The sequence below is a fragment of the Haliotis rubra genome, unplaced genomic scaffold, assembly GCF_003918875.1.
Source record: "Haliotis rubra isolate DU_JTF1 unplaced genomic scaffold, ASM391887v1 Scf491, whole genome shotgun sequence".
In the NCBI taxonomy this organism is placed as follows: Eukaryota; Metazoa; Mollusca; class Gastropoda; order Lepetellida; family Haliotidae; genus Haliotis; species Haliotis rubra.
In genome coordinates, this window is record NW_025767181.1 from 15 (window position 1) to 144,193 (window position 144,179).

General features: G+C 41.9%; 3 protein-coding genes and 12 non-coding genes across 15 annotated transcripts; 10 read left to right on the plus strand and 5 right to left on the minus strand.

Moving 5' to 3' along the window:
* Positions 1-25,058: 25,058 nt before the first annotated feature.
* On the minus strand, positions 25,059-25,130 carry Trnag-ucc. Its single transcript has one exon. It is a non-coding gene; the product is annotated as a tRNA-Gly (tRNA).
* A 355-nt stretch (positions 25,131-25,485) lies between these two features.
* Trnag-gcc lies at positions 25,486-25,556 on the plus strand. The gene has a single exon. It is a non-coding gene; the product is annotated as a tRNA-Gly (tRNA).
* A 502-nt stretch (positions 25,557-26,058) lies between these two features.
* Positions 26,059-26,133, minus strand: Trnag-ucc. The gene has a single exon. It is a non-coding gene; the product is annotated as a tRNA-Gly (tRNA).
* Positions 26,134-26,486: 353 nt separating this feature from the next.
* Positions 26,487-26,557, plus strand: Trnag-gcc. The gene has a single exon. It is a non-coding gene; the product is annotated as a tRNA-Gly (tRNA).
* Positions 26,558-27,487: 930 nt separating this feature from the next.
* On the plus strand, positions 27,488-27,558 carry Trnag-gcc. Its single transcript has one exon. It is a non-coding gene; the product is annotated as a tRNA-Gly (tRNA).
* A 504-nt stretch (positions 27,559-28,062) lies between these two features.
* Positions 28,063-28,134, minus strand: Trnag-ucc. Its single transcript has one exon. It is a non-coding gene; the product is annotated as a tRNA-Gly (tRNA).
* Positions 28,135-28,488: 354 nt separating this feature from the next.
* Trnag-gcc lies at positions 28,489-28,559 on the plus strand. Its single transcript has one exon. It is a non-coding gene; the product is annotated as a tRNA-Gly (tRNA).
* A 933-nt stretch (positions 28,560-29,492) lies between these two features.
* Positions 29,493-29,563, plus strand: Trnag-gcc. The gene has a single exon. It is a non-coding gene; the product is annotated as a tRNA-Gly (tRNA).
* Positions 29,564-30,496: 933 nt separating this feature from the next.
* On the plus strand, positions 30,497-30,567 carry Trnag-gcc. Its single transcript has one exon. It is a non-coding gene; the product is annotated as a tRNA-Gly (tRNA).
* Positions 30,568-31,497: 930 nt separating this feature from the next.
* Trnag-gcc lies at positions 31,498-31,568 on the plus strand. The gene has a single exon. It is a non-coding gene; the product is annotated as a tRNA-Gly (tRNA).
* A 504-nt stretch (positions 31,569-32,072) lies between these two features.
* Positions 32,073-32,144, minus strand: Trnag-ucc. The gene has a single exon. It is a non-coding gene; the product is annotated as a tRNA-Gly (tRNA).
* Positions 32,145-32,499: 355 nt separating this feature from the next.
* Trnag-gcc lies at positions 32,500-32,570 on the plus strand. Its single transcript has one exon. It is a non-coding gene; the product is annotated as a tRNA-Gly (tRNA).
* Positions 32,571-40,211: 7,641 nt separating this feature from the next.
* LOC124291437 (hormonally up-regulated neu tumor-associated kinase homolog A-like) lies at positions 40,212-91,578 on the plus strand. The gene is made up of 11 exons (XM_046728425.1): positions 40,212-40,325; positions 71,992-72,242; positions 79,113-79,405; positions 83,480-83,535; positions 84,612-84,765; position 85,388; positions 86,769-86,895; positions 87,234-87,326; positions 88,738-89,015; positions 89,123-89,300; positions 89,717-91,578. The coding sequence occupies exons 1-11, from the start codon at positions 40,298-40,300 to the stop codon at positions 90,523-90,525; spliced, it is 2,268 nt and encodes a 755-aa protein (XP_046584381.1). The 5' UTR covers positions 40,212-40,297; the 3' UTR covers positions 90,526-91,578.
* Positions 91,579-95,139: 3,561 nt separating this feature from the next.
* LOC124291436 (yrdC domain-containing protein, mitochondrial-like) lies at positions 95,140-100,509 on the minus strand. Its single transcript, XM_046728424.1, has 5 exons — positions 100,302-100,509; positions 98,539-98,734; positions 98,007-98,241; positions 97,358-97,494; positions 95,140-96,390 (listed from the first exon to the last, which is right to left on the minus strand). The coding sequence occupies exons 1-5, from the start codon at positions 100,426-100,428 to the stop codon at positions 96,321-96,323; spliced, it is 765 nt and encodes a 254-aa protein (XP_046584380.1). The 5' UTR covers positions 100,429-100,509; the 3' UTR covers positions 95,140-96,320.
* Positions 100,510-100,727: 218 nt separating this feature from the next.
* LOC124291435 (mitochondrial tRNA methylthiotransferase CDK5RAP1-like) lies at positions 100,728-114,982 on the plus strand. Its single transcript, XM_046728422.1, has 12 exons — positions 100,728-101,198; positions 101,649-101,752; positions 102,223-102,358; positions 102,753-102,881; positions 104,338-104,419; positions 105,003-105,123; positions 105,467-105,694; positions 106,550-106,703; positions 107,868-107,998; positions 113,970-114,119; positions 114,270-114,410; positions 114,812-114,982. The coding sequence occupies exons 1-12, from the start codon at positions 100,862-100,864 to the stop codon at positions 114,920-114,922; spliced, it is 1,824 nt and encodes a 607-aa protein (XP_046584378.1). The 5' UTR covers positions 100,728-100,861; the 3' UTR covers positions 114,923-114,982.
* The last annotated feature ends 29,197 nt before the right edge of the window (positions 114,983-144,179 follow it).

Sequence of the window (144,179 nt, forward strand, 5' to 3'; positions counted from 1 at the left end):
AGTCTCCATTTGATGGTGTTAAGCCGATCGTCTCACGTTCGCACAAGAAGTTCCAAAAAGATGATTTGCGTCCCACCGCTAGAAACCACCTGCCTGAGTCGGGTACTTTTGCATCATACATGGGCATTCAGCGCCGTTCAGTAATCATTAGTGAACAATCCCCGGTGCTGACCCTACGTTCGCGGATCGATCAGGGCGGGTGGTACCAGTGGAAGCGTTTCGGTCGTCACGCTTGATTGACCGGGTTCGAATCCCCGTTACGGGTACAAACGTGGAAGTCTTCATCGACAGTCCCCCGCCGTGATATTGCCGAATATTGCCAAAAGTATAGAAACCTAACTCATCACCACTCATTTCTTCTCGGACCAGGAGCGGTTGGTTTGATGGTTAGCTGTTTTAACGCTGCGACCTGCAATATTCCAGCCGCACGGCGGTGACCAGGCGGGAATTGAGTCCCGAATCCAGACAATCCAGTGATCAACAGGCGACATCGCTCACAATTGATACCATCCGTTAGTCGAATCTTTATAACAAGCAGCATAAGACTACCCCAACACGATCTTCAATGGATACGGATCAAGAGCGTCACAGCGCCCTTTTGTTTTTAATAGCAAACCGAAACCCCATTCCTTGATGTGAGATTGAAGTACCAAACCCACCACACAACCTAGAAAAGTAGCTTTATATTTGACAACCCCGGCGTAATTTGGTAAAGCGTAATGGACCGTATGGATATCCGCAATATTCGCCGTCCTTTCCGTATTTGTCAATTAAGGACTTGAAGTCCTAAATGGGATAGAATATGCTGCTCATTCCCTTTCTTTATACTGATCTTGGCTTTCCACGACCATGGCTTTGAAAAGCCGCAACCCATGAAGATGGTGAATAGGACGGGTCACACGGCCAGAGCATAATATTGACAGCTGTGAAACGCCGAAGATCGAATACAAGGTGCCGAAACAGTCCTCAATAAACTACTACGATCTTCTACATTTCAAAAATTGAATACGCCGATGTACCATTACTTCCAGTGGCGACCAGGTGAGAAGCAAAACCGGTAAAACCAGAAGCCTTCGTTTTATTTTCACTTAGCCAAGTTCATCCTGCGTGAAGTGACTGGTCTGGGATGGGGTGTTTCAATGACACCCGGCGATGCACAGGTCTTGAGTTCAACTCTTTACCTGGGCTTGTGCGAGACTTTGACATGACGCCTTCGGTTTGAAAATTTTGGCGTCCTGCACACCAATACAGAACCATCAAAAATCACTGTGCAATATTGCTACCAGCGTTCATTTATCCCGTTCTGTTTTCGAAAACCTGGAACGCCTGTTTCATTTGAGTATTGATTTATTTCAGATTCACCAGACAAATAGATGCGTGAAAACCCGTAAAATTCCACAATGTAAATGACTCCACCCTAGGATAACAAACGAAGTGCCCTTGCCGGTTTCGATAACGTTAGCAGCCTAGGAGACTGATGATGATTTGGCTCCATTATACCAAGTTCTCGTCCCAACTACCACCAAAAACGAGTATATACCAAGAATAAATATACTGTGGTTTCTTTATGGTTGAGAGCGTTCAGCTCCAAAGCCGACATTATTTAAAATTCTGGTCCAAACTTTGTATTTTATATCGGCGTTCGAATTTGTCTATAACCAATCAATTCTAAATACATGCGTATGTGATGTACTTTATGGGATCTTTCTACGAAATGTCAATAATCCATCCCTTCAACATTTCCCTGTTTTGCACTTAAATGGTGCCGTACTGAAGCCCGAAAAAGACATCGTTAAAGTTATTGTATAGATCGGGTTTCGTCGTTCTTTGCCATAAAGTATGGATTCTCCCATGGCAGTGCTGTCCATGTGGATGTGGTATATGGAGATTCTCGCAATTGTTAAAATAACAAAAACTTCGCTGACTCGAGCGCATAAACATGATGCTGCTAAGTGGTCTAAAGAAAAGCCCTGGAAATATTCCTCTTCTTTGATAGAATCTTTATCTCGTTGAATTCAGCACGGATACATTAATGAGCAAAACCGTAAAGACCCCTTACTATATTCTCGACCGCAACCACGTCTAATCCATGGGTACAAATGTGAAGCCCATTCTGGATGTCCCTAAGCCTCTGGGTCAGCCTTTGCCGGAACATTGCTAAGTGGCGTGTGTAATCCCAAACTCTTCACTCACTCCATTACTCACATTTCAGTGTCTCCAGTTTTGGTCCCGTCCCTCGCCGTATCCAATTGTCTTGTACCCATTGCTTCCATCAGTTTTAAAAGGATATTATTTTGACGGATGAAATTGCCTTTACCTCGTTCGTCTTTCTCGTCGTCCAACCCTCTAAAACGATCCAGAATTATTTCCATTTGTCATTGGCACGTATTCTTCTTTTATTTTATCCAAACTGATTTTTGGACTTTTGTCACCGGATTGTCCCTTATGAATGTTATTTCAAGCAATATTCCCATCCGGTGATTTATACGCCCCTTTGTTTCACAGCTAGGAAAGCAAACCCGCTTCCCGACAATTTTGTTTTATTACCTGTCCAAAGTCTTTGAAACTTAAGCAGTTCGTCCTTTTATTCCATTGCCACCCCATGCACGCAGCCAAGCAGCAACGCCCGCGTGAAAAGAACAGTCTACTGAGGAGTTACGCAAAACACTCTCAATACTTCATTCACCATGACGCCGTGGGTGATGACTGTCGATTTGTTCGGCCTCCGCCACTCGAACGGTAAATCAGCGATTTGATTTCCTTAACCAACCGATGAACTGGGGCTATATAAAGAGGTTGCAATAAGAGGATCTCGAGAGGAGAGGGATCAGAATTGGGAGAGAATTCAAAATCAACCAGCCGACACCAAAATTTCCCATTTTATGGTTTCATCAATGGGGCGAACTTTTCTTGGCGAGGCAATGAACAGGCTGATAATGCAACGTTCGTGCCTCGCTGATGGAGCTTTCGTGCTTCACGCAATGGCGCCTGGATGACTCGTACAGTTAGTACAGACGGTCACGGTGTTCATACAGCCTTAGCCTGCCGAGTACCATCTTGATCTTGTTTTGCTTAACGCCGCACTCAGCACATTATTCCAGCTAAAACGGTGGTCTGTAAATAATCAAACTAACCAGATAATCAAGTGATCAACAGCATTTGTTAACCGATCTACGAATACGATGACATGTGTCAACCAAAGTCGTGCCTGTTCTGAATCAACCGCATCCCTGCTGTCGCCTCCTTACGAACAGCACGGCCACAAAGAATCAAGTCTACTCCTGATCTTCCCAGTCTCCCAATGCTTCAACGCAACAGACATCATCCGCTGAATATCATCCATCCCGTCCACCCTTAGTGTGGATTCTGAGGCCCCATCCACTATCACGAAGCGACACCAAAATCGCCCGTCGTAAAGTCCCATCTCCACACCAACCCATCAATGTAGTTTTGCCCCTTTAGCTTAATTGAGTGATGAATTCAGGATAAATCTGCTTTGTTATTAGTGGCCAATAGGAGGTGGTAAGGGAACCGGCATAGTATAGCAGCGCCTTGGTCTATGTGAATGTAGGTCATCGGCCCGCAACGTTTATGCTACTGGCAGCCTCCAGCGACGACGATTGGGTTGGTTAGCATAGAAGATGAAACATGGCATCGACTTCTTAAAACAAGAGGAGAAGATTACTCATCAGTTTTCCGATTAAATTTTATACCAAGGTTTACGGGGTGGAAACACCATTGTGGTTTAAAACGTTTCATGCAGATCATCATAGACAAACCAGTGCGAACCCATTTTCGCTAGTTATGGAACACTTTTCACATAATCTTGAGTTTTGGTTTCGCAAGCATATCTTACCAGTTTCTATATTCAGCTTGCGGAACTACACCTGAACCCTCGCTAAGGGCAATACTGAAATTTCTTTGATAAAGCCAAGTAATGAGACATGGCCCACACCAAAAAAATAAATTTAAATTCGAGGGCAAATATAGGTGCTTTCCTGGTTTCACTGCACGCAACGAGAAATTTTCTATCCTAAAATGATGCGTTCTTAGCCCTAGATACGCTGCCAGCGTCATCATCATCATCATCATCATCATCAATATCGAATCTAGAAATGGAAAATGGTTTATATTAGGAATAAATTCATTCTCCAGCTACGGGTCCAAACCTGCACAAAACACTCGTCACATGGAGAACCGACTGTTTTACATATATCGACATACTGCCGATGGCATATTTCCGTCAGTTTATGTATATTTTCTCTGTCACGGATATATGGCTGCAGAAATACTGCCGATGGACGATGAATAGATTTATCACTACCATTATGATGCAACGATACACCCAGAAACTTCAAGCCAGAACCTGGTTCAGCAACCCATGTTTGTCGTAGAGGCGGCCTCTGCAGTTGTAAATCGGATGAGCCATACCTCGTTGACTTTAAAGAATTCCTAATTCCACCTAAATTTTTATTGTATGGAAAAGGCCACAGCCATTGGCTAAAGAGATACATCTTGGACAATGGCATATATAATTCAATTGAATAATCAATCTTTCTTAACAAAAACACGGTATAAATAGAGCAAATCAGCTGTTTTTGAGGTTCTCGCAGGAAGATAAATAGGAGACAACGCCACTCGAGATAAAGATGCAGCCAGATACTTTCATTTTAGATCTCATATACAGGACAAATAAACATAAAATGGAAATCTTGCCCTCAATAATGTAAATAGAATGGACATAATCTTTGGTTTTTTTCCATAGGAAAATATATCTCCGCTACCACATCAATAAAATCACAAGTGCCCAACTTTAAAAAACGTATAAAAGCATTTCATAAACATTTCTGGTATTTGAAATTTGCATTAACACTCTTGCTCAAAGCAATTCCTCCTAAATTGACGATATGAAATCATCTAAGAACCCTTTCATTGGCCAGTTTAAACGCCATTCCCCGCTTAAATACATCACCAGCCCGCACGCCGAAACTGTCTAATAAAACATATTTACTGCTAACTGTCTGTGATAACCAAATACAACCAAGAATTCAAGCGCGAACGAATTTGAATCGACTCCAGCCACCTACCCATTCCCCAGGTATTGTTACTTCCTTTGATGCTCATGACGCTTCGATCACCGACGTTCCATCCAGATTCTATTACAGCCGCCGCTGCCGGTTATACGTCGTAGCCGGCTGCGTGAATATATTTCTGTGTGCTGTGCCGCTTCGGTAATATTGATGTACAGTTATGTTAAGCGGTATATTTGCCGCAGGTAACAAACCTAAATAAATGTAAAACAAACCATACAGCACACAGTACATTGAAATGCGCCAAAACTCAAGGCGGAAAAGCTTGTTAGTCTGGAAATCCGCGCGAGCGCGAAAGCGCCAATGATTATAAGAACACATTACTTCACAACAATTCATGGCAACTAGAAGTTCTCTGAAAATAAAACCACGCATCTGGGTAAGGATGTAAGAGGGAAGTGATTTACCTGCATTACTATAGGAAATTCACCTCTGGCGATACGAAAGCAACGACATAACATCCCTCGACATTTCAATCCGTGGAAAACCACGTCAGGAAACATGACGCAAAATAACTGGACCACGCCAAATCAGAAATATTAAATCATATTCCAAAATTATCCCATTCAAAACCGACATCTATCATCCGGACGCACAAACACCGCATGCTTCGACGGCGACGGCGACATTAACAAATCAGGGCGTTGCGGTGACATTTGGTTCAGTCGTGCATTGTCGGAGTAGTACGACGTTCCACTACCGCAACGTAAAACACGTTGGGTTGTGGCAGTTCTTTCAAGATCACCGACCGGTGGAACAAGAAATCCTTCTTTGGAACGTCGATGTAATCCCCGGCTCAGGTGGCCAACCCGGGAAGCGTGGGAAAGAATTCGATGAAGTTTTGCCGTGGGGCGTTTGATTTTTCTTTCAAAGATCTGTGAATATATGCGCCTTCGAGGATAGCTTCCATAAATGCGGAATTGGTCATCGCCGGTTTTACGCCAGTTTCGTGCGTAATATTATTATGGAAGGTAATTTACCAGACCCCATTTAATGGTAGTTCCGATGAGAATTTATTTGTTGTTATTTATTTTGCAAAACCGTATATGCAGTAAAGCCTTTTTCCGCAGGCGTTCACATAACGGAATCTGGCGTCTTTGAGCGCCGGACAACTGGCGATGCTCTTTAAACACCGCGGCCAAATATATTATTTAAAAGAAAGAATAGTGACCGGTAAACAAGCCGTAATGTCTTAAGGGGACACCTCTAGTACTTAAACCGCAAGTAATTAAACATATAAAGCAATGGCTACTTCAAAGTACCCACTGAATTCATAAACGGTACTTTTCGCAGTCGCCAGCATCCTGCCGATAGTAGAGTCAATGGTGAAAATATATTTCCTGAAATCAAACATGGACATATTATGCGGCATTAAAATTCCAGGCGAGGCTCGATAGCGTTACAAAGAGAATTAATATTGATGACGACCATCTGTTTTGGACATTCAACGTAGAGGATATTTCCAAAGAACGTCCACGCACTCAATAGGTTAATTTGATGGATGTCGTTCACACAATGCGAGCCTCCCGTGCCCCGCACCTGCCGTAGTCGGAGTGCATGATCAGACATTTGTGCCTGCTCTCGCAAAAGGTATTTTGCCGTATAAATTCGAACATTATAAAATAAACCTTTTCTTGCAAGCAATGGCACGGCAAAACGACGAAGCTTACGTTTCCCCATATGAATGTAAATTTGTGAGTGTGCTCCAAGTGACAATAACCGTGACGTACGCGCACATGAAAAGCATTCAAAATATATTTGCCATCTTTTAATAATCCTTTCGAAACCGTCCAGATGAAATCTAGATATAATGGTAATTTTTACTACTCATTATTATATATGTGTCATCATTTCGGGAAGACAAGCGGATTTGTCTCGAAAGTTCATCATTAAAATGGCAACAGCAATGTACGGCGTCTGTACATCCTAACTAAACCGTCCTCCATCGCGACACCGCCTCCCTGGGTTCTTCCATCATTGACCAGATATGCTTTCTGCAGAGCCTTCCGTAGAAACCTAAATTAAACGGAAGCTTCCAAAGATCTCCTGCGCTTCACCGTAGCCCGAAAAGTTTCTGCCTGTTTATTGAACATACCACGTCGATTTGTTGTTCCAGCGCAGCTCTCTGTAATAAGTTTTACGTCGCTTGCCTGGAAACAAGGTAAACCGGTCTCTAAAAGCAAAACAGCAGTTGAGCTAAACATTAGCGTAATTATAATAGTAGACATTTTCTCCATGCAATCTCTGCTCACCGGTGGCATTGTATCTCAGCGGCCAGTAATTGTAAAACCAGCCTAAGTCTGAAATAGTACGCAGGCGCGACATACACATATTACGAAGACGCGCCTTTACCGCCGCTGGTTTTAAACATGCCTCGGCATCGACGTAAACATTAATATTCTGCACCAACGTAACCGTTTCAGGCGTGCTCTTGGTTCGATCAATCTTTAAACTATCTTTTAGTTTTGTTTTTAAAGTTTAATCTACAAGATATACCCAGCGCAATTTCGTGGAAAATCAGAAACCACCGCCGCCGTCCGCATTATCGAAAGTGGAATAGGTTCGTCGGTCGGCGATGGCGGATGCTAAAATTTCGAGATACATTTGTAGCCTCCCTTTGTTCTAGATCACCTGGTGATGAGTCGATCTGACCTTTATCCTCCTTGTAGATCATCGCCGCGTTGTGGAATTGTGTTCTTCTGATATATTACCACGCCCCGCCATAAATATTGTCAAAACCGTCACTTTCGGAATCGCCCAGTAAGTTTCTATATCGCGGTGTCTCCGATATTCTCATTCCAGAACAGTTTCGTTCAATAAGCCACAGCCCGCTTAATCAGGATGCGCTTAATGAAACTTTACCCATTTTGCAACGCCCGTACAAAATCCATCGATAGGAAAAGCCCTAACGCGATTGAGGTAAATGACATTGAACCTTTCTGTGAGCCTCGTTACCTAATTATGATTGTCCTAATCAATAATAATCAATCCAGGCGATTTTCAGATTCTGAACCGCGACCACCATCTTGTGACAAAAAACAACCAACAACCGGACGACGCGCGGCCCTTCGAAACATGTAATCGTCACACCAAACACCAAAACCAGCCGCAATGACCCTTTCTCGTCCCTAGTCCCAATACGTAAGTAAACGCCGGATTTAAAGTGCTCGATCCGGCGTTCCCGTGCGTCGGGATCCTGCGTTAAGCTTGGTTCGAAGAATTATCAGGGTCCTCAACTACCGCACCAGCTGGACGCGAAGGTTCCATTTAGGAGATCCCCAAAATAGAGTTAATTTGGCCATCTGACCAATCTTCGGTCAGCAGTCAGGGTGATTTTGACTTCGTCAATCGCCGGAATGGAATTCTACCGTAAATTCGACGCTATCCGGTACTACTTCCTGATACGCGATCGGGTCTGACTGCCCACCGGCAGAAATCTGGTCCTTCCGGAGTGCTGTCGAAGCTGACCCCAGGGATAAAGTGGACTGGTGATGACAAACTGCGGTAGCTTCGCGCTCTTCGTTCAACTGGTCCAGGATAAAGTGAATTTCATGCCCTGCCGTGTTGATCAGGTCGTAGCGAGCTTCTGCTCCGTTTATTGCAGTTCCGTCATCGCCGTCACAGCTCATGATGTAACTGGTTGAAAGTAGGATTCTCATCCTTCTTTATAACGGTCCCCGTCACAGCAAAATTTATTGCAATTATATCCTCGGTGACACATTGTAGCGATACTTCCACGATACCGCCATTTTATTATTTTCAAGCCACCAATCTCAAGTTAAAAAGAGGCTTCCGTATTCGGAGCAATAACGCTCAACCAGATTTCCGCTTGACAGACCGCGATGACTCGTTAAAACGAACGATCAAAGATCACAGAATGCAAGACATTTCGACCGTAGGTAATCTTTCTTTGACATTTCCTTTAGTGGAGAAAACCGGTGAGACATTATCGTGAGTCTCCTTATATGGATCTCATTGTATCATATGGCACCGTGACGCTTAAAGAATTGGGTCTCTGAGGAGCCCAGCGCTCGTCGGAATACGTCGCCGACTTGGCCGGATAGCCATATCATCGTATCCCCAAATTGTGTAGACTGATGTCTACGCCGTTGACCGCCACGTCCGGCCCAGATTCGATTGATTCTCACGACTGCCGCCAATATACGGAACAAGCAGCCGCCGTGTCAGCAACCAACCACACCGCTTTACTAATTCCTACGGTGAACTCACCCATCGTACATTCTACGCCACCAAACACACTAATATTTTAACGCCCTCCAATGGACGATACTTTGCTCCGGAGTTTATGCTCAATCTCCTTTGGCTTAATTTAATCTTTATTGAATACACACCGGAAAGCCTTTGTCGCAACTTCCAAACAAACCGTAGCTCCTCGTCTCTTGCCTTCGAAAATAACTGGAACTTTTATGCAAACAAAAATATTTATATTTCTTCCGATGCCAATGACGGTTGCCGGTTTCATGCTTTCAACTCCCAAAGTTCAAACGATATCAGCTGGCACCACGAGCGTTCCGAAGCGTTTTGAACAAATTGCTTTGGATTTGGTGTGTATGAGCTTTACGCCCGAGTAGTCATGAGCGCATACCACATGGAGTTTGTTAGTGTGGAATTTTGTTGAATCCTTGCCAATTGATGATTTTTCATTAATTAACGAAACCAAATTCATCGAAAAAATCTGAGCATCTTATCTTTCTGATTTTCCGTCCAGGAGATATTGTAGATATGTATAATAATATTGCAGCTTATACTTTAAAACATTTTTATAAATATATCATGAATATAAACTCTGTGGATGCACAAAGACATTCAGCCCATGACTTTCACAGAATGTGAGTTTCTTCTGCTGACTAAATGTTTTCAGGCCTCCCAAGCCAACTCTGAAGATATGTCCAACGTCAAGTGTCAAAGATCAAAACAAAGGGAGTTCCAAAATTTGTGTTCGATTTTTATGGAGAAACGATCGATTTGCTTTGGCTCCGCTGGTCATTTCCGGACCAATCTCGATTATTTCAACTAACGGGAACAGCACGTAGAGTGAGTGAGTCGATTTGATTTTACGCTGCACCTTATATTGCAATGTTCCAAAGCAGTGTCAGTAAATAATCGAGTCTGGACCCAGACAGTCCAGTGCTGTATAATTTGATTGGACACTGCTTATTGATGTGTCAACCAAGTCGAAGAGCCTGATCACTCGATCCTTGTATTTCCGTTTCTATGACAAGCATCCGATGCTGTCCCGGATAAGGAGCGCACATGGCAAACAGAATGTTTTGGACGGTTGAGTCTCAACTTGAGGGTCGTACGCGCCATTCCTTTACACCAGCTGCCTGGTGCTCATTAGGAGCCGGTGGTGGACTCAGAGAATATTTATATTTTGGTCTTCTCCTCACACCGATGTTGCTCTTGAAGCGCCCGAAATCTTGATAATTTCATTCTAGACCTTGTTAATAAGATAGTGACCACCCGAACTCGACTGTTGGTCAGTCCGGCATAGGGTCAGTCTTCCCGACGAAGTGGGTCCCTGTCACGTTATTAATCACTTATTGGTCCAGACTTCACCATTCACATCCCCCCGTCATATTTTTAGAAAGAGAATTGATGCGTTAACTTACAGCCACCGGTCTTGTAGAACAATGTATCACATGTTATTAGTGGGGACACATAGGGTCGTTCTTTCTTGCAGTGGACCTATGTGTGAAGGCCTGTTGGAACGACCTTCAGTAACCAATGGTGCTAATTTGGAATGGATTGGTGCGGTCAGGTTTATGACTTCGGCTGACATTATTGTCATCTTTGTTCCCAATAAAAGGGGATCGATGCCTGCGTTATTGATCACGTGGATTGTCTCGGTCCGACTGATTGATGGGAATGGTATTCGCCATATAGCCGGGACTATTGTTGAGTGCGGGTGCAAACTCTGAAACTCCTCACTCTATCACTACCCTTCCAGGTTACTGTTCGAAGAAGAACTGGACGCGAGAATCATGGAGTAATGATTCACTCCTCAACTGGAAGAGACATGATGATAGGCGTGTCAACTAAGTGCCAGTGATCCCCAAACTCACCTCGGAATCCCAGCGGTCGCCTTCACATGCTACGGGCTGCTGAGTACCACCTTTGGAAACATTCAACACGACCCACAGGCAGCCAGTAGGGTGGTTGAATCCATTGCCCTGGACCCTTTCTCAAAAAGCCAGGTCAGGCCTCTGAATTGAGGAATGGCGTAATGTCCCAAGCCCTCATCAAATGAGGACAGGGGTAACTCTAGTGGTTAAAGCATCCTCGCCACGCTTTAAAGGTCGGGGTTCTGTTTTTTCCTAATAAAATAATGTGGAACTTGGGGTCCCTCAGCCGGATATAAGATATACGCGATCGGGCTGACACACATTACACTCTCTGATCTCTTTGATCTCTCTCTCTCTCATCTCTCTCTCCTGACTCTTTCTCTTCCTGATCTCTCTCGACTCTCCTCTCCTTGATCCCTCCTGACTCCGCCTGCGGGTGCAGTGTCAGGAGCTGGAAGGGTCAGGGTCTTGCAATCCCTGACCGCGCCCAAGTACCAAAAAGACGCAAAATATGGTACTTGTTATCCCTGCTCATGCCTCTGGCCACGGGTACACCATGGACTCCAGTCTTGGCCCTATCAGTATACTGCAAGTCTGAGGGGTGGGTCTCATGCCTCAATGCATGAGACACCCCAGTGGCTAGCAACTCTATGTGAAACCAGTTTTGTTGCATACAGAGAGAAGTGCACACACACACATATATACGCAATGCACTGCCGCCATGGAGCTGAAATATTCTCACACTGACGTAAAACCCATCACCCTCTGCTTCACTCTCATTAAATAATGTCTTGGCAGATCCAGACAAGGCTTTTTGTGAAACAGTTTCTGTAATTCCATCTCACCTGGCAGATTGAATGTGGACATTTCAACTGACGTATCACTTGGAAGGTGCCTGTTTCAAAGGCCTGCAAGATACAAGGGGAGTGACAGTGAGAAGGAGGGAGAACGTGGCGGAGGGAGCAGGAGAATGGGGCGGTGCTCATCCAGTACCTGAGCTTGCTTTTTCTCAACCCATGAGATATGAACAGTTGTTATATATTTTACTCAGAACATTTATCACCAGGGTTGGCCTGTTTGCCCCACGTTTCCTAGCAATAGTCATTCCCAGCCATGTGGATGCACGTCTGTGTCAACGAGTCTTGAATCAGGCACCCAGTGATCACTGGCATGAGCATCGATCAACTGTATTTTACGATGACATGGGGTCATCCAAGTCACAGCCTAATCTGCCTCACTCAGAAGCTGAATGCCTTTACCATGAAGTATGAATGAGTCTGGAATCATGACATTCTCAGTGATCAACAGCAAATGCATACTGATCGAATTAGGATGATGACATGTGGGTCCAAGCCAGTGAGCCTGACCCGCCCTAATCCAAGGACATGGCTACGTTCACCCAGTTGTACTCCCGGATCTCTCTCAAACCCTCATGGTTCAACTAATGAATCAACCGCTTTTGATGGCCAGTACTAGAGGCTCCATATATAAAATGAATATGTATGATATGTACAAATATATTAACATACGACAATAATGCTTACACGACCCTTCCTCAATATAAGCGATAAACAATAATAGAGCCACCTTATTAGGGATGCTTCTTGAAGGGTGGTGCGCTTGAATACAGCCTTGCAGCAATGAATATTTCGGGATTGTAAGACATTTGTGAAAACACAGTTTGTCTGAATCATTTGTATGACGTTAGCCATTAGAAAGAGTAATCTTATCTCTGCAGTGACAACGCGATAGAACCCTGGTATCTAAGGGAATAGATTAATATCTCCCTGACTGATATATAAATCATTTTAGCCATTCAAGTGTAGCGAAACATCATGCTTTTTGGCCACGTAAGCTGTATGACATTGACTCAGTCTGGCAAAAGATTTGAACCCTAATGATAATGAATCATAGATGAAACCTTGCTACAAATATTTTGAACTGGGTCTTGAGCTGAAAGTTGATATCGACAGCCCCTATGCTGAAAAGTGTTTTGATAAATGTGATTAACGGTCGCCCTGGTAGTCTTGGGATAACCCTAAACAACCGAAGCGTATATAAACAAAAAGATTTACTGAACATGGCTTGCCCAAGTATTTTACCATATACTCAAGCATTTTGACAACTATATTGTAGTTTAAAGTAGATTGATGTTCTGAATATTTTGTCATTTTTACACCAGTATTTGTTAAATATGAGAGTAAGAAATTATGCGCCAGCAAAACTCCCACCGCGGTAATAACCATATTATTAGGGTACACATCCCACCATTTAAAACCTTACGCAAGAAGGTGAACCCTTTCTAATGGCAATAACATTCTTGAGTAGCCCTCCCAAACAAGACCACAAAAGAAGACAGGGGCCACCTGGAATCAAACGAATTGAAAATTTATATTGCACCCCATCCCCAACTTGAAAATAGGAGTACCTAGGTTTAGGGGTCTTTGTCTCAATCTGCCAGTTCCATCAAATGGATTCTATTCAGGATTTGCATGTGCAAATTGTATCCCAGGATATTTATATTCTGTTAACAACAGTCATATTGTTCATATTTAGAAGTACCACCTTTTCTGGTGGGTGCTCGTCTCTTGAATCACCCAACATGAAAAACACTTTGGTCTTTCTAAGATTGAACAGCACTGTCTGTGCCATCTGAATACATTAGAAAAAGTGCACCACCTCGGTCTCCTAGCTGAATACCAAGTACTTGGCATATGACCACATCTGCCTGGCAGCAAAAATGAAAAAAGCCCCAAACGCTGACTAGAAATGGAACGGGATGCCATGGTCCTGCCCTCAGGATCAGCACTGCCCAAACATAGTTCTATGACAAAGGAACGAGAAAGGGCTTCAGGACAGCCTCTTGCCGCACACCCTAGCATTTACCAAAATAGTCACCGAAAAGATCAACACTTGGAACACAAGACTACAATTTTGAATACGAATCGAATCCTCGACGATATCAAACATTTCTCCCTTTAAGACCCCTGCATTTCAACATATTTCCATGATTTTATCTCTACCCAACAGACCCAAAAGCCTTCAAACTACCCAAAATGGATAAATTTCTTTACGAAAACTCAAACGACAATTACCAGATACAGCAAAATGAGACCAAAGGTTGAGGACTTTCTGGGAACCAGCCTAGGAATCTGGGGAAATCAAGTCCTCTGAGACTTCCACTGCAGTTTAGCCTGTTACGGGATAATAGATCTGAATTGTTTACCACCTAAACACTGTCGAGAAACCCCGATGCAATTTGTTTAGGTTTATTTTGTTGCCTCCATTCTCTGGCAATTTGAAATTCAATTTATTGTTTTGAACCTATTCAGGGCGGAAACATTCAGAACCCGAACATTCCGACGTAAGTTTCACAAACGTTTATCTCAGGCAAGGCAATTTCGGATCATCTCTGAAATAACACTATCCACATCCAGTAGACTTCTTCCTTCCAACTTAGCGACTTGAGATACAGCGGCCCGAACCTATTTCCTGGTCTGCAAGAGAGACCCGGGCGAGAAACTATCTAAATTACCTACTAAACCCTGCTCTACGATCCCAGCATATTCGTATCATTGAAGTCAGCCCAAAATAATCGGTAGGATAATACTGTCCTTAGGAAAATAAACCCTTGAAGTGCAATCCATTCTGTAGGATATACCCGACATAGTGGAGCCCCTCGAGGGTGCGAAATGATTTCGTCAAAACCAGCCTGGACTCGTGGAGGGTACTATTTTAGTCTATATTATTCCTCGGAAGTTTTTTAGACCCTGTAAGCCTGGTAGAACTCTTCTTCTTATTTCTAAAGTTCCTGGTTGCACTAGCCAATTATTCATGAACATTTGTGACCGTAATAACCTGGAAGTGATCAAATTAGGCCTTATAATTTGCCTTGCTCGACGCCGCGACCGATCAATAATCCAGATATAAGATTTTATGGGTCTGTGTGATAGAGAGTTTGGGGTGGTGATTAACTTAGTTAAACCGTATCGAATTAATTTATCTGGCTTTAAAGCAGATACGGATGATGTGTGAACTCAAGCCCCTGAATCACAGATCCCGTTACCGCCTCCTGGCGACGTGCTAGCGGGTTGTTTGAAGCTGATCATCTCCCTGCTCTGATCCTCACTTTTGACGCAAACACTGCTTGACGATGTTACCGTTATGGATATGCATTTACCGTCTTTAGAGGGCGGGGTACTTTGGAATGAGTTAAAGCGTTCGTCGTCACGAAGCATCCTGCCCCGATTATCCGTACGTGAAGTCCATTTCTAAGCCCCGCCGCGATATCGCCGGAGATTGCTAAAGTATGCAAAACCCAGTACCCTCACTCCATCACCACCTTTAGATGTACCAGCGTTTCAGATGAAACAGATTATATGTTGTCTTCGTCAGTTCCAAACAAAAGATATCAACAGACCAGCGGTATCACAAACAGTGTCCAGACAAATCCCAATTCCAGCCCGCATGAAGTGCAATCTAGTCGGTCAGAACGATACCCCTAATAGCTTCACCAGCTCCCTGATTTGCCAGCGAATGTTCATGGTCACTTTTTATAAAATTATATCACTCTCTTGACTAAGCTTTTCAGTTGGTTAACACACTTGAACCGCGTAAAGGATTACGGGCCCGACAAACATATTCCGCTCATGATGAAGGAAGCCAATGATGAAACCGTATCGGCGTTCGTGGACAATATTCATTCCTATTTACATCTATTTCGCTCGGTTCTGGCCATCTCAAATTACGTGTTAGAAATTTATTTCCAGGAGCTGCCACTGCGGATATATTTAAAGCCCTGACTTGGCTTCAAAATGTAGAAAATGTTTCAACACGTTCCATTAATTAACAATATAAGTTAATTAATCCTCCCTCCCACACCGAAAGAAGCTTCAATATCCGCGAAGTTTCAGCCATGGCAACTTCATCGCTTTCAGTTATCGCGGAAAACAAACCAAAGCGTACGACAACATTGCGCCCGAGAAATAACCAGCACTTTTCACTAAATTGGTTTTAGGTGTGCCTTTATTTCCCTTGAAATATTTATTTCAGCGTGGTTCCATTAATACAGGGTGAAATCAACGCGCCCCCATTTAAAACATTCATCCCCAACAAATTTCATTCGCTTTTACCATCCCCGCTCGAACATTGGCTAACCCGTTTGCGGATAAAACACCACGTTGAGTTGCTGCTCCATGGAGCGACGCACCGTCCCGCTGAGTTTACGGTTTATTCACTAACCTTTTAACTAACTGTTTCTGAAATCTCTGTTTAATACTCTCTTGGCCTGGCGACGAAAAAGATATTCGGGATTATCTGGCGTGCGTCATTCAACGTCACCTTACGGAATCCGCTCTTTCCTTGGTATAGCGGCGACGCAGAGCGTGCTAATTTCATGCAATACCTGTTCTGATCCATCGCCCGCATATCCCCGGTCGCTGAAGTTGAATGAAATCATACGCCGGCGCATAATATCCTATGAAACGTTCTACTAATGACAGTAATCTGGCAACTGTCAACAGTTTTAACGTATCCCCAGCCTAGAGCGCTCAAAGTGCCGGAATATATGTTTCCTCTTTATTCCAAGCATCCCCGATTGAACATGCCTTCCATCAATTAAAATGCAACAATGACGAATCTTCTTGGTCGCTTTATTTTATTCTTCTTCTTTAATCCAACCTGAAAGCGCGAACCGAGACCGTCATAGGGTAGCGGAATTGGTAGTGCTCTCTTTATTGGCGGCATAACGGGCGGCCCGTCGGTGGATTTTATGCTGGCATGTGACTGAGACGCGATGAACGTGGATTGAATTTGCCGGGAGCCCTGCATCGAATTTCGCGCACGAAAATTACGCAGGATCTTTGTCCCAAACGTTGAAACCCATACAAACGTATAGTTTGATTTTGTGGATAAGCCAAATCGACTTGGTATAATTGTTAAACCGTCATTGTAAAGTAGGGTAATAATACGTATAAGTGGAAGCAAGCTTTAGCAGGGCTGGTGAGCAACGAGCGAGTTTGGTTTTACGCCCCTGAAGTACGACCGGCATCACATCGGGAGATACCGTTCGCCTCCACATTACTAAATCACGCGGGGAATCGAACCCTTTTGAACCTCTAAAGCGTAATGAAATGGTCTTTCTCGATGGATGATGTGGGAAATTAATGGTACCAAACACGACGATCAGTTAGAAAAGTCAAAATCACTCTTTTTGCGGACCTTTAAAATGTGGAAACCAGTTCAATCAATTTCGTTTATTGGCGAAACAAACATTGATATTTCGCATTTATCACCACCGATGAATAATTGGGGTACAAAATGTCGTTTTTTCCACACAAACGATGACTGTCATATGGTTCCAGCCGCCCGGTACAGCTTAACGAATTCAGGCGAAGGCCCGGACGGCGAACCCAGCTGTTCGCAATACGCATCTGGTGCCCCTGTCATGGCTATATCTTTAATGGTTTCCTCCCTCCTTTCGCACCAAACGCGGCATCGCTCTGGTACTTTTGCCGGCGAAGCGGGATGACAGTGTGCACTTATCGATTGATACATAGCGGCATTCCGGTACGGGAATCATGGAAACCGAAGATCGCATTGTCGTTGAAGGCATCGTACGGTGGGCATGATGTACCTTTCGCAAATGTGGTTAGGTTCGTACGCAGGTTACATGAAGTCACCGACAATGTCGAACCTTATTCGGGGATTATTCCCGCACACGAAAGGATAAACTTTGATCATCAATTAGTTTGCGTTTCTTGCTTTAGTTCGGCTGCTGGGTTTTCGGGGCCGAGCCTGACTTTATTTTGCTTTTGTTTTTGCCGTGCTCTTTGGGGTCGAGCGACCTTTCGGTAGTATTTGCGCGTATTTGCTTTCTGGCGAATCAATCAGTCCAGTCTGATGAACGTTAGCTGTATTAATGGGGATCGGTTTGTTCTGGCCCCAGTCAGTACACCAGCCACTCATCATATCTCCGGCTACGTGGTAGTATGACGATCACCGATCGATGGCCCGTTTGACCCCGTGGGTTCGGTGAAGACCGAACCTGTTCCCATTTCCACGGGTCACGTCAGCAACCATCAACAATCTCTAATAAAATAATCAGTTCAGCGGGATAACTTCAAGGTTGCTTTTGAGATTGCAATGGCCGTGCCGCCACCATTTCATACAGATATGATATTTATGCACGGGTTAGATGACCCAGAAGATCCAATGAACCGATCTCAAAGGGAAATCCACGTTGCCGTGGTGAGTTTACCACCGGACGGATGGTCATCGGGTTTCGTTGACTCGAGATTGATGGGCCTATCGCATCCCAAATAATTCTATTACTCATATGCTAAGATTAGCGATCATCTCGGTCCGTAACTGATTACCGATGGCTGGATCGCCGCCGTAGTTTGAATATTGCCGAGTGCGGCAAAACCGAACCTCACTCCACTTCTATGGGGATTTACACCGAAGTGCACTCGGGTCTGCTACGACGCGATAATTTCGGCAGGCGGAACAATAGACAATGCATCCATCAAGTTTACTAAGCCCTAAACAACGAGAGCGGAAGTGACTTGGCGCAACCGCGTCTGAGGCAGATGAAGCGGCGATTTCGCTTCATTAACTCAAAATAACCCACGATTGCCAAATAAAATACGAGAAGTTAATGAGTTCACCATTTTGATGGCACGTTCCAGGTCAGCAGGTTAGCGTGACGAGTGATGCTTGACGCACGCTGTTTGAAGCAATTATTCCGTTAACATTTCATTAATTCATTACGAAAGGCGTCTTTCACAGATGAAATTCAGCGGGAATCAGCTGGGTCTTCAGCGCATTGCTTAACGTTTAAATCCACTAGCCGTCTTCACCCCTTGTCACGACGGAAGCTAATCTGGTAAAACATTCACCGTGCGGCCCATCTCGCACCTTCGCCGCGTGGCGGATTATCGTTCGTCGAAAACCACCATGTCACTACCTATTCATTCCATCACACTTTATTCCAGTCGACCTGCTGTTCTGCAGACCCCGGTAAATGATCCTGAAGTATAATTTAGGCCCCTCTAAACCATGCGCTCTCGCCATAGGTTAAGGATCTGAAGCGCCTGCCCGGAAGAGAAAGACCAACGGATCGGCGCATCAGTTTCGCCGACCTCGGGCTGGATTACGCGTCATCGGTCTTTAATTGCGGCGACCATGCCTCGCGCGATCACCGACGTCCATCCGTAATCTGATTATTATTTACAGACTGCCGCGCCAGAGTAATACGCCGAAAGTGCCGTCGTTCCATCACCCAAATTCACCACCAGACCGTTCGTGCGCTCTTCAACATTATCTAAGTAATGGGGTTCGAGAATGCACTTCGCGCCGCCTTTACCTGGAACATGCACCTGCCAGCAACCCATTTGAGAAAGCACGGTAACGAATCCCCGTAGTCAGCTGATGGGCGCCCACCCGCTTGATGACCCCGGTCAGATTTTGTTTTGACCACCATTTTGCCTGACGAAATCACCAAAGTGGCAGTAGTTTAGTGGAAAGCAAAGTGTCCGCTGTCACGAAGACCTGCCTGATTCCTCGCCGCCGAGTAAGAATGTATCGAAGCCCATTTCGGCGTCCCACTGTGCTATTATTAAGCGGAACACGCGATAAAAACCATACCACCGCACCATTTCTGATAATGTTTATCGTGTTGAAGTTTGGCAATGCGTCCTTCAATTGTGTTTTGTATTTTCAGCGCAAATGGTCTGGTGTTTGGTATCCAGCTTTGTACTCAAATTGTCACGTTCCTCCCCCGTGTCCAGATCTTGGCGTGTTACCTTTGTGGATGGTCAGTCCCAGGCGAGCAGGCAAAATTGCAGGACCGTGAAGATCCCGCATTGAATCGATCCTCTCAACCGGCCTGCTGTCTGGGCGATTCTGATCTGATTTTGGCCCGGTTTTGTTGACGTGGTTTTGACAATACGTCATCGCATCCCAGTTGCAGATCGCTGCCGACAACTCGACTATCCGGGTCCGGGACGAATTTACTATGACCACCATGGTGAAGTCGGTACCGTTTATTGCGGTGCAAAACCAAACTCACCACCGGTAAACAGTAGACTGATGGCGTCAATTAAGAGTTGTTGTTCACGCATTAATGCGCCACCGACTGTCACATAGTCTACCGATCCACTGATTGATTCCTCAAATGGTAAGAAACCGATTAATTTGGCTGTCAAACAATACGGCGCAAGGTAAAGTCAAAATTTTGAAATGAACTGCGTATAAGTTTACAGCAACTGCTACCAAATCATTTCAATAGTGATCTCTTGAGCAGCATTTTCTTTTGATCAAGAGAATCGTACAATGGACTCTGCTATATAGTTTGATAATTATGTAATCCACAAAAACTGTAATCGTGAAAAAGAAATGAAATACATGTATTAGCAATGACAAAGTCAGATCATGTTACACATTAGTCGAATCGGAAAGAGTATCAATATTTCAGGATAGAAAAGAATGGAACAATATATTTGGAGTGCTTTATACTCACTGATATTAGAAATGAATTTTTGTAAACCATTTAAAAGTGGATTGAGTTTTGATACAAGAGTAATTTGAAAAATGAGCCGAAAACCCCGCATGGATTTCGGTAGGTATCACGTTTTTAAACTTTTTTAAAAATTAATCCGATCGAAATCAGAAATTTCCCACAACAGTGTGACATTTCCTTGAATCAGCCACCTGAGGGACAGTGGCGTGAATATTGTCCTTGTGATTCATTTCACGTAATAACGATAAAAAGGTGGTCGGTTGGAGATGGTGTATCACCAAATTATACTTAATTTCCGTCCACGAACGACCGTGGTCAATACAGCGTTATTGAGCGGTTTATCGACTGAGTCACTGCATCAGGAACACATAGAGATCACTTTGTCCAGCTCCAGGATCGTTCTGGCCTATAGACCGCTATAAAACTCTTCATGTATGCTCTTGACTCCATCTGACGAACCACAAGCCCACCCCAGGGGTCATACTTAACACTTGCCAAGCAATTCATTACCCCAGCTTGACCAAAGGGTCACCATTTAACCAAGGTTACTTATCCCGACCAGTCCGTAAGTCCGAGGCCTGTACAGGCGGCAGTTTCAGCAGCGAGATGGGCCATCATTAGGGCGTGATACAGTTTGTCAAATGCGAAGTGTGATGGTATGTTGAAACGACCAAACAGATTCAGCGTCGTTGATTATAGCCCCTATTTAACGTTGTTATTGCAATACTCGATGTGATTAGGTGTCGTGTAGATGATGTAGGTGCACCTGTTAAATGAAGCTCTGCCACACAAACCATGTCCCATTATTGAACATTATACAGTTCAGACCGCAATGCGAGCATTCCAATATATCAGTTTGCAATTTAACGATATCTCTGAATGGCTTCATATAAGGAATGTACCCATATGAATATATCCCACAAAGACCTCGAGTGTAATCTCAGATCATACAGTCACCTTTAAACAATACTTGGTCACTTTTACGTACTGTCAGAAGGTAATGAATACGAATAGTTAGACTTCCGCATATTGCCGATGTTGTGCAATACAGGCCGTGGGTGTTATTTCCTTTATCTACGTTGCCAGTTCAACAATTATATGCAGCTGAGTCGTAGCAACCCGATTTCGCCTTGCCTCACCCCGCCCTGCCCTTGCCTTGCCTTGCCTTGCCTTGCCTTGCCCCTGCCCCTGCCCTGCCTCTGCCCCGGCCCCGCCCTGCCCTGCCCCTGCCTTGGCCCCGTCTGCCCTGCCCTGCCCTGCCCCGCCCTGCCTTGCCTTGCCTTGCCTTGCCTTGCCTTTGCCTTGCCTTTGCCAACTTTGCCAGCAAATGTTTTGGACAAACTACCGGTCATGACGGCGTCTTCGTTTCACGTACATAGTCACCTTTGTAGGTTCTAGGCCAGTGTTCTAGACTGTAAATGCAAATTATTGAAATAACCAGTTGTTCTAAATCGCGTAAATGGAACATATTGTTATGTTAAAATAGGTATATGAAAATCTTGCTTTTTGAGAGTGACTCTTGCTTAATTTAATGGAATTTTGTAAAATGGCCCCGCCGCTAGATGGCGGAAATAATGCAGATGCGACGGTAATTTCACTCACCACTTAAACAATTCTAACAAATTAAATTCTAACAAGGATTAGTCGTTTTATGCAGTACATGGTCACCCAAAACAACACTTAATCGTTTCATGCAGCACATAGTCGCCTCTCAAGCAAGACACTCGTTTCATGCGTACATAGCGTACCCTCAAACGGCTGCTTATTCTCCTTCACGAGGGTACATACTGACACCCTCAAGCAACACTTAATAATCGTTTCATGCAGTTACATAGTGACCTCAAACAATGTTTTAGTAGTTTCATTCCGTACATCGTGACCTCAAGCAACACCTTAATCGTTTCATAGAGGTACATAGTGACCTCAAGCAACACCACTAATCGTTTCATGCAGTACATAGTGACCTCAAACAATACTTCGTCGTTTCCTTGCAGTATTATAGGTGTTCCTCAAACAATACTTAGTAGTTTCATGCACCGTACATAGTGACCTCAAGCAACACTTTCTAATCGTTTCATGCAGTACATAGTGACCTCAAACAATTTTATAATCGTTTCATGCAGGCACATTAGTGACTATCAAGCAAAAACTTAATCGTTTCATGCAGTACAAAGTGACCTCAAGCAAAACTTTGGATCGTTTCATGCAGTACATAGTGACCTCAAACAATACTTAATCGTTTCATGCAGTACATAGTGACCTCAAGCAACACTTAATCGTTTCATGCAGTACATAGTGATCCTACTTCGTCGTTTCAAACATAGTGACCTCAAACAATACTTCATGGTTTCATGCGGTACATAGTGACCTCAAACAATACTTCGTCGTTTCATGCCGTTTCTTTAATGTTTCATGCCGTACATAGTGACCTCAAACAATACTTTAGTAGTTTCATGCGAGTACATAGTCACCTCCTCAAACAATACTAATCGTTTCATGCCATCCATAGTGACCCTCTCAAACAATACTTAGTAGTTTCATGGCGGTATAGTTGTCCCTAAATGAGTACTACTTAGTTTCCATGCCATCCATAGTGACCTCAAACAATGCTTAGTTGTTTTCATGCAGTACATAATCGTATCCCAAACAGTACTCAGTAGTTTCATGCATCCATGACCTCACAATGCATAGTCATGCAGTACAAATCGTATCAACAGTACTTAGTCGTTTCATGCTGTCCATAGTGACCTCAAACAATACTTCGTCGTCCTTTCCGTCCATAGTGACCTCAAACAATACTTAGTCCTTTCATGCAGTACATAGTCGTCTCAAACAGTACGTAGCAGTTTCATGTAGTATAGAGTCACCTCAAACAATACTTAATTGTTTCATGCAGTACATAATCGTCTCAAACAGTACTTAGTAGTTTCATGCAGTACATAGTCACCTCCAACAATACTTAGTCGTTTAGCCACGTCAGACAATGCTTTGTCACTGCAGATAATACTTTGTCAACTCAAATAATAATCGCCTAGTCATGCATAGTTGGAGGAAGCCGACTCGGAACATAGTCTCTCCTGTTTATACATAGCCTCTCCTACCTATACATAGTAAACTCAATACTTTCTTCTCCTCGAGCTATTCATTCATCGAGCAATGCATGGTCTTTGGAGTTTTGACGGAATTTTGATCAAGAATGAAATATAAACAAAGATGTGTTTGCCTTGTTCACTTTATTATTAATAGAGGATGAAAAGGTTTGAAGGAAGATGAGAGAACGACTCGTTTTGGTCAATTTGTTATAAAACAAAACCTGTTGTTAACTTTAGATTCATGTGCTAACTGTATCTGTAGAAGATCATGATTTCGGTAGAATGTGTAAAATGAGTCAGTGTAGATTTCAGCAGAAATATGCATATAACTCTCGATTTGAATCGGTAAATATTCATATTTACCGATCAGCTATTATTTACTGTAAAATATGTAATGTTTGAATGGATCACTAAAAAGTAGGTGTATATTTCCTGATTCTACACTTCTTCCATTTGAAAGGGCCTGTTAACTGACCGTGAAAATGATATGCATGGACTAGAAAATCCTGTGACCAGAGAGCCTTTCCTGAATGTGTTGAAACCCAAAACCGATTTGTTAGACTTAAACCACATCTCTTGTCTAGAAGTGCAGAAATTTGCACATACCAAATAATCTCGTGCTGATCGGTTTTACTAACATGGTAACATATAGGGATTTTGATCGCTAAGGTAAACTGACTCATCAAGTCCTTTATTAAGACGCTTTGTGACTGTTCGAAAAACGAAAGATACTTATTTTGAAGAAGTGATTTCTTTGACAAATATTTAGTCTCTGGTATCTCTGTTTTAACAACCGTACGCGCGACAATACACATCAATGGAAAGTAGTGCACAAACACTCTTGTCGCTTATATTTATACCTTGTCGAGAGGGCTCACTCATTAACTCCACTCACTCACTCCACCATTCACCACCTCCCTCCTCCCTCACTCACTCCACCACTCGACCTCATATGCGTACCTACTAAACACCGTTGTATCCCCAGCACATGGTGCCCTAAGAGAAATAGAAATAATTGAATATTTATCAGCAGTATAAGATCCGACTTGCACTCACTCATGAACTCTCGGTCCTACCACATCATCTCTCAATGTCGACAAGATCAGCGTTCACAGAATTGACGCTTCAAGCTGAGTAGCTCGATGGATCACTCGGGCGAAGCTCTCAGCGGCAAATCTTCCTTTGCCTCTAAACAATCTCTGTCAAACACATTACGATTAAAAAGCCGTGCATCAGGAGCCGCTAAGATGTTCCTCCAGGAATAAAAAGATGCGTCGGCCGGGAATCGAACCCGGATCGACTGCTTGGAAGGCAACCATGCTAACCTTTACACCACCGACGCTGTCCACGCTGGGTGATGTTGAAAAGGCATCTTAATGAAATTTGCTGATTGATTAGCCACGCCCTGAGGCACGCCATTAAATGAAACGGCTTACGTCACAAAATGAATTCAATTATACTTTTGAAATGTATTTTTGCCTTATGCAACAAGGGTCTACAATCTACAAAGCACTGATAACAAATTCTATGGGTCTACAATCTACAAAGCACTGATAACAAATTCTATTTAAATGAAGAGGACACTGCATTTGTATCCATATGGAGCAAATGGACACGTCAGCTGAACACTTCCTCCTTTCCAGCGTTCTCTTTAACCAAAGAATGAGAAGCCAAGAAAAAGGCGCAATTAGTGTGAAGCATCGGTGGTCTAGTGGTAGAATACTCGCCTGCCACGCGGGTGACCCGGGTTCGATTCCCGGTCGATGCACACTTTTGTGCCTCCATATGCAAAAGGAAAGGCTTTCTCCAAACGCGTCTCTCTAATACGAATATCTACTCTGTGACGCAATGTGATTGTTGTCAGTGATGTCACGTTTCTGTGATGTCAGGCCATTGTGACGTCACAAATGAGTCTTTATATAGACTTCAGTCTGTTGGAATGAGAACATTTGTACATTTACATGACTCCATTTAAAGGACTTGTAAGGACGGGATGTTCTGCAGGTTTTAGCACTGTTCCACGTAAACTGTACTTTATCTGCACAGCATTCTAACAGTGTCAGGCTGTCAATGTAGCAATAATACGGCCAGCTCTACGTTGATTACACACACATATTTCATTTCATAGCATGGCTGAGATAATAGAAAGTGTCAACAGAAAATTATACATATCAACATGGTGCATATTCATGGAGGATGTTATTTGTACTTTCTTCAGTCGGACGTGAACGCCAAATTTCTCCACCCATGTTCCTCCAGGAATAAAAAGATGCGTCGGCCGGGAATCGAACCCGGATCGACTGCTTGGAAGGCAACCATGCTAACCTTTTTTACACCACCGACGCTGTCCACGCTGGGTGATGTTGAAAAGGCATCTTAATGAAATTTGCTGATTGATTAGCCACGCCCTGAGGCACGCCATTAAATGAAACGGCTTACGTCACAAAATGAATTCAATTATACTTTTGAAATGTATTTTGCCTTATGCAACAAGGGTCTACAATCTACAAAGCACTGATAACAAATTCTATGGGTCTACAATCTACAAAGCACTGATAACAAATTCTATTTAAATGAAGAGGACACTGCATTTGTATCCATATGGAGCAAATGGACACGTCAGCTGAACACTTCCTCCTTTCCAGCGTTCTCTTTAACTAAAGAATGAGAAGCTAAGAAAAGGCGCAATTAGTGTGAAGCATCGGTGGTCTAGTGGTAGAATACTCGCCTGCCACGCGGGTGACCCGGGTTCGATTCCCGGTCGATGCACACTTTTTGTGCCTCTCCATATGCAAAAAAGGAAAGGCTTTCTCCAAACGCGCGTCTCCTAATACGAATATCTACTCTGTGACGCAATGTGATTGTTGTCAGTGATGTCACGTTTCTGTGATGTCAGGCCATTGTGACGTCACAAATGAGTCTTTATATAGACTTCAGTCTGTTGGAATGAGAACATTTGTACATTTACATGACTCCATTTAAAGGACTTGTAAGGACGGGATGTTCTGCAGGTTTTAGCACTGTTCCACGTAAACTGTACTTATCTGCACAGCATTCTAACAGTGTCAGGCTGTCAATGTAGCAATAATACGGCCAGCTCTACGTTGGATTACACACATTATTTCATTTCATAGCATGGCTGAGATAATAGAAAGTGTCAACAGAAAATTATACATATCAACATGGTGCATATTCATGGAGGATGTTATTTGTACTTTCTTCAGTCGGACGTGAACGCCAAATTTCTCCACCCATGTTCCTCCAGGAATAAAAAGATGCGTCGGCCGGGAATCGAACCCGATCGACTGCTTGAAGGCAACCATGCTAACCTTTACACCACCGACGCTGTCCACGCTGGGTGATGTTGAAAAGGCATCTTAATGAAATTTGCTGATTGATTAGCCACGCCCTGAGGCACGCCATTAAATGAAACGGCTTACGTCACAAAATGAATTCAATTATACTTTTGAAATGTATTTTGCCTTATGCAACAAGGGTCTACAATCTACAAAGCACTGATAACAAATTCTATGGGTCTACAATCTACAAAGCACTGATAACAAATTCTATTTAAATGAAGAGGACACTGCATTTGTATCCATATGGAGCAAATGGACACGTCAGCTGAACACTTCCTCCTTTCCAGCGTTCTCTTTAACTAAAGAATGAGAAGCTAAGAAAAGGCGCAATTAGTGTGAAGCATCGGTGGTCTAGTGGTAGAATACTCGCCTGCCACGCGGGTGACCCGGGTTCGATTCCCGGTCGATGCACACTTTTTGTGCCTCCATATGCAAAAAAGGAAAGGCTTTCTCCAAACGCGCGTCTCCTAATACGAATATCTACTCTGTGACGCAATGTGATTGTTGTCAGTGATGTCACGTTTCTGTGATGTCAGGCCATTGTGACGTCACAAATGAGTCTTTATATAGACTTCAGTCTGTTGGAATGAGAACATTTGTACATTTACATGACTCCATTTAAAGGACTTGTAAGGACGGATGTTCTGCAGGTTTTAGCACTGTTCCACGTAAACTGTACTTATCTGCACAGCATTCTAACAGTGTCAGGCTGTCAATGTAGCAATAATACGGCCAGCTCTACGTTGGATTACACACATTATTTCATTTCATAGCATGGCTGAGATAATAGAAAGTGTCAACAGAAAATTATACATATCAACATGGTGCATATTCATGGAGGATGTTATTTGTACTTTCTTCAGTCGGACGTGAACGCCAAATTTCTCCACCCATGTTCCTCCAGGAATAAAAAGATGCGTCGGCCGGGAATCGAACCCGGATCGACTGCTTGGAAGGCAACCATGCTAACCTTTACACCACCGACGCTGTCCACGCTGGGTGATGTTGAAAAGGCATCTTAATGAAATTTGCTGATTGATTAGCCACGCCCTGAGGCACGCCATTAAATGAAACGGCTTACGTCACAAAATGAATTCAATTATACTTTTGAAATGTATTTTTGCCTTATGCAACAAGGGTCTACAATCTACAAAGCACTGATAACAAATTCTATGGGTCTACAATCTACAAAGCACTGATAACAAATTCTATTTAAATGAAGAGGACACTGCATTTGTATCCATATGGAGCAAATGGACACGTCAGCTGAACACTTCCTCCTTTCCAGCGTTCTCTTTAACTAAAGAATGAGAAGCTAAGAAAAGGCGCAATTAGTGTGAAGCATCGGTGGTCTAGTGGTAGAATACTCGCCTGCCACGCGGGTGACCCGGGTTCGATTCCCGGTCGATGCACACTTTTTGTGCCTCTCCATATGCAAAAAAGGAAAGGCTTTCTCCAAACGCGCGTCTCCTAATACGAATATCTACTCTGTGACGCAATGTGATTGTTGTCAGTGATGTCACGTTTCTGTGATGTCAGGCCATTGTGACGTCACAAATGAGTCTTTATATAGACTTCAGTCTGTTGGAATGAGAACATTTGTACATTTACATGACTCCATTTAAAGGACTTGTAAGGACGGGATGTTCTGCAGGTTTTAGCACTGTTCCACGTAAACTGTACTTATCTGCACAGCATTCTAACAGTGTCAGGCTGTCAATGTAGCAATAATACGGCCAGCTCTACGTTGGATTACACACATTATTTCATTTCATAGCATGGCTGAGATAATAGAAAGTGTCAACAGAAAATTATACATATCAACATGGTGCATATTCATGGAGGATGTTATTTGTACTTTCTTCAGTCGGACGTGAACGCCAAATTTCTCCACCCATGTTCCTCCAGGAATAAAAAGATGCGTCGGCCGGGAATCGAACCCGGATCGACTGCTTGAAGGCAACCATGCTAACCTTTACACCACCGACGCTGTCCACGCTGGGTGATGTTGAAAAGGCATCTTAATGAAATTTGCTGATTGATTAGCCACGCCCTGAGGCACGCCATTAAATGAAACGGCTTACGTCACAAAATGAATTCAATTATACTTTTGAAATGTATTTTGCCTTATGCAACAAGGGTCTACAATCTACAAAGCACTGATAACAAATTCTATGGGTCTACAATCTACAAAGCACTGATAACAAATTCTATTTAAATGAAGAGGACACTGCATTTGTATCCATATGGAGCAAATGGACACGTCAGCTGAACACTTCCTCCTTTCCAGCGTTCTCTTTTAACTAAAGGAATGAGAAGCTAAGAAAAGGCGCAATTAGTGTGAAGCATCGGTGGTCTAGTGGTAGAATACTCGCCTGCCACGCGGGTGACCCGGGTTCGATTCCCGGTCGATGCACACTTTTTGTGCCTCTCCATATGCAAAAAAGGAAAGGCTTTCTCCAAACGCGCGTCTCCTAATACGAATATCTACTCTGTGACGCAATGTGATTGTTGTCAGTGATGTCACGTTTCTGTGATGTCAGGCCATTGTGACGTCACAAATGAGTCTTTATATAGACTTCAGTCTGTTGGAATGAGAACATTTGTACATTTACATGACTCCATTTAAAGGACTTGTAAGGACGGGATGTTCTGCAGGTTTTAGCACTGTTCCACGTAAAACTGTACTTATCTGCACAGCATTCTAACAGTGTCAGGCTGTCAATGTAGCAATAATACGGCCAGCTCTACGTTGGATTACACACATTATTTCATTTCATAGCATGGCTGAGATAATAGAAAGTGTCAACAGAAAATTATACATATCAACATGGTGCATATTCATGGAGGATGTTATTTGTACTTTCTTCAGTCGGACGTGAACGCCAAATTTCTCCACCCATGTTCCTCCAGGAATAAAAAGATGCGTCGGCCGGGAATCGAACCCGGATCGACTGCTTGAAGGCAACCATGCTAACCTTTACACCACCGACGCTGTCCACGCTGGGTGATGTTGAAAAGGCATCTTAATGAAATTTGCTGATTGATTAGCCACGCCCTGAGGCACGCCATTAAATGAAACGGCTTACGTCACAAAATGAATTCAATTATACTTTTGAAATGTATTTTTGCCTTATGCAACAAGGGTCTACAATCTACAAAGCACTGATAACAAATTCTATGGGTCTACAATCTACAAAGCACTGATAACAAATTCTATTTAAATGAAGAGGACACTGCATTTGTATCCATATGGAGCAAATGGACACGTCAGCTGAACACTTCCTCCTTTCCAGCGTTCTCTTTAACTAAAGAATGAGAAGCTAAGAAAAGGCGCAATTAGTGTGAAGCATCGGTGGTCTAGTGGTAGAATACTCGCCTGCCACGCGGGTGACCCGGGTTCGATTCCCGGTCGATGCACACTTTTTGTGCCTCTCCATATGCAAAAAAGGAAAGGCTTTCTCCAAACGCGCGTCTCCTAATACGAATATCTACTCTGTGACGCAATGTGATTGTTGTCAGTGATGTCACGTTTCTGTGATGTCAGGCCATTGTGACGTCACAAATGAGTCTTTATATAGACTTCAGTCTGTTGGAATGAGAACATTTGTACATTTACATGACTCCATTTAAAGGACTTGTAAGGACGGGATGTTCTGCAGGTTTTAGCACTGTTCCACGTAAACTGTACTTATCTGCACAGCATTCTAACAGTGTCAGGCTGTCAATGTAGCAATAATACGGCCAGCTCTACGTTGGATTACACACATTATTTCATTTCATAGCATGGCTGAGATAATAGAAAGTGTCAACAGAAAATTATACATATCAACATGGTGCATATTCATGGAGGATGTTATTTGTACTTTCTTCAGTCGGACGTGAACGCCAAATTTCTCCACCCATGTTCCTCCAGGAATAAAAGATGCGTCGGCCGGGAATCGAACCCGGATCGACTGCTTGAAGGCAACCATGCTAACCTTTACACCACCGACGCTGTCCACGCTGGGTGATGTTGAAAAGGCATCTTAATGAAATTTGCTGATTGATTAGCCACGCCCTGAGGCACGCCATTAAATGAAACGGCTTACGTCACAAAATGAATTCAATTATACTTTTGAAATGTATTTTGCCTTATGCAACAAGGGTCTACAATCTACAAAGCACTGATAACAAATTCTATGGGTCTACAATCTACAAAGCACTGATAACAAATTCTATTTAAATGAAGAGGACACTGCATTTGTATCCATATGGAGCAAATGGACACGTCAGCTGAACACTTCCTCCTTTCCAGCGTTCTCTTTAACCAAAGAATGAGAAGCTAAGAAAAGGCGCAATTAGTGTGAAGCATCGGTGGTCTAGTGGTAGAATACTCGCCTGCCACGCGGGTGACCCGGGTTCGATTCCCGGTCGATGCACACTTTTGTGCCTCCATATGCAAAAAAGGAAAGGCTTTCTCCAAACGCGCGTCTCCTAATACGAATATCTACTCTGTGACGCAATGTGATTGTTGTCAGTGATGTCACGTTTCTGTGATGTCAGGCCATTGTGACGTCACAAATGAGTCTTTATATAGACTTCAGTCTGTTGGAATGAGAACATTTGTACATTTACATGACTCCATTTAAAGGACTTGTAAGGACGGGATGTTCTGCAGGTTTTAGCACTGTTCCACGTAAAACTGTACTTATCTGCACAGCATTCTAACAGTGTCAGGCTGTCAATGTAGCAATAATACGGCCAGCTCTACGTTGATTACACACATTATTTCATTTCATAGCATGGCTGAGATAATAGAAAGTGTCAACAGAAAATTATACATATCAACATGGTGCATATTCATGGAGGATGTTATTTGTACTTTCTTCAGTCGGACGTGAACGCCAAATTTCTCCACCCATGTTCCTCCAGGAATAAAAAGATGCGTCGGCCGGGAATCGAACCCGGATCGACTGCTTGGAAGGCAACCATGCTAACCTTTACACCACCGACGCTGTCCACGCTGGGTGATGTTGAAAAGGCATCTTAATGAAATTTGCTGATTGATTAGCCACGCCCTGAGGCACGCCATTAAATGAAACGGCTTACGTCACAAAATGAATTCAATTATACTTTTGAAATGTATTTTTGCCTTATGCAACAAGGGTCTACAATCTACAAAGCACTGATAACAAATTCTATGGGTCTACAATCTACAAAGCACTGATAACAAATTCTATTTAAATGAAGAGGACACTGCATTTGTATCCATATGGAGCAAATGGACACGTCAGCTGAACACTTCCTCCTTTCCAGCGTTCTCTTTTAACTAAAGAATGAGAAGCTAAGAAAAGGCGCAATTAGTGTGAAGCATCGGTGGTCTAGTGGTAGAATACTCGCCTGCCACGCGGGTGACCCGGGTTCGATTCCCGGTCGATGCACACTTTTTGTGCCTCTCCATATGCAAAAAAGGAAAGGCTTTCTCCAAACGCGCGTCTCCTAATACGAATATCTACTCTGTGACGCAATGTGATTGTTGTCAGTGATGTCACGTTTCTGTGATGTCAGGCCATTGTGACGTCACAAATGAGTCTTTATATAGACTTCAGTCTGTTGGAATGAGAACATTTGTACATTTACATGACTCCATTTAAAGGACTTGTAAGGACGGGATGTTCTGCAGGTTTTAGCACTGTTCCACGTAAAACTGTACTTATCTGCACAGCATTCTAACAGTGTCAGGCTGTCAATGTAGCAATAATACGGCCAGCTCTACGTTGGATTACACACATTATTTCATTTCATAGCATGGCTGAGATAATAGAAAGTGTCAACAGAAAATTATACATATCAACATGGTGCATATTCATGGAGGATGTTATTTGTACTTTCTTCAGTCGGACGTGAACGCCAAATTTCTCCACCCATGTTCCTCCAGGAATAAAAAGATGCGTCGGCCGGGAATCGAACCCGGATCGACTGCTTGAAGGCAACCATGCTAACCTTTACACCACCGACGCTGTCCACGCTGGGTGATGTTGAAAAGGCATCTTAATGAAATTTGCTGATTGATTAGCCACGCCCTGAGGCACGCCATTAAATGAAACGGCTTACGTCACAAAATGAATTCAATTATACTTTTGAAATGTATTTTTGCCTTATGCAACAAGGGTCTACAATCTACAAAGCACTGATAACAAATTCTATGGGTCTACAATCTACAAAGCACTGATAACAAATTCTATTTAAATGAAGAGGACACTGCATTTGTATCCATATGGAGCAAATGGACACGTCAGCTGAACACTTCCTCCTTTCCAGCGTTCTCTTTTAACTAAAGAATGAGAAGCTAAGAAAAGGCGCAATTAGTGTGAAGCATCGGTGGTCTAGTGGTAGAATACTTCCTGTTTAGTAGAAATTGCAATGAATAAAGGCAACGCACGATTTACTATGTACGGCTGTCGTGATGGGGGGTTGATAGAAGCGTCCCTAAAATCACTATATATTGTTTCTGGATCAGTCGTTCCCCTTCCAGGACGACCTCGTTAAATTCTGCACCAAATGCCAACTGTTACAAAAATCACAAATAAGTTACATTGAAATGAAAAGTCAACATCACATTCTATAAAAAAAACATTGTTATTTTTTATTACTGGGTTTAGTATGTTTGCGTAACATATACAATTTACACATTTTTATCCAGTCAGAGCTGGCAAATGTTTCAGTCGAGACTCTATCTACCATACGATAGCAGACAATGTATAAACTTTTGATTCTGTGTAGTTTTGCAATGTGAATCAACAAGGGAAGCTCAATATTGTTCCTGAGTGTTTGAACTTTAGTGATTTGATTCGAGTTGAATAATATATCATGTTCTGTTTCTGTGTTGTTAAGGTTTACCTGCCATGACAGCGAATCATTGTACATTTATCCGTAACAGAGAGTCTGTCTCTGCAGTGAAATTGTTTCTCTTTACCCTATTTCTCTTGAGGAATTATTCTCGTGAAAAGGGTTTTACTTGATAATTTTGCCCATAATACATTTACACTGACAATACTTGCTCCACGTGGAAGTTATTCCTCGTGGAATTGATCATCGTTGACATATACGTTGACATATCGGTAGAGGTAAGAGCACGAGCAGCTGGTGCCCTATCGTTAAAAAGGTAAGTAAAGAATCCACAGTGCAACTGATGCTGTGGCCAACATCTAGCCCTAACGCTGTTTATAACATCATTTCGGCACCAGTGTTCAACTGTGAGAATGTGGCCTTTGTGCCCCTGCGTGGTGCATGTGAATTATGTTCCTTAAGCCATCTGCACGTCACCAGGCTCTTTATCGGCTCTGGTTATGAAATGCCTGTTCCGGACAAAACTACAATTCATACAGGACCAAGTCGAGCACATTTATCAGCCACCATAGCATAACCTATCCATGTTAGTGTGCCTCCTATGAACAAATACCGCCCTGGTCGAGGTTAGAATACTTTTTTTCAATCTCTTGCTCAAAATCAAACCACATACGGTTTCATGAAATTGTTCTACTCAAGGAAATCGACAGTGAAATAAAAGAAGTTCGGTTATTGCCAAGCGGTAATACAATTTACAACTGAGTTAGCTAATGCAGGGTCAAAGAAAAGTCTCGTTTAATTGTATAATCATATGTTAAGATATCGATACACCCATACAATTTAAAAGGTATTCTTCTAGTACCAGTAATAGTACTCTATTTTGGGATGATATTAGTATGGAACCAATTCGAATGATTTTATACGGATTTGGAAACTTCCGTTAAATGATTATTGTTATTAATTTCGTGCAAGCGTTTTTAATAACGTGTACGTGAATATGGTTGGAATAAAACTGAAAATTTATAGTGAAATTTGCCAGTGTGTTGCTGTAAATTTCAGTGCTACAATTAGACTGAACGTTGTTCTGATATAGTTTTAAACTCAAATACACGGGTTTTTTTACTTGCGGCGTCTGTGACGTCAGGAACGGCTTCATACAGTTGGCATGTTGGAAGTTGGAATTAGTCTGAGCGATGTGTCATGAGTTTTTTGTTATGTCTCATGGTCGGTAATTAGCTGATTGATATCGCGTTATCGACAGACCAAGGGCGACAACTGGCACACAACAGCCGTTTCTGTGTATTTCGACTGCATATTAGTAAAATCCTTCAACTCAAGCTGGCAACAATGAGTGAGTGAGTTTAGTTTTACGCCGCACTCATCAATATTCCAGCTTTATGGCGTCAGTCTGTAAATAATCGAGTCTGGACCAGACAGTCCAGTGATCAACAGCATGAACATCAATCTACGCAATTGGGATACGATGACATATGTCAACCAAGTAAGCGAGCCTGACCACCCGATCCTGTTAGTCGCCTCTTACGACAAGCATTTTACTCATGACCAATTCTAACCCGGACCTTCACGGGTCAAGCTGGCAACAGTTGTGGGATGCTAGGACTGCCGGCCGACATGTACTCAGTTTGTCCTTATGTGAAATCAAATAGGACAATTCGTCGACGTAAGAAACGCGACGAAGCCACACTCACTGGACTTGTGGTTTAAATGCTTACCACAGAGTCACTGATGAAGAGGTGTCTCCTGTATGTACACATTGTGACGGAAATACTCCCGAGACAGTGGAACATTATTGAATGACGAGGCCACAATGATATCGGATTAAATTTAGAAGTGCGGTATTTCAGAAGGAAAGCTAATTTTCTCTAAGTACACGTTGTGGCCCAAACATGTTTTATTGTTCAGTTCAGCGAGCCATATTAGACTTCGTGTCTGCATCGGGAAAATATGATACATTATAAAATGTGATAAACACATAGATTTGTGTTGACTTTTAAACCATTTTAACTGTTAATCCGTTACTGATCTGCTTTTTTATTGAACGAGTTCTTACGTTTCAGAAGTGAAAGAGTAATTACTTGCGGTTTTAAAATATAAACTATATCATGTAGCAGATTGACTAAACATCTCATTTGCATTACTATCTTTGTTCTTGTTTAAAGTCGTTTGATGCGTTGGGCGCAAATAGACCTTTAAAGACCCAAGTTGCCCTTAAACCCAAATACCATACCATACCATACCATAAACCATACCATACCATACCATACCACCGTTTCTGTGTGTTACGAAACCAGAGTAATAACTACCTCTCAAATTGGAGATGAGCTTCACAGAGCAACAGGTGTTAGAGTGAGTGGAGTAATTTTCTTCACAGATGTTATCCCACGGTCGACGGACCGTCACATTACAGCCTGACGTCGTTGGTGTCAAGACCGGCAGCGCTAAACCAGTCGTTGCTGGGCAAACGTTATGTTTTCTTATGAATCAAAGTTTTCTTTGGACTTCCTTGACAGACGCCACAGAGTGTGGTATAATTGGAATTAGCGTTCTTGTGCCATTTACGTTACAGAGACCGATCTTTTGAGGGGAGGGGCACGTATTGTTACACATATCTCCAGCGGGACCACTGCATCATGGTCGTTAGTCGGTCCAGACCCGTCAAGCACCGAACACGAAGTTGGGGATCTCCTTGGATGGCGCGTCAACAACCGTCAACAACAACCGTCAACAACAACCAAACACAACGAATGTCCTGTTACAGTCCCTGTTTCACTGTTAAACTATTTTTCTTATTAAAGATATACATATTAATAGATGTGACACATTATTTAGAATATCTTCTCCCCTTTTGTATAGGGGGCTGGAGGGGTAGATTAGTGGTTAAAGCGTTTGCTCGTCACGCCGAAGACCCGGGTTCGATTCCCCACATGGGTACAATGTGTGAAACCCATTTCTGGTGTCCCCCGCCGTGATATTGCTGGAATATTGCTAAAAGCTGCGTGAAACTAAACTAACTAATTCACTCACTCACTAAGGGTAACACGTGCTGTTTGCGTGAACATACATGGCCATAACACTGAATGTACGGCCGAGCATGACATCTACGATAACTTACATTGCAATGCCCATGATACATGGTGGTTGTCAGCTGGCATCATCGTCGGTCATCCGGTGGGGAGAACCGTACCGGTTGGCAGCGTCAGATGTTTGAGTTTGACTTTCGAAGCGACTGAAGAAGATACAAACAAGCGTATCAGTTTACAAATCCGATATCTTGTCCTTGAAAAATCTACTTCGGTGTGTTGTTCTGTAATGTTTTATTGCCAGTTTCACAAGCGTTGTTTTCGTCAACTATTTTGACATTTTCAGAAGATGCACCCAGTGACGGCGAACAAGAATATCACACTGGACCTCCCTGTCTGTTACGAGTGCTCGGCTATCTAGTCAACAGCTCACTTGGACACTTGTACGTAGACACCTCGCTTACAGGGCGAAAATAACGAAATATTAGGATAAGTTTATGCGTTTAAATACATTTGTAAGTGTATATAATTTTGTCGTTTACATACATCTCAGTTGCTGCATCGTCGGTGTTCATCAGTTTACCCTTCAAATACATCAGTTTGCCCTACAAATACATCAGTTTGCCCCTTCAAATACATCAGTTTACCCCTTCAAATACACCAGGTTGTCCCTTCAAATATATCCATTTGCCCCTTCAAATACAACAGTTTACCCCTTCAAATACATCAGTTTGCCCCTTCAAGTACATCAGTTTGCCCTTCGAATACATCCGTTTGCCCCATGAAATACATTAGTTTGCCCCTTTAAATACATCAGTTTACCCCTTCAAATATATCCGTTTGCCCCTTTAAACACACCCGTTTGCCCTTACAAATACATCTGTTTGCCCCTTCAAATACAACAGTTTGCCCTTCGAATACATTCGTTTGCCCCATGAAATACATCAGTCTGCCCCTTTAAATACATCAGTTTGCCCCTTCAAATACATCCGTTTGTCCCTTCAAATGCTTCATTTTACCCCTTAAAATACATCCGTTTGCCCCTTCCAATACATCCGTTTGCCCTTCCAATACATCCGTTTCCTCCTTCAAATACATCCGTTTGCCCCTTCGAATACATTTGATTGCCCCTTCAAATACACCAGGCTGCCCCTTAAATACATCCGTTTCCTTCTTCAAATACATACGTTTGCCCCTTCAAATACATCCGTTTGCCCTTTAAAATACAACAGGTTGCCCCTCAAATATATCCGTTTGCCCCTTCAAATACATCAGTTTGCCCCTTCAAATACACCAGGCTGCCCCCTCAAATACATCCGTTTGCCCCTACAAATACAACAGTTTGCCTTTACAAATACATCAGTTTGCCCTTCGAAAACATCCGTTTCCCCATCAAATACATCAGTTTGCCCCTTCAAATACATCAGTTTGCCCCTACAAATACATCATTTTGCCCTTTTAAATACACCAGGTTGCCCCCTCAAATATAGCCTTTTGCCCTTTCAAATACACCAGGTTGCCCCCTAAAATATATCCGTTTGCCCCTTCAAATACATCAGTTTGCCCTTTCAAATACACCAGGTTGCCCCCTCAAATATATCCGTTTGCCCCTTCAAATACATCAGTTTGCCCCTTCAAATACACCAGGCTGCCCCCTCAAATACATCCGTTTGCCCCTACAAATACAACAGTTTGCCTTTACAAATACATCAGTTTGCCCTTCGAAAACATCCGTTTCCCCATCAAATACATCAGTTTGCCCCTTCAAATACATCAGTTTGCCCTTCGAATACATGCGTTTCCCCATCAAATACATTAGTTTGCCCCTTGAAATACATCAGTTTGCCCCTTCAAATACATCAGTTTCCCTCTTCAAATACATCCGTTCGCCCCTTTAAATACATCAGTTTGCCCTTTCAAATACACCAGGTTGTCCCCTCAAATATATCCGTTTGCCCCTTCATATACATCAGTTTGCCCCTTAAAATACATCAGTTTGCCCCTTCAATAACATCAGTTTGCCCCTTCAAATGCATCAGTTTGCATTAAGGTTAGCCTTAGTGACTTACGATGACATAAGTGCTTTGTGAATATTTATTCCGTATTTAGTCGTCGTTTTGTGGACGTGTCGCACCAGTACTGAACTTGGAGAACCATGTTTGAACACACACGGGAATATGGATCAATCAAAACAAGCCCCTGATCTGTCAAAATAGGCTTCCTCACAAATTCAAGTTTATAGCCGTAAAACAATGGGCCTTTCATGCTCCATTAAACATGTACCGGCGGAGGAAGGTGTGCACTGAAGCATGACGTGACTGGGTAGAGAACATGGGAGACAAGTCCAAAATCTAGGCCTTAATTCTGAAGTTCAAATGCTAAACCGTGAGAGAATACAAAAACTCACAAGTTCGTCTAATAAACCATATCTATCTAAATGTAAGGTAGACCATTTTACCACTTCTACCTGTGTCTGCCAGGTAGACCATTTACCAGTTCTGTCTGTGCACGTCCGTGAGATCTAAGTGTACGTAGATACAAAGTATACCTGTCTACCAAGGTATCGCCATGTACGTGAGATCTGAGTGCACGTAGATACAAGGTACACCTGTCTGCCAAGGTATCGCCATGTACGTGAGATCAGAGTGCACGTAGATACAAAGTATACCTGTCTACCAAGGTATCGCCATGTACGTGAGATCAGAGTGCACGTAGATACAAAGTATACCTGTCTACCAAGGTATCGCCATGTACGTGAGATCAGAGTGCACGTAGATACAAGGTACACCTGTCTGCCAAGGTATCGCCATGTACGTGAGATCAGAGTGTACGTAGATACAAGGTACGCCTGTCTGCCAAGGTATCGCGAAGTACGTGAGATCTAAGTGTACGTAGATACAAGGTACGCCTGTATGCCAAGGTATCGCCATGTACGTGAGATCTGAGTGTACGTAGATACAAGGTTCACTACACTGTCCAAGCAGCGCCGTGTCAATCAAATATATTTTACCCAGTTCTACAGAACAACAGTGAGAATGCAAACATTGTGTCTTCTAACAAGATCGTTAATATTGTATCGCCCCGAGCGTTGAAATTGTTTGCATTGCTACAATGTTATGTTTCTAGGTGATGGCAGCTGTTAAGGAGAGTGATGTTGTGTTTCATATGCTAGCATCAGCAATGAAGCGTCGTCACCTCTAGTGTGGGGTAGCATACCGCCTTCGACAACCGTCGTCGCTACTGGTATGGGATAGAATACCGACCTCGACAACTGTGTAATGACTGGACGAAGCGGTGGTCAATCTGGTAAGTAAGGGCCGATGGTTCAAGATTGTGTGTTTAGAGTGGGGCTTTCTGTGTCAGAGGTCACAGAGATAGGTAAAACATCTCTGTATTATATTTGTGAAACATTGAAAGTCAGGCTATAACTATGTTTTCCCTTCACCCGACCTTGCCGTCAGCTCCTCGCGTTCACTCAGAGGCCATGTACCGGGCAGTCGAAGGGTCAAGTCAGATGACGCTTCAAGGTTTCCTCGCAAGTGATGTTCCGTAGATCTCAGCGCAGATCAGTGGTCTGTAGAGAGTGTTGCTCCGTAGATTTAGGTGCTGAGCGCTATTCAGTAGATTTAAGTACAGAGCAGTGTTCCGTAGATCTAAGCACAGAGTGTTGTTCTGTAGATCTATGTACAGAGAGGTGTTCTGTAGATCTAAGTACAGAACGGTTTCCGTAGACCTAAGTACAGAGCGTTGATTACACAATGCCATTTAGAAAGTGGTCAAATGTAACATATGTTATATTTGGGATTACACTTTCTTAGTGAAGTACCAATTCTAGTACATTTTGAGTTGAGCCCCATCCGGGATTCGAACTCACACCCTCAGAGTCAGTCAGGTTTCCGTATATATAAGTACAGAGCGATGTTCCGTAGATCTAAGTACAGAACGGTTTCCGTAGATCTAAGTATAGAGTGGTGTTCCGTTGATCTAAGTACAGAGCGTTTCCGTAGATGTATGTACAGAGAGATGTTCAGTAGATCTAAATACACTGTGTTGCTCTGTAGATCTAAGTACAGAGCGGTTTTCTTTAGATATAAGTACAGCGTGGTGTTCCGTAGATCTAAGTACAGAGCGGTGTTCCGTAGATCTATGTACAGAGCGTTGTTCAGTAGATCTAAGTACAGAGCGGTGATCCGTAGATCTAAGTACAGAACGGTGTTCCGTAGATCTAAGTACAGAGTGGTGTTCCGTAGATCTATCTACAGAGCGATTTTCCGTAGATCTAAGTACAGAGCGGTGTTCCGTAGATCTAAGTACACTGTGTTGCTCCGTAGATCTAAGTACAGAGCGGTTTTCCTTAGATATAAGTACAGAGCGTTTTTCCGTAGATATATGTACATAGTAATGTTCCGTAGATCTATGTACAGAGCGGTGTTCCGTAGATCTATGTACAGAGCGGTGTTCCGTAGATCTTAGTTCAGAGCGGTGTTCCGTAGATCTAAGTACAGAGCAGTGTTCCGTAGATCTATGTACAGAGCGGTGTTCCGTAGATCTATGTACATAGTGATGTTCCGTAGATCTATGTATAGAGCGGTGTTCCGTAGATCTATGTACATAGAGATGTTCAGTAGATCTATGTACATAGTGATGTTCCGTAGATCTATGTACATAGAGATGTTCCCTAGATCTATGTACATAGTGATGTTCCGTAGATGTATGTACAGAGCGGTGTTCCGTAGATCTATGTACATAGTGATGTTCCGTAGATCTATGTACAGAGCGGTGTTCCGTAGATCTAAGTACAGAGCGGTGTTCCGTAGATCTAAGTACAGAGCGGTGTTCCGTAGATCTTAGTACAGAGCGGTGTTCCGTAGATCTAAGCAAAGAGCAGTGTTCCACAGGTCATTGTCTGTAGAGTGAGTGAGTGAGGTTAGTTTTACAATGCTTTTAGCAATATTCCAGCAATATCACGGCGGCGGACACCAGAAATAGGCTTCACACATTGTACCCATGAGGGGAATCGAACCAGGGTCTTCCGCGTGACGAGCGAACGCTTTAACCACTAGGCTACCCCACCACCCCAGTGGTCTGTAGAGAGTCTTGCTCTGTAGATATATGTACAGGGCGCTATTCAGTAGATCGAAATCCAAAGCGTTATTCCGAGGGCCCAAGTACAGATACACTGACAAAACGCCAGTACAGTTCATGTTTGGGATATGCTACCGCTTGGCTAAGATATTGTAACTGAATATAAAACCTATGTTAAACTGAACTGCGAGGTAAATACATTTGCTCCACAGTGTATTTCAAAGATGATTTTACAAGCCAACAGTGGACAGCTTGTTGCTATTAACCCCGTTTCTAAGATGCCTAGCTGTTAGAACAATCGAAAAAAAAATACATTATGAGACAATAAAGGTATAGTTTTTTGATGACGTAACAATTGAATGACGTTATCCTGTCACCACGCCATTCTAGTGTGCCCCCTCGTAATCGAATTATTTTACATTACGTCACAATGTAAGTGACGTCACGATGTATGTCAGTTGTCATCGCCTCGCACGGCCTCCTACAGGAAACTACTCCGTTGCATCCCGTTTCTTGGTTTGCAGTTGCTTCACGCAGCTAACATCACTGGCGGAAACATTACGTTTATGTTTTACGACGGTTAAAATGTGTCAATTCGACTCACAGGTTTTCAGCGACACGGTAATGTTCGCAATGTTTACATTCCCACAATGCAATCGTGGAATGTCGCTTGACTACTCCGCTTCATCTGGATGTACTGATCCAAACTTACGTTGGTAGAAGAAATGCGACGTTGATATTGCCCCATATGATTTACGTTAATGACAGATGTAATTAAAATAATTCAGAGAAGATATTTAATCCGAACGTAAACCGTCATCAAACTGTTATCATTTGTTTTTTCTGGTAACGTTCGTCTTAACGTAGGGGGGCAGACACATCAATAGAACAGCGCACCAGTTAGCCCTGTGCGAGGATTCTTAATTTAGGTCACCGACACCGTCATTTGTTTTCTGCCTTAAATTAATTGTAATTATCCTTAGAAAGTATTAAATTTAGCATCTTAGAAAGATGTAGAGTTCGCGTTTCTACCCCAATGTGTTTTTTAATAAAGAGTATGGTTTGCCCTGAACTATTATAACATCAAAGCACTCGGACTACCATTTAATTATAATAGTTCAGGGGAAAACTATACTTTATTACAAACTTACGTAGAACTTTATTTCTTAAGTAACGCACATTTGCCTCATATTATGTCCGCAATAGGTACCAAAAGGAGACGAATACGCTGGTAGAGTTATATCCATTTTGCACCAGAAGAAATAAAGTAGTTCTTTAAAGTCCTTAGCAGTGGTATCACACAGTACACTCTCCTACCCAGAGTTCCATGCGGCCAGCCAACATAGTACCTCTGCCACAGGCCAAAGAGATGTGACGATTCCTCACATCTTGCACGGTCCATTCAATACATTGTACATATTTCTTAACGCTTTCATTTATGACGAGTCTACACATCTACTTAAACATCGTTGTTAGAATGGTTTAGTTTCACTGAGAAAATATCCTAGAACGTGTAACACTATTTCGATTTGCGTAGCGATCCTTTGTTTACATGGGTTGTACGGCTCCACGTGCTGTCATCGAAGCCTTAGGGTGAGCAAACGATGCATCCAGTTTGATATATAAATATGTATTGTCATAAACCTTACTGTCGCAGTTGTAGAATATTATTTATGTAACAATGTAAAGCATTGTGAAGACCGCGCCAAATCGCTTGCGTTGGGCTAGTATCTCCTTACTTACGAATATGCGCGTTTGTTTACAAACAAGAGAAAAAAGTCCGGTCACGTGATATGCAAATTAGCCTGTGGCAGTGATGTTATGCTAAGTCATCGCTGCGCCGGAGTGTGCATTCAGTGACAACCTGGTCACTGTTTACGTCCTGATGCCGTACAGATGGAGTGGGTGGGGGCCCAGACATGCATGATGCTGTCAATCGTTGTGATCAGTTTAGTCTCTTGGGAACAAATCGGTGGCTCTGTGTTCGAATCCTCGTTCGCGCCGGTTGTGTTTCCAGGTTTTCACGGTGGTGGTGAGCGTTTGAGACTTGCATTACCTCGGGCTTTTCCCCCATGCTAAACAGACCATCGTCATTAAACTGGAATAGTCACTCGCACACTTATTAATGGCGCACGGCAATGCTTCCATATCGCTTGATATAATGTACTATCATAGGCGCCTGACTCTGATATATTTATAAGTATGACCTATATATATAATATATAAGAAAGGTGTGTCTAAATCGAAACAAAATGGCGGCTCGGCTCGGCTCGGTTTCGGTCTGACAAACGCTTCCATCGCTTTGACCGTTGAATAAACTGCACAATTTATGCTCAATTGACCTCTTTAAAGTACCTTGCGTATCACTAACCTGGTGATTTTATTCTCATTTAAAGCTTTCAATAATTTTGCCGTCCATTCTCGCACGAAGTCAGGACATATGCCCGGAAGTAAACAAATCTCAGGCTACAGACCCGCACCGAATATTAGAGCGAGTCTCTGATTGGTTAGCGTCTTCTATTATTCCCACCTCTTTTAACGAGCAACTATATTATCTAATCAGAGACTCGCTCTACTATTCGGTGCGGGTCTGTAGCGGGTCTAACATGTGGTTGACACATGTCATCGCATCCCAATTGCATACATCGATGCTGATGCTGTTGATCAGTGGTCTGGTCCAGAAACGAATATTGACAGACCGCCGGCATATAACTGGAATATTGCTGAGTGCGGCGTTAAACAACAAACCAACCAACCAATGTTCAAAATCTGAATATTATTGATTTCAATAGTCTGAAACATATTCAACTTTTGTCTTCGTCTTTGGAAGACAGAGCGAGACACATCTCTGACGGAGTATTGTTGTGACCTGTGAACCGGTTATATCCCGAGAGTTTGGGCCAGTGTCCTGTCCCCCCCGATTGACCCCCAACACCTGTACCCTTCCTGTCACTTCCTCCCACACTAACTGCTGTGTGTGTCCAGTAAAAGCTGCCCCCTGACAGTCAACAGTTGAGTTGATTCAGGATACACAGCTCGCCAATGTCAACTCGGCTAGGAACCAGCACACAGATATAACCCCCGTTGTCTCTGCCAGGATTACTGCCGACTACAAACAATGGCCTTTCAAAAGCTGGAAATAGAACTTGCTCATATTTTTAGAAGGTTAAATGTTCATTGTCTCCAGACAGACTCATTACCCCGGGGGACAACTGTCTCCATATGTTCAGGTAAACATAAGGGTAGTGTGGCAATGCGGAGACGGACAGTCGCACCAAGGATACGCCCGTGGCTTATATCATATCAATACATCGGTTTGTAAGTAGATTTCGCCAACTGAACAGGTCCTTTCATTAGATCAATTGACAGATATCTGAAACTATAATGAAGGTGTACATATTACTACTACGAGATGAAGGATAACAGCATCTCTACATGCTAACCTAGTTATCTATCACTCTCAATATTCGATGGTATCTCGACATATTATTTTTGTAAGTTTATATCACAGTATATTTTTTCTTTTGAAATTGTCTATTAAATCAAAATCTTAAATGTTCATATAAAATATTCATTGATACATTCAAGGATTCGTGTATTTGATGAAATACACAATGGATACTATGCCAGGGCAAGAAACAGCTGTTATATAGCGAAGTCGTGTAGAAGAGACTTCTGGTAGTGTTCGTGATCACCACCCAACGGGAGATATCCTCTTCGTGAGGTCAAACAATGGCCTGAACGAGATTTAGATTTAATGAAATTATACCAAAATAGTTTGAAGATCTTTAATTGTGCAGTCAATGGGAACAATCGAGTTACATCCATAATCCCTCTTCCACTGAAGCTAGGTGGCTTTACCTTTGCGCTCAACACATTGGGTATTACGGAAGATTAAAAGCTGGAGGGACGATATTTAATGATAAATAGAATCTCACCCTTGTATCAGTTGATATCATGTTTATTACCATTCGTCAGTAAATGTATAAAGCTATGCAAACCTCAGAGCTCTAAATCTAATCAACCCGCGTTATACCACGGTCCACAAAGATACAGTTGCCACGTGGTGGAACTTCTCGCACAATAATACATTATATGAATATAGACGACAGCAGCATTTCCATATTCATTAGAAATATCTGCAAAACGGAGAGTCGCCTACAGTTCCCGTTATACCATAAACACGTGTTGATGAATTTCCATTAAATAGCCATGACACCAGGTGATTGCCAAATGGAGTCCCGTCAAACAACACATGCAAGGACAAGGCAAGTGTTCACATGAACTTATCAGTTGCTTAAAACAAAATATATACGTAATGTAGGTCAGAAAAGAAAATGGGATCGACATCATTTTTGTCACCCATGCATCAAACTTGGAAATGCTGTGCATATATCTACTATAAAACCTATGACCGAGTTTACCGAGGCCTTGAATAATAATTTTTAATATTAACCTGATTAAAACAACTGCTGAGCTAGAGTCGTAAAGCCCGTTTTGCTAATCTTCGCAAAAAGAACTTGCTCGATTGTATATCTCAAAAGTATGAGATGTAGAAATAGAAGGTTGGAGATGCTGTGATGATGTTCGGCGCGAAGAGAAAGTTCACCTCCAGGCAAGGACCAAAGTGACACTTCAGGATACTGACAGCCAGTCCCGTCAAGCCTGCGACACGTGAGAAAGAACTAGCGCTATAAGACCAGCGCCCATAGTATGCCCAGTCGAGATGATTCAGTTACATATAGAAAACTCGAGAAGTGCGACCTTTCCAGTTACAATTCAATCAGCGTTCTTTGCGTGACCTTCTCCGTCTATCTCCGTCAACATGACGATGAAGGTGATGTCTTATTCCGCAGCCTGGTCTCATCTAATACTGCTTCTTCAGCTCCATTTTATGTTAGTGTTACAATGCCAGGTTCTGTATGGCCTTGACTTTTCTATTGTACATTGTACTACTATTATATATCCTTATTGTACAGTCACTGGCCCTGTTATTGCAGCTATATGTTCCCGGTAAGCCTATAGTCCCGAGAAGTATATCTTAAGGTAGGGCCATAGTCCCATTTAAGTACAGCTATAGTCCCTTGAGTACACCTTTAGCTTTCTGTCCCCTTCGGTTATGTACCTTTATGTTATAGACGCAATCCCTTAAGTAAAGCTAGACCCCCAAGATGCAGTCTAGGGCCCCTAAAATACAGCTACACGCCCATAGATTATACGTCATGTGCCATTAAGGAAGCGTCTTAAGGCTTCTCAGGTTTAAATAGCTCCCCACTGTACACTTATAGGCCCTTCCAATACAGGCCTGGCTTGTATGAAAGTAGGTATATATTAAAGTAGGCATATATTAATGTAGGTATATATTAAAGTAGGCATATATTAATGTAGGTATATATTAAAGTAGGCATATATTAATGTAGGTATACATTATAGTACGTATATATTAAAGTAGGTATATATTAAAGTAGGTCTATAATGAAAGTAGGTATACATCAGAGTAGGTCTATATTAAAGTAGGTATATATTAAAGTAGGCATATATTAAAGTAAGTATACATTAATGTAGGTATATATTAAAGTAGGTACATATTGAAAGTAGGTCTATATTGAAAGTAGGTATACATTAATGCAGGTATATATTAAATTAGGTATATATTAAAGTAGATATACATCCCTCGTATGTATGTAGAGGCCCGTCGTCCATCGTTACAGCTACAAAGTAATCTTCACTTGTTTAACGGTAGTTGCATGATTGTGCTCGATTGTGGCGCAGATCATGTGGTGCACCAATACTCTGCAGCAGAGTGTGTCATTGTGTAAGTGTATCATTTTTTTTTTTGTCTTACATAGATTCCTTGTGTGACAGTGTATCATTGTCTTACAGAGATTCCTTGTGTGACAGTGTGTCATTGTCTTACAGAGATTCCTTGTGTGACAGTGTATCATTGTATTACAGAGATTCCTTGTGTGACAGTGTATCATTGTCTTACAGAGATTCCTTGTGTGACAGTGTTTCATTGTCTTACAGAGATTCCTTGTCTGACAGTGTATCATTGTCTTACAGAGATTCCTTGTGTGACAGTGTATCATTGTCTTACAGAGATTCCTTGTGTGACAGTGTATCATTGTCTTACAGAGATTCCTTGTGTGACAGTGTATCATTGTCTTACAGAGATTCCTTGTGTGACAGTGTATCATTGTCTTACATAGATTCCTTGTGTGACAGTGTATCATTGTCTTACAGAGATTCCTTGTATGACAGTGTATCATTGTCTTACAGAGATTCCTTGTGTGACAGTGTATCATTGTCTTACAGAGATTCCTTTGTGTGACAGTGTATCATTGTCTTACAGAGATTCCTTGTGTGACAGTGTATCATTGTATTACAGAGATTCCTTTGTGTGACAGTGTATCATTGTCTTACAGAGATTCCTTCTGTGACAGTGTATCATTGTCTTACAGGGATTCCTTTGTGTGACAGTGTATCATTGTCTTACAGAGATTCCTTCTGTGACAGTGTATCATTGTCTTACAGGGATTCCTTGTGTGACAGTGTATCATTGTCTTACAGAGATTCCTTGTGTGACAGTGTATCATTGTCTTACAGGGATTCCTTGTGTGACAGTGTATCATTGTCTTACAGAGATTCCTTGTCTGACAGTGTATCATTGTCTTACAGAGATTCCTTGTGTGACAGTGTATCATTGTCTTACAGAGATTCCTTGTGTGACAGTGTATCATTGTCTTACATAGATTCCTTTGTGTGACAGTGTATCATTGTCTTACATAGATTCCTTTGTGTGACAGTGTATCATTGTCTTACATAGATTCCTTGTGTGACAGTGTATCATTGTCTTACAGAGATTCCTTGTGTGACAGTGTATCATTGTCTTACAGAGATTCCTTGTGTGACAGTGTATCATTGTCTTACAGAGATTCCTTGTCTGACAGTGTATCATTGTCTTACAGAGATTCCTTGTGTGACAGTGTATGATTGTCTTACAGAGATTCCTTGTGTGACAGTGTATCATTGTCTTACAGAGATTCCTTGTGTGACAGTGTATCATTGTCTTACAGAGATTCCTTGTGTGACAGTGTATCATTGTCTTACATAGATTCCTTGTGTGACAGTGTATCATTGTCTTACAGAGATTCCTTGTGTGACAGTGTATCATTGTCTTACATAGATTCCTTGTGTGACAGTGTATCATTGTCTTACAGAGATTCCTTGTGTGACAGTGTATCATTGTCTTACATAGATTCCTTGTGTGACAGTGTATCATTGTCTTACAGGGATTCCTTGTGTGACAGTGTATCATTGTCTTACATAGATTCCTTGTGTGACAGTGTATCATTGTCTCACAGAGATTCCTTGTGTGACAGTGTATCATTGTCTTACATAGATTCCTTGTCTGACAGTGTATCATTGTCTTACATAGATTCCTTGTGTGACAGTGTATCATTGTCTTACATAGATTCCTTGTGTGACAGTGTATCATTGTCTTACATAGATTCCTTGTGTGACAGTGTATCATTGTCTTACATAGATTCCTTGTGTGACAGTGTATCATTGTCTTACAGAGATTCCTTGTGTGACAGTGTATCATTGTCTTACAGAGATTCCTTGTGTGACAGTGTATCATTGTCTTACAGAGATTCCTTGTGTGACAGTGTATCATTGTCTTACAGTGATTCCTTGTGTGACAGTGTATCATTGTATTACAGAGATTCCTTGTGTGACAGTGTATCATTGTATTACATAGATTCCTTGTGTGACAGTGTATCATTGTCTTACATAGATTCCTTGTGTGACAGTGTATCATTGTATTACATAGATTCCTTGTGTGACAGTGTATCATTGTCTTACATAGATTCCTTGATAATGACAGTGTATCATTGTCTTACATAGATTCCTTGTGTGACAGTGTATCATTGTATTACAGAGATTCCTTATTATGACAGTGTATCATTGTCTTACATAGATTCCTTGATTGTGACAGTGTATCATTGTCTTACATAGATTCCTTGTGTGACAGTGTATCATTGTCTTACATAGATTCCTTTGTGTGACAGTGTATCATTGTCTTACATAGATTCCTTATTGATGACAGTGTATCATTGTCTTACATAGATTCCTTGTTGTGACAGTGTATCATTGTCTTACAGATTCCTTTGTGTGACAGTGTATCATTGTCTTACAGAGATTCCTTGTGTGACAGTGTATCATTGTCTTACAGAGATTCCTTGTGTGACAGTGTATCATTGTCTTACAGTGATTCCTTGTGTGACAGTGTATCATTGTATTACAGAGATTCCTTGTGTGACAGTGTATCATTGTATTACATAGATTCCTTGTGTGACAGTGTATCATTGTCTTACATAGATTCCTTGTGTGACAGTGTATCATTGTATTACATAGATTCCTTGTGTGACAGTGTATCATTGTCTTACATAGATTCCTTGTGTGACAGTGTATCATTGTCTTACATAGATTCCTTGTGTGACAGTGTATCATTGTCTTACAGAGATTCCTTGTATGACAGTGTATCATTGTCTTACATAGATTCCTTGTGTGACAGTGTATCATTGTCTTACATAGATTCCTTGTGTGACAGTGTATCATTGTCTTACATAGATTCCTTGTGTGACAGTGTATCATTGTCTTACAGAGATTCCTTGTGTGACAGTGTATCATTGTCTTACAGAGATTCCTTGTCTGACAGTGTATCATTGTCTTACAGAGATTCCTTGTGTGACAGTGTATCATTGTCTTACAGAGATTCCTTGTGTGACAGTGTATCATTGTATTACAGAGATTCCTTGTGTGACAGTGTATCATTGTCTTACATAGATTCCTTGTGTGACAGTGTATCATTGTCTTACAGAGATTCCTTGTGTGGCAGTGTATCATTTTATTACAGAGATTCCTTGTGTGACAGTGTATCATTGTCTTACAGAGATTCCTTGTATGACAGTGTATCATTGTCTTACAGAGATTCCTTGTGTGACAGTGTATCATTGTCTTACAGAGATTCCTTGTGTGACAGTGTATCATTGTCTTACAGAGATTCCTTGTGTGACAGTGTATCATTGTCTTACAGAGATTCCTTGTGTGACAGTGTATCATTGTCTTACAGAGATTCCTTGTGTGACAGTGTATCATTGTATTACATAGATTCCTTGTGTGACAGTGTATCATTGTCTTACATAGATTCCTTGTGTGACAGTGTATCATTGTCTTACAGAGATTCCTTTGTGTGACAGTGTATCATTGTCTTACAGAGATTCCTTATTGTGACAGTGTATCATTGTCTTACAGAGATTCCTTGATGTGACAGTGTATCATTGTCTTACAGAGATTCCTTGATGTGACAGTGTATCATTGTCTTACATAGATTCCTTGTGTGACAGTGTATCATTGTCTTACATAGATTCCTTATTGTGACAGTGTATCATTGTCTTACATAGATTCCTTGATGTGACAGTGTATCATTGTCTTACAGAGATTCCTTGTGTGACAGTGTATCATTGTCTTACATAGATTCCTTCTGTGACAGTGTATCATTGTATTACAGAGATTCCCTGTGTGACAGTGTATCATTGTCTTACATAGATTCCTTGTGTGACAGTGTATCATTGTCTTACATAGATTCCTTGTGTGACAGTGTATCATTGTCTTACATAGATTCCTTTGTGTGACAGTGTATCATTGTCTTACAGAGATTCCTTGTGTGACAGTGTATCATTGTCTTACAGAGATCCTTTGTGTGACAGTGTATCATTGTCTTACAGAGATTCCTTGATGTGACAGTGTATCATTGTCTTACAGAGATTCCTTGATGTGACAGTGTATCATTGTCTTACAGAGATTCCTTGTGTGACAGTGTATCATTGTATTACATAGATTCCTTTGTGTGACAGTGTATCATTGTCTTACATAGATTCCTTTGTGTGACAGTGTATCATTGTATTACATAGATTCCTTTTGTCTGACAGTGTATCATTGTCTTACATAGATTCCTTGTGTGACAGTGTATCATTGTCTTACATAGATTCCTTGTGTGACAGTGTATCATTGTATTACATAGATTCCTTGTGTGACAGTGTATCATTGTCTTACATAGATTCCTTGTGTGACAGTGTATCATTGTCTTACATAGATTCCTTGTGTGACAGTGTATCATTGTCTTACATAGATTCCTTGTGTGACAGTGTATCATTGTCTTACATAGATTCCTTGTCTGACAGTGTATCATTGTCTTACAGAGATTCCTTGTGTGACAGTGTATCATTGTCTTACAGAGATTCCTTGTATGACAGTGTATCATTGTCTTACAGAGATTCCTTGTGTGACAGTGTATCATTGTCTTACAGAGATTCCTTGTGTGACAGTGTATCATTGTCTTACATAGATTCCTTGTGTGACAGTGTATCATTGTATTACATAGATTCCTTGTGTGACAGTGTATCATTGTCTTACATAGATTCCTTGTATGACAGTGTATCATTGTCTTACATAGATTCCTTGTGTGACAGTGTATCATTGTCTTACAGAGATTCCTTGTGTGACAGTGTATCATTGTCTTACAGAGATTCCTTGTGTGACAGTGTGTCATTGTATTACATAGATTCCTTGTGTGACAGTGTATCATTGTATTACATAGATTCCTTGTGTGACAGTGTATCATTGTCTTACAGAGATTCCTTGTGTGGCAGTGTATCATTGTCTTACAGAGATTCCTTGTGTGACAGTGTATCATTGTCTTACAGAGATTCCTTGTGTGACAGTGTATCATTGTCTTACAGAGATTCCTTGTCTGACAGTGTATCATTGTATTACAGAGATTCCTTTTGTGACAGTGTATCATTGTATTACATAGATTCCTTGTGTGACAGTGTATCATTGTCTTACAGAGATTCCTTGTGTGACAGTGTATCATTGTATTACAGAGATTCCTTGTGTGACAGTGTATCATTGTCTTACATAGATTCCTTGTATGACAGTGTATCATTGTCTTACAGGGATTCCTTTGTATGACAGTGTATCATTGTCTTACAGAGATTCCTTTGTGTGACAGTGTATCATTGTCTTACAGAGATTCCTTGTGTGACAGTGTATCATTGTCTTACATAGATTCCTTGATGTGACAGTGTATCATTGTCTTACAGTTCCTTGATGTGACAGTGTATCATTGTCTTACAGAGATTCCTTTGTGTGACAGTGTATCATTGTCTTACAGAGATTCCTTGTATGACAGTGTATCATTGTCTTACAGAGATTCCTTTGTGTGACAGTGTATCATTGTCTTACATAGATTCCTTGTGTGACAGTGTATCATTGTCTTTGACAGAGATTCCTTGTGACAGTGTATCATTGTCTTACAGAGATTCCTTGTGTGACAGTGTATCATTGTCTTACAGAGATTCCTTTGTGTGACAGTGTATCATTGTCTTACAGAGATTCCTTGTGTGACAGTGTATCATTGTCTTACAGAGATTCCTTGTGTGACAGTGTATCATTGTCTTACAGAGATTCCTTGTCTGACAGTGTATCATTGTCTTACATAGATTCCTTCTGTGACAGTGTATCATTGTCTTACAGAGATTCCTTTGTGTGACAGTGTATCATTGTCTTACATAGATTCCCTTTGTGTGACAGTGTATCATTGTCTTACATAGATTCCTTGTGTGACAGTGTATCATTGTCTTACATAGATTCCTTGTGTGACAGTGTATCATTGTCTTACAGAGATTCCTTGTGTGACAGTGTATCATTGTCTTACAGAGATTCCTTGTGTGACAGTGTATCATTGTCTTACAGAGATTCCTGATGTGACAGTGTATCATTGTCTTACAGAGATTCCTTTGTGTGACAGTGTATCATTGTATTACAGAGATTCCTTTGTGTGACAGTGTATCATTGTATTACATAGATTCTGTGTGACAGTGTATCATTGTCTTACATAGATTCCTTTGTGTGACAGTGTATCATTGTCTTACATAGATTCCTTGTCTGACAGTGTATCATTGTCTTACATAGATTCCTTTGTGTGACAGTGTATCATTGTCTTACATAGATTCCTTGATGTGACAGTGTATCATTGTATTACATAGATTCCTTTGTATGACAGTGTATCATTGTCTTACATAGATTCCTTTGTGTGACAGTGTATCATTGTCTTACATAGATTCCTTGTGTGCCAGTGTATCATTGTCTTACATAGATTCCTTGTGTGACAGTGTATCATTGTCTTACATAGATTCCTTTGTCTGACAGTGTATCATTGTCTTACAGAGATTCCTTGTGTGGCAGTGTATCATTGTCTTACAGAGATTCCTTGTGTGACAGTGTATCATTGTCTTACAGAGATTCCTTGTGTGACAGTGTATCATTGTCTTACAGAGATTCCTTGTGTGACAGTGTATCATTGTATTACATAGATTCCTTGTGTGACAGTGTATCATTGTATTACATAGATTCCTTGTGACAGTGTATCATTGTCTTACATAGATTCCTTTGTATGACAGTGTATCATTGTCTTACATAGATTCCTTGTGTGACAGTGTATCATTGTCTTACAGAGATTCCTTGTGTGACAGTGTATCATTGTCTTACAGAGATTCCTTGTGTGACAGTGTATCATTGTATTACATAGATTCCTTGTGTGACAGTGTATCATTGTATTACATAGATTCCTTGTGTGACAGTGTATCATTGTCTTACAGAGATTCCTTGTGTGGCAGTGTATTTTTGTCTTACAGAGATTCCTTGTGTGACAGTGTATCATTGTCTTACAGAGATTCCTTGTGTGACAGTGTATCATTGTCTTACAGAGATTCCTTGTCTGACAGTGTATCATTGTATTACAGAGATTCCTTTTGTGACAGTGTATCATTGTATTACATAGATTCCTTGTGTGACAGTGTATCATTGTCTTACAGAGATTCCTTGTGTGACAGTGTATCATTGTATTACAGAGATTCCTTGTGTGACAGTGTATCATTGTCTTACATAGATTCCTTGTATGACAGCGTATCATTGTCTTACAGAGATTCCTTGTATGACAGTGTATCATTGTCTTACAGAGATTCCTTGTGTGACAGTGTATCATTGTATTACAGAGATTCCTTGTGTGACAGTGTATCATTGTATTACATAGATTCCTTGTGTGACAGTGTATCATTGTCTTACAGAGATTCATTGTGTGACAGTGTATCATTGTATTACAGAGATTCCTTGTGTGACAGTGTATCATTGTCTTACAGAGGTTCCTTGTATGACAGTGTATCATTGTCTTACAGAGATTCCTTGTATGACAGTGTATCATTGTCTTACATAGATTCCTTGTGTGACAGTGTATCATTGTCTTACAGAGATTCCTTGTGTGACAGTGTATCATTGTCTTACAGAGATTTCTTGTGTGACAGTGTATCATTGTCTTACAGAGATTTCTTGTGTGACAGTGTATCATTGTCTTACAGAGATTCCTTGTGTGACAGTGCATCATTGTCTTACAGAGATTCCTTGTCTGACAGTGTATCATTGTCTTACAGAGATTCCTTGTCTGACAGTGGGTGATTATCTGACATTGTCTCTTTGTGTCATATGGTGGCCATTGTCTGACGATGTCTTGCAGTGCCCCGTCACCTTCACATCTAACCTACAGCCATAGACAGGCTGTTGTATACTATCACCTTAACTGGTTATATGTGTCAAGCCTAGTGCATCTGTGTCCAATCGATATCGCAATTTTGTCTCATTATCGTTTATAAAAATGTAATAGATTCTATATGTCAGACTCCAGGTATTGTTAGTTTGACAAGCTCATTTCTAAAACATATTTCACAAAACAGCCACATCTGTCTGTCTTCTGTTCCTAAGAATGTGCATTATGTGTATGTATGCCAACTGTTCCCCCGGATGAGTATGTATGCCAACTGTTCCCCCAGTTGAGTGTGTATGCCAACTGTTCCCCCAGATGAGTGTGTATGCCAACTGTTGCCCCAGATGAGTATATATGCCAACTGTTCCCCCAGATGAGTATGAATGCCAACTGTTCCCCCAGATGAGTATATATGCCAACTGTTCCCCCAGATGAGTGTGTATGCCAACTGTTCCCCCAGATGAGTATGTATGCCAACTGTTCCCCCAGATGAGTATATATGCTAACTGTTCCCCCGGATGAGTATGTATGCCAACTGTTCCCCCAGTTGAGTGTGTATGCCAACTGTTCCCCCAGATGAGTGTGTATGCCAACTGTTCCCCCAGATGAGTATATATGCCAACTGTTCCCCAGATGAGTATGAATGCCAACTGTTCCCCCAGATCAGTATGTATGCCAACTGTTCCCCCATATAAGTGTGTATGCCAACTGTTCCCCCAGATGAGTATGTATGCCAACTGTTCCCCCATATAAGTGTGTATGCCAACTGTTCCCCCAGATGAGTATATATGCCAACTGTTCCCCCAGATGAATATGAATGCCAACTGTTCCCCCAGATGTGTATGTATGCCAACTGTTCCCCCAGATGAGTGTGTATGCCAACTGTTACCCCAGATGAGTATATATGCCAACTGTTTCCCCAGATGAGTATATATGCCAACTGTTCCCCCAGATGAGTATGTATGCCAACTGTTCCCCCAGATGAGTGTGTATGCCAACTGTTCCCCCAGATCAGTATGTATGCCAACTGTTCCCCCAGATGAGTATATATGCCAACTGTTCCCCAGATGAGTATGAATGCCAACTGTTCCCCCAGATGAGTATGTATGCCAACTGTTCCCCCAGATGAGTATGTATGCCAACTGTTCCCCCAGATGAGTATGTATGCCAACTGTTCCCCCAGATGAGTATGTATGCCAACTGTTCCCCCAGATGAGTATGTATGCCAACTGTTCCCCAGATGAGTATGAATGCCAACTGTTCCCCCAGATGAGTATGTATGCCAACTGTTCCCCCAGATGAGTGTGTATGCCAACTGTTACCCCAGATGAGTATGTATGCCAACTGTTCCCCCAGATGAGTATGTATGCCAACTGTTCCTCCAGATGAGTATGTATGCCAACTGTTACCCCAGATGAGTATGTATGCCAACTGTTCCCCCAGATGAGTATGCATTTCAGCTGTTTCCCCAGATGGGTTTGTGTTTCAACTGTTACCCCAGATGAGTATGTATGCCAACTGTTACCCCAGATGAGTATGTATGCCAACTGTTCCCCCAGATGAGTATGCATTTCAGCTGTTCCCCCAGTTGAGTATGTATGCCAACTGTTACCCCAGATGAGTATGTATGCCAACTGTTACCCCAGGTGAGTATGTATGCCAACTGTTCCCCAGATGAGTATGCATTTCAGCTGTTTCCCCAGATGGGTTTGTGTTTCAACTGTTACCCCAGATGAGTATGTATGCCAGCTGTTCCCCCAGATGAGTATGCATTTCAGCTGTTCCCCCAGATGAGTATGTATGCCAACTGTTACCCCAGATGAGTATGTATGCCAACTGTTCCCCCAGATGAGTATGTATGCCAACTGTTCCCCCAGATGAGTATGTATGCCAACTGTTCCCCCAGATGAGTATGTATGCCAACTGTTCCCCCAGATGAGTATGTATGTCAACCGTTCCCCCAGATTGGTCTACGTGTCTTATGTATCCCCGCAAATGCATGTCTCCAGCAGCCCAGACCGTACACTGTAAAATGCGGCGTTGAACCCAGCTCACCCACTGACTACCTCGCACCTGTCTACTGTGCCCCCAGTGTCTGTGTGTCTGGTGTTCCCCGAACTGGTTCATGCACTCGTGTCTGCTGTTTCCAGGTGGTCAGGGACGACACTGCTGCCGTCCGTACAAGCACAACACGTGTTAAGCTGACACATGTCGTGGGCGATTCCGGTCGCCACGTGGACGACAACTAACAAGTAGACCATGGTCGCGGTATATAATAATTGCCGGCAGCGTCTAGATAGTATATATAACATGATAAAATATTCAATAAATACGATGTAAGGAATAGTTTAAAGATATAACGGATTCATATATTGGGGAGAGATAACATACACAACAGTTGATTATTCATAGCGAAGCCATCGCGGGGATGGGAGTCATTAGAGCGGCTCCGGGGAATGTCCAGGGATTCACTCGAGTGCATGGTTAGGAGTCATATTGTGCTAGTGCTAGTATTGTGCTGTATCCCTCCATCCCGTGAGTAGATGAACGTTGGCCTGCACTGCTCCAGCTGCGCGACCCCCAAAGAGGACCGCTCTACCAACGTGTGGGTGACTTGTGTTTGCTTCCACCTCACAGAGAACAATCAATGCTTATGTTGGACAAGTCAACATGATGTTGTCAAGTGACACGAGTTGAGTAACTCGGGGGCTCAGTCTCGGGATTTCCACCAGTGGTATTTCAGCACGTTTATCTGAAAGTTGGTAACTCGCCTAGGAGTTGTGCATGCTTGGGGTGCACGGGGTCAGATCGGGGACACGGTACAGGTATTAGGGGTCACGACACTCGGAGAGACTGTCACTACCTGACCCCTGGACCTCAAGTAGCCACGCTGTATCCCGTCAACAGGTAAGAACTTTTACATAGACTTATTCAATCAGTAACGATAAATGTCACTGTGGACTGATAATGTTACTTCATTAACGTTCTGGGTGGTCATGTGGTCAAAGCGTTCGCTCGTCACCACGAAATTCCGGCTTCGATTTCTGGCTTGAGGGTCATGTGTCGCGCCTAATCATTATTGTCCCGAGAGTCGCCGACTTGAAATCTGTTTAAACATCTGTAAGAAACTTTCACATTCAGAGCTGAGTCAAGATACCGCGGTTGTGGACACAGGTTTGACTAGTCGCTGAAAAGAACATATTTTACAGAAAAGTACTGTTCATAAAAAATATTCATAAAATATAATGAAAAGGAACGCAGAGACTTTCTTCATTTTCAGAAACTGTGGAAATCTAGACTTGCCACATATTTATTCTAGATTGGCATGGGTTTTCCTGGATATACTAAGTATTGTTTCAGGGTCTGTATGACAGACTAGACAGATCTAATTGGCGGTTTATGTATATACCCTGCCACCTGTATGGCAGCTGGTAATGTTTGCTGGTATTGTATAGTATATAGACACACAACTGCTGTCGGACACTGGGTAACTGCATAGGTAGATGATACATGATATATTCTACAGGGTTTTGTTAAACATTTTACAGAAGTTCGCCCTTCATGGCGGTTGTTCTGAAATATAATTAGTTCTTGGTGAAATATTTCCAGAAACAGATATTCAGTCTTAACCAAGAACATCCACCATGTAACATTGTTGAATCATGTTAAAATCCCCTGTAAAGTCACAACCTGAGATGATTTAGTCAGAGGATTAGCCTATTTTATGGATACTTATAATAAGTATTTGGTCCATTGAGTATATGGGTTTGGGTTGGTGGTTTAAGTGTTGAGTATCAAAATAAACTTTGATAAATCAAAATAAAATAAATGCGTATATTTTAGCGATGCTGATTTAAACCTTACGGTCAACCGTGGGTATATTCCGTGAAGCTCATTTGTCACACTGCTGGAACACAGACACGATTAGTCATGCAGTCTCGTGCTGAGCTCGAGGACACCCTTGTTGCCAAATTGTTGTTCTGGCGCGCTGTTTGCCGGACAGAGTGTGTTTTGTGTGGATATCCGTGTAGCATGTACTGTAGAAGATAAAGTGCTTTGTTTAGTTTGCCGAGGTTCACTTGACACTCTCGCGTTGACCCCACACACGACCACGTGACCTGCCTCCAATTGACAACATTGACACTGCCGATTTCGATCTGGTGTAAATATACATTTTGACTAAATTGAGAGATCGATACTGATTGTCTGACTCCAATATATGTTTAATTGCGGAAATATCGCTACTGGATCAAATATAACTGTAGACGTTATAAAGAGGGATCACATGTATTTTTCATAAGAGGTTCTTCTTTCGGCATACTATACTCTATCATGTGTCTCTCATGGGACGGATCAGGCTGTTGTATATAGCACAGTGTTCCACATCAGGGGCGGAGGTACCCTTTCACGTCAGTGTTGTCTACGTCATCAACAACTTCGGGAGTGGCAAACTCGTGCATAGACACCTTGTATTAAACAGGAAGATAGACTGTTGGCACGCAAACATAGGAAGTCGCCATTAACCACTAATTAACATCTCCGCACCGGAATACTGTTATGAAACTTCTATGTTTACGGTGGTGTGTTTTTACACAGGAAACGGTGCAAACAATAACGTTATGGACATGTTCAGATGGCTTCAGAGAAGAGTGAGTGAGAGAGTATAGTCTTACGCCTAACTCAGCAATATCTTGAGAAAAGTGTGATTGAGTTTAGTGTTACGCCGCACTCAGCAATATCTTGAGAGAAGTGTGATTGAGTTTAGTTTTACGCCGCACTCAGCAATAACTTGAGAAAAGAAATAATGTCTCGGTTCTTCTACATTTTCCACAAACTTAGCTTAGCAATAGATGAAGTGGAGATTTCTGCATTATTTACGGAAATACTTTTAATAAAAGTACTATTATTTCATATACTCATGTGCGTGAGCGATGGGGTAGCCCAGCTGCTAAAGAATTCGCCTGTCACGCCGAAGACCCGGATTCAATTCCCCACATGGATACAATGTGTGAAGCCCATTTCTGGTGTCCCCCCTACCGTGGTATTGCTGGAATAATGCTAAAGGCGGCATGAAATTAAACTTACTCACTCACTTAGTGTGTTTACAGAAGCGAGGGTGTGACATTGTGGAAGGGAACACCAACAACAACCTACACGTTGTACACGCGTACGAGTCCGTGTTTTCGTCATGACAAGTGAAGGCATTTGGGTTCGTTAGGATAGTTTCGTGTTTGATTTCTTTTCCCGTACAATTTCTAATATTCCTCAATATTTCTCAAAGACGCAACAACATCATTCTCTGTTCATTTCAGAATGGGATGGCGTTTTTGAAACTGACACAGTTTCAAGTTGTCCCCGTATTTTTAGATGAACAATTCACTTGCCTTGGATGTGTTTATGACGGGTGCCTACTGTGAAACAAGATACGCTCACATTTCCCCGAACGCAAACACTTCTTGATAGTGATTGAAAACATATGCTGCTGATGAATCGTAACTCGACTTTGCTTTAGCACACATTTCTAAAGAATGTTCAAGAGTTTTATCGCTTATACAAAGTTTCTTCTCACAGGACATTTAATGTTCCAGGTAAAAATTTGGAAACATTCATGAACTGTTCGACTAGTCGATTGACGCCCAAGATTTGATCCACGTTAGGTCCGTTTTCATTCGAAAAGAGATATCTCCACATTCCACGGAGGGCTATGTCTGACTTGGCAATATCCCTTGGAGGAACAGCTCAATATTAACAGTAACTTGACAAAAATGCCAAATGAGAGAGTGTTTAAACATTCTCTGAATGGTTGATGTTGCAGTTTTTTCAAAATGTCAGCGCCTCAGAATCAATCTCGATTACCTGGGGGCGGTGGGTTAGCCTGGTGGTTAAAGCGTTCGCTCGTCACGCTGAAGGCCCGGGTTCGACTCCCCACATGGGTACAATGTGTGAAGCCCATTTCTGGTGTGCACCGCCGTGATATTGCTGGAATGTTGCTAAAGGCTACGTAAAACTAAACTCACTCACTCACTCGATTATCTTCTGAAACAATTTCCTCTGGGGATAAAAGGCAACGAGTAAAGAAAAATAATGGATCAGTGATAACACCGGGTGTCCTGCTCTCTCTGCCATTCAGTGTCCATAACTGGGTGTCAGGTTATATGGTGTTAGGCAACAATCAAACCCTTGTTATACCAATTATGCAACAGGATGTTTTATATCAACATGTTGAGTTTCATGAGTATTGCAGCGTTACCAACGAAAGACATCTTGACTGACGTCATCCCATAGGTTCTTTATGACAGAATTGTGGGTCGATGTCATACGATGGAACAATGGTTGCGGCCCTTAGTTGTGTCAGGATCCGTCTGTCATGGCGTCGAATCCCGAGTTCGTCCTGATCATAGGTCTGTGTAGCCTTGAGGCTTGTGTGGTCATGTCTTTAATCGTGCCGGAATTCTCCGTGTCGAGGGGAGTACAAACAGCATGCAGTAATCTATTTCCGTGGCTTCCCATCTCAGACGAGTCCTGACTACATTCCTTCGACGTTAAGGGGCGGTGGGGTAGCCTAGTGGTTAAAGCGTTTTCTCATCACGGCGAAGACCCGGGTTCGATTCCCCACATGGGTAAATAGTGTGAAGCCCATTTCGGGTGATATTGCTGGAATATTGCTAGAAGCGGCGTAAAACTATGCTCACTCACTCACTTCTTCGACGTTAAAAGCGGCGTTAAACCCAAGTCACTCACTCACTCCCCTAATCCGTCGGCAGTTTATCGACCTCTACAAGCGCTGACACACATACTTCAGCTGCATTCCTTAGACGTTAACCAACACGCCTCGAAAAAACAGTTTTCGAAGGAATATTTTTTCGAAAATCTACAACCACGTGTGATGGCCTGTCACAGGTTTCGGAGCGAGCAACCGTTAAATGTAACAGTATAATATATAAAAACACTCCTATCAACAGCTGCCAGTCAAGTGAAAACATTCGACCAGATGAAACGTTTTGTTCCAGATACATCTCAGGTGATGGTGGTAATCGATTTTTAATTGATTGACCGTCAACTGAATGTAGACAACCTCGTACTTGGTGACACGATGACCCGGATGTCACGTGCTGCTTCACTAACCCATTAGTGCTGTTCGAACACAGTGACGTACATCATCTTGGTAGTTTACAACTGGAACATGAATGAATAGGAATAATTCATTATTGTTTGAAAACGTCACCCTGTAATAACTTGCAGTATCTATTATGCATGTATGTAAACATTCGTAACGTTGAACCAATGTCAATCTCCATGGCCAATTATAGATCGCTTGCATCAATACACTTTATCTTATCTTGTCGCGCCTCAGTATCAAACAAAACCTGCTGCATCATGTTGACTGAGGTGTTGTATACGGTGTGGGCTCAACTGCTGATTACAGACTGCAGAGGGGCGGTGGGGTAGCCTAATGGTTAAAGCGTTCGCTCGTCACGCTGAAGACCCGGGTTCGATTCCCCAGATGGGTACAATGTGTGAAGCCGATTTCTGGTGTACCCCGCAGTGATATTGCTGGAATGTTCCTAAAGTCGGCGTAAAACCAAACACACTCACTCACAGACTGTAGATTCACAACACTGGGTGGTAGGTATTCAGACATTGTCACGGGTACGGGTATGTGACGTGACAGATTGTCCAGTATTGTTATCCGTATGAGGTACAGTGATGTGAGCTGGGCTTAGTATTGTGACGTATACGGCGACGTGACATGACAGACGGTCCAGTATTGTGACGTATACGGCGACGCGACATGACAGACGGTCCAGTATTGTGACGTATACGGCCACGTGACATGACAGACGGTCCAGCATTGTGACGTATACGGCGACGTGACATGACAGACGGTCCAGTATTGTGACGTATACGGCGACGTGACATGACAGACGGTCCAGTATTGTGTCGTATACGGCGACGTGACGTGACAGACGGTCCAGTATTGTGACGTATACGGCGACGTGACATGACAGACGGTCCAGTATTGTGTCGTATACGGCGACGTGACGTGACAGACGGTCCAGTATTGTGACGTATATGGCAACGTGACATGACAGACGGTCCAGTATTGTGAAGTATACGGAGACGGGATATGACAGACGGTCCAGTATTGTCATACCTGGCAGTGACGCGACGCGATTGTATTGACGCCCAGTATTGTCATGAGTGTGAGGTACGGTGGCGTGACAGTATTGACGCCCAGTATTGTCACGAGTGTGAGGTACGGTGGCGTGACAGTATTGACGCCCAGTATTGTCACGAGTGTAAGGTACTATAACGTGGCGTGACAGTATTGACGCCCAGTATTTCACGAGTGTGAGATACGGTGACGCGGCGTGACAGTATTGACGCCCAGTATTGTCACGAGTGTGAGGTGTGGGTATGACGACTATATCTTAAACTTTTCTGTGTGAAAATATTCACGTAATATATCATACTTCAAGCGAGTAACGCCAACCATAGAATGGCCTTGACTTCTCGATACTGGTCCGCCCACCTATTGCCGGGAAATGTACGCTTATGCTGAATAAACGCAAATCTGAGCGATCATCCTTTCAACATCAGCAACGCGCTGGCGCTGTCGGAGATCGAAGTTCTATAACAAGGATTTGTTCAAACGCTAAGCCGGGTGTTTGTCTGTATTTATCTGTGTGTAGCTCCCAGGCCGAGACAGCAAGTGTGGTATTAACAATGCCTGGATACGAGTAAACAATGCTTCTCCTTTCCCTAGCGATTTCCGAAACAATCCAATATTAATAGCCTCCCCTTTCTTAATTAAACCGATGATAGCGACGCGCCATGCTGGATTCAATTACCGGAGGAGGCCCACGAGGGGGTTTCTTGCAGCCAGAAGGATCTTACACTGGCCGTATTTCTCTGGAACCATTCACATGGTTCATATGCAAAGCTCTTTCCACTGGCCGTATTTCTCGGGAACCATTCACATGGTTCATATGTAAAGGTTCTTACACTGGCCGTATTTCTCTGGAACCATTCACATGGTTCATGTGTAAAGGCTCTTACACTGGCCGTATTTCTCTGTAAATGGTTCTTTCACTGGCCGTATTTCTCTGGAACCATTCACATGGTTCATATGTAAAGGCTCTTTCACTGGCCGTATTTCTCTGGAACCATTCACATGGTTCATGTGTAAAGGATCTTACACTGGCCGTATTTCTCTGGAATCATTCACATGGTTCATATGTAAAGGCTCTTACACTGGCGGTATTTCTCTGGAACCATTTCACAGGGTTCATATGTAAAGGATCTTACTCTGGCCGTGTTTCTCTGGAACCATTTCACATGGTTCATATGCAAAGCTCTTTCCACTGGCCGTATTTCTCTGGAACCATTCACATGGTTCATATGTAAAGGTTCTTACACTGGCCGTATTTCTCTGGAACCATTCACATGGTTCATATGTAAAGGCTCTTACACTGGCCGTATTTCTCTGGAACCATTCACATGGTTCATATGTAAAGGCTCTTTCACTGGCCGTATTTCTCTGGAACCATTCACATGGTTCATGTGTAAAGGATCTTACACTGGCCGTATTTCTCTGGAATCATTCACATGGTTCATATGTAAAGGCTCTTACACTGGCCGTATTTCTCTGGAACCATTTCACAGGGTTCATATGTAAAGGATCTTACTCTGGCCGTGTTTCTCTGGAACCATTTCACAGGGTTCATATGTAAAGGCTCTTACACTGGCCGTATTTCTCTGGAACCATTCACATGGTTCATATGTAAAGGATCTTACTCTGGCCGTATTTCTCTGGAACCATTCACATGGTTCATGTGTAAAGGTTCCTGTTTGTATAAACTGGGGAAAGGATACTCCCATGCTTGCAACGTGTGCGGTGGTAGCCAATATGAAACACACAATAAATGGTTATTCTGTGGCGATGTATTTGATTGAGGTGATAATACTTGCATCATATCAGTGAGTATTTTCGCTTGAGTTTCCTTTCACAACAACTTGGCAAATGTGTGAGTACGGTGTTAACGTCGCTTATTGCAATATTCAAGCAATATTAGAAATATGCTTCACGATGTACCAATGAAGCGAATCGAACCCGGAATTGTGACATGACGAGAGAACGCTTCACCCACAAGGCTACATCACCGCCCTCGCGTAAAAGTGACACATTGTGATAGCACTGAAGTGCCCACTCAGATTGTTTTCGTTGATAAGTTTGGGAACTGGTACAAAGTGAAAGCGTTAACTCATCTATGAGCTGACAGTTATCGATGATATCAGTGTTATCAGTAACACTATCACAAGTAATAATGCAAGTCATCTATACATCAGCTTAAACAAGGCATCTCATTACACACATGAATACATACACAGGACGAGATGGCAGTGTGTGTGATGTGTTGACATACCTGTACCTACCTGACTACATACACAGGACGAGGTGTGCACCGTGCTGTCACTGACACCGACCCTGCTACTAAGCTATATTTACATGCATCTATTAACTACAGTGCATTCAACTCTGAACTTATAAAACCTTCTGTTCGCTGGGACAACTGAGATACGTTTACAAGACAGAACTATACTCCTCGGACCTGGTTCAGTTTATCGGTGTGTGTTTACAAATCAGTACGTGACAAGGAGACTCCCTCTGTGGAGACCCTCGCGGGACGGCTTGAACCAGGCCCAGGTAGACATACCTGTACAAGTGACCAGTGGACGCAGAGGGTCATCGAGCTGGGACATTATATTAACACACTGGCATGGGTAAGACTAAGTTTTTATTGGACAAGATTAAAAACAATACCAGTTGTCTTCTAAGGAACAATACGAGTGCAAATCAATTTTTCTATAGTAATTACATATACTGTGTAATAACTAGTTTTGTTTGAATTAACTTTCGGAGAAATTATTGTTTTATCTTTGACATTCCGTGAAACTCCTGGACCTGGGTGGCTCTGAAACAATGGCACCACAGAGCTGAGATTACAGTTGTTTTTACTGTTACCTTATTCCGACTGAATGAAGGTGCACACAGGTATGTTCCATGGTGGTGAAATGAAAGTAACAAGAAATGGTTATCCCATGTGATGTCTTTGCAATATTTCGGCCAAGTTTCGATACCGTTTGTATACTTATGGTCAAAGATCCTTTTCAAGTCTCTGATATATTTAGTGGTTTCACATTGGTGTCGCTGTACTATACATCGTATATAATGGTTTTACATTGGTGTCGCTGTACTATACATCGTATATAATGGTTTCACATTGGTGTCGCTGTACTATACATCGTATATCATGGTTTCACATTGGTGTCACTGTACTATACATCGTATATAATGGTTTCACATTGGTGTCATTGTACTATGCATCGTATATAACGGTTTCACATTGGTGTTGCTGTACTATACATCGTATATCATGGTTTCACATTGGTGTCACTGTACTATACATCGTATATCATGGTTTCACATTGGTGTCATTGTACTATGCATCGTATATAATGGTTTCACATTGGTGTCGCTGTACTATACATCGTATATCATGGTTTCACATTGGTGTCGCTGTACTATACATCGTATATCATGGTTTCACATTGGTGTCGCTGTATTATATACATCGTATATAATGGTTTCACATTGGTGTCGCTGTACTATACATCGTATATCATGGTTTCACATTGGTGTCACTGTACTATACATCGTATATCATGGTTTCACATTGGTGTCGCTGTATTATATACATCGTATATCATGGTTTCACATTGGTGTCGCTGTACTATACATCGTATATCATGGTTTCACATTGGTGTCACTGTACTATACATCGTATATCATGGTTTCACATTGGTGTCGCTTGTACTATGCATCGTATATCATGGTTTCACATTGGTGTCGCTGTACTGTACATATACATCGTATATCATGGTTTCACATTGGTGTCGCTGTACTATACATCGTATATCATGGTTTCACATTGGTGTCGCTGTACTATACATCGTATATAATGGTTTCACATTGGTGTCGCTGTACTATACATCGTATATCATGGTTTCACATTGGTGTCATTGTACTATACATCGTATATCATGGTTTCACATTGGTGTCGCTGTATTATATACATCGTATATCATGGTTTCACATTGGTGTCGTTGTACTATACATCGTATATCATGGTTTCACATTGGTGTCGCTGTATTATATACATCGTATATCATGGTTGGTCACTATACATCGTATATCATGGTTTCACATTGGTGTCATTGTACTATACATCGTATATCATGCTTTCACATTGGTGTCGCTGTATTATATACATCGTATATCATGGTTTCACATTGGTGTCGCTGTACTATACATCGTATATCATGGTTTCACATTGGTGTCATTGTACTATGCATCGTATATAATGGTTTCACACTGGTGTCCCTGTACTTTACATCGTATATAATGGTTTCACATTGGTGTCATTGTACTATGCATCGTATATAATGGTTTCACACTGGTGTCGCTGTACTATACATCGTATATCATGCTTTCACATTGGTGTCGCTGTACTATACATTGTATATCATCGTTTCCCATTAGTTGGTATATCAGCTAGGGTATCACATTGTATATTATTATATATAGAACAAAGGAAGCAAGTGTTTGACATGATATACCTGTGTATCACATTGTAATCCTTGTATTGTATATCATTGTATCGTGTATCAGATCGGATATCAGTGTTTCACAGGATATATAACTGTTTTACACCGTGTATCGGTGTATATACTCGTATACCGGTGTGTATAATCGTAATCCGGTGTGTATACTCGTATATTGGTGCGTATGTGTATACTCGTATGTCGAGGTGAATGTTCGTATAATGGTGTGTGTATTCGTATAACGGTGTGTATACTCGTATACCGGTGTGTATAATCGTATATCGGTGTTTATACTCGTATATCGGTGTGTATAATCGTAATCCGGTGTGTATACTCTATATCTGTGTGTATACTCGTATGTCGGTGTGTATAATCGTATATCGGTGTGTATACTCGTATATCGGTGTGTATACTCGTATACCGGTGTGTATAATCGTATATCGGTGTGTATACTCGTATATCGGTGTGTATACTCTATATCGGTGTGTATACTCGTATACCGGTGTGTATATCGGTGTGTATACTGGTATGTCGGTGTGTATACTGGTATGTCGGTGTGTATACTCGTATGTCCGTGTGTATACTCGTGTATCGCTGTGTATAATCGTATATCGCTGTGTATACTCCTATATCGGTGTACGACTTGGCTGAAGACGTGAGTGTCCATTACACTGCGGACATCATGGGACAGTCGCGGCAATCAGAGGGGATCAGAGAGGAACGGGAGTGAATCTTTTGTACAACAAATATGCTGATGGTTTGGATGTCATTGTCTCTCTTAATTGCTTACGGAACTCGTTCCTTTTGATCGCTTTCTATGACACTCTGCCGGGAATATTTCCCAGGCACTTTTAGCGATAAATGTTCAGTGAAGCGTTGTAGAAAAGTAATTGACAGCTGTTGGTAAACTTGTCGAATCGCCGCAGTGTTGACATTGTCATGCGCATATAGACAGTGTCGGTAACAATGGGAAGACCCACAATAGATATTAAACATGTGAGAGTTGTCGTTGTGTGCGATGTCTCGTGGGACAGGTGGTGACGTACGTCGTCGTTGACAACACGGCGACACCGCGACAGCTGGACATCACGTGTGACATGGATCCTGTCGATAGAGTAAATGAGATTCCATTACGACGCAACGCAAATAGAATGTAATTTGTCTGTAATTTGTGCTTTATTTGATGAGGGTAGTGGTACATATATCTACATACTGCAAATCATATCTAATACGCACCCCTCACTGCGAACACTGACGCATTCTATACGACCTGTTTTGTATGCATCACTTTCCCAGCATATATCAGCGAGTCCGCCTTTGTAGTCACTGAACAAAATATGTTCAAACAAACAAACAAATGTTTAGGCTTTTCGGTTTGAAGAATAAAAAAACTGCCATTCAATTGAGCTGAATGAAATATAGCTCGAATTGGATATGTTTATTGATAGCGGTTAGAGTTGCTAGAACTGTAGCTTCAAGTGAACAAACACCTTGTTGATATGACGCCCATAGAGATATTGTGAATAAAACACAGTGTTTAAATGCTGGGTCTTAAACACCAGGTTTAAATGGTGGCAGCTGTAACCCAGGGCGTGTCGGAGTCATGATTAGACACTTAAAAAAGGGCTTGTATTCTGGCACCATGCGTATCGATTTGTGTCAACCTGAATGTTATTCTAATGACAGTTTATCAATAATACCAAAGCCCATTCCATTCCAGTAAAGACAAGACATAAACTACGGTGTATTGTATTACGGCACATATTGACAATGTAACGTCGCTGTCTTACACTCACTTACACAGGGAGAAAGCTGAAGCTCGCCTCGGTCCGTGATATTATGGTCGGGGTGTAGTGGTGACAAGATTATTGACCCGCTACATCTCAGCGAAGGGCGCTGTAGATTGAGATAAGGCCGTTTCCTCTTGAGATAGTGAAGGGGGCCGGGATACAGTCGGTGTTTACCCCGGGAATGCTAGACACGGGCTTAACACACCTCTACCGGCTCACAGCAACACGTTTATAAATATTACCCCAGTTTTCACGGATTATACGGATTTGCAACTTCAGCTGTCTCTAAGAGGTTCAGTTTTGAAGCGGGTGAAATGATTCAGTGTTTCGAATGGGGACAGGTCGAGAGGTAGTACCACCACGGATAGTGTCACTCAGGTAGAGAGGTAGTACCACCACGGATAGTGTCACTCAGGTAGGTGTAGTCTCAATAGTGAAAACTACAGTGTTTCAGGTGATCAGGGGTGAGGTAACGATGGCTGTACAATCATTATACGTCGCCCCGTACCTATATCTTCATTACTATGTCATTATTATGATATTATTATTATCTGTTATTAAATGATTTAAACTGTACCCGCTGCTTCAGGTTTATGTCGAATATCTGCCACATTGTTACTGGAGCTCGGTAGGACGTGTTTTATCCCTATCCCAACAGTGTCCCCTGCCGTGATATTGCTGGAATATTGCTAAAAGCGGCGTAAAACCATACTCACCCACTCACGTATCCCAATATACATGTACCTATAAGAATATTTTTATTGTTATTTCCTCTTATTATTAGTATTGCTGTTGGTGGTGTTTATTGTTATTGCTGTTATTATTCACTTGTGAAACCGTCACTGGTGTTGGCTACATCCAGGTCATTCTCTGCACATCGTGTAACACAATAGGCTGTGTAATGTCGCTATAGTGTGACGAAATGGGCAGTCTGATGTCCTCCTTAGACTATTAACGCGACCAATATCAATTTCGGTTGTTCTAACCGACAACATGAAACCGAATAACACCTTCACTCATCAGCGTTAAAGATGTAAAGTGATGAATATCAATTGCCTCCCCATAAGCAACTTGTACATGCCCCTGAGAGGAGTAACGCATAAGACGAAGTGTCCTCGTATAGTGATTGGATTCGCATATTGTGTTCACTTACCTGCTTATTATTGTAGTTCCGAAGCCCTGTTTGTCTTGGGGAAGTGAGTGAGAATTGTTTTACGCCGATTTTAGCAATATTCGAGAAATATCACGGCGGAAAACACTAGAAAGGGGCTTGACACATTGTACCCATGTGGAGAATCGAACCCGGGTCTTCGGCGTGACTAGCGACTAACGTCCAGGCTACCCAACCACCACCACCCACCACCCACCCACCCCACCGCCCCTCTGTCACGGGTTTCAGCTCAGCGAGGTGGCACGGTGCTCATGTTGACTAAAGCGTCGCAATTCGCGTTGGCTCCCTTGGGAGTGACAGAAACCTAGGATCGTAGGTTCGAATCCAGGTACGCCCTGGTCATGTATGGGATTAGTCAGTACTTACCCGTTCCTGATGGTTTCAGAACAGTGGCAACCTACCTAACATTGTGGATTGTGTGTCGACATACTGACAAACCGTTATCAGTCGAACATCGTTAAAACTCACTCACACTCATTTCATATGACTAGTTCTGTTTTATTGTATTTGTCTGCCAGCTATTATTCCTATTAGTTCCTACAATATGACAATATTGGTGTTACCAAGTCATGCACATCTCAATGTCTGTACTTCCAGGGGTGGTAGAACGTCACACCGACCCCCTGAATGTGGTGATGCGCGAGCCGGGTCGACTATCTGAGATGACAGTAACGTCATCGTTAACCTCCGCCCAGCACCTCCCCGACAAGGTGGTGGATGTGCCCAAGGATACGATCAAGAACTTCGCCCACACCAAGAAGGTCGGGAACTACCTGCTGGGCAAGACGCTTGGGGAGGGATCGTTCGCCAAGGTCAAGGAGGCTCTACACATCCCCACGGGAGAGAAGGTAATAAACCGGATGTAGCCTCGAGCACACTGTACACAAAATGAGATGTTTTTTTACATGTTTTAAACGGTATTTCATTAATATCAGGGTGTGTCAACAACAAGGGAGACTTTATCAGTATCATTGAGAGGAGGAAATACCTGTCAGATGCCTGTGCTGTCTAACTGTGTAATTGGTGTGCCCAGTTTGGGAAGCCTATCTACACGGGCATCGAACACAATGGGAGAAAACTGTAGTTCGAGACACACAGAGGGGGGTGATATTTCGAGACAAACGTGACCGGTGACATACTGTAGTTCTAGACAACGGGTCGGTATTATACCGTCGACAAACAGGGGGTAGGTGTTAAAACGTCGTTCGTGAAAAACGGATTTCTGTTAAACCGAAGGTCATGAAAACATTGCAGGTGTTTAACCTTAGTTCCGATATGGATACTCCCTGCATAGTTACACTGGATTCAACGCTGTATCCAGTACAGATAGCTTGACTTTACTGTGTTCCGCTTTGTCCATGACCTGTGTTTTGCTTGGTAGCTGCAGAATTTCCGCACTTCTTAACTTGATGTTACGTTTAATCTAAAAGCTCGTAAGGGCAGAGAGGGCAATCAGGTGCTAATGATCCAACTGAAGACTTCGCTGTGAAATGCGCGTTTACTTCAGTCTCTCCCTTGAGTACATCAGTCGGATCAGGTGATTAGGTTCAGATTACATCTCTCCTTCACCTGTCTCCTTCGTGAAGACCAGCGGACAGCCTTCACCCTCACAACAGTGAGGAGCATGTCGTCCTAAACCTAATGTTCTGAATCCCGTAGTAACAGTGAGATGTGGAACAGCCTCTCTGACGCCCACGGACTCGGGGCGGGCAACGTTGGCAACTCTCACTTCCTAGTTGGCCTTATGACAATACACCGTAAATCCAGCATATCCTACGTCAATTAACTTGTTTCCAAAATCAATATCAGCGGACTGTTGGAGACTCAGTGAATAATCTAGTCACCGATTGTGTGATGAAAATGTCAGCATTAAACTGGCTCGGAATGTGTTCCCAGAATGTGTTCCCTGAAAGTGTTCCCTGAAAGTGTTCCCTGTGACTGTAGATGTATCAGAAACCAACCATCCATAGGTTATGGCAGTGTAGCTTTAGGTATGGCAGTTAATTATAGTTTCTCCTCCATTACGCCAGGATCAAAGCCTGAGTCCTTCTCCTTATTAAGGTCACTTTGTCCGACAGTTGAACGCTCTGCTGGACTAATGGTAACTGAGTCGGGTTCAGCGGTGATGTATGCTCTTCAAGATACATGCATGTGGTCAGTGTATCTCATTGTGTCATGTAAAGCCCGGAAATGTATTGTCGGGGATCTGAACCTCCCTCACTCACTCACTCACTCACTCACTCACTCACCCACCCACACACCAACATGACCACACGCCCACACACACCTCACTCACTCACTCACTCACTCACCCACCCACCCACCCACTCACTCACTCACTCACTCACTCACTCACTCACTCACTCACTCACTCACTCACTCACTCACTCACTCACTCACTCACTCACCCACTCACCCACTCACTCACTCAGAGGAGTCGTCAGGTGACCTGGTTGTAAGAGACTCGTACGTGACGGTGTGAAAAACGATGGGATTTTCATTCCGTGAAGCCTGTTCCTGGGATCCATCCATTTTTATCGAATATTGTTCAAAACACCAAACTCACTCGTTTACATAAAGGTGAGGGCACAAGTCTAATCAAGGACTCTCTGTCTCTACATAAGCCATGGCTAGGGGAGTGTACACTGCTTGACGACCAGTGTGACAGGTCAGTTTTAACACTGTACCCGCTGACACTGTGCACGACTGACACTGTGCACGACTAACTCTGTACCAGCTGACACTGTGCACGACTGACATCCACTATATTTTAATGCTATTGATTCTGTTTGTCTTCTGTCTCTGTTGAATGTGGGATCATTAAGTGTCGAAGCTGACATTGACGACAATGTCATCAGTGATACAAACTGACTTCATCACGTTCCATAACACGAGGCCCTGACAGACTGGTGATACTATCGTAGAGTGTTGCCGTCCACGTGCTGGTGCCGACAGCGGAGGTTACCCGATCTTGTTCTATATGTCATGGTAGAAGGTCGGAACTCGAGACTGAAACTCTAGTTAGTGAGACAAGGTTAAAGCAAATACCTCGTGTATATGTGTGTGGATGTTGCGGGGGCCAGCACGTGTAAATTGTGTGTAGTGAGGTTCTGTTGGGGAACAGCTCGTGTGTATTGTGAGGTTCTATTGGGGAACAGCTCGTGTGTATTGTGTGTATTGTGAGGTTCTGTTAGGGAACAGCTCGTGTGTAGTGAGTTTCTGTTAGGGAACAGCTCGTGTGTATTGTGTGTAGTGAGGTTCTGTTAGGGAACAGTTCGCGTGTATTGTGAGGCTCTGTTGGGGAACAGCTCGTGTGTATTGTGTGTAGTGAGGTTCTGTTAGGGAACAGCACGGGTGTTTTGCGGATAGTGTAGTATTACCACGTGCTTAGTTGGAAGTAGTGTGGATCAGGCGGGAACAGCATGTTTGTTTTGCTGATAGCGCAGGTTTACTGGGGAACAACACGAGTCTAATTGGAAGTAGTGTGGATCTGGCGGGGAACAGCACGTTTGTTTTGCGGATAGCGCAGGTTTACTAGGGAACAACACGAGTCTAACTGGAAGTAGTGTGGATCTGGCGGGGGACAGCACGTTTGTTTTGCGGATAGCGGAGGTTTACTGGGGAACAACACGATTCTAATTGGAAGTAGTGTGGATCTGGCGGGGAACAGCGCGTTTGTTTTGCGGATAACGCAGGTCTACTAGGGAACAACACGAGTCTAACTGGGAGTAGTGTGGATCTGGAGGGGAACAGCGCGTTTGTTTTGCGGATAGCGCAGGTCTACTAGGGAACAACACGAGTCTAACTGGAAGTAGTGTGGATCTGGCGGGGAACAGCACGTTTGTTTTGCGGATAGCGCAGGTTTACTGGGGAACAACACGCGTTTAATTGGAAGTAGTGTGGATCTGGCGGGGAACAGCGCGTTTGTTTTGCGGATAGCGCCGGTTTACTAGGGAACAACACGAGTCTAACTGGAAGTAGTGTGGATCTGGCGGGGAACAGCACGTTTGTTTTGCGGATAACGCAGGTTTACTGGGGAACAACACGCGTCTAACTGGAAGTAGTGTGGATCTGGCGGGGGACAGCACGTTTGTTTTGCGGATAACGCAGGTTTACTGGGGAACAACACGAGTCTAACTGGAAGTAGTGTGGATCTGGCGGGGAACATGAAAATACGATGCGATAGCAGCAGGACAAGCTGATACCATTGACGTCAACATGTCTGCGAACAATGGTGTCTGTCACAGGTCACGTGTTCCAGCTGACTGTGTGAGAAACCACTATCTGCCTGTTATGTTTGCTTGGGCGCAGTGATGTTTGCATTATCCATGTTATCGCTGTCGTGCACACAACGTCGCGGGGTTGTGTTGTCGGACTTCGCATGGACGACGTCAATGTCAGTAGACGTCCAGCATGTATTGTGGAGCAAGAGTCAATAAGTACACAGTGTTTCAATTCACCGTAAATTAAGCAAGATTAGACGCCCAAGATGTAATATGACGTATACTTCACAGTGGCTTTGACTCAGGGTCATGTTATTCACATTTGAAACCTCTCTGATGATTCTTCGCATGAAGCTTCTACACAACGCTTCACTTTGTAAAGTTGTCCCCCTTAGTCGTGTCAGGCTCCGATGACCGTAGGTTGAGCGTGCTTCACTTCCATGTTGCCCGTGTTGTGTATTGTTCATAGTGATGTTAAAATCCCTCTCACTCAGTCATACACGATAACTCGACTGAACACACACACAGCCATTTGGGGGTGGAACATCTGGTGTTTTGCCGGGTTGTTACTACAAACGAGTGTCCGTTCATGCTATATATACATAGTCACGAACACCGTAATTGGATTATAAAATGCCAGTCTTGATCTGCCCCAGTTCTGACACAATCAGTATAGATTTCATTATTTTAATGAAACCCGATTACCAATTCTCTCTATTTGCAACTGTGGTTTCAACCGGCATCCTGAAGACATGCAACGTGGACACACCAGCCTTACTGCCTGACAGTAACGTGTCAACGCTCGGACACTCTCAAAAGGGACCCGTGAAGGTCCTGGTTAGAATTTTGGCCTTCACTGACCCATGCTTGTCGTAAGAGGCGACTAACGGGATCGAGTGGTCAGGCTCACTGACTAGGTTGACACATGTCATCAGTTCCCAATTGCGCAGATCCATGCTCATGCTGTTGATCACTGGATTGTCTGGTCCAGACTTGATTATTTACAGACCGCCGCAATATAACTGGAATATTGTTGAGTGCGGCGTAAAACCAAACTCACTCACTCACTCTCAAAAGGCAGGAGTGGACATCTGGAGAGAAACATTAATTTGGAGACTAGTTGTAAATCCTGATGGTGGTGGGGATTGAGTAGGGGTTGATGATTGGGTTGGGTGTTGTCAGAGACGTGTGTCAGGAAGGTTGGATCGGAGAATATTAGGATATATAAAACCGGCCAAACCCTAATATGGACACATCTCACAACATAACTTTATTGTTTTATGTACAAGTATGTTTTAAGGTCAGATAGCAAACTCAGTTTCCGACATTTGTACACAAATTTCCGGACCTGGCCTCTACCTGTTTACACAGATGGACTTACAAACTGTATGCCACCTAGTCTATGGTCAATATGCGAGGGTATCGTTAACCTCTCTACAAACCGCTAAATCTTTGTACTTTCAAGTTTAACACTGATATCGCCCTAGGCTTTGTGTTCCCAGCGCCATGGCAGGGGGTAGAACCCTCGAGGTAGCCAGGTTTAAATTGGGTAGTGTGTGAGCTTGTGACATTATATCACAGTGTATTTGTCAAGTGATTACTTCACTGGGTGATATATGTTTATATAACCCCACGTACAGCACATCGACGACTATATATCCCGTGCATGTCATGTAACAGTGAAACTCAACATGGCGGTGCTTGGTTTCACGGTCTGGCTCAGACACGTTCACTCCTATTGTCTGCCAGGTTATCACGACAAACAAGGCTCTGATACGTGTGCGAGGATAACATAGCTTGTGGAACGCTCAATAAAACACGGAAAACGTGGCAATATTCGCTGTTGCTTCGGACATGAATTGTATTTGCAGTGGGTTGTTTGAAGTACATGTGTATATATTATCAAAGGCGTGTCGGGTGGTTAGGTGAGATAAGATTTAACGTCACGTTCAATATTATTGCACTTACATTGAGACGAGCATGTACGTCTCGGTGTGGGTCTGGCTGGCTCTCAGTGTGTGCGTGTGTGTGCGTGTGTGTGCGTGCGTGTGTGTGTGTGCGTGCGTGTGTGTGCGTGCGTATATGTGTGTGTCCATGCAAATGCACAGACAGCCAAGCAGTATTTTATAGACACGCTTTATAGATAGCAACTTCTTTATTTCGAGAGTGCGACGTTTCCATACAGATTCTTGTACCGTTGTCAAGCATGAATCCTGAGAATCGTTAATCCTGTCATTCCTGCTAGACAACGGTACAAGAATCTGTATGGAAACGTCGCACTCACGAAATAAAGAAGTTGTCATCCATACCGTTTGTCTATATTGTACTCCCCAACTTCTAAATAGCCCCTCAACGAAGTTGCCAAACAGTATTTGTAGACCCGTCAGTTGAGAATAGGTAACATAACGAGACTGTAGACTGGGATGGTATTTCCATCTCCAGTCTATGAGGCTGGGTAGGGATCTTTCAGAAGGGAAAGTCTTTCGGCCTCTCATGTCAATTGACGTCCACCATGATATCGTAGATCAATTCACCGTAAATTAAGTGAGTGAGTGAGTGAGAATGGTTTTACTCCGCGAGTGAGAATGGTTTTACTCCGCTTTTAGCAATATTCCAGCAATATCACGACCGGGGGGGCCAGAATTGGCGTAAAATCAGCAAATTAGACCCCCAACATGTAATGTAATAATGTAATATAAAACCTAACGAGACTGTAGCCTGGGATGGTATTTACATCTCCAGTCTATGATGCTGGGTAGGGATCTTTCAGAAGGGAATCTCTTTCAGCCTCTCAAATACAACGTAAGCACAAGACACAGTGTCATTGAACAGACGTGTGCGCGTGGAGAACAACCTGTTATTTATGAAAACAGAAACACTGTGACAAAAATATAGTATCTACACGAGTAAGTTGGTGGATACACAGGAGCTTGTGAAGCACACATTGACGGCTACAACATACATGAACACTGCCTTGTGAGTTTAGTTTTACGCCGCACTCAGCAATATTCCATCTATATAGGGGCGGTCTGTAAATAATCGAGTCTGGACCAGACAATCCAGTGATCAACAGCATGAGCATCGATCTGCGTAATTAGGAACCGATGACATGTGTCAACAAAGCCAGCAAGCCTGACCACCCGATCCTGTTAGTCGCCGCTTACGACAAGCATGGGTTACTGAAGGTTTTTTCTAACCCGGACCTTCACGGGTAGCCTTGTTACTACATAAGTCATACAGTAGCGAGGTATAATATATAGGGCTATGACAGTGACCACGTGTCCTGTAGCTGTAACATCAGCGTTTCCAGCAGTCCCCGGGGTGTAAAGATACATCTTGAAGTTTGACTTGAAATTAACCATGAAATGTAAATGCAAGTATCAATTTAAACAACGAAATTGATTTCTTTGTGATGTCAAGTTGATGAAGTACAAGCGGAAATATATCCAAATATGTTGCTGGGGCAGGTCTCTGATTTCTACAATCTATTTTCAGGTGGCAATAAAGGTTATAGACAAAAAACGAGCGAAAAGCGACACCTATGTGCGGAAGAATCTGCGCCGGGAGGGGAGACTACTGCAGATGGTCCGTCACCAAAACGTCGTGCAGCTCCTTGAGATCATGGAGACAGAGAACAGCTACTATCTCGTCACGGAGCTCTGTCAGCACGGAGATCTCATGGACTACATCTGCAAGCGGAAGAAGTTAGAAGAAAAAGAAGTGCGCCGATATATACGCCAGATTGTCTCAGCTGTAGACTATTTACATCGCGCAGGGATACTGCATAGGTACGGTTCAATCGTTATTTTGACATTTTCCTGACTTTCGGTTATGAAGCTATTACAAATTAGGCCCCACGCTTTTGACTTTTTCGATTAAGTCAGTTACGTTTTTCCATCTGTTTTACCTTGTCATGTCGTATAGTCAGAAACGCCAGATTGTTAACAGAAACGCCAGATTGATAACAACAAAGGCCAGATTGATAACAGAAACGCCAGATTGTTAACAGAAACGCCAGATTGTTAACAGAAACGCCAGATTGATAACAACAAAGGCCAGATTGATAACAGAAACCCCAGATTGGTAGTAAAAACACCAGATTGTTAACAGAAACGCCAGATTAACAGAAACTCCAGATTGTTAACAGAAACGCCAGATTGATAACAAAAACGCCAGATTAACAGAAACTCCAGATTGTTAACAGAAACGCCAGATTGATAACAAAAACGCCAGATTGTTAACAGAAACGCCAGGCTAGCTATTCTCGAAACGTTCGTAGCCCTACGAACTTCTTAAGCCCATTCTTAACACATTGGCTACGATCAAAGTTAAGAATTCTTAGGGCTACGAACGTTTCGAGAATAAGGGCCCTGATTGTTAACAGAAACGCCAGATTGTTGTTTCAAACGACGTTCATCCGGGACACTGGATGATGCGCATGACACCTGTGTCGTGTCAAAAGTACAAACATAATTGACGCCATAAATAACATGCTAATTGGCTGGTTACCTGAAACACGACGGTGATGATTTCCCGAGTGTTTGAAGCGAAGATACAAGAGGAGGGCGTTTCTATACGATCAATCCCACGCGCCAATACACCAAGACATCCCTCGGGGTGACTAAATTTCACAAGAATTAAAAAGTAAATATTGATCAGCACTGTTGTGTTTCTGCAGCAATGGGATCGGTATTTACTCTAAACTTCCATTGATTTGCTCTCATTCTGTGTGGAAGACCTGGCAATACGCACAGTGGAGGTTAGATGTCTATCGAAGCGTGTCCAATTACATTCACAATATCGCTGTAGTTAAACAGCAGCAATTGACTGGTGACTCAAATACTATTTTGCCAACAAAAAGAACGAAATCAAGAGAGCACATTACAAGAGTGAAAAATACATTTCTGAAAAAATAGCAGTCACGTCTGAAATATCATCGCCACATCGTCGTGTTTTTTTCTGACAACAATTCAGACGTTTCTTTTGAGCGCGACGCGTTAAGATTTGCATCGATTCGCTCGTTCTGGAAAGTGAAGATGAAAATATTGAGAATAAAAGTAGCTTGGTTACTGGATCAACACGGGGATGTAACTGTCCTCCAGGGGGAGGGCTGGGGAGGGGGTAGGTTACCTGGATAGCAGCGTCAATCAGCACAACAAATAGGCAGGTAAATTGTTTGTGCAGACGCCGCGAATGGCCTGGGCTGGGGATATTAAGACGATCACTGAAGGAAACAACATACAAATGAATGTTATATTACCATCATGGATTGAAAAATAATCGGTCATTGTGATGTATAAATACTTTCTAATTTTCATAATTTTGATAGAAGTATGCGAATATCTGTGATGTTTTGTCTTACATTCCAAAGTCACGGATGGTCTTTATGTGAGCGGATAAACGGTGAATTGAACGTTCGTAGACATCAGGACAAAGCCATTATAACAGTGCCAGGAAGTTCTGTGAATATTCCACTGTTTCAACATCGTCAGACTATGCATTGGCCTGTTTCCTTGACAGACAGTCGATATCGTCAATGACGTACAACTTGTATGTACTTATTTGCCCTGGCTTTTCCCTTCGGTTTCGATGAGCTCCCGTTCAACAATAGCAGCTTGGATGAGAACATCGATAACCTAAACACTATCCTTTGTCTGACATGTTTGCCGGATTACAGCACACAGTGACTCTAAATGGCGTATGCCCTTTTAAAGTCGAATTGCTGTAAATGACTTTAGATGACGTGGACTGTACGAGTACTGTTATGAAAAGCCTTTGTTCTATACTAAACGCGAGTATATTCGGTCTGAAGAAGGATGCACTAGTATTACCTACTTATGCTTTGTTATTGATGCATTATACCAGAGAGATTTCACATTTCGATATCGGCTCCTTCCCTACACAGATACCCGTGAAGTTCCGGTTTAGACCTGAACCTATACTTGTCGTGAAGGTAGGCTATGCTTGTCGTAGAGGCATCTAACGGGATAGGGTGGTCAGGCTCGCAGACGTGTTTCATGTATGACATCGTGTCCCCGGTGCGAAGATCGATGTCAATCACTGATCGAATTGGTGGATCGAGACTCGAATATTTACAGACCACCGATATATAGCTCAAGTTTAGCTGAGTTGAGCATTTAGCAATAAACAAACAATAAACAGAAACCTCATCACCTATCACAGGACTGTAATAAACGCAACACTGTATCAACCGGTACCTCACCAAATTCGTGTTCTTCTTTTTAGTCTTTTTTGACAAAAAATGAATCCAGACAAAAAACCTATCGCGTATTTTTGAAGTCCCTCTTACCGGACTAGTTCTGTGCAGGGTTGTCGTTCCTAGGCCTACCAGGAACCTAAGATGATGGGTTCGAATCTCCGTTCTCCCTGATCATGTTTCTCGTGGGTTTCATTGCCGGCAATTACGTCTTAAACATGCATCGCTTAGTGCCTTCTTCCCATGTTGGATAACTGCAATACTGTTAAGTGGAATAAAACCAAATTCATTAACTCCCTTACACAGTGATTAAGGCGCTACGACGCCTGTCGATGTCAATCTACGTTCTGTTTATCTGTTCACGTGTGTATGAATGACACACAGACAACACATTTAAAACATCAATACGCCACTAATTAATTTTAATGCGCCTTAAATCGTTGAGTTGAGTTGCCTCCCTTATCAGTGTCAGGAACTGCATCTTCATTAAATAACTGCAATAATATTCGAAGGAAAGGGCCACTGTGTGTGGCAAGGCGACTGGATGGGCATAGCTGGAATACTTCTGGGTACTGTGTTTAACAACAACCAAATAATTAAGCAAGCAGATGTTATATCCCTCTAAGGACACAACGTTACTGTACGTCCGAGCGCCCCCACACACGTGATATTGTGTGAGATACCAACACACTAACCCGGAATGAGAAACAAGGCATGGTAATATCTTCAGTCTGTGTCTTCCTGCTGATAACTGACCGATATGTATCTGTGGTCAACACTTTGTCCATTACCGTAAAATGGACAGTTAACGCTGAACAATGAACACGATAACTGCTGTATTCCCTAACTTGCTGAGTAGCCGAAGAGCCAAAGAGCAATTCCAGCGCGTTTAATACAGGTATATGGAGAATATGGGTACATATAAGTGTAGGGCACAGTTTAAATCCTTTCTCTCTGTTCACCCAAACGTGTCGTATCAACGTCTAGCTGTGTTTTCAATTGCCGAGCAACTATTCGCACATGAATAGTTAATTGTTTACGTCCACCTTCATGCAGCCAGTGGAAGGGTCAAGGTCATTACGATTACTTGATCAGCAGGGGACGGTCGGGTAGCCCAGAGGTGATAATGTTTGTCAGTGCCGGAGATCCCGGTTCTATTCCCAGATACAATGATTGAATCCTTGACCTCTGCTGTGACAAGTTGTGATAGGACATATCTACATTAACAGACATTCGTTAAAGTTGAATACCACCTAATGGTATCTGATATTACTTAGAGATACTAGTATGACCTATAACCATCATCCGTTAACCGGAAAATATCTGTGGGGTGATCTTTCATCTTTCATCCTTCATCTCGCTGACAACTCCTATACATTGTAGGAAAGACACACAATTGAACTGAGACGTCCAATTAGTGGAGAGACCCTTTCACCTGATGTTCGTCTAAGATCTCTAACCGAGTACATCTACCGGGTATATTTCATGCAGATACATATTTCTATCCTTTAAAGCACGGTGTTCACATTGTCCATGTTTGGAGATATTCACAATGTATAATTTGAAGAGTCTGGCATGATTTTAGAAGTCCAGTATGTAATGAATATTTATTGGAGATAAAAATGAATTCCGTCTATTTTTTCAGAGATCTCAAAATAGAAAACTTGCTCCTTGATGAAACCAAAGATATCAAGATCATCGGTGAGTGTTTGTGTATTTCTCTTCCTTCTCCGGGTCCCGAGTCACAAATTTCGGTTATGTCCCTTATAGTTGGCAGGAGCCGCTTTTTATGTCTTCTAGTACATTTCCCCACCACCCCTGTACCCCTTGGTTTTAACCTAGAGATACATGGCTATGACATACGTCCTCACGGACATACAGTTGCATTGCTCAGACCACGATACGCTCAGGGACTGATTGAAATGGGTTTATTACATCAATCCCGTGTATCCTGGCTGGGCACAGCTTGGCAGGTGTTAGTGGACAGTCCCATTGATCACAACCTTAACACTTGTTGGAAATAATTTACAGCTTATTAATAAATAAAATATTTGTTAGGCTCACGCCTTGTCACTGGAGAGCAGCTACCCATTCAAGTGTTTTAGTGAAGAGTACGTAAATCACGCTGAAGATTGGATGGAAGATGGCAATGCCGCTCTTATCTTATCCCAGGTTTTATTAGATTGGGTCAGTGGCCCCGTTATCCTGAAGTAGGACATAAAGTACTTTATGATAGGGGCATGGAGGGGGATGGCTGGGGGATAGAAATAGATGGTTCTTGGGAACAGGGAGAGGACTTGTGCGGGATGGGACGGGAGGGATGGCTGGGATAGCTAGGTGGTTCCCTGAACAGGGAGAGGACGAGTGTGGGAGGGGGCGGGATGGCTTGGGATACCTAGGTGGTTCTTGGGAACAGGGAGAGGACGTGGGTGGGGTGGGGCGGGGCGTGTGTAAGAGTAGGGTCTGATGAACAGTAAAGGAGTGTGGCTACATGGTTCTATGGGACATGGAGGGTGGGGTGAGGGGGAATGTGCTGTGATAATTACGCAGTGAGAAGGGTTTCACATGTACACACTCTCCTCCGATGGCACGACGGTATGGCGTCAATCTCTGTGTCTATTGTTTCCTGATATTTCGAGATGGTTGTTTACCGCATCTTTGACATTCCAATAAATACTAAACTCTCAGGAAAACGGAAGTACTTTGATGCCTATATTCCCTTGTAACCTGTTTGTGTATGATCTATTATGTTATCAATGACATCCCGCTGTTTGTAGATTTCGGTCTGAGCAACTCCATCAAGGTGATAACTACTGCTGACGGAACCACAGCTCAGGAGTATTGTGTCACACAGTGCGGAAGTCCTGCGTACGCAGCACCGGAACTACTAAGTCACCGGAAATACGGGCCTCAGGTTGACGTTTGGAGCATGTAAGCAGATTCCGCATTTTCAAAATGTCCCCAGTACAGATGAACTACAAATTAACGTACCTACTAAAACGAAGGCCTTGACTGACTCGACACAGCAGACCGCTAGGGGCGTAGCTACCATTATAAAATTAGCCCGGGCTTACACATAATTTTGAAAATATAAGTTGGGCAAACCGTCAATACTATCAAAATATAAAGCTTTGCAACCTACTGGGCTTACACGATAAAATTGGCTTGATACGCGCCTGACCGCTGTTGACCGCTTTGGGCACTATTTGACCCATGGATTCAACAAGGGGAAAAGTTTAAGACAGTGACGTCTGACCATCACAAGTAATCAGATGAATTATACATCCTGAAGCCTATTTCGAGTTCTAATGCATAATTAAAATAGGTCGATCATGTATTGATTGCTATGTGGTCAGTACTATTTGCTTCATCAGGATTTGTTGTTGAATAAGGTTGTTACAAATACTGTTCATTGGATTGTTTAATGCGCTTAATCTTTGGCTAACATACGACTCATTACTTTATAATGATAAAGTTACACCAAGGAGCCCCGATAATGATATGACCTCTTCAGCCAAATAACGACATAATAATAACTAATAACAAATAATAGTGTTATCCTCACTAACCCCGAATTTTTCACGCACACCTTAGCTTCAGTGATTGTATATATAGACAACTGGATCTGCACGACGTGTCTTTGGGTGTCACACAAACCCGAGACGATACAGGTAATACAGCTCAGGTGTAGAATAATTTTGTAAGTCTTGATTGTCTCAGCTTTTGAAATTGAGTATTGTTCTCACTTCAATTTGGATTTGGATTTACCGTTTCATTTTTATACATATATATTTGTAAATATGATATATTAGATATACGCCTTGGACTTAATGTTAGACAAGGTAACTGTAAGCTTACCTATCCCGCAGTAATATAGCTGGAATATTGCTGAAAGCGGCGTAAAACTCACTCACTCACTCACTTGTCATGTGTCGGAGAGGCGGCATCACCATGGTTCTCAGTAATTCCCATAATTACATGTAACTAACGAAACATTACAACACACACAGATATATTAATTGCTATAATTAAATCAAATGATAATTCATGTACTAAACTGAAGGTCGTACACATAATGTCAAATTGTTAGATGAAGGCTATTCAAAGAGAGAACAATTGCTTTCCTACTTTCCTTGGTTAGCAAAATAGAATCATATGGCCGTAATGTCGGTAGAGATTTCTTCATTCAATATGGTTCTGTCGCTTTTCTATATCTGTATTGGGCACGTATCTTTTCCATGGCCAAATTATGACGTCATCTTCCAGTGCGAGAATGTCAAGGACAACAAATATGTTTTTGCTGTGTTAATATTTTAAAAGTAAACAAGTCGAAGTGGTATTATCGCTGCGTAGTCCCACACCATCAGGCCCAGCTTAGAGACACTGTACAACACCGCGCTTCGTCTCACACCAGTAAAGTCATATTTGGACATACCATCTCAGATTGTCCATCATTGGGTGGAGCGCGGAACACCTAGGGTCCGAACTGACTTCAACAATTGTAATCAGCTATTCTGAGTTCCTCCCCACACCAGTGTACATTCTTGAACGAATGAATAACTAATTGACGTGGTTTGATTAACCTGAGTGACCTATGTGACCCCCGGCGCTCGCTGAGCTGCCAGCTCTTAACATTCACCAAGCCCGAGTCAGGTTATCACTGAGGAACACGGGTCAATGATAGGACCACAGATATACTGAGTCATCGAATACCCACTCTTGCTTCCATGCCCGAAATTACTATGAAGTCACTTTAAATGACACGGAAAAACAATCAAACTTGTTTTTTCGAACAATGCATCCACAACCCAAAATGACATCAACAGTCAATACGGCCACACTGGTGTGTTTGTTAAACCGACTAAAACCATTTTCAATATCGGAATATGCTGACGGGTAAGAGTTACCTCCATGTGCGTCTTCCTGTTTCAGAGGGGGTTAATATGTACGCTATGCTGACCGGAAGTCTGCCCTTCACTGTAGAACCGTTCAACATCAAGACGTTGCATGACAAGATGGTCAAGGGCAACATGAACCCTATACCGGAAACCCTGTCGAGAGGTAGGCTTTCTCAACTGAGAGAAATACAGTCACAACACCTTACACGTATGATACGGGAGCTGGCACAGTGTTATTGAAATATGTCTTGACGAACCTAGGTAATGAAACAAACATAAGAGTAGTATTATGCAACTGAAGTTTTACAAAACAAAAGTCTGTTCCTGCACTGGAGACAGCCTAATGATAATACACGTATACTACTCAGATTTAGAAAAGGAGGGTTTGTTTTTACCTTTTTTGTAAGTAGCATACGTACTAAGGGTGGGTTCAGGTCCATGGTGCAGCTGTCAGATGGAAACTTCACTTGCGTATGACACCACATGTCCGTATTTTAACAGAGTGTCGGGATCTGATCCGGAAGTTCTTGACGCCAGACCCGAACAAGAGGATCACGCTACTGGACGCCATGCGGCACCCGTGGCTGACGGAAGGTGAGCTAGGCAAAGTATAGGGATAAGTGAGGGAAAGAGTTGAGTTCAAGACTGCCTTTAACAGTATCCCAGTTACATCACTGGGTGTCAGGTTGTTGGGGAAAGCTAGAAGTCATGCGAGGCTTGGACGCTAAACACTCTGGTGAAGCCTACCAGTATGGTATGGAACGTACAGCTGTGAGGCTTGTCTGGGATTCGATGTCATGGTGACAGGTATCCGAACCTGTCAGTTTTTGTTCTTTGTTTCCCGTCCTGAATTTTCTTTCCTATGTGAAATAGTCAAAAGTTTACTAATCTTAATATGGGAACCCGCTGTAGGAATTTATACCTTGATGTGATACAGTATGTACCCTTACCCTATCGCGCTCATAAAGAAACAGGTCATCTTGATCTTTCTTCGTCTCCATGTATTACAAGTTTCAGAAACAAACCGACTCGATCTACAAAAATTTGTTTACAGATTATACAAAGCGAAGCCAGTTTTAGAGAAATTTGTTAACATAAGAAAAATATAATTGCAGTTTTAAACCTTTGGCTTTAACCACTCTCTTATCTCACATGTAACCTACAAATCTCTGAAGCATATATTTTCTAAAATAAATCAATTTTAGAATTAAATCTTTGGTTTTAGCCTCTCTCTTCTCTTGTATGTAAACAAGTGATCTCTAAAGCATATATTTCATAGGAAAGTCAGTTTCAGTATTTTACCTTCGGCTTTAGCCACGGTTAAGTTACGTGCTCTACCAGCTGCACACACCTTCCCCTAAGGTCTGCCGTGCTGTAATTATAACATGGGAGAACTCCATGCATATTTCATACACGACTCTGCCCGCTCAGCCGTAGTTCCCTAGAAACCAGTGACATAGGTATCCCAATCAATCAGCGGTCCCTCCCATCCCTTCCTTATGAAATTCAATTAATGTCCTTGTATTGTCAGTTGTTCACACGACTTCATTACTGGAGATGGGTACATACTGAAGGAGTTGTAATCACTCAACGGTTCTCTTTAATGAAGCGTGCAGCAGCCATGACTTAGAAACATTAATTGTGTTTCACCGTTAAAGGTCAATGTTGAAAAAGATCGAAGAGAAAAACGACAGAGTGTAATTAGTGCCTTGGCATTGATTTAGATGTAAAAACTAGTAAATGTTTTAGATCTGTTAAAGTTCCATATTCAGTGTTTGAGGGAATTAATATAGACCATCATTAAGTGAACCTATTTTCAAAGATGAACATATGGCATTCCCATACCACATCGCATCATTGATTTGGAGGCTATTATGTAATTATTAAATCCTCAGTTGTAAGCACTTAATGCATTACGAGTTTATTGATACTGTTGTTGCCATTAAGAAATGTTGTTAACCAACATGGCAAGAATTTCTAAAACCTATTTCTTTTCTTTTTACAGGAAAAAATAAATCGTTAGATCGTCCTCCTTTCCCGAACAGGATCAAGGCGGACGCTATCGACGCCAGTATCCTCAAGCATATGAGTGAGCAACTGGGCTTCAGAGTTGGAGAAATCATCAGATTCGTGACCGGAAATGTACCCAGTTCTGCCAACGCCACCTACCAGATGTTTAGCCGGAAGTTGTGTCGGTATCAGGCAGACCTTAGAGTCAAGGGCAAGGTCCCTCACATCGACGGCAGGCTAATGGAACCAACCAAAATATCGCTTGTATTTCAGGTAAACGTTTTCAAGTCCATATAAACCTTTAAATTCGTCAAAAAAGTGTAGCAAGGTTGTTGTGTAATATGTTTTGTATGGTATTTGACAGCTTGGTTGTATTTCAGGAATTACCTCCACGCAATACGTCAACGACAGTGCCCATAAACGCGAAACTCATACGTCGTGGACAAGATGAAGATGACGCTGACATGTCTCCGAGGGTAGTGACGGTGACTCGACAGCCTCATCTGGACAACGACAGTCGAGTCGGCAACGGAGACGACAACGTCGAGAATGAAGAAGGTGAGACTGGAAGCAATTGATTTCAGAGAATGACAGTGTGCACATTGTAATTAATAAACTCACATTGGCTGTGTTTTAGTGTTTTGTGCCTTTTAGATATAACTTTAGCCACTGATGGCACAAAACATTATTCTGAATAAGGCTACATTCAATGCTGTAATTATTAACGTTATCATACAGAATTTGTGAAAACATGCATTAACTGTAAATACTTACTAAATGCGAATTACCGTAGGATTATTCATTTATTCGTAAAATATATTTAAGTAATTTTGTCCGAAAGGTGTGCACTCCACCCATCAGTCCTCTAAGTTGTTACAGAGAGGCGTCCCTTTGTCGTGCCAGAAGTTCGATGGTTCGAATCCCATATTCTCCCTAAATATGACTTAATTTATCCTCACTGCCTGATATTTCAGGTTACAAGGAGGCGTGGTCAAGGCGGGAGGCTGTGAAGGTTGCCCAATCAGCTCCCACCTCCCCTCTGTCCAAGCACCACACACACCCGCAGCCATCTGACAAGCGACCAATCGGAAGCCCCGACTCAGCACGACGACAACGTTTGCCGAAAGGATTTCACAAATATGCTCGAATTCACACCAATAAGTGTTCTGAACTGCGTGCAAAGACCTCGGAATGTCCTAACAAAGGAAAAATATCAGAAAAGGCACCTAGTCGACAAGGTTCGTTTGAACAAGCAGACGGGTCAAAGTCATCAGACGACAACACAACGGGGTTGTTAAAGACACGTGACAACCATGGACGCGTGTTTTTCCACATGGGGAAACGTTTCCACCCGGCCCGAGCCCCAGTGGTGTCATCAAGTCTGAACGTCCAAGACAAGCCAGCATCCCCTTCCCCTGCACATACCCCCCTCATCTCCACCCCCACCTCCAGAGCCAACTCAAACCTGAGCATAGACCTCAGGCCAGGGAATGTCCGCAAAACAATCAGTCACGGGCTGAACAACAGAGACTCATCTTCTAGAGAGGCACCTTCCACAAAAGACACACCCCAGTCGGGGGAACGAGCCGTTCACCCTGGGAGAAAACATGTGCCCCCTAGGAGGATTCTGAAGAGAGTCCAAACTGACCGGAAGATCTCTGCTACGGACAGTGATGCCACGTCGACCCTGGGGTCACGTCAGGCCAGCTCCGTCAGCACCGTCCAGTCGAGAGACTCCAACCATGTGTTACCATCATTATCTAGAACTATACGAAATCATTAACGTGGGATATGTGCATCGAGATAACGCATGTGGCTAGTTCCGGCAAAATGCTCAATATGTTTTTCTTTCATTTTGGACGACGACGTTGAAGTGCTGTCACTGACGTTAGACATTATTTCTGTCCCTCACACAAAACTCACGGTCTGCGTACAGCGCCCCTAGAGGTCAAGGTCAGCTGTGTCAGGCACAAAGCATGCCATACACCGATATCTTGTAAAGAGTAGACTGTCACGGAAAGTCAAGGTCCAGTTGGTCACGAAATAAGGTGATCCAAGGCTCACAATCCGGATATCACATTGTCGTTTTAGTTCAACGTCACTCGGTTAAAAGAGAGTTCAAGGAAACTTATCTTTCCTGTTAAGTTAAGTTATCACGTGATGTATAAGAGTTGTCAATATGGTTGTCCAGAGGTCCGATTTTCGCACATTTTTCGATGCTCCGTACGGACCATAGCACCAGATGGAGTGAACGCCGATCATGAACTATATACGCATCTGTAGCGCGTTACTGGGACGTCTTGCGTCTGTCTGCAGGTGTGGTGGTACCTAAAGACAACACTGTTGATGTCAGATAGAACTCAAGTCTGGTACCGGAACAATCAGCGACATTCAGGGAGGGAATATTGTCGAATTATGCTAAATTGGCGCTTGACAAAGGATGAAATGTTCGGCTTTATTGTAAAAACTACATATTTCGTACTTTGAAAGACTTTGTTAGTGCGTCCAGTTCATATGTTTTTAAATCCCCATAGTATTAAATGACGTCGCATAGACACCAAAGTTCAACACCGGGTATTAACATAATGTATGGTTCTCAAAGCTTTCGTGGAACCGGAAATATGATTTATTAATTACCCATATTGTAAAGTAGGTGAACCCTTGCCAAGTGAAACTATTATCAGAACCGTCCAAGCATGAAGTCATTATGAGCGCCATGTTTAGTGTTATTGCTCCTCGTGAACGTTACAAGACAAGGAGCAGATACTATACGCATGCAGCAATAAATCTGACGTACTGTTACTGTTGAATGACCAAATAAATGATACAGTCTCCTCTTGTAGAACTGTTGGTTACTGCCTTCATATAACACGTGATCTCCATGTAACACATGTTCCCTAGGTAACGCCCCTGACATGGGTCTAACACTGTGTTACGGGTGCTCTCTATAACGCATTTATGTTTTGTTTTGTCTGTTTGCCGCACTCAGCAATATTCCAGCTATATTGCGACTGTCTGTAAATAATCGAGTCTGGATAAGACAATCCTGTGATCAACATGAGAATCGACCTACGCAATACGGATTCGATGACATGTTGTCAACCAAGTCAGAAAGACTACAGTCCGTTTGAGTCGGAAACGGACCGATGAATTGCACATTTTATCATTGTACAAAATTGCCACATAAATATAAATAGTAAGGCCCAGATAACAACTTTTGCGTTTTCAATGATGATAGTTTCTTAAACAACTTTTTTGGTGGAGTCCGGAAAATTTTTGAAAATATAAGAAAGCTGTTGGGTATTAGTAAATGATAAACATGTGTACTATTTATATTTATGTGGCAATTTTGTACAATGATAAAATGTGCAATTCATCGGTCCGTTTCTGACTCAAACGGACTGTACTGCACGCCATTAAGTCAGTTCCACGGCGCGGAGAGCGAGGTCGAGTTGCATTTTGAAGATATGGGTTGGCTCAAGTTATGTTGGGGTGAAAGGTCAAAGCAGCCAGAATAATACTTTCATCTGTATACTAGACTCATCTTAACCGAAGTCTGTGACTACAATTGCGAACGAACTGAGCATTTTGAACCGCAAAATAGTTCAACGGTTCACATAATTTCGACTCTGTATGTCTATATATATGGTGTTCAAGTGTTAAATTGTTAAAATGATGTCTTCACAAAGCTAGAAATAGATATAATACAACTTGCAAGGGAAAGAGAAAGGTAATATGGAACAGAAAAGAAAAGAAAAGAAAATAGAAAATAATATAAATGATCCCAAAAGATTCTGGATTTTGCAAAGGCTTTTGAATCTGTGCAGCAGAATAAACTATGAGGACTTCTGCAATCCAACGGTCTTAGTAGTAAAATGAAGAAAGTGTTGAAGACTATATACGAAAATGTTACGAAAGTGTGTGTAAGGAATAAGCATGAATTATCTGAACCTTTTATTAGTGAACTAGGTGTTAGACAAAGCTGTATTTTAAGCCCCTTTCTTTTTACGTTTTTCATTAAGTGCAAATATGTGACACATATACGAATTGGATCCAACTACACCCACATACAATACAACTATTCTTGCTACTCTCGACCCGTGAAGATCCGGGGTAGAATAGGTCTTCAGCAACCCATGTGCTTGCCATAAAAAGGCGACTATCTTGTCGTAAGAGGCGACTAACGGGATCGGGTGGTCAGTTTCGCTGACTTGGTTGACACGTCATCGGTTCCCAATTGCGCAGATCGATGCTCATGCTGTTGATCACTGGATTGTCTGGTCCAGACTCGATTATTTACAGACCGCCGCCATATAGCTGGAATATTGCTGAGTGCGGCTTAAAACTAAACTCACTCACTCACTCTTGCTACTCTCTGCCGATGACATTGTATTATTCACTAGTACTGTTAACGGTTTACAGAAACAAATAGATGAATTAGACAAATTTTCTGACCAATAAAAATTGTGTGTAAACAGAGACAAAACCAAAATTATCGTCTTTAAGAAAGGTGGAAAACTCTCTAAATTAGAAAAATGGTATTATACAGGGCCACTGCTCCAAACTACCAGTGTTTATAAGTACCTTGGCGTACATTTCTCTAACAGCCTTTCCTGATCCAAACACACAAAACAAGCGTCCGTACAAGCCTTGAAAATTTTAAGCGGTGTTTGTAGTGAGTGAGTTTAGTTTTACGCCGCACTGAGAATTAGGTAGATATCCCTTGTTTATATGTTCTTACATTAAAGCCATAAAGTATTGGGTAAGACCACTGCATATGCCAAGCCACAGGTTTCCGAAAACATGATATAATATGATGAAATTGTATGACGAATATGAGAAAAGAAATTGGGTGACTGATATTAGAGAGTACAAAACTAGTTATGGTCATGTGTGGTGTGATCACAATGTTCAGTTCCATGCAAATTTTATCATACATTTACACAAAAAATGAAAAATATGTAATTTTCCAATATTGGTAGGAATGATACTTTATCCACAAAATGTTTATTATTATAATCAATGTAGTTTTGAAGACTACCGGTATTTAGCAAAAATCGACGTAAAGAAGTTTCGCATAGCTCTCTCTCGTTTTCGTTGCTCTTCCCATGAATTATTTATTGAAACTGGCAGGTATGAAGGTATACAAAGAGAATACAGAATATGTCTATTATGTAATATGAATACTGTTGAGGATGAACTACATTTCCTTCTAATCTGTCCAGTTTATACGACTCTGCGAACGAACTACCTAAAGCCATACTATTATAACCATCCAAGTGGAAGAACATTAATGTCACTATAAACAAATACTACCACATCACTATTACAGAATCTGGCAATGTACATCTATTTCGCTATGAGTTTAAGAAAAAGGTTTGTTATAGAAAAGAATTTGTAAATGACCTCTATCTACTCATGTAAACTTTACATGTACTGCCTGTGGCCTTTAAAGTACTGAATAAAGATTGATTATAGATGTCTGCGTGTTTGAAGGGTTGGGATGCTAGGTCTGACTGGGGATGGTTATATCTCTGTAAGTCAAGAAAGACTGGTACTCACAAACCCTCACTCCGCATGTTCGGGTAAATGAGTTAAAGCAGGTATTTTACGAAGATTGATGTAACTTGCCTGATTGCACACCTGAAACAGCGCACCTAGCTTCATATTTCTCCATTCATCATTTACTAGCCACAAAAAAGAAACTACTTTCGAACACATTGGAACTATATGTGTACATAAATACAGATGTGAGTGTGGATATATTTACAGATGCTAACATATTAATGGGTGAAATGAACACGTGCATGTGCTACGTTTTGTGTCGTCAATGGTTTCGGTATAGTGAGTGAGTTTCGTTTTACACCGCTTTACGATATTCGAGCATTATCACGACGGGGGACACCAGAAATGGGCTTCACACATTGTACCCATGTGGGGAATCGAACCCTTAAGCGTGACGAGAGAAATGGTGCCATGTATACGCCGTGTACCAATTCCGCCAGATAACGTTCTGATTGGGCAGAAGAGTTGCAGAAAGTATGTCAAGCCAATCCATTAGCCTTCCAAGACCAGTTTTATAGGGTATTATAGCTGTTCTCGCTGCTCAGGTTGGCACGGTAGGTCTACCCGTTTCTGAGCTTGTGACATTGTTGCTTGACCCCTGCCGCATTTGTAAGCGTGACGTCAATGTCATTGACATTGAACAAGATGTTCTGTCGTCTTCTTATGATTCTCAACATCCACCTTTTCATTGTTGTTATATTTTCAAATTTAGCAAATTTAACAATGCGCAGTTTCTTGTTGTGGCTAGTATACTCTGTGTACCCATCACTTACCAGATATATGATTGCCATTACCGGATACCTATCAACTTATAATTATACAAAAATTCAAGTATAGTCTAAAATGTTTTATTTACATAACATGATACATGATATCCATTCCAAATGCCATTCAGTAGAAGTAAACAATGTGAGGGCAGTGTGGGGGCAGTGTGGGGGCAGTGTGGGACATGGTAAGATAAATGCATAAACCGGTGCACAGTTCAAGAGCATGACAGTTGCAGCATACATGTCCATAAGAAATAAAACTTCTTATAAAAATGTCCATCTCTTAAACAGACTTAGCAAATGATGTTAAATTTGAAATTAATACATTTATTTCATTCTTATGAGGGAAAAATATTTTTCTCTACAGCTAGTTATTACTCAAATGATATTCCATTGTTATTTGTCAGCTTTGGCAGCCTTGTATCCCTATCCTGAGTTTGAGAGATGAACATGTCAACATGCACGTGGTTGTATGGTTCTGTCTTCATCAGTTAGCACATGGACACCGTAACTAAAAATGAAATCTCACAAATGAATTTGTAAATTAAACAGAAATATCATTCTATAAAAACAGTAAATGATAAAATTTTGTGAACCAAGCCATGTCAAATGCTTGACAAGGACTCAACCTGAGTTATACAATGTGTCTTCTACCCGATATAGAGGAAGTTATAAAGGGGAAGTGAACTAAGGGCTTGCCATCTGGAATACAGATTACAAACATACTAAACCCAGTCTTCCACTTAAGACACAGGTGCAGGTGTCCGATGATTGGACAAAATCTACAGAAGCTCATGAATTTCTCCCCAGATCTAGTTACTATGCATAAGTTACTAGTCGAAAATGAACTGAAAACGAGTTGTATAATAATCCTTGTTGGATCCCATTAATGCATCCCATCCAATATACATGTTCTGATATGAAGCAGGATGAAGCCTCCGACCTCCCACTCTCCATCCACTGGACCATGTGGTCACAGAACAGCAAACATTCACACACAAGTGGTGACACTAGAGCATCATGATATAGATTGTATGTTGGTCGAGAAAGGTGACCCCTCATTTATCTGGCACGTGTAATATGTTAGAAACTTTGTGGTCAATATCCTCTAAAATTCAAGATGTATGAACAACCTTAAAACTGTAAATAAGAGAGATACAAAATAACAGATCCATCGCATGGATATAAATATATTATTTGTACAAAACAATGCCAATAAAAGATTTGTTCATGATAAAAAATAATGCTATAAGATCTTGAGTATTTCTTCTATCTTGTGTTTGTTCCTGAGCAAATCCACGGTGGCTTGATAGGCACTGGAAGTAAAACAGAGCACTGGCACAAGTTCATCACACTTACATGGCATAGAGAGGGGAAATGAGGTTTACATCTCAGTCAGCAATACACCAGCTTTAAACTGTCAAGTCTGGGTAAGAGAGGCAAGTGGCTGATAGCATGAAAGTTGATGCAAATATTCCACAAGTCCTTGGAAACACAATCACTATCATCAAGCTTTATAACATAATATATAAGAAGGCCACACACTAAAAGAGTACCATGAAGTAAATCTTAGTGGCCACACCCATGTTTAACTGTGAGATTAAGAGCGCCTATGATAAATAGTTTGAAGGGGTGCAAAACGAGGTTTTGAATGATTTGGATGGGTCAAACGGATTACATTCTAAATCAAATGAATCATGAAGAGTATTTTGGCATAGTTAGGGCACTGTCAAAATATTTCATTCATGCCATTTCAATTTTTACCATGCTATAACACACAAATTAAGCACCATTTCGATCACTGGGATACCTTTAATCCCATTAAAGATTGTCATATCTTGCTCACTGTTGGATGCAATCGTTCAGACATTAAAGCTACATCTAAGGGAAATAACTCTCTGCCCACAAAAATATCATAGTTTACTTCATTAGGTTGCATGAGTTCAAAACTCATGACATCATGACAGGGAAACATTTCATCATGAAATAACACATGCCTCATCAATGTTCTCTGCAATACATAATATAGCTATCTTTACATAATACAAATCTGAGAACTACTCGGGACACTTTGGTAAATGTTCAAAGTTTTTTAACTCATGAGGTAAATAGTTGTGAACATTTCACAACATATATAAGAGACACTATATCATCTGAATTCTCAACAAATATAATTGTTTTTCTGAGTTCTATCTAGTTTTATATTTTCCTCAGACCAACTTCTCCCTCGGCAGAACGGATAAGAACCAAGCAAACAATCTGGATGTCCTTAACTCATCTCACCTGCCTTCCCTGATGATACGGAACTTGCCCTCTATGGAGAGATCAACAACTGTAGATCCAAGTCTCGACTCTTCTGTGTCACCAAGTTGACCACCATCAAATATCAGATCTAGTCGGGGCCACAGTGACTGGAATTCCTGAAGCATGGATCAAAACATTATTGAAAACTAACTGAAAATGCATCTAGATTGACTCAACCTCGAAAAGGTTGCTAATGTATGCCAAACATATTGTCTTCATGATAGATTAACTATCATAGAATGGGACGCCTGATTCCTGAGTATTGAATTATTATTTGGTGAAGTACCCCCAAACCAAAATCCTGTGCGTCCTTGTGGATGCAATATAATTTTTTTCTGGGAAAGAACTTTTGTAATGGTATCCCATATCAAAATATAAACATTCTGTTTTCAATCATCATTCTAATGACATTGAAAGTAACACACATTATAACATAATCATTATCAAATGGGAAGCATCCATGATCATTGATGGAGTCATTGGACCCCCAATTTTGGAAATGGACTCTAAAAAAACTATGCCCAGAGTCCCAAGAACTCCCAGTTATAAAGGGCTATGTTAAACCCTGCTCTGTGTGGACTGATTGAGTGAGTAATAAAAGATGTGAATATGATGTGGATGATCATACTTCAACAGACAAGGTGCTTTGAGATCCACTGGAGTTGGCACTTGTCAGCGCAATTGGTCCGCCACAACTTCTGCAGAGTGCTCTGATGAAATCGTGGTCAGGGATACGGACACCAACCAGTTCTGTGTTGGGGTTCAGTTCTGGGTTAAGTTCCTTGCTCCTCTGCATCACCACGGTAACAGGACCAGGAAGGAGATCCTGCAGCACCTCCTCCGAGACAGTCACCTTGCTCCATCTGCAACAACACACCACACCATCATAACACAGCATTGTAACGTTGAATACTTATGGCCCACAGAACCCATTTTTAGGTGAACATTGTTGACCAAGTTTGTCCCTGAGCATGTTGTCATCTGTTCCTCTTTCTTTCTGTCTTCTGACAAGTAAGGGCTACAAGGTCCTCTCAGAATTACAAGTGCTTTTTATTCATCAAAGGAATCACTATAAAAACAATCATGAATATGACTTCCAAAGTGCATGTATATGACTTCTGAAGTACATCAAAACCAGCATGAGAAAGGTGCAAGTTTACCTGTAAATATCCTGAATGTCTCCCACACTGATAGCTATGGGCTTCTCTAAGTTCCTCTGTTTAATGTTGTATATTTCTGCAACAGCATTACTGTTTTGAGCAAGTCCTGCCACTCCATAAATAGTGTCTGTTGGAACAGCTATTACATGACCAGCAAGCAAACTCTTGGCTCCAGACATCACACTCTGCACCATATCTACAAGAAAGAAATCATCAATAAAAACTAAACAGATCAACTTTCTATCTTCCAACCTCAATAGTCCTTGGTGCAAGATAAATCCAAGATACTTAGTGAACAACCAACAAGGTACGAGTGGTAATGGGAAATATGTTCCGGGTGAAATTAATATTCACTGTAGTGAGCTTTAGCGAGGGACTTGAACATATAAATTCTTTCAGAAGCATTTAGAAGTTGGAGTACCAAGTAAGGACAACATATATTGATGAACAACTTATTTATTACAATGAGGATGGATGTTTTGGTTGTGATTCTAACACTGTTATCTAGTCCTATTTGGACTAAGTAAGTATTTTCCGACAGATGGTTAGACAGTGTAAATTAACTGAGAACTAAAAAACAGGATACTTATAATCAGCATATAATAATTACTGGTCTAATGTGATGAAGAAAACATTAAATGCTTTTAGAAGTTGTGCTGCCAGCTTGAAGCTGAGCTAGGATAGTGAGATAACTACCCATCACTTTAGGTACCCAGAGGAGATTTCTCAAACTTATATAGGATAAAATTGCAGAATCTTGTGTAATGATGTTTAATTTGCAAAACAACTGGAATTGTCTGTTTTGTTCTCAACCACTCATGTGTCCTCTCCTTTCTGTCTTGCCTGGTCCTGCAAGTAAGGCTTTTTTCCCTTCATCTTTTTAACTTTTTAATCACCCTCTCTCCCTCCCTACTCTTGTTCTTTTTATTGTCATGACTATATTTTTTCTTACTCAGCCTCAGGACACATTGTTCTGCCTAAATCTACTAAAATATTTCATCTGCTCTTGTCGCTTATGACTCATAGCTCTGTTGTTACCATGATTATGATGTCTGTGCTGTTTATAGTATTTTAGGCCTGTGGTGGTCTGTGTGATATTTTTCACCTCAGCGACTTGTTTACCTATCTTATTAAACTCCACCTTCACCACCAAACATGTGTTTGTTAATCTTCTTCATTATTTTAAGGAAGTCTAGCAAATCATAAAGAGATGTGAGAAACTAATCCTTTCCGTAACACAAAACTTACCCATATACCAATTTTGCCACTGATGATATCTAATTACATCGTAACAAATTAATGTCTATCACCTCACTTGCATGTGTTTTGTAAGTTGTTTGGCACATTGTCTAGTGTTTTCTTTCACCATGTTCACTATTGACAAACAAGCAAAATATTTTCTAATAGAGCTAATGACACCACATAGTGATTCTAAAAATGATACCTAATTACCCATCATTTTAGGTACCTAGAGGAGTTTTCTCAAACTTATATCGGATAAATTCATATAAATAAACTCGTATTCCAGCCGGGCACACGTTGATATAGACGACGAATTTGATGATTTTACGTCGGCTTCTGGCGTTGATGATAGTGCCAAGTCGTCTAGTTATATGCTGGACTAATACCGGATAAATGTATTAAATGAGAATCTACCATTTCCCAAAATACAATTTACCCATATTCTAACTTTGCCTTTGGGATGATACTAAATTATATCGTAACAATTATAAATAATTATGGTCTTGCTTTGTAAAACTTACCAATTTGCGAGTTGGGACCGTCCAGGTCAACAGGAATAATTTTAGCCATGGTACTTTTCTGGCAGTTACGGAGCCTCGTTAAATATGTTCTGATCATAACATGTCTTACAACGAATATTGAAAACATGCAACAGTAATGTCGGTTTGTGCAAGAACGGGTTTCCAACACATTGCATCACCTGGGCGCAGACATGATGGTTTCAAATCGAGGCTTCGGGTGAGTTGAAAATATGCACTGGTACATTTGTATGTAAGCACAGAAAAAAGTTGGTAAATTTTGTATGCATTCGCTTTCTTGCATTTGTATAGTACCTTTATCATCTTACATATTTAACGTAATTCACAAAGGCGCGTTTTTCTTTGAAGGATATATTTGGGGTTCATTTTTCGTAACTTGTTTACAGTTCATATTTTGTGGTGAGTGAAGGTGAAGGTGTGCAGTATGGCTGCCAATAACACTATGACATCTTTGCTCAAGTTGAGAAACATTCAAACGTTGCCCACAATTCCAGTTTGCAACTCTGTATTAGTAGACAGTCAATAGCATCCGATCTTGAAATATGTCTTGCGGTTATTACACAAACACCTTCACGAGAACTCGACATTTCTTCAAATTATACGGGTTAAGACCCAAACATGATAGATGTTGCCCAATGCACCGTAGTCAAATCATGTATCTTCCAAGGTGTATTCAAGTGTGCCAGTATCATTCAAGTCAGTTGATGAGGCATTCACAGAAAACCGTATCGACCAATAGTTTCAAATGTAAAGTAGAGACAGGCCCAGGATTGAAAGAGTTTGTGACAAATGGACGATTAAGCCCTCCTTTGCAGAATGATTGTGGCGAGAGGATTCCGTATGTTGACGATGCAAATTACTGTGGACAAAACAGAAAAGGTAGATAATCATGGTTCACCCACTGTTCAATTTGCAATGAAATACGCCATTTTAATATGGAAATATTTCAGACTGCTTCGAATAATATTATGTATAATTTAATCAATGTATAAAGCAACATTTGCATCATGATGGGAACAGATAGGAACTTTTGGAGATTATAATGAGAAAACAATATGTTATGTATGAGTATAATGATAGTAAGGGCAGTGGGTAGGTTTGAGGCTGATGTATTGTCCCACCAAAGGCCTAGGTTTGATTCTCCTTAGTGGTGTAGTGTGTGAAGTCAATTCTTGGTAATTCCCTGCCTTGATCATGTTGATGTTAAAAGCTGTGTGAAACTGAACTCACTCAGTGTCACGATTACTATTTGTTATAAATGACATAAATGAAGTGTAATATGCAATGATAGAATTTTATTACAATCAGCTGGTCATTAATTATTTTCAGTTTATTTTGAAACCTATGGATGTCAGATGAATGTAAGTGACACGGAAGTTGCCTGGTCAATCCTGCAAAAGAGTGATTTCTCAAGAGCCAACAATGTGAAAGAGGTATGACGAGGGACTTTTCAAGATAGTCTTTGATGTTTTGTGATACTTTGGCATGTCAGGAATTACCCAGTGTTGAAACCTTTAAAATGCATTTCAACACAATTCAGTATATTTTTGTCCCTATACAATATTTAGATTTGTCACATCCCAAACAATACAGAGAATTCATGTGTATAGACCCTAGTATAAGTAGTGAAACTAATAAAAGCATAACAATTAACATGTATTATGTGTGCAATAATAGACACATGTGCAAAAATAGACACAATGAAGCATGAATATATTTTAGGTAAACATGTTGTGGTAAATAATCCTGTTTGGTAATGGTTACAAATAATTTGGAAAATGCTGAAAATTAGCTGACATGATTTGAGGCATTGAATGTTTAGATGTCGGCTGAAATTAATAAATTTAGTTTTAAGACTGTGTATCGTATGTGTAACTGCTTATACATGTACTGCCGTCTGCAGGCCGATGTGGTGTTGGTGATGACGTGTGCTATCAGGGAGGGTGCAGAGGAAAAGATCTGGAACAGATTGGAGTATCTAAAGTCATTAAAGACAAGGCGGGGCAAGAAAGCAACACCCATGAAAATAGGAGTATTAGGTACTGAAATATACTATGCAACATGGCAGAGATATGTCATAATGCAATCTAACATGATAACCATTTATTGAAGTGTGTATGTATATGTATATGTAATTAACTTGAAATGAAGCTGCACATGTTTAAGTTTGAAGACAAATTCAGACACTGTTTGTATGACAACAACCCGTAACATTCAGATATTACCTGGATACTGACTATCCCTATCACAAGTTTAGTAGTACACTTTATCATGTTTATCGTAATGATGCGTGACAGAAACACACTTAAATTTAATTCAGCTTTTCAGCAGTATTTACCTGGTACACATATCACATCTAGTCAGTTATTTGAACCTAATTACATGAGAGCAAACTGATGTAATTACTTCCATGTCCTTCTACATTTCCTCAAGGTTGTATGGCTGAGCGGTTGAAGTCCAAGATTGTAGACAGAGAGAAGATGGTGGACTTGGTATGTGGACCTGATGCCTACCGAGACTTGCCGCGCATGTTGGCCGTCACACAGAGCAACCAGGCGACAGGTCAGGTGCCATGCGTTCATAGCAGGGATTCAGTGTTCACATGTAGTTTGGCAACAAATACACACAGATTGTTTTCTTCATTCACCTGATGGAGTAACAATCTACTCCGAAACACCATGTTCCTCATATTACAGATGTCAGCATCCATAACCTCTCCCCTTTAGGTGTATCACTTCTAAACACCATTCAAAGATTCACATGTTTTTTAGAAAACCATAATCAAAAAAGTATTTGAACCATTGTTTTTTAGATATTCAAGGGAGGCAAACGTGTCTTAAGGACAAGAATTGAGGATTAAGCTTTGAGGCAATATAGAGTTACTGGATTATGTATGACAGAATATTGTACAGAAGCCCTCTAAACCGGCAGCCCTCCAATCCGGCATGCTCTCAATATCAGCACTCGAACTTGGTCCCGGTAGAAGCTAATTTATGATCATAAACTGTCCTCTAAGCCAGCACGTCCTCTATACAGGCATTTTGTGCCGGTTTAGAGGGCTTCCACTGTACCTTATTGAAGATTTGGACAAGCACATTATACACTTATGTTATGTTGTCATCGGCATGAAAGTAAACTATTAAGTACTATTAGTTCAGTATCAGATTGTTACAATATTCTTGAATTTGTAAAGAGAGGTGATTTAGCCTATATACCCTGGTATATACTTTATTGAACAAACTATTCCTGACATCTGTGTAATGCCAGATTTTCTGATTTCCATGAAGCAGAAGTGTTTTGTTGGCCATTTATAATGTATATGGTCAAATTAATATAAACAGAAATACTCCAGTTGTGTATCTCACCTATGAAGACATGATTGTTCTAGTTCTTCAACAACATGTATGTTAATTGTTGTCTGCAGTTGAATGATTGTTCTCATTAAGTATCGGTAGTCTAACATCTGCTGCTCTCATGTGTTAGCATGAATGATCTGTTTCTCTCTTTCTGTACCCGTGGGAGACTGTGGGGTCACACAAGCTACAACAGAGTTGTAAAGTGTCCCTTGGACAAGCTACAAGCCCATGATCATGGGTTAACATCCCAGATTCACTCTGATTGTGATCACTGGTTTGTCAGCACCATACTGATTGCCATGGTTTCCATGAAGGTGGTAAACACATCACACCATGAAGGTAGTGAACACATCACTCCATGAAGGTGGTAAACACATCACACCATGAAGGTGGTGAACACATCACACCATGAAGGTGGTTAACACATCACACCATGAAGGTGGTGAACACATCACACCATGAAGGTGGTAAACACATCACACCATGAAGGTGGTGAACACATCACACCATGAAGGTGGTGAACACATCACACCATGAAGGTGGTAAACACATCACACCATGAAGGTGGTAAACACATCACATCTGGCTGTCTTTCCACATTAACCTGACACGTTGTCACTCACTCACACACACACGCACTCACTCACTCACTCTTGTTGCAGTGAATGTTCTACTGTCTCTTGAAGAAACGTATGCAGATGTTGTTCCTGTGAGACTCAACCAAGATTCTAAATCAGCATTTGTGTAAGTGTCTGCATAAGATACCTCAATGGAAGATACTCTTCAGCTATGATCTGTTTTTACAAAAAAAGTTATAATTTGCATTAGAAAATACATGTATGAATATGTGTGTTACCTTAGTTTCATTATGTACTGGTGTAAAACTTTCATATGAAGATAATGAAGAAAACACAAATTATTATGCTGCAGTCTCTTTTGATTTTTGTGTCCAGCGCCCAGTTCCACAAAGCGATGGTAGAACAAATAACAGTCTTTGTTAAGTATGGGTATCACTATTACCTTAGTGCTGAATTGTTTTCTTGAGCGGAATCCAGATACTGTGTAATTTTAGCCAGTGGTACAACTAATATCATGTCCATCTGTATTGTCTTCCACCATATAGCTGGAATATTGCTGAGTGCGGCATAAAACTAAACTCCCTCACTCACTGTATTGTCTTGTCACCATTATCACAGTGCGAGTCCTTGATGTAGTAACCTAGGGAATTACAGTTTAGTACGTAACTGAGATATTTCTGCATGAAGATTCAGGATGTTCCCGAGTCAGGTGTAGAGGGCGTGGTACATGTGATGGTGTTTGTTGCCAGGTCGATCATGCGTGGTTGTGACAACATGTGTACGTACTGCATTGTGCCGTTCACTCGCGGGAGGGAGCGGAGCAGACCCACCTCCTCCATACTGGATGAGGTGAAGGGACTCTCAGAGCAGGTGAGTGTCTGGGACTGTTTCACCTGTACACACCTGTACAATCCTGCTGCAGTGTCACCTGTACACACCTGTACACACCTGTACATTCCTGTTGCTGTGTCACCTATACACACCTGTCGTCTCCTTTTAACAAATTTACAGTTTATATTTCTGCAATTTAAACATTTACAGTAAACAGGTGTGAATTAACACTGATGGCTCATGTCATGTATCTGTGAATGGATTCCGAGTTAGAATCGGTCCCAAACAGGAGGTGACTTAATGGATCAATGACTTGCTTGATGTATGAACAGACAGATGAAAAATATCAGTCACTGATATGATGCATGGTGTTGGTCCATAGGGAGTAAGGGAGATAGCTCTGCTGGGACAAAACGTCAACAGTTACCGTGATACCTCAGAGCAGACTCACAAAGTCAGCAGCAACCAGCTGAGTGCAGGGTTCAGAACGGTATACAAACCACGGGAGGGAGGGCTGAGATTCGCTGACCTGTTGGAGAAAGTGGCATCTGTTGACCCCGAGATGAGAATCCGGTTTACATCACCTCATCCTAAAGACTTTCCTGACGAAGTAAGAATGTGTGAAATAGTTGTAGCATGTTGATATTTTGCTTTTAGATTCCAGTTTATTCTTAAGACTTTCAGGAATATGGGTTTGTGATTGCCAAGTCTGATGGAAAGTGAACACATTCTTGACAAATACACATTATTACAAGCGTGTTAGTGGGGTTGGGTTATACTTGTGGTTAAAGCAGTGTCTTGTGATGCTGATTCTTGACATGGATAACTTGTGTAAAGCCCACATCTGGTGTCCGCTGCCCTGACATTGCTGGAATATTGCTTAAAGTGAATAAAACCATACTCACTCACTCACTACAAACATAAACACACCACTGACATAGAAAGGAGTTAGCACACCACTGACATAGAATAGGAGTTAGCACAATGGTTAAAGCGTTCGCTCATCACCATGATCACACTGAAGGCCCAAGTTTGATTCCCCACATGGGTATAATGTGTGATGTCCATGTCTGGTGTCCCCCCACCGTGATATTGCTGGAATATTGCCAAAAGCGGGTAAAACCCAATTGACTGACTCACTCATGGCTATTAACAAGTTTCTATTCAACCCAGTTTGGCACACCTGACCAGGTAGGTGGGTTCTCCAGTTCATTACATTTTGGTGGATCTCTGTCAAAGCTTAAATATATAATCTGTGAAATGAACAACCTATTAAATGAAGCACCTCTAAAATAAGTTGACTATCTTTGTTATATGGGACAGTGGAAACTACTAGACTCAAGATGGCTGTCCTAATTGCTCTCTGTCTCTGTCCCATTTACCATGAAAAATGCAAGATCTACAGTAGTTGCTCTGAATGAATCATGTTTTCTCATTCCAATCTAACATCAGTTTCCCATATCAGGTGCTGCATCTGATTCAAGCGACGCCCAACATTTGTACACAGATCCATCTGCCGGCCCAAAGTGGCAACAATGAGGTGCTGGCTGCCATGAGAAGAGGCTACACCAGGGAGGCCTACCTTGACCTGGTCAACCACATCAGGTCCATCCTGCCTGGTAGGTCTATGTCAGGTTCATCCTGTATGGTAGGTCCATGTCAGGTCCATACTGTATGGTAGGTCCATGTCAGGTCCATCATGCCTTCTAGGTTCACATCAGGTCCATCCTGTCTGGTAGATTCACGTCAGGTCCATCCTGTATGGTAGGTCCATGTCAGGTCCATCCTGTATGGTAGGTCCATGTCAGGTCCATCCTGTATGGTAGGTCCATGTCAGGTCCATCCTGTCTGGTAGGTCCATGTCAGGTCCATCCTGTATGGAAGGTCCATGTCAGGTCCATCCTGTATGGTTAGGTCCATGTCAGGTCCATCCTGTATGGTAGGTCCATGTCAGGTCCATCCTGTATGGTAGGTCCATGTCAGGTCCATCCTGTATGGTAGGTCCATGTCAGGTCCATCCTGTATGGTAGGTTCACGTCAGGTCCATCCTGTATGGTAGGTCCATGTCAGGTCCATCATGCCTTCTAGGTTCACATCAGGTCCATCCTGTATGGTAGATTCACGTCAGGTCCATCCTGTATGGTAGATTCACGTCAGGTCCATCCTGTATGGTAGGTCCATGTCAGGTCCATCCTGTATGGTAGATTCACGTCAGGTCCATCCTGTATGGTAGGTCCATGTCAGGTCCATCCTGCCTGGTAGGTTCAACTCTTTGTCATGCCAAAATATATAAAAGAATATTACTGTTGTTAAGGGTATAAAGCAAGACTATCCAGTGATCAACAGCATGAGCATTGATCTACGCAATTGGGATACAATGACATGTGTCAACCAAGTCAGCGAGCCTGACCACCCAATCCTGTTAGTTGTCCCTTACGACAAGCATGAGTTACTGAAGATCAATTCTAACCGGATCTTCATGGGTTATATATCAATAAAAACTTGTGGCATGGTATGTCACTGAATAAAACAACATTAATTCAGAATAATACAAACAGCCAAACCCACTCATGCTCACATACACATACACACAACTCAGCTCAACTCAACTCAACTCAAGTGGTCAAAAGATTCAGGTCAATAGGTTCTCATCAGGTCCATCCTGTTTAACCATGTTTACCTACTATACACCCTGGTATTACAAATGATCTTGTTATATGAATATTCACATGAGAATCAAAAAGGTTACATTTGCATCCGTCAACATGGTCTGTCTACTCCAGGGGTGGCCTTGACGAGTGACTTCATCGCGGGTTTCTGTGGGGAGACTGAGACAGCTCATCACGACACCCTGGACCTCATCAGACGAGTCCAGTACAACTTCGCCTACTGCTTCCCCTACAGCATGAGACAGGTGTGGATGGACTCACGAACTGCTCTGTCAGCTGTGTCTGTCCCTGTAGATTCTGTCCTGCAGCATGAGACAGGTATGGACTCACGAACTGCTCTGTCAGCTGTGTCTGTCCCTGTAGATTCTGTCCTACAGCATGAGACAGGTGTGGACTCACGAACTGCTCTGTCAGCTGTGTCTGTCCCTGTAGATTCTGTCCTACAGCATGAGACAGGTGTGGACTCACGAACTGCTCTGTCAGCTGTGTCTGTCCCTGTAGATTCTGTCCTGCAGCATGAGACAGGTGTGGACTCACTGAACTGCTCTGTCAGCTGTGTCTGTCCCTGTAGATTCTGTCCTGCAGCATGAGACAGGTATGGACTCACGAACTGCTCTGTCAGCTGTGTCTGTCCTGTAGATTCTGTCCTGCAGCATGAGACAGGTGTGGACTCACGAACTGCTCTGTCAGCTGTGTCTGTCCCTGTAGATTCTGTCCTGCAGCATGAGACAGGTGTGGACTCACTTTTGTAACTGCTCTGTCAGCTGTGTCTGTCCCTGTAGATTCTGTCCTGCAGCATGAGACAGGTGTGGACTCCTGAGAACTGCTCTGTCAGCTGTGTCTGTCCCTGTAGATTCTGTCCTGCAGCATGAGACAGGTATGGACTCACGAACTGCTCTAGGTCAGCTGTGTCTGTCCCTGTAGATTCTGTCCTGCAGCATGAGACAGGTGTGGACTCACGAACTGCTCTGTCACTGCTCTGTCAGCTGTGTCTGTCCCTGTAGATTCTGTCCTGCAGCATGAGACAGGTGTGGACTCACTGAACTGCTCTGTCAGCTGTGTCTGTCCCTGTAGATTCTGTCCTGCAGCATGAGACAGGTGTGGACTCACGAACTGCTCTGTCAGCTGTGTCTGTCCCTGTAGATTCTGTCCTGCAGCATGAGACAGGTATGGACTCACTGAACTGCTCTGTCAGCTGTGTCTGTCCTGTAGATTCTGTCCTGCAGCATGAGACAGGTGTGGACTCACGAACTGCTCTGTCAGCTGTGTCTGTCCCTGTAGATTCTGTCCTGCAGCATGAGACAGGTGTGGACTCCTCACGAACTGCTCTGTCAGCTGTGTCTGTCCCTGTAGATTCTGTCCTGCAGCATGAGACAGGTGTGGACTCACGAACTGCTCTGTCAGCTGTGTCTGTCCCTGTAGATTCTGTCCTACAGCATGAGACAGGTATGGACTCACGAACTGCTCTGTCAGCTGTGTCTGTCCCTGTAGATTCTGTCCTGCAGCATGAGACAGGTGTGGACCCTGTAGATTCTGTCTGCTCTGGACTCAGAACTGTGTCAGCTGTCCCCTGTAGATTCTGTCCTACAGCATGAGACAGGTATGGACTCTCTGAACTGCTCTGTCAGCTGTGTCTGTCCCTGTAGATTCTGTCCTGCAGCATGAGACAGGTATGGACTCACGAACTGCTCTGTCAGCTGTGTCTGTCCCTGTAGATTCTGTCCTACAGCATGAGACAGGTGTGGACTCACGAACTGCTCTGTCAGCTGTGTCTGTCCCTGTAGATTCTGTCCTGCAGCATGAGACAGGTATGGACTCACGAACTGCTCTGTCAGCTGTGTCTGTCCCTGTAGATTCTGTCCTACAGCATGAGACAGGTATGGACTCACGAACTGCTCTGTCAGCTGTGTCTGTCCCTGTAGATTCTGTCCTGCAGCATGAGACAGGTATGGACTCACGAACTGCTCTGTCAGCTGTGTCTGTCCCTGTAGATTCTGTCCTACAGCATGAGACAGGTATGGACTCACGAACTGCTCTGTCAGCTGTGTCTGTCCCTGTAGATTCTGTCCTACAGCATGAGACAGGTGTGGACTCCTGAACTGCTCTGTCAGCTGTGTCTGTCCCCTGTAGATTCTGTCCTACAGCATGAGACAGGTGTGGACTCCTCACGAACTGCTCTGTCAGCTGTGTCTGTCCCTGTAGATTCTGTCCTACAGCATGAGACAGGTGTGGACTCACGAACTGCTCTGTCAGCTGTGTCTGTCCCTGTAGATTCTGTCCTGCAGCATGAGACAGGTATGGACTCACGAACTGCTCTGTCAGCTGTGTCTGTCCCTGTAGATTCTGTCCTGCAGCATGAGACAGGTGTGGACTCACGAACTGCTCTGTCAGCTGTGTCTGTCCCTGTAGATTCTGTCCTACAGCATGAGACAGGTATGGACTCACGAACTGCTCTGTCAGCTGTGTCTGTCCCTGTAGATTCTGTCCTACAGCATGAGACAGGTATGGACTCACGAACTGCTCTGTCAGCTGTGTCTGTCCCTGGAGATTCTGTCCTGCAGCATGAGACAGGTGTGGACTCACCACGAACTGCTCTTGTCACTGCTCTGTCAGCTGTGTCTGTCCCTGTAGATTCTGTCCTGCAGCATGAGACAGGTATGGACTCCTGACGAACTGCTCTGTCAGCTGTGTCTGTCCCTGTAGATTCTGTCCTGCAGCATGAGACAGGTATGGACTCACTGAACTGCTCTGTCAGCTGTGTCTGTCCCTGTAGATTCTGTCCTGCAGCATGAGACAGGTGTGGACTCACGAACTGCTCTGTCAGCTGTGTCTGTCCCTGTAGATTCTGTCCTACAGCATGAGACAGGTATGGACTCACGAACTGCTCTGTCAGCTGTGTCTGTCCCTGTAGATTCTGTCCTACAGCATGAGACAGGTATGGACTCACGAACTGCTCTGTCAGCTGTGTCTGTCCCTGTAGATTCTGTCCTGCAGCATGAGACAGGTATGGACTCACGAACTGCTCTGTCAGCTGTGTCTGTCCCTGTAGATTCTGTCCTACAGCATGAGACAGGTATGGACTCACGAACTGCTCTGTCAGCTGTGTCTGTCCCTGTAGATTCTGTCCTACAGCATGAGACAGGTGTGGACTCACGAACTGCTCTGTCAGCTGTGTCTGTCCCTGTAGATTCTGTCCTACAGCATGAGACAGGTGTGGACTCACGAACTGCTCAGCATGAGACAGGTGTCAGCTGTGTCTGTCCCTGTAGATTCTGTCCTACAGCATGAGACAGGTGTGGACTCACGAACTGCTCTGTCAGCTGTGTCTGTCCCTGTAGATTCTGTCCTACAGCATGAGACAGGTATGGACTCACGAACTGCTCTGTCAGCTGTGTCTGTCCCTGTAGATTCTGTCCTGCAGCATGAGACAGGTATGGACTCACGAACTGCTCTGTCAGCTGTGTCTGTCCCTGTAGATTCTGTCCTACAGCATGAGACAGGTGTGGACTCACGAACTGCTCTGTCAGCTGTGTCTGTCCCTGTAGATTCTGTCCTACAGCATGAGACAGGTATGGACTCACGAACTGCTCTGTCAGCTGTGTCTGTCCCTGTAGATTCTGTCCTACAGCATGAGACAGGTATGGACTCACGAACTGCTCTGTCAGCTGTGTCTGTCCCTGGAGATTCTGTCCTGCAGCATGAGACAGGTGTGGACTCACGAACTGCTCTGTCAGCTGTGTCTGTCCCTGTAGATTCTGTCCTGCAGCATGAGACAGGTGTGGACTCACGAACTGCTCTGTCAGCTGTGTCTGTCCCTGTAGATTCTGTCCTGCAGCATGAGACAGGTATGGACTCACGAACTGCTCTGTCAGCTGTGTCTGTCCCTGTAGATTCTGTCCTACAGCATGAGACAGGTGTGGACTCACTGAACTGCTCTGTCAGCTGTGTGTGTCTGTCCCTGTAGATTCTGTCCTACAGCATGGAGACAGGTATGGACTCTGAACTGCTCTGTCAGCTGTGTCTGTCCCTGTAGATTCTGTCCTACAGCATGAGACAGGTGTGGACTCACGAACTGCTCTGTCAGCTGTGTCTGTCCCTGTAGATTCTGTCCTGCAGCATGAGACAGGTATGGACTCACGAACTGCTCTGTCAGCTGTGTCTGTCCCTGTAGATTCTGTCCTACAGCATGAGACAGGTGTGGACTCCTGCACATGAACTGCTCTGTCAGCTGTGTCTGTCCCTGTAGATTCTGTCCCTGTGTGCATGAGACAGGTGTGGACTCACAACTGAACTGCTCTGTCAGCTGTGTCTGTCCCTGTAGATTCTGTCCTACAGCATGAGACAGGTGTGGACTCACTGAACTGCTCTGTCAGCTGTGTCTGTCCCTGTAGATTCTGTCCTACAGCATGAGACAGGTGTGGACTCTCACGAACTGCTCTGTCAGCTGTGTCTGTCCTGTCTGTAGATTCTGTCCTACTGTCCTACAGCATGAGACAGGTATGGACTCACTGAACTGCTCTGTCAGCTGTGTCTGTCCCTGTAGATTCTGTCCTGCAGCATGAGACAGGTATGGACTCACTGAACTGCTCTGTCAGCTGTGTCTGTCCCTGTAGATTCTGTCCTACAGCATGAGACAGGTGTGGACTCACGAACTGCTCTGTCAGCTGTGTCTGTCCCTGTAGATTCTGTCCTGCAGCATGAGACAGGTGTGGACTCACGAACTGCTCTGTCAGCTGTGTCTGTCCCTGTAGATTCTGTCCTACAGCATGAGACAGGTATGGACTCTGAGAACTGCTCTGTCAGCTGTGTCTGTCCCTGTAGATTCTGTCCTACAGCATGAGACAGGTATGGACTCTGAACTGCTCTGTCAGCTGTGTCTGTCCCTGTAGATTCTGTCCTACAGCATGAGACAGGTATGGACTCACTGAACTGCTCTGTCAGCTGTGTCTGTCCCTGTAGATTCTGTCCTACAGCATGAGACAGGTATGGACTCACGAACTGCTCTGTCAGCTGTGTCTGTCCCTGTAGATTCTGTCCTACAGCATGAGACAGGTGTGGACTCTGACTCTGAACATGAGACAGGTGTGGACTCACTGCTCTGTCAGCTGTGTCTGTCCCTGTAGATTCTGTCCTGCACAGCATGAGACAGGTATGGACTCACGAACTGCTCTCTGTCAGCTGTGTCTGTCCCTGGAGATTCTGTCCTGCAGCATGAGACAGGTGTGGACTCACGAACTGCTCTGTCAGCTGTGTCTGTCCCTGTAGATTCTGTCCTGCAGCATGAGACAGGTGTGGACTCACGAACTGCTCTGTCAGCTGTGTCTGTCCCTGTAGATTCTGTCCTACAGCATGAGACAGGTATGGACTCACGAACTGCTCTGTGTCAGCTGTGTCTGTCCCTCTGTCGGCTGTGTCTGTCCCTGTAGATTCTGTCCTACAGCATGAGACAGGTATGGACTCACTGAACTGCTCTGTCAGCTGTGTCTGTCCCTGTAGATTCTGTCCTACAGCATGAGACAGGTATGGACTCACGAACTGCTCTGTCAGCTGTGTCTGTCCCTGGAGATTCTGTCCTGCAGCATGAGACAGGTGTGGACTCACGAACTGCTCTGTCAGCTGTGTCTGTCCCTGTAGATTCTGTCCTGCAGCATGAGACAGGTGTGGACTCACAAGGGGTGAACTGCTCTGTCAGCTGTGTCTGTCCCTGTAGATTCTGTCCTGCAGCATGAGACAGGTGTGGACTCACGAACTGCTCTGTCAGCTGTGTCTGTCCCTGTGTCTCTCTCCCTGGATTCTGTCCTGCAGCATGAGACAGGTGTGGACTCATGAACTGCTCTGTCAGCTGTGTCTGTCCCTGTAGATTCTGTCCTGCAGCATGAGACAGGTGTGGACTCACGAACTGCTCTGTCAGCTGTGTCTGTCCCTGTAGATTCTGTCCTGCAGCATGAGACAGGTGTGGACTCATGAACTGCTCTGTCAGCTGTGTCTGTCCCTGTAGATTCTGTCCTGCAGCATCTGTCTATGACAACTGACATCCCTGATCTGTCTGTCTTTGAGAACTTCAGAAATAGGCCAACAAATGAGTGACAGTTTACATCTCTTATTTGTCGTGTTTTTCAAACCTGTGGTTGAAGTCTATATGTCCTATTTTAATACATTTGATAAATTCATTGACATATTGTTTATCGGCTTATTCAGTTGTGTATTCATGTCTAGAAAACTCGAGCCTACCACCGACTAACAGATGATGTTCCTGTTGATGTCAAGTCACGGCGCCACATGGAGCTTATAGGAGCCTTCCGCCAGGGAGCCCAGCAGCTCCACACAGCTCAGATAGGTTCTCAACAGCTCGTCCTAGTTGAAGGTGTAAGTGGCATAGGCACTGTTGTGAGCTTGGGTTTCCTATTAAGTCATTCATTCTTAACTGTTTGAGAATTGAATAATTTAAAGGTTTAATCATGACTGAAACTATTTACAAATGTTGTTTTATCTAATATACTTGTTTTTGTTTTGCAGGACAGTAAGAAAAGTGAACACGATTTAGCAGGGCGAAATGATGGCAACACTAAAGTCATTTTTCCCAAAGTAGATGTGCCTTCTTGTGCTGGGTCCCAACAGCAGCGAGTTGTCTCCCCTGGGGACTATGTGGTGGTGCAGGTAGTACAAATCAAAGTGTTATCTTCTTGATACTCACACCTGTACAAACAGGATTCTGTAAGCTTGCTAATCTGATAGCATTTACTCTGAATTCGACCGTATTATCAAGTGTCTTAATTGATGAGTCATTGAATCAGAGTACTTCACTTCCTTTGCATATGGATGCAGGTGATGCCTCCAGGACATGGAGTTCCCTGACTGACAAGGCTGAAGCACCTTAACCTGTCCTACATTTGCTCAGGTCACGGAGGTTATAACAGACTGGTGCTTCAATTAGTTAAGGGCAGCTATGTAGCTATATTTTCACAGGTCACAAGTAACTACTGGGTGAAATGTTGCTACGGATTACAATGAAACTATATAATGTCACTAGTGTTACACTACCACTGCGTGTGTTGCAGGTGACGTCGTGTTCCTCCCAGGTGCTGAAAGGGGTTCCTCTGTACCACTCCTCCCTGCAGAGCTTCCACCAGCAGAACACAGCAGCCAGAGCACATGCCTCCAGAACATAAAGACCTTGTGTGTGTGTGGATAATGTATAGTCATTAAAAGAATGTGTGTGTTGTTTGCAATGTGAACTTATTTTTTCTGTGTGTTCCCAGGGAGATTCTAGGACTTGGTCTGGGGTGTTCTCTTTTTGCCTGCATGTACTGTTTTGGGATTAAAATTACTAGACCGTAGTAATCCTTACAACAATGGGGATTAAAGCTATAGTCTGTAGTAGAAAAGCACGTATGCCAGCACTTGTTGGTAAACAGTAAAGTTTATCACATTTTGTTTATTGCATATATCAATAGCGAATATACGAATATGAGTTATTTGAAAATAAGGTGACATTTTTAATTTTACTAATATTGCATGTAACATATGCATACACAATATGTCATGTATACAAATATACAAAAATGAATTGTCTGACAAATATGATGAAATTTTAAATCAGCAAATAAATAAATAAGCGTTAAATGTTACACCAGGAAATAAATACTTTTGTGCACTGTGCATTATACATAAATACAACGTACGTACAGATGTATAGTTTGTTTCATATGACACAATAATCACATTCACAATCCCACCAGATCGTGCAGTTTTATAACCCCATGCCTCGATCATGAATACTTTTAATGACTAAGTTGACTAATCATTATGAACTGTGTTCAGTGTGGTCGGCTTGTGAGCTTGGTGGTGAGTGGATACTGAACTCCACTTACTTGAACAGACTATAATTGTGCAGGCACTGGACTGTTAACCCTAATCCGCTATAGCCAATTAAAGTGCAGGCCAAAAGAGAATACAGCCTTGGTCTCAGCAGTCTGTTGCTGTGGAAACGAGGTTCAGTGATTATGTTGCTCATAATATCAATCACGTGTTGGCTGTCCCCGACTCCACTATTTGCTTGTGGCTTGGGCATACCTGAAATATTGCTATCGATGGTGTAAATAAACTGAATTTCCTTCAGAGATTAGGAATATTTGAGGGGATAATGTTTCCAGCATTTTCACAAATATGCTGCAACAGAGTGTAATTTTATAGCTGCATCAGCATTTCTCAGCCATATAGCAACATATGTTGACACAAATCATGACAAGACATGCATAAACAGTTACAAAGTAATGTCAAAGGTAAATAACAAATAATGACACAACACGAACTTTCCTGTTTCATGCTTCAGCTTTATGTACAGGGAGATATTCAGTCCACCACATAGACCATGTACATATCATACCATGCATTACTTCTTCCCTGAACATTAAGCAGAGACATGGAGGAGGAAAATTAATCCCCAAGTCCGCAGTATATTTGTTCAATTCCATTCACTACTCCCGTGTTTACATCGGTATTTACACGTAGTTCCAATATACATTTTGATTCCCTATGTGTAACGGTTTCTTAACGGTTTTCTGATATCGTTGTCCCTTGGTGATACGATTTAGGACGGTAATGATCCCACGGTATGGTTTCGCTTTCTACTTTGTTATATAAACAACCCTCCCAATCTTCATGAGATGCTCATGACCCGTTAACATCCAGGTTGGAAGATATTTGTAGTGGCGATTAAAGGGATCGGGTGGTCAGGTCACACCTATAATTCTCAAAGCTATACTACTATGGATCCCGACTGCAGATGCCATGAATGTATACAACCATCATGATTTTAAGTTTCCGACTACATGTCATACCATCTACTTTCATTTTAGATATCATCTTTTCTTGTCATGATACTGTTTCATATATCTATGTATATTGGAGCGGTCTTCATATAAGTTCTTTCGAGCTTGTTGACCAATCCAGTTCATGAAAATTCTGTCTTTGCTTTTTCATGAAATAAATATGTTTAAACCAGGTCACATGTTTGATGCATGTCATCGTGCCCCCATTGAGTAAATGATGTCAGTGGATTGTCTCGTCCAGACTCTAATATGTACAGACCACGTGTCAGAAAGATGGAGTATGGTGGTGTAAAACGATAAACAAACACACTTGCTCCTACAACCGGACCCTCATCATGGTGGTCACCAGAGGCTTTAAGTACTCGGTTATAGTCATCATAAGCATATTCCATGAAGGGCCCTGCAGGACTGTCGGCTATAGCCTGAAGCCAGGCGTCATCCACTTGGTCCAGGGGAACTGGGGCGGTGGGGTAGCCTAATGGTATAAGCGTTGGCTCGTCACGCCAAAGACCCGGGTTCGAATACCCACATGGGTACAGTGCGTGAAGCCCATTTCTGGTGTCCCCCGCCGTGATGTTGCTGGAATATTGCTAAAAGCGGCGTAAAACCAAACTCAGTCAGTCCGTCCAAGGGAACTAGAGTTAAGACAGCTGCTCTTCTCACCAGCCGTTTAATGTCTTCATCTTCCTTGTAGTTTGTGGCAAGGCCTTCTTTCTGCACACGGCACCAAGTACACTGCGTGTTGTGGAAGAAATATCCCCTAATTAGTATTCGGGACAACAACACAGACAGCATTGTGGGCAGCAAGTTCAAAATCTAATTGGAAAGTTCTTGGGTTCAAGCTGGGTGCCAGGTCAAACAGGAAGCCTTGGGATAGTCTTATGGGGCTGCCTGTACAAAATGGTTTTCAGGGAAGCAAAGGAAGGTATCTCCCCCAGAAGCTGGTCTGGAACTACGTTGTGGTGACGCAGTCGGGATACTTCATGAATTGATGCTGTTTCGGTCATTGCCGGGTGAATCAGTTTGGACTTGAACACTTCAACCTCCATCTAAACGGGTACAGGAGGGTGGGTGTGGTTCACCTGCAGAACAGCATGCAACACGTGGTTCGGTGTTGCCACAGATGCATTGCAACCAGGAACTATACAGTTCCAGTACTTCTTTCTTCCGCGACGCTTCTTACATCTGAACTTATACTGGTAAAATAAACAAGTGTGTACCGCATCTGACCGTCTCCACGAATGTAATTCGAACCTGTGCATTAGCCATTTTAGCAACGATAATTCCTTCACTTATTTACAATGGATGAAACTACAGTGATGAACTCCGTGTCAGTTTAAAATTACACAACAAAGTAACAAAACTATCTGATCTATTGTTGTGTCAAACTATCTGATCTATTGTTGTGTCAAACTGTCTGATCTATTGTTGTATTCGACTATCTGATCTATTGTTTTATTCAACTATCTGATCTATTGTATCAAACTATCTGATCTATTGTTTTATCAAACTATCTGAACTATTGTTTTATTCAACTATCTGATCTATTGTATCAAACTATCTGATCTATTGTTTTATCAAACTATCTGAACTATTGTTTTATTCAACTATCTGATCTATTGTTGTGTTCAACTATCTGATCTATTGTTTTATTCAACTATCTGATCTATTGTTGTATCAAACTATCTGATCTATTGCTTTATCAAACTATCTCATCTATTCTTTTATACTAGTATCAACTATCTGATCTATTGTTTTATTCAACTATCTGATCTATTGTTGTACCAAACTATCTGATCTATTGTTTTATTCAACTATCTGATCTATTGTTTTATTCAACTATCTGATCTATTGTGTTATTCAACTATCTGATCTATTGTTGTATCAAACTATCTGATCTATTGTTGTATCAAACTATCTGATCTATTGTATCAAACTATCTGATCTATTGTTGTATCAAACTGTCAGATCTATTGTTGTATCCAACTGTCAGATCTATTGTTGTATCAAACTATCTGATCCATTGTTGTATCAAACTATTTGTTTTAAAATCTTTCTATACTTATAACATGGTTTCTCACATTATAATAGATTCAATTTGAATCAAACAGAACTTCTCACATGTTTGTTTAACACACCGAACACATGTTTGTAGAGCATGCACAAACAGGAGTAACGAAGACAATTTGGTTTCCAAAAGTAGAAACAGTACTCAAAGATCAATATTTACAACAATGGCGATGTGAACTAGCGTCTAGTTCGAAAGGAAAATTTTACCAAAATGTTAAAGACAATCTATGCCATGAAAACTACCTCTTCCTTCCCAAATCTATACTTAATCCAATTCTTAGATTTAAGTTATCTAATCACAATTTACCGATAGAAACAGGGCGCTGGTACAACATTCTTAGAGAGAAAATAGACTCTGTAAACTTTGCGATTCTCCGTCTGTTGGGGACGAATTCCATTACCTTTTTAAATGCGAAGCTCTTCTCCAACAGCGGATAATGTATATTCCAAATTATTACTACGAATGGCCTAATCTGTTCAAACTAAAACGACTATTTTCAATAAAGAAACCAAAGCATTTGAAAAACCTAGCTAAATTTTTAAATGCCTTGTCAAATGCCCTGAAATTGTAAACGAATTGTGATAATAATACTCTATCTAACTATTCTTTTATCCGCCATCTTGATTGTATATTTATGTTAAATTGTATATCTTTATATTCTCATGTACCACCGTGGGTGGGTTTTTAGAGAATTAAATGTTCTGTTCTGTTCTGTAATCATCGTCGCTCAACTCATTTCCGGTAATCTGATGTTTTCTTTGCAAGTAACATGTTGACGCTTTCCCGCAATACCGACAGAACCTGGTTTGACGCTTTACCGGGTATGCTTAAAATTGAAATGCGCCTTCACGGGCCAGCCAACCCATCACTCAGGGATACTTGGTAGAAGGGCGGGCCGACACCCATATTCCAACCCATCACCCAGGGATACTTGGTGGAAGGGCGAGCCGACACCCATACTCCAACCAATCACCCAAGGACACTTGGTAGAAGGGCGGGCCGACACCCATATTCCAACCAATCACCCAGGGATACTTGGAAGAAGGGCATGTAACTCTCCAGTAACCCAAAGTCAAGTGGAACAGAGAATCGGTTACCTAATGCATCACATATACAGTACAACCAGAAATTATTGAGAATTTAAAGATTATAATTTTTATATTTTTTTTCACTCATTACTCACGTATTAAATGTGAATATTAGTAGAACATAACTCCAGATTCAAAGACAGGTGAACAGTTAGTATTTTGTCAAGTCACCATGGGCAGCAATGCAGGCTTCAATGCGGCGGGGCATCCTTCGATCAAAGAAGTTAGAAAGTCGTGGTCCATGCTGTCCCAATATCGGACCACCTCTTCTTTCATTTCAGCAGTATTTGTCAGATTTTTCTTATTGACACTTTCCTTCATAAGACCCCAAACATTTTCTAGTGGATTTAGGTCAGGGCTATAGCTTGGCCAATCTAATAATGTCATATTTTGGGTCCGAAACCAGGCCTGTGAATGCTTTGAACGATGTTTGGGTCGTTGTCCTACTGGAAAATCAAACAATTTCCATAAAACACGCGAGCAGATGGAAGTAAATGTCCCTCGAGAATATCTGTGTATCGCTCACTGTTCATATTCCCTTCAAATACACAGAGGGGCGTTGCCCCTAACACAGATATGCCACCCCACACGTTAAATTTCGGACTGTACTTTGGGCGCTGTTACAAAGGTTTTTCAGTTTGTTTGGTCCAGAATTTCAGTGTATTATGAAACAGCCACACAGAACTGTCATCAATGAAAATCACATTGTCCCAGTTAAAATTTCTATGCTGTAAGCACCAGTTCTTCTTCGCTCCTTATGTTCAGGTTTCATGATCGGTGATGGAATTCTTCGACTTTTCTGCCAACCCATTGCATGCAGCTCAGTTCTAATTGTCTCCTTACAAACAGCCACAGTTCCTCTATCAATCATACCCAGCCTTAAGTTTTCTAAACTCCTTCGTTTGTTTTTAGAAACAAGAAAACCAAGCCGCCTCCTGTCACCGACAGTCAATTTTCTGGGCCTACTTGCGCCTCCCTGGTGCTCAATGCCATATCCATTTGCAATATTTTTCAAACCACGATAAACAGTGGACAAAGGGATGCATGTTCTACTTGAAATCACTTTAGCTGATCTGATGTCATGGTTATAATACTCTAAAATTAACTTCCTCTTCTCTAAATCATCCATACTGAGGATCACTGAAAATGTCGTCTGCTAGCAAGTAAACAAAGAGGGATAACTCTTCACAAACTAATGAAAAAGGATTAACGGAGTTGTCTCTATTGAATGAACCCAAGCACTTGATAGCTGGTCAAGGTTGTTTATACTAGAAATCCAATTAAACATATTCCTAAAATTCTCAATAATTTCTGGTCATACTATAACATTATCTATCGTGACTGTACTATATACACTAGCAGAACATACGCGCGGTCTAGCTGTATTCCTATCAGAATTTGAATATAAAACTTTATGGTGTAAGTTTCCCGTTTTGTCGCCGTCTTTCAGAGATCCATGTAACAGTAGAATGCATGACGATCATATACATTCACGACATCATTGTCACTGATTTTTTTAGGGGGCGGCGGGGTAGCGTAGTGGTTAAAGCGTTCGCTCGTCACGCCGAAGACCCGGGTTCGATCCCCCACATGCGTACAATGTGTAAAGCCAATTTCTGGTTTCCCCCGCCGTGATATTGCTGGAATATTGCTAAAAAGCGGCGTAAAACCATACTCACACTCACTGATTTTAATTATGGTTTTCTGTACAATTGCACCGTAATGTTCTGAACAAGCTCCATGTTACCGGTGGAACACAAACTAATTGTACACGCTGGCCGAGTACTTCCTGACACTATCACATCATGAGCACCTTCATTAGATGAAGTGTGTGATTTTGATTAATGGTATTTGGATTGTTAGTTACAGACTAACGAATGACTTTGACTCCTAATGGATCGATCACTCAACGTTGTGGGTTTAGTTTAGACGTTATTGTATTAAACGTACATTTTCTTCTCTGAATATAAGAATGGGATGAATCTAGACAATCTGACAGATATTGCTAGTACTACAGTCGAAGCAGTGTGAGGACAGACTGATGGAGGCGGCATTATGGAACCACAGCCAGGTGTAATGCTTAAAGGGGAACTCGTACAATCAGCTGCTAATGAATATTTCCATGCCTTGAAAGTAGATAAAAGATATGTCACTCTAATTAATATTCACTATATTCAGTTTGCATAGGGCCGGAAATGAATTCTACTCCCGATAATAATCGTATTTACTCTCGTACTCAGAGAACCCTGGCATTGTCTTCATAGGCCGGCGTCGTGCTGCTGTCCCAGGCTAAAGAGGCTTCTAATACACTTGGTGAAATCCTGATTGCCATTAATGAGTCAGCATTTCTGTTGTGCAGCTATAGAGAATTACTAGGACAAGACAGGCACTGCTAACAAAGTGGGTTATCTCATTAATAATGTTGCTGTCGTAGACGAACTCAATGACCATATGGGTTATGAAAAAACAAAGCTTACACAGGTAGACGATGTATTCAGTAGGCACCCTACTGCAGATAAACTGAGTAACTAATTGGTTTGCTTGGAAACCGCTTCCACTAAAGAAGCACTTAGAACTTATGAAACCGAACTTATGAAACTGACAGATTTCTCAATAACGACACTACATCTAGCTGAATATAAAACATTATTCAGAGAACAGGGAATAACCATTTATTTATTATATCAACTTTGGTTGTATTATCTACTTAGCTAATGGCAACTTACTGGCAATGATGTAGCAATTGCTGGCCTGATGTGTGTAGGTGCTGAGGCATGACCACACCTGCTGCGACTCTGCCTATTAAGTTTTGTTTGTGTGTGGATGTGCTGTTGGTGTTCCGTTACAATATGCGGGGGTTAATTACTGAAGTTGTGGAGTCGTATTACTCATTAAGTGAATCACGTTTCGATGACTGTTGTTCCAAGTTTCATCAAATGCTGGACCTACACCAATAGTAGGTGCACGTTGTTTTCAACCTGAGCTCTAAAAATACCCCATACATAGGTTATGACATCCTCGATAATCTCCAGGGTATACGTTACGATCACTCTCCACTATACCCTGGATGCATCCACGGCTTGGGGCGATGATTTTATTACCTCCCTTTGCTGGCTTTTTATCCAGTCAGGTGCCTACGCTGGGAAGTTGGGCGTACTAATCACTAATCACTTTCGCGTCTTAGATTATCTAACCGTTTAAACTTGGCAACACAATTGATGCAGAGGTACTCTGAAAGAAGTAGAAGAAGTTCTTTCATATATTCTTTTTAAAGTTTCAGATCTGTGAATTTGTCTTTATTATTTTCCAAAAAATCTGAGTGGCACTGCGAACAAACCTTTGCAACTGCGACCGCAATCTTTGTTGACACTGGCAAGCTCGGTTGTAACAGCGGGTTAGCTGATTGGCTACTGTGAGAATGCGGAGCCAGCCAAGGTAGGTAACAGAATCCTCGCCCCAAGCCGTGGATGCATCCAGGGTATAGTGGAGAGTGATCGTAACGTATACCCTGGAGATTATCGAGGATGAGGTTATGATGGAGTCTTTCAATACCGTGATAAGCACAACCTTCTGATTTATTCAAAATGACCCTCCTAGGCATTTTCAGCATCTCTTGGCTGTTCATCCTTTTGTAAAGTGAAAGCAACACCACCCTTGCAGTACGTACGGTATTCTCGTTACCTGCGAGAAAAAGGTCATGCTAAAGTATGTCCTCAGTCAGTACATCATCGCTAACCTCTGGAACTGGGGTTGTGCCGCTGTATGGAATACCTAGGTCATAGTTAACTCCATGCTCACACCAGTCTATGTTTGTAGAAATACCAAATCCACCACAAATAGTCCATACCACCCACCTCTGACTGCATGAACTATTTGATGTATTCAGTACTTCATCCTGTAGTAATGACGTACGTAGTTCTGCAGGGATATGTCTGAACTGATGGTATGCATGAAAGAAGAGGTTTGTCCTGATGATCACTGACAGTTTCACCGCAGTCTGTGGTAGCACCATACACCAAAGTTGAGCTGTTTTTTGTCAGAACTGCATTGGATTAGAAAACTGAACCCAAGAGGCATCAACAATCATTTGCTGTGTGTGGTCAGTTGCGTGTATAATAGTTTCAGGATAAAACATTCCAGTCTTGTGTTTAAACTTTCTATTATAAGGGCTTTTGATTGTAAAGTAATAACTTTATGTTTAATACTTAGTGTCAATGTTTAACCCGGAACCCTGAAAAGCTGCTGAATCATAAATAGTTGTGGGTCATGATCAGAATGTGTAGACCCTATATTTTAGCTACAATATAAGAAATTTCCAGCAAACAAAAATGTGATACCTAACAAGCTGAGTTAAAGAGTTTAATTTAGAAATTAAAACTAGAAATTACTGAATGATATTTTCTGAAAAGTAATACTCTTAGTTACTGGGATGAAAAAGGTGTCGGCCATACGGACTTTCAGAAAAGAAAAGCTGTGGGTCCGAGTGGTTTTCAGTCGGCTTCGGGCCTAAGGACCGACGTTAATTTAGAACGCTGCTTAGTGTATGTCAGACAAACAGCCTGACAAATATATTCAGTAAAAGACCACAGGCCCATCATACAGTCATTTGATATAGATATAGATAGTTTAGTACACATGCTCAGTAAGAGGAACATTTCTAATGCGCCGATGTACATGATACAGAAAAATACTAACATCTTTTATGATACAGTCATTATTGGATTTATTTTTTTGGATAAAATTGGCATTTGGATCAAAATCAGCCAATTATTTCTGAATATATCTTAACCTTGAATCAGAAAAACGTTCACACTTAAGGAGTACATGAAATTCAACTTCAATTTCATTTTTGTTATTCAATTTACAAAATAAACATATCTCTCATTGTAATGAACTCTATTGTATCTTCCAGTTTCAACTGCTACATTAAAATTCCAACATCTAAATTTGGACAGTGCAGATCTGAGATTTAAAGGAATATCACAATTTTAATATCTTTCCACAAACATTTATTAGAATTTTGAGTTGAAGCGAACCAACATTGTTTAAGATTATCCAAAAGTCGCTGCTTAAATAAAGATATTAAATAATTAACATTGCCAACATCCTGACTGATCCATGCATAGCCAGATATTTCTGACACAAGTTGCTCAAGTAGTGCGGCTAGCATCATCTAAGGACTTGAGCATAATCTTACAATGTTTTGGCAGTCTATTGTAAGGCAGTTACAGTAGGTGACACCAGTATTTAATTACTTTAGTCATATATGTAATTTGTAGAGGAAGTCTGCCACAATCACCAAGAGCCATATTATCACAGGTAGATTACCATCTCTCAAGAAATATTTACAAAATTTTACCATGCTTAGTGTATGTAATATGTATGTTTTACTCCCAGGAATAACGAATTGGGAGTATATTCGACTGCTTCGTGCTATTGGTAACTCAGTGGGACAACTAAAGGTTAACGTTGCTCTCTGTGATATAACATATTTCCAACAGAGGACCATTATAAGTACTGCGCGAGGTAATGATAAGCTATTAATGAATAAACATCGTTATGCTATATATGATCGATATTGTGTTCACGCAGAGATGAAGTGATCAAGCCTTATTAGGCGAGTGTCACACTAAATACACTATTCAAAAAAAGAAACGCATAAGCCATTTTAGAAGAATTTATTGCGTTAATATAAGAGCAATTATTTCATGTAATTTCAATAGTGAAAATTCACACGTCTATAGACAAAGAGTTCGCCAATACAACAGCAGCCTTTTTTTGTTGTGTTTCTGTTTACTTGAGTCCATAAGATGGCGTAAAAGTCAGTAGTTTGTGGGGCCACCATTGGCAATTACTGCTCGGCACCGTCTCGACACAGAATGGATAGGTCGACAAGTCGCTCTTTCGGAATTCTTCCCCACCCTTCCTGCAATGCGATGGCTGGTTGTGGGAGTGTTTGAGGCGTGTTTTGACGTTGCCGTACACGTTGATCGAGTTCATCCCATAGGTGTTTTATCCGGTTTAGATCTGGTGATCGGGAAGGCCATGGCAAGACCTTGACGTTAGAAGTGACAAGACAGTGGACCGTGACGCGTGCTGTATGTGAAGTAGCGTTGTCATGCTGGAACAACTCCCTCTGTCGGTCCATAATCGGAAGCATGTGACGTGCAAGGACTTCGTTGATGTACCGATTTGCTGTCAAATTCCCCTGAACCACCACTAAATCAGGTGTTTGTGTGCTGGATATCTCAACCCACACCATGACACTGTTTCCACTGAATCTGTCCCCCTGCCGAATGAAATTAGGGGCAAAACGTTCATTTCTCCGACGATAAACACGCCGGTGAAGAAGAAATCGTGATTCATCACTGAACCAGACTCGCCTCCAGTTTCTATAGTTCCACGCGTTCGCGTGTATTCATTCCGTACCAGTTTAGTAGCCGGACAATACGGCTGATGTGTATTTCAGGCCTTTGGGCTGGTATGGCTGATATGCATTTTCGGCCAGGGTGGTCAATATGGACATGTGCCGACAGCCAGTATTGCATGTGCAAAATGGTCCATATTATTGATAGGTATGTGATATTACTATTTATAACCCTCATTCATCCGGGTGCCAGTTCTTTAGACAATTGGAAATGGGAGACTAAGGTATCAGATACTTGGAGCATCATTTATTCACGTTTTATCAATAACAGATGGTATTGATAATCTATTAGATTTAGTGACCCGATAATAGTCGATATAAAGCATTCTATGGATGATGTTTGAGGTAACTATTTATCAGTACATGTTTGTGCTCATCACCAAACGTCACATGACATAACGTCACGGACATACATGGTCAGTATGTTACACTATATGTTACTAAGTATATGCGCAATGTTCAGCACAGCAGGGCTCAGTTGTAGAGAGTAAATATGGTTTTACACCAGCAATATCACGCCGGGGCACACCAGAAATGGACTTCACACATTGTACCCATGTGGGGAACAGAACCTCGGTCTTTGTCGTGACGAGCGAACGCTTTAACCACTAGGCTACCCCACCGCCCCCAGTTCAGTTGTACATGATGCCTGTTGCAGTCATTATGAAGATACAAATACACTAGTACGTTTTTGTTATTGAATAAGTTCATATCAGTTTGAATAATGATGCATGGTGCTTTACCGTTAATACTATTTGGTTATCGATGTTTAAGCGTATTATACAAAAATAATTATGGGTTATTGTGATATACGACTTATCTCAACCTGTGGCAAATGCTTGTTAAAGTTACTCTGTTGGGAGTCACTATAAATACCACTACATTGATTCTCCATTCTATTTTCCTCTTCAACGTCCCCATGAGTTATTGGAGAATATAATGAAAAAATGACTCCTGAGGTCACATCACACAGACAAATGTACACCCATTTATACAACGTGTATACGTCAACGTAAAGCACTATAGTACTTGACCCACTTCGGTGAGTGTGAAGTTAGTATCCTATGTAATAAACTTATGTTGATCAGTTCTCTGCAAACTTTGAACAAACGTTTCGATGCTTAGGAAAGGGAAAAAGATTTAATTATGACAATTTACCAATTTAGAGAACAGTTTGCAGTAAAAAAAATACACGTCTATGTAATAAAATACAAAGTATTGAATGTCCTCACAAATAAATTCAGTTTGGTGTAAAGAGAAAAAAACCGTGAAAATTACACGAATGGATAACTGATTATCATTGATGACACCAGGTGCTCGCGGAAAAGTAAGTGAGATTAGTTTTACGCCGCACTCAGCAATATTCCAGCTATATTGCGGCGGTCCGTAAATAATCGTGTCTTGACCAGACAATCCAGTGATCAACAGCATGAACAGTTTATGACGTTTATTGCAGTGTGTTTAACATACAAAAGAATGCGCGACATAATAGAATGGTATGCTTCATGTGGTGCGTGATTGTCTTTTGTTATATTATCAGGGGCGCCCCCTCCCCGCCAACACATACACACGCCTTCTCTATCCCCCGAAAAATAATATATAGCATATTTTCATTATGTCAATTTACATTGACATGGTGAATATGATGTCACTCAAAAAATTTTGATGGAGCAAACTATTCTGCATTGATTAAGACTTAAAAAGTGCCATTATTAACACTTACATTTCGTATACCCCGTGTAGTCCCCAGAAAATATCCCTTAGAGTCTGTGAAAGAAGAATTGGGAGAAGATGAGCTATTTTGTCACAGTTTGTATGTAAACCTGAAATTCATAAACATAAACCCACTGTGCCCCCGGGAAATGCCACCCCATAAGCTGTAGACCTTAAACTGTAAAACACGACCAACCAAGCCAGATGTCCGTTCATCAGTTTACAAGAGGAGTAGAACATGTTGACGACATACAATACTGTAGCGTTTGCTGTTGCAAGTATGTGCGGAACTTTCCAATATGGCACTGAACAAAACGAATCCCTTTCATTCCGCCCGTTGCCACCGGTTAACAAGTGGAAACAGCAGGGTTGGAGAAAATGCCTTATGGTCTCGAGAGAGTGACGTCTCTTCTTTTTCGGCAGTGTTTTACCCACTTCAGCCTTGACCTGCTTCTCCCACGTTCTACTTCTAGTGGTTCAGGATCTTCTTGATCACATTTCTTTTGTAACTGCAAATTTCTAAACTGCATTATTCCATTTCCATACTTTGCATTTCTCATTGATCTGTCTAAATATTTGGCTTCAGTGGATAAACAAATCGAACATTTCAATTCTTTGCACCGTTTCTGTGCAGCAAAGAGAGGCTGGACTGCCTTAAAGAGGCTATAAATATGATGACCTGCCTCCTCGTTCAGAATCGACCAAACATGTTTGTGACATTGGAGACATCCTTCTAGGGAAAGTGATATTGTCATCATTGTCTGATGAGGAGAAAACCAAATATTTGAAAGAACAGTTTAAACCAGACAAGGACTACAAGGACTTTATCACTCAAGTAAAGCATCGGCCACCACAGAATCGATCGACAACATTAGTTTTTCATCGCATTTGGCTTGACAAATACATGTGGCTTGTTACCAGTCCTTCAGTGAATAGTGGTCTATGCAAGATGTGTGTTCTGTTTTCAAAATCCGAATGACAAGTAAAAGCAAGGAGGTGTACTTGTGAAATATGAAATGCAAAATCTGTCTAAGGCAACAGGCAAATATGGAGTTCTTGAAAGTCACCAAAACACTTTTATCACAAAAATGCATCCATTCCCGCACCTGAGAAGTGATGATGAGAATGATGAAATTCTGAAAAAAAACATTGTTGAAGCGATCCATCTGTGTGGGAAGCAGGGTCTTTCTTTGCGGGGACATAGAGATGACAACACATTAGAACAAGGAAACAAGGCCAATTTCCAAGCGATCCTTAATCTTCTCGCTACAAAATATCCAACACTCAAGAGACACCGTGAAAATGGTAGCAAGAATGCCACGCATACAAGCAACACTGTTATTGCTGACTGTTGAATCAGACATTACAAAACAGCTTCACAAGGAAGGTGCTATGCATTCAATCGTTGCAGGAGAGGTCACAGGCAAGTATGGCAACACAGAGATACTGGTTTTGTGTCTGAGATGTGTGGACATGAATGACTTGAAATTTATTATGTTCACCTACAAATAACAACAGGACAACAGATAGCAGATGCCATTCAATCTTCTCTTGCAAAACAAAGCACTGACATCACAAAGCGTGGAGGACAAGCCTATGATGGTGCCCCCTGCATGTCATTTTCAAGGATCGGTGTACAAGCTATCATAAAGCAGAGCTCCCCATCTTTGTATATACTCACAGCAACAGTTATGTCCTTAATTTCAGTGTAGCTGCTTCCTGCACTTTACCAGTGATTAGAGATATGATGGGCAAAATCACAGAAGTCTTTCTCTTCTTTGAGAACTCACCTAAACGACAAAGATCCTTTGCATCAGTCTTGAAACAAGTTGACCGAAAATCAAAACGAAAACGTCTGTTCGGTTTTTGCAAAGCCAGATGGATAGAAAGACACATATGCTTTGAGGCACACAGTGATTTGTTGAAAGTGTTATCTCTACTCTTGAAGAGATTGGTCATCCTACAAATCAAACCAATACATCGAACTGGAACAAGGATGCACGATCATCAGCAAACGGTCTGCTCTTGAAGAGATTTTTCATTCTACAAATCAAACCAACACATGGAACTGGAACATGGATACATGATCATCAGTTAACGGTCTGTTGAGTGCATTGACATAAACTGTTCACATTATTGCATTTGTTGTTGCCAAGAATGGTCTGTCAACAATTACACCAGTTGCAGCAAAACCTCAGAAGAAAGACCTGAACATTTACAATGCTTTTGGCTTGATAGACGATGTAAATTCAAGCATCAGTCGACAGCATATCTTCTGAATGGTATGGGGAGGTTTCAGAAATTACCAAGACACTGGAAGTCGAAATTACACTGCCTAGGGTAGTCAAGCGTATGGTACATCGACAAAATGCACCATTTGCTTCTGTCCAGTAGTTCAAGAGAAATATTGTCATCCCATTCCTTGATTACTTAAAGAGAGATTCAAACCTGAAAATCGAAATGGAGTGCAACTACTATCCCTACTTCCCCAACTTGCTGTTCCGTCACCTCTGAGTAAATTGAAGGCAAACCTCGACTTTTGCAAAATGAGTTGCCATTACCCTATGTCTTGAAACTGAACTGAAACAGTGGCAATCTCATTGGAAGAGGTTGGATCCAAAGCCATACCCAAGTAGCATCATGCAGTATTTGTTATCAACTGACGAGTACTTGTTTCCCAATGTTCGCCAATACAGTGACCACACTGCTTGATCCCATCATTTTTTCTGAAGATGTTGATGTTTAAGACAGTGGTGTTATATATTTTTGTAACAATATAAGTGATCACAAAGGTACATATATCACCGTTGATGCTCATGTAAATACCAAGTTAGCCTACAAGAGAAACGTATTATGTTATGAAAGAGGTGACTATGATAAATGCTATGATGAATGAGACAAATTGGTCTAACGTATTTAGTAGATGCAGGAATGAAGCCTTTGCAAACGTTTATGAGTATTTCAACAGTTATATATCAGTGTGTATTCCTTCTAAAACGGTCTTTGTTCGATCAACTGATAAATCTTGGATGAATTCAGAACTTCGGAGGGAATATAGAAGTTGAGATAGAATGATATCTGGTAGATATTTTTGCTTATAAGAAACAAAGAAATAAAGTAAATAATATGAAATCTTATGCGAAACGCACCGATTTTATTTCAGATCATGAAACAATTGATGTAAATGAACTGTCCGATATAATTAAATGTTATATCTTAAAAACATTCTGGACCGGACAGAATCATTTGGCCGGGACAGTCGTAATTTTTTTTAAAGAATGTAATACATTCAATAAGTATCCCACTATGTTTGTTATTTCATCAGTCATTAAAAAGCAGTAGATATCCAAGTGTGTAGAGAAAGAAACAAACGTATTGCCCCTATTTAAAAAGGGTGACCCCCCAATGGCCTCTAATTATCGACCTATATCCTTCATCAGTTGTGTGAGCAAGGTGTTTGAGACTCAGACCCTCGTGTCTTTGCTGGGATTAAAGATTTAAAAAAATAATTTTGAGATAACCCCCGAATCGGAATGCGTCACAGTACAATATATCATGACATAAAATTATTTATTCAAATATTTTAATCCTCGCAAAGACACGAGGGCCTGTGATTTGAGAGAGTCATTTTCTAACATCTGTACCACTATTTTCATTCAAATCAATTATTGTTTAAGTATCAATCAGGTTTTTCGTCTGGTCACTCAACTGTCCATCATTTAATTGAAATATATTAGTAAATCATTGCGGCCTTGGATGATAAAAAAGACTATAGTATGGTTTTCTGTGATGCCTCTAAATCGTTCGATTGTGTGTGGCACAAAGGTTTATTGTTGAAATTAGAAAAATATGGCATTCATGGTTAAATTGGTTTGCTTATTACATAAGTAATCGTTCACAAAGCGCTCTCGTAAATGGGGCCCTATCCAAGCCGAGATATTTTAACAAGCTGGTGTCCCTCAAGGGGCAGTCCTCGGTCCTAACTGTTTTCTTTTTTATGTAAATGACATTACTGATGATTTAGGCTGCTTGACAAGATTATTTGCTGATGATTCGTCTCGAGGTTTATCTTCTCATGATTGTATATTCATATACAATATTGATAAAACGGTCCTGGTTACGTCAGCAACATGATAGCTGGACCCGAGATACGGTGGTGGTTACATCAATAACATGATAGCTGGACCCGAGACACGATCGTGGTTACATCAATAACATGATAGCTGGACCCGAGACACGGTCGTGGTTACGTCAGCAACATGATAGCTGGAACCGAGACACGGTCGTGGTTACGTCACCAACATGATAGCTGGAACCGAGACACGGTCGTGGTTACGTCACAAGCATGATAGCTGGACCCGAGACACGGTCGTGGCTACATCAATGACATGATAGCTGGAACCGAGACACGGTCGTGGTTACGTCACCAACATGATAGCTGGAACCGAGACACGGTCGTGGTTACGTCAATAACATGATAGCTGGAACCGAGACACGGTCGTGGTTACGTCACCAACATGATAGCTGGACCCGAGACACGGTCGTGGTTACATCAATAACATGATAGCTGGATCAATAACATGATGAGCGCTGGACCCGAGACACGGTCGTGGTTACATCAATAACATGATAACTGGAACCGAGACACGGTCGTGGTTACGTCACAAACATGATAGCTGGACCCGAGACACGGTCGTGGTTACATCAATAACATGATAGCTGGAACCGAGACACGGTCGTGGTTACGTCACCAACATGATAGCTGGACCCGAGACACGGTCGTGGTTACATCAATAACATGATAGCTGGACCCGAGACACGGTGGTGGGTACGCCAGCAACATGATAGCTGGAGCCGAGACACGGTCGTGGTTACATCAATAACATGATAGCTGGACCCGAGATACGGTGGTGGGTACGCCAGCAACATGATACCTGGACCCGAGACGCGGTCGTGGTTGAGCAGCAACATGATAGCTGGACCTGAGATACGATGGTGGTTACGTCAGCGACATGATAGCTGGAGCCGAGACACGGTCGTGGTTACATCAATAACATGATAGCTGGACCCGAGATACGGTGGTGGGTACGCCAGCAACATGATAGCTGGACCCGAGACGCGGTCGTGGTTGAGCAGCAACATGATAGCTGGACCTGAGATACGATGGTGGTTACGTCAGCGACATGATAGCTGGAGCCGAGACACGGTCGTGGTTACATCAATAACATGATAGCTGGACCCGAGATACGGTGGTGGGTACGCCAGCAACATGATAGCTGGACCCGAGACGCGGTCGTGGTTGAGCAGCAACATGATAGCTGGACCTGAGATATGGTGGTGGTTGAGCAACAAAGTGATAATAATATAATGGAACACACACGGTACCCTTGTGGAGAATAAAACGAACATACAAACGTGTGGGTTTTTCAACAATTTATTGAACTCAGCACTACAACGTTCTACAATAAGAACATAATAATAAGAATACACATGGAGAAAATACATGTTACATTCTTCTATGTTGGTGAGTTAGGCGGCAGTCACAATTGGTCCATCTATAACATGGATCATGTCTTTTGAATGACACATATTAGTCATTAGAGGATAGTTTTATGGATGTGAACATCTTTAGCACGAGGACCACAACGTTCCGGAGTATATACTTACTCCTTCATCAGGTTAATGTCTTCGTCATGATAAAGACGTTGACATCCATAAAACTCTCCTGCTTATACAACACGGAAACGGCCAGTGTTTGATATCACGAACAACCCCGAGTAGCGACACATATCTGATCCGTCCTAGTTGACTGGAATTAGATTTGAGGTCACCGTGGATTAATTCTAATTTGTCAATTATTTTTTTCTATCTGAAAATAAGTCCAGAAAATGGTATAAAATCTTGCAAAACATACAACTGAAGTGTAAAAATCTTTAATCCTCGCAAAGACACGAGGGCCTGTGATTTGAGAGAGTCATGTTCCAACATCTGTACCACTATTTTCATTCAAATCAATTATTGTTTAAGTATCAATCATGTCTTTTTCTTCGGTCACTCAACTGTCCATCGTTTAATTGAAATATATTAGTAAATCATTGCGGCCTTAGATGATAAAAAATACTATAGTATGGTTTTCTGTGATGCCTCTAAATCGTTCGATTGTGTGTGGCACAAAGGTTTATTGTTGAAATTAGAAAAATATGGCATTCATGGTTCATTGTTAAATTGGTTTGCTTATTACATAAGTAATCGTTCACAAAGCGCTCTTGAGATACGGTGGTGGTTGAGCAACAGGTGGTGGTACAGCATGGTAGCTGGACCCGAGATACGGTGGTGGGTACGTCAGCAACATAATAGCTGCCCCCGAGATACGATGGTGGTCACGTCAACAGCATGGTAGCTGGACCCGAGATACGGTGGTGGGTACGTCAGCAACATAATAGCTGCCCCCGAGATACGATGGTGGTCACGTCAACAGCATGGTAGCTGGACCCGAGATACGGTGGTGGGTACGTCAGCAACATGATAGCTGCCCCCGAGATACGATGGTGGTCACGTCAGCTATATTATACCTGCCCCCGAGATACGATGGTGGTCACGTCAATAACATGATAGCTGGACCTGAGATACGGTGATGGTTACATCAATAACATGATAGCTGCCCCCGAGATACGATGGTGGTCACGTCAATAACATGATAGCTGGACCTGAGATACGATGGTGGTCACTAACATGTCATGAGATAATGGTGGTCACGTCAATAACATGATAACGTGTGGGTTTTTTAACAATTTATTGAACACAGCACTACAACGTTCTACAATAAGAACATAATAATAAGAATACACATGGAGAAAATACATGTTACATTCTTCTATGTTGGTGAATTGGGCGGCAGTCACCATTGGTCCATCTATAACATGGATCATGTCTTTGAATGACATTTATTAGCGATTAGAGGATAGTTTTAAGGATGTGAACATCTTTAGCACGAGGACCACAACGTTCCGGAGTATATACTTACTCCTTCATCAGGTTTATGTCTTCCTCATGATAAAGACGTTGACATCCATACAACTCTCCTGCTTATACAACACGGAAACGGCCAGTGTTTGATATCACGAACAACCCCGAGTAGCGACACATATCTGATCCGTCCTAGTTGACTGGAATTAGATTTGAGGTCACCGTGGATTAATTCTAATTTGTCAATTATTTTTTTCTATCTGAAAATAAGTCCAGAAAATGGTATAAAATCTTGCAAAACATACAACTGAAGTGTAAAAATTAGTAAATAAGAAAAATTAAGATTGAAAACAAACCATGACAAGAGGTTTGGACATTCCAGTACACTGGAAACGAGTAAGTGAGAGTTATCTTCCCTTTGTTTACGCTAGATTGAAGAAGCAGAATGGAAAGAAAAGGTTTCATCACTGCTAAAACTCATGGGCGGATACAGCTTTTTTTCTGGAAAGGGGGTACACAGTTCATTTTCACCCTGAGTTTCAGTGGTCATTAAATATACTTTACTTGACTTTTCTAACCAATGTATTAGTAGTACCTTGTGTTCTCTTTAAAGATATCCATACAAAAAAGTAAATTTTGTCTCAATATGAGATTTTAAAAATTATTCATTGAAAATTTCCATTTTTCAACTTTTAACCCCCCAAAACAGGACTTAGCATCATATTTCAAGGGAGGACATTTTAGTACTCATTAGTTATAACTTAAACATGCTGAAAACTCTCAAATCATTTCTGAACCAATTTTTTTTGTTTTGTCACATGTTTACTAGACCATTTATCGACACCTCGTCAGTTACATAAGAAATGTTTGGGTCAAACATTGAAACACATTGAAACACATATATTCTTGTTGGAACAAGAATATATTACTTAAAAGTGTATTATAAGCAATTGTATAACAAGATTCAACAGAAGTTCTTAACATTGTCCTTCAAGAATAATTAGTTGTCAGGAATGCTGTACAATCTAATGTGGGCAGTGGTGTGGAAGTTACTCGATACTTCTGAAGACAAGTGTAATCTGAGAAAGCTATAGACTAATCCAGCACGGTCTGGATCTTCTAGAGAGTACCTCGACTGGCGTATAACTGGGCAGGAGCATGACTCGATCATCTCACACAACACCCGGACCTAAGTCTTTGATGACGTTTTTCCACCCTGGACTTCAAGTCAAGGCCTCATTGCCGTTGAATGTTGTACTGCCACTAGTGCGTACTACAATTGGAGTAGGTTATATTGATTAGTAGAGCTACTTGACTGAATGATCGAGTGTTTTTATTATATTGAAGTTTTGATTTGTTGATTACATAGTGGTGTCATAAGCTGATTCCTTAAGTATATGGGACTCTGGGGTTGGAGAAACACTCTGTTAAAACTGAAGCCTGACTTATTAGGAATGATTTAACAGGGGGAAAAAGTTTCGCTGAATCATTTGTTGGTCATCAGGCTAGCATAAAGTACTTACAATGTTTAGAAAGAAATGTCAGTTACGTCTTGGAATTAATTGGGAAATGTAGGCATCGTTGTGGGTCGCATCGGTTCATTTAATCTATTTAACACAAACTGATGTTTCCACCAGCATTGGTGTTTGTTCATATTTTATTCCATTTGTAACACATTAATCATTTGTTGGTTCATCCTGCGAAAATAGATTTCTGGGTTAACTATTGTTTCAGTTTGGAAGTTGGCGCCGATCACGTGTTTGTCTGGTCTATATGGAGACTGCCTCCGTATGGCAGGAGAACTGCTGGGCGGAGTCAGAAAATGACTGGTCTTAATGGCGGGCCGTACCGCAAGGGCAGGAGGTGCTTACCTTTTCGATGAAACCTGCTATCATTGCTGATTTTTGGTGGTCCCTGCACATAATTTTGACAGCTATTTCGCTAATTATGCTTTGTGTAAAATCTCAAAAACTGTTTATTTTTTTACATAATATTGTATTTACTGCTGACGTGGTTCGTTAGTTCCCCAGACAGAATGAACGTATCGACACCTCATCTATTCCTACATGTATATTTACCCGATATCTTTTTATAATATAATATAATTACGTCATGCTACTTTCGAACGTTGTAAGAGGATGTGTCAGAAGTGACTGTCCAAGTGAGTCACACTGTCAGTATATGTTATTACAAGATGGTCGAGGTAACAATGGCATTGATTAAATATTCTTTAAAAATATGCGTCCAATTAATTGTTACTTAGTAATCAATCTATACGACGCAAGTTTCTCCCAGAACGCACACTTACCTAAAAACTAATGACACACCGGATTCATATAAATATATATACCGCACATGCATTTAGCTCACGCGCAATTGCTTACACTCTCAGAAATGGTCGACATTTTCGTCTGCGGCTCAGGGAGAGAAGAATCCCGCTTGTACTTCTGTCGTCTGCAGATCGTGGCCATGAAAGGAAGTCGTCTGAAGAAGGTTCGTCGGTAGGCCTTACTCAGTGCAATGTAGAACACGAAGTCGGTGGAAAGGCTGAACATGATAAGTAAACCGTTGACGTCTTTCATCAGCATGTAGACATAATGCTCCTTCTTATAGAAAGAATACTCAGGCACAAATCTCTGAACGACCGAGTCTGTCGCCAGAGGAATTGCCAGCACTGTGAAGAGGAACGTCGACGTCAGGATGGTGATTGTCGTCTGCCTCTCTCGCTTTGCCGTCTTTTCTTCGTCCACAGTCGTGTTCATCTTTGCTCTGTTCTTGCTGTGTTTCCTGAGAGCCAGGAGAACGCACAGGTTCATGATGAGGCCGCACACGAGGACGACGTAGGAGAAGAGGATATTGTTAGCGATTGAAAGACCGTGGAGGAAGTCCTTGTTATTGATGTACATCGACGATGGCACGAGAGTATAGTCTGTCGAGTTGGGTTTGGGAAGGATATCGTACTTCATTGCTCCCGGTAATTGACAAGAAAAGCAAATAATCGTCACCGAAATTATAAAGATAATTGGTGATTTGATAAGACGAAAATTTCTGTATTTCAAAGGGAAGGCAACAGCTAGGAAGCGTTCCGTGGACACCAGAACAGTCAAACAGTACATCAGGACTCGGAGAGTCCCCAAACAGAGACTTGATCCATACATAGCAAAATATAGATAGTCTTGCCTCTTGACTGCGTCAGATCCATATACTTGTCTCAGAATGTGCCTCACACTTGTTAACAAGGCAAAGAGGAGTTCGTCAGTGGCGAGAGCTATCAGGTAGGTGCTTGTGGGACTCCTCATGGTTGGCTCCGTGTACACCAACAGATTGAATGTGTTGAAGAGAATTGCACCGATGAACAGAGGGTAGAAGAAGTAAAGACATACTTTCGCCCCGACTTCATACTGTTCCTTGGAGAGCTGTCCCTGCGAGATGATAGGGATACGAGGTTGGTTTGGTAACTCACAGTTTGCCTGTGTGCCCTCCTTGCACGAGTTCGTTTTAGTCTCGCCCTTGGTGTCGTTGAAGTCGGGATGTACATCAGGAGTGTCACACATCACCCCGTCAATATCGCCAGCCAGTAAATCTGGATCTACAGTACAGTTTCCCGACATGGAAACAGACTTTGTATCAGGACTTGTGAAGTCCAATCCTCCCTGGTCACCGTAGTCCGAGGTTGTCAAGGCTTGTTCGGCCCGACCCACAACTGCTCCCAGCAATACAGTAAAGCAACAGATGTAAAGTGTATGAAGCGCCATCTCAAGCCGCCCGAGTCTATGTCCTGTGTACATGCGCCACACTTATATACCCGGTGGTTGGGTGGGGAATATGACAGATCTATTTACTGGACAGCCTCACATGACAACCAGTGACATCAGATGATCTGACAAGAATCGATTTCAAATAATGAAAAATTGATTTCTTGCAATTGTCTTGAAATTTCCCACAGCAAGTACCATAATATTGTGTTCCATATATGTTCATTGGACGAAATGAAAATAAAGATTAATTAAAGTTCATTGATTGTTAAGGGTTAAGAAAGGGTGGAAAATTTGTAATTATTTCAAGAAAACATTGATGGACAGTTGATGCACTGGCTCCGCCCAAACGTAAATGAATGTCCAATCACAGGGCAACTGGTCATTTGTCTGATGTATGGGCAGCTGTCCGTCAAGATGATGCTCTTGGAAACAGATTTCATACGCTTTCACGTGGACGGGTATTGTGTGTACTGTTAGACCCAGCTGTCCAAGATCATAGGAACGTCTGTGTCTGAAAACTCACGTATCATCAGGGAAAACATCGAGCAACTGATCACTGGAGTATGGAACAAGCAGTCTCGGGATTCAGACACTGTTTTGTCTGACGGAATATGGATAACAACTGGTGAAAAAAGTGTTTAAGAAGTGGTAACTGCCTTTTATTTACATAAATCATACAGATAACGAACACGAAACAACTTGAAATTAACAATAGACTCAATGTGTGACATACAATAAGCAAATGAAAGGCAGCAGTTCAAATCTATAGTTTGCCCATGTATATAGTCTAATAGTGTATCGTTTTTCCCTCGAACCATTACAGTTAAAGTACGAGGACGCTTGCAGCCGACTATTTTGACGTTATAGTAGTGAAGGGCAAAACTATGCTACATATATGGGTAGAGCAAGATTAATTACGCCGAATTTCGGAAAGGGGACGCAATAATAAATCATCGACCTGCTTTATTTGGTAAATGACCTAGATCATAAAATGTTTTAACGGAGCAATTGCCACCATTCAATTTCATTTGTTTCACTATTGATCGTTTTTCCTTTTAACGGCACACAACGACATGATGCATTTTACCGGACGACAAGTAAGAAAGCCATTCACCGATCTCGCCAATCGATATTTCACATGGATGTCCGAAGAAGCCCCGGTATATACAATGCCACGTGTGCGTTGTTAGACACCACACATCATCACAATCGCCATCACAATCGTATTTCATTTGAAACACATCGTTTTACTACTGCTACATATAAACTGTTAGAATCGTTAACAAAATCTGTTATACGATATGCAAAATATGGTCATGTACATTATTCGGATCTGATACATCTATTTTACTTTAATATTTTTCTTAGTAGCATAATTATTGACATTAGGCACTGACAAGATGCTTACCGTTATGTGTTTAAAACAAAATTTATTTTCCTCTGATGGCTTATCTGTATAATTATACATAGGACAGGCTTTGGGGGATTGGCAAACAGGCAAACCTGCCTATGTTAATTCCTCTCCCCACATAATTTGGAACATACACACTCAGACGTCACACGTTAATTAAGGAAAACAAAACAAATCCACATTGTTGATGATGGGTACCAAGTGAAGTTTCTTGGTCTTAAACAGGTGATAATGATACTGTCTTAATAGAGTTGTTGAGTATCGTTGTTGGATTATATATTTTAGTGAATCGATTTGTTTCTTGAATATAATGGTGGACTGATGTTGCTAGATTATTGCCTTCAATATCATTAAATCGGCTATCGCTGTACAGGATAGTTTTGATATCGAATCCTTTGGCGTAGAAGTATTTGTTTTGTCTCAAATGATTAAAACGAGGACACACAAAAACATAATGTTATGGATCCTCTGTGGAATGGCCACAAGGACAGGAGGGTTGTTCAGCTAAATGCCTATCAACAAGGTGAGAATTCAAATCGCTACAACCAAGACGGAGTTTACATAATATTATCTGACATTAGCTTGATCCGAAGTTAGCATACTTTTTGAAATGTGGACTCAGAGGTTTATCCTTGTTAATAATACGTTTGAACTGCGCAAGTGTTGGGGTGTCTCTGGTAGCACTAGCGAGGGAGTTCCAAATTTGGATAACAGAAGGTAGAAAGGAAGTATTGTAAGATGTGGATCTACCAATTATGTTCCGTATGTTACTAGAATTACGTAGTTCATAAGTAGTCAAATCTTACCTTTATGTCAACTTAGACACGGGGATGAGTGTGGTCACCTTTCACCATCGTCACAATGTCACTGACAGTTGACGCAGTGGAGTTACACTTCTTTTCTGTGCACTTCCAGGATAACCAATCACGCTTTACTCGGTACATAAATCCACCAACACACAGGTATTTCAACCACGAAATGTAGGAAAAAATGCTAATTTAACTGTGCATTTGTCATTTCGAAATTGAATGCAATTCACCGCGAGTTCTTTCCTTATATATGTAAATTGAATGAAATTTGTTAATCATTGTAAAATTCACTCTGATATGATGACATTGATGACATTTTCAGTGAACTACGTGAGTGAACTATGTTCACGTCTTACGCGATGCTGACGTTATCGAAAATCGTAAAACAACACCCACTAGAGGATTAGCGTGACTCTTGTTATGGTTTATAATTTGCCGTGACAAAAGGTTTAAGAGTCCCCTTTGAACCAGCAAAAGAGAACACAGACAAGTCTAAAATATTAAATAATATATTGCATAAACAATGAGCTATCTACAATGAATGACAATACAGACAGCCAGCCTTTATCTAGCCCTTTATATAGTTTCGAGCATTCCAGCAAACCTATGCTCCATCATTATTCTGTCAGAACGTTATGGAATCATGTGGTAAACACGGCATGATGAAAGCCGTAAATAAACAAGATTACCAAGGGAGGCAACTATGAAGCGCTATCAAAAAGGCGTGCCGCTACAAATAATATTGCCACTGACCATATATGATGTGAGATGCGAGCCAAAACCCCACACTGAAACATTAAACATTGTGACCCATAATAATTATCACTTAATCAATGTGATATTACAAATTACAAAAAACACACTCTCATAACACTCTAGCAACACCTTTAACACCAAAGTTTCGTGTCCACATAGAAATTTCAATTCACTTCTTGTCCATAAACAGGTTTTATCACTGTTATCAAGCAAGTGATGTTGGGGAGCAATAATTCAAAGCAAAATGTTTATTGTATGAATTTTCGATTGGGCTTGTTAGACTTATCAGTAAATAAAGGCAGACGATTTTCAATGGAGAGAAGTTTAAGGATATTCCATTATGTAATACGTAATCTAGCGCTTTTTGTAAAACATGCTGTTATCCTTAGAAGCAATATCTTATCTGAACTGTTATTTCTTTTGTGAAATGTGTGTAACATGTGCTGTACATATACTTGTATTATTTGTATATGGGCCGGAGGCCTTAAGTACAATAAATATATTTGAAGTGCATATGTTACACTATAGGATCATACTTGGACTGAAACAGCATTGGGAAGCGTCGTGGAACAGTACACCACGTTCCTTGCAGTGGTGGACAGGCTTTTGTTGGTGAAACAGCCAACAATATATAAAGTCTAGGTGGGAAAAATATTGACATTTGATGACACCTTGTTTTAAGAAATAGTAAAACTAATCGGCAATCTCATTGGAAGAGGTTGGATCCAAAGACATACCCAAGTAGCACCATGCAGTGTTTGTTATCAACTGACGCGTACTTGTTTCCCAATGTTCGCCAACTGTTCAGAATAGCCGCCACACTTCCAGTGACCATTAGACATTATCTAAAACATATCATCGAAATGTATATTCAACGGCATCGTCGCCGAATGTTCGCTGGCGTTATATATCTTTTTCCAATAGAGACAGTTCACATCATGCATGGTAATACCACTTGTGAATGATGGTTGCTTTTAAGCTACATTTCCCCTTTAGATGTACATCAACACAGAGCAGATCATGTGGTTTAAACATATTTTATTCTATTCAAGAAGAAAGAAAAGGATTGGCAAACAAGCCTAAATGGCTTATATTAATGCCGCTCCATAATACATGTGAAGGTTCACATTTGTGCATTAACATATTTATAGTGGTTATAACAAATTATCTCTGAATAAGAACAATCATGGATATCAACAATTTATCTTGGTTTTGTTTCGTGGCCAGTTGATAAAAATATAAAAAATAAGAGAAGCTACAAAACTTTATGAATCAAAACGTTTTGATGTAATAATGAATTGATGGACTGACCGTAGAATATCCATATTCGTCTGATGAGATCATGTCGGGAACAGGAATCCGTGCCTATTTGACAGTAGTGACTTTTGAAAGATTTCAAAGTTGCTATGATTCCTTAGTTTAATGTTGCACCAAAAGGACTTCAACCTCTCTATTTATATCTAAATGTGTATGAGCAAAAGACACGTGTATATGTACGGTAGTTAAGATGGAGAGTTCAACAACTGAATATGTAAGTAAAGTTGTCATCATAATACGATTGGATTCATGGCAATAAAGTTATTATGACTGGTGCCCAGTTCTGACAGACGATCTAGATCTAATTGATAACGTGTAACTATAAATTATATACAACTGTGAATGTCTTATAAATAATTTAGAAAAGCATGAATTACATAAAACTCACATAAAGAATAATAAAAAGTACAATATCACATGAAAGATGCAGGAAATAGTTTTAAATAGTGGATAAGTACTCAAAATTTTCCCTGAGGTGCATTTCCCACTAACCTTTGGACTTCATGATTTATGTGCACATACTCTAATCACAGGGGCGTATCTCGCTTAGAAACAGCGTAGAAAGACACGCCCCAATGGCCAGTGCAAAGGGTGAGGCCACTTTGTTGCCCTGACTGTTCCCACGACTGTTCCCGCGACGGATAGTTTACATCCGGATGACGTACTGGCACAATGTTTCTGTATATCATACTGTAGACGTACTGGAACAATGTCTCTATATATCATACTGTAGACGTACTGGCGCAATGTTTCTGTATATCGTAATGTAGACGTACCGGCGCAATGTTTCTGTATATCGTAATGTAGACGAACTGGCACAATGTTTCTGTATATCATACTGTACACGTACTGGCACAATGGTTTTATATATCATACTGTAGACATACTGGCGCAATGTTTTTATATATCATACTGTAGACGTACCGGCACAATGTTTCTGTATATCATACTGTAGACATACTGGCGCAATGTTTTTATATATCATACTGTAGAGTTAAACACTCGAGTCCCTCGAACCATACACCGCAGATCGCACTAACTCCGCCATTCACATTGGAAACAGATTGGTCCATTTCATTTTAACTGTCATGTTTCTATTTGAAACATACACCATTCACAAAGCACGAATGTGTCAAGTCTCTACTAAAAGCAAACTCGATTAAAGAAAACACATGGACCCCTCCTGACCAAAGCTGTCCACAAAGTGGATCGAAGTATGTGCTGTTAATCTAATAACGTATCTGCTTCACATCTTCCACTTCCAAAGCACTGTAATATT

Bases quoted from the DNA above. Each gene is read 5' to 3' on its own strand.
- LOC124291437 (XM_046728425.1), top strand. From the start codon at position 40,298: ATGACTGGACGAAGCGGTGGTCAATCTG. The intron at 87,327-88,737 runs GTGAGCTAGGCA...TTCTTTTTACAG, and splicing joins GCACCCGTGGCTGACGGAAG to GAAAAAATAAATCGTTAGAT. The intron at 89,016-89,122 runs GTAAACGTTTTC...GTTGTATTTCAG, and splicing joins AAATATCGCTTGTATTTCAG to GAATTACCTCCACGCAATAC.
- LOC124291436 (XM_046728424.1), bottom strand. From the start codon at position 100,428: ATGTTTTCAATATTCGTTGTAAGACATGTTATGATCAGAACATATTTA. The intron at 98,735-100,301 runs GTAAGTTTTACA...TCTTTCTTGTAG, and splicing joins CGGTCCCAACTCGCAAATTG to ATATGGTGCAGAGTGTGATG. The intron at 98,242-98,538 runs GTAAACTTGCAC...GTGTTGTTGCAG, and splicing joins GACATTCAGGATATTTACAG to ATGGAGCAAGGTGACTGTCT.
- LOC124291435 (XM_046728422.1), top strand. From the start codon at position 100,862: ATGTCTTGCGGTTATTACACAAACACCTTCACGAGAACTCGACATTTC. The intron at 104,420-105,002 runs GTAAGTGTCTGC...GTTTGTTGCCAG, and splicing joins GATTCTAAATCAGCATTTGT to GTCGATCATGCGTGGTTGTG. The intron at 105,695-106,549 runs GTAAGAATGTGT...TTCCCATATCAG, and splicing joins CTAAAGACTTTCCTGACGAA to GTGCTGCATCTGATTCAAGC.